The following is a 110514-nucleotide window of genomic DNA, read 5'->3' on the forward strand; positions in this document are numbered from 1 at the left end:
ACCTTTCCTCCACTCTCCTGCATCTGCAGTCCCCAGTATTCGGGTCTGGGGATGGAACCCAGGGGCATTCAACCTCCGAGTTACAAAACAGAGTCTCACTAAGTTGCAAAGGGCCTCACTAATTAGCCGAGGCTGTCCGTGAGCCGCGATCCTCCCGTCTCAGCCTCCCAAATGATAAGATTACAAGCGTGCGCCACCACGCCCGGCTACCCGCTCTGCTCTAGCAAATAATCTGACAACCTTCCGGATCGCGCATGCGCGTACAGGTCCTGGGCGGGGCGGGGGTGTGGGGCGCAGGCGCAGTAGCAGGATCTTCCTGGGCCACCGCTAGACACGTGGGTTAGCTGTCTCCCGTCCCTTACCTCCCCAAGGAGCCAATCTTCTATTTCGAGGTGTCCATCGTGGGCAGCAGATTATTGAAAGCCATGGCGCCGGCAGAAATCCTGAACGGGAAGGTGGTCTCTGCGTAAGCACTTGTCATTGTTGTAAGGGTTTGGGCTCCTGGCGAGGGTCCTAAGCAGGGTTTACAGGCTCCCCACCGACACAGTGTTTGCGGGAGGGATGCGTGTAGAAGGGGAGTCAGGGCAGCGGGTGGGGAGGAAGGCATCGCCTGGGCCTGTAACACCGAAGACGGATCTCTGCAGCCCAAGAAAGAGGCCCAGGGCCCAGTCTGTGTGTTTAGTTGCTGTCCCTGCTGGCTTCTGTATTTTGGCGGCAAGTCCTGGCCTGATTTTGCTTCCCAAAGTACAGCTGCTGGCAACTTTCTGCCAGAAAATAAGTTCATTGGTGCAGGTGGAGCGCCACCGTCAGAACTGGGAAACCTAGTCTTTCTTGGTATCTGGAGAAAACTGGTTGTAACAAGACAAGTTTGGCGACAGAGGGTCTCCTTCCTGTTCACACTTTATATCTGTACGCCATAGTTTAACTTTTCCTTTTTTCCTTTTAAGTCTTTGCTTCTTGTAGCCAGCCCTCTCTCCGTACTGATCTTGAAGTTATTTTTTAGTGTGTCTTCTGAGTCCTGAGAATATTACAAATACCATTTAACCTCTGCCTGTGGATGCTTAACTAGTGGGTCTAGTGGGTCTGTTTGCCAAATTTACTACCAAGTAATAAGACCCCTTGCTTTTTATGTTTTTTTTTTTTTTTTGAGCTGACTCGCTCAAACTCCACAATCACATCCCTTGCCTTTTTTTTTTTTTTGCGGGTTTGGGGATGGAATCCAGGGACATTCGACCTCCGAGCTACACCCCCTGCCCTATTTTTTATTCTTTTTATTTTGAAACCGGGTCTCAGTGAGTTGCAGAGGGCCTAAGTAGCTGAGGCTGTCCGCGAACCGTGATCATCCATCCTCCGGGTCTCAGCCTCCGGAATGCTGGGATTACAAGTGTGTGCCACCAACGCCCGGCTATCCCTTGCTTTTTGTCTGAGAGGTGATTTTTTTGGAGAAAGATGAGAGTAGGAAGGAATAGAGAAGGATGCACTCTTGTTCTGTTTGACTGTACTGAGGCTGTGTTTGGGACCTTTGGTATTGCCAGTTATTTAGTAACTGCTGTGGCTGGCAACAGTAACTCTTTTGGAAAGTCTGGCATAATGAGAAGTTTTTTGTTTGTTTTTGTTTTACTGGGAGTTGAACCCAGGAACATTGTTTTCCAAGTTACACTTCCATACCTTATTTATTTATTTATTTATTTATTTATTATTAGTGGCACTGGGGATGGGACCCAGGGGCATTCTACCTCTGAACTGCACCTCCAGCCCTATGTATATATTTTTTATTCTTTATTTTGAAACGATCTCACTGAGTTGCAGAGGGCCTCACGAAGTAGTTGAGGCTGCCCTTGAACCACGATCTTCCAGTCTCAGCCTCCCAAATGCTGGGATTATAAACATGCACCACCACACCCCACTGACTTTTTATTCTGAAACAGGATCTTGCTAAATTGCTGAGGCTGGCCTTGAACCTGGGATCCTCCTGTCTCAATCTTGCAGGAGTGAATTAGAAAATCACTGGTGATGAGCTGGGCCATGGCTATAATTCCAGTGACCCTGGAGGCTAAGGAAGAACATCTTAAATTTGTGGCTAGGGCCGGAGTAGCAGGGCATGGTAGAAGATACCTATAGTCCCAGTACTTTGAGGACAGCCTCAGCAAGGAGTGAGATTCTCATCAACCTTGTGAGACCCTGTTTCAAAATAAAATTAAAATAGAGAGGTGTACTTTGGAGCTAGAATGCCCCCGGGTTCAATCCCCAGTCACGCACACTCGCATGCATGCACACACGCACGAACACACTCACGCACACCCTGGGGCATGGTTGAACTCCCAGTACTACAGACCCCCTCATTGGCAATGCAACCTACCCAGGGGGAAAATGATTTCCTGGAAGGTAGAGAAAATAAACAAAGATGGAGAAATGTCAATTACATGGTGGTGAATCTGCCATGTTGGTGAGGAAGAACCAGTTTTACTGGGGTTCTCAGGTCATACATCAATGCTTTAAGCTTGTTCACCCTATGTAACTGCTACTTTGGATTCTTTCACCTATTTGTGCATTTATATATAAATATTTCAAGCTGGACATGGTGGCCCATGCTTATAATCGGGAGGCTGAGACAGGAGAATCACAGGTTTCAAAACAGCCTCAGCAAATAATGGGACTCATCAACCTAGTGAGACCCTGTTTCAAAATAAAAAGCCAGGTCTGGTGGCGCACGCTTGTGATCTCAGTATTTGGCAGGCTGAGACAGGAGTAGCGCAGGTTCGAGGCCAGCCTCAGCAACTTGTGAGGCCCTCCACAACACAATGAGACCCTGTTTCAAAATAAAGAATAAAAATTAGGTATGGGGGTATAGCTTGGATGTAGAATGGTCCTGGGATCCATCCCTAGTACTGCAATATATAAAAGAAAGAAAGAAAGAAAGAAAGAAAGAAAGAAAGAAAGAAAGAAAGAAAGAAAGAATAAAGTAGGACTAAGGGTGTAGCTCAGAGGTAGAATGCCCCTATTTTTGTTTCCCAGTGCCAAAAAAGTAAAAATAAAAATAAATAAATAAATAAATAAATAAATAAATAAAAAGGGCTGGTGTAGTTTGGAGGTTGAAACACCCCCCCTCCCAGTTCATTTCCCAGTAACACACATACACACACACACACGTGTGAGATCATGCAATTTTTAAAATTTATTTTTTGTGGTACTGGGGATAGAACCCAGGGGCACTCAACCACTGAGCTATCCTCGCAGCCCCTTTTTTTGTGATACTGGGAATTGAACCTAGAGGCATTCTACCTCCAAGCTATATCCCCAGTCTGATTTTTATTTTTATTTTGAGACAGGGTCTTCCTATGTTGATGAGAGTCTCACTACTTGCTGAGAGGCTGTCTTGGAACCTGTGATTCTCCTGTCTCAACCTCCTAAATACTGGGATTACAGCACCACTACAACTGGCTTTTTTTGTTGTTGTTGTTTTTTTCCTGTGGTACTGGGGATATAACCCAGGGGCCTTCTACCTCCAGACTATACCCCATGACCTATTTTATATTTTATTTGGAAACAGAATATCACTAAGTTGCTGAGAGCCCCACTAAGCTTCTGAGCCTGGCTTTTTTTTTTTTAAATAAGGTCTTGCTGAGTTGCCAAAACTAGCTTCAAACTTATCCTCTTGTTTCATCCTCCTAAGTACTAGGGTTACAAGTGGGCAGTATCAAGCCCAGCTAATATTTTTCTTTATATGCTTGGCTTATTTAACTTTTTTTTTTTTTGCGGGTCTGGGGATGGAACCCAGGGGCATTTGACCTCCGAGCTACATTCCCTGCCCTATTTTTTATTTTTTATTTTGAAACAGGGTCTCACTAAGTTGCAGAGGGCCTCACTAAGTAGCTGAGGCTGTCCACAAACCACGATCCTCCAGTCTCAGCCTCCCAAATGCTGGGATTACAAGCGTGCACCACCACGCCCGGCTGGCTTATTTCACTTTAATGTCCTTTAGATCCCTCTGTTGTGGCAAGAGTTCCCTTTTGGCTGTATAATATTCCAATATATATATATATATATATATATATATATATATATATATATCACATTTTTAAATTTTATTCATCAACCGATGATGCATAGTCCCCCCCCACCATATGTTGCTTATCTTGAGCAATGCTGTGTGAACAATGAGAATGCAGGTATTTTTACAAGGTAGTGACTCTCTTTTGTTTTCATATCAGGAGAGAGTCATGTGGTAGTTCTGTTTTTATTTTATTTTATTTTTTTAAGAAACCTCGATTATTTTCCATTGTAGCTATACAAATTTACTTTCCCGTTACTGGTGTACTAAGATTCCCTTTTCTTCATACCCTCACCAACATTTATAATCTCTCATCCTCTTGATGATAGCCATCTAAAGGCGTATCAGATGATATCTCATAGTGGTTTTAATTTGCATTTCCCTGATAATTAGGGTGCTGAGAACCTTCTCATGTCCCATTGATCATTTTTGTATTTTCTTTGTCTGAATGTTTTTCAACATGTTGCTTCTAGACTGCGTTACTTCTACTTGACTTTCTGTTTTTCTTATATTCAGTCCTTTCCCTTTTACCAGTACCTTTTTCGAGATAAAGACTTCCTTTTAGAAGCCGGGCGTGGTGGCGCACGCTTGTAATCCCAGCATTTGGGACTTGGGGAGGCTGAGACCTGAGGATCGCAGTTTGCGGACAGCCTCAGCTACTTAGTGAGGCCCTCTGCAACTCAGTGAGACCCGATTTCAAAATAAAGAATAAAAAATAGGGCAGGGGCTGTAGCTCGGAGGTCTAATGCCCCTGGTTTCCATCCCCAGACACGCAAAAAAAAAAAAAAAAAAAGAACAAAAAATAGGGCCGGGGGTGTAGCTCAGAGGTCAAATGCCCCTGGGTTCCATCCCCAAACCCACAAAAAAAAAAAAAAAAAAAGACTTCCTTTTAGAAAGACTGGTTGTGAAGAGATGGTTCAGGTTCGTGTCTTGAGAATTGGTGCACACTACTTATGTTCTGCTTGAGTGGAGAACAAATATGTTTACATGCATCATAAGGACAAATAGATGGACTGTTTTGTTTATGTGTACATCCCAAACACCTACAAGCTCTATTTTACTTCTTACTACTTGTGTACTTCTTTACTTGATTTTAAGTAAATTATCTAACCTCTCTGTGCTAAAATTTCTTCAGATATAGCGGCGCATGGTGACAAGCGGTGCATGGTGACACATGATTGTAATCCCAGCATTCGGGAGGCTGAGTCAAGAGGATCCGGGTTCTCAGCCAGCCTCAGCTACTTAGTGAGGCCCTTTGCAACTCAGCGAGACCCTGTTTCAAAATAAAGAATAAATTTAAAAAAATAGGGCTGGGGGTGTAGCTCGGAGGTAGAATGCCCCTTGGTTCTATCCCTAGTACTGCAAAAAAAATAAAAATAAAATTTCATTAGATGTAAAGTAAAGATAATATCCAGGCCATTGGGTTGTTAAGAGAAATAAATGAGTATCTGACAGAGGAGCATTTTAGAATTGTTCCTGGGACATAATAAATGTTCAGTATATGTTACTGTGCCAGGCATGGCGGCACACACATGCAATTCTAGTACTTGGGAGGCTGAGGTAGGAGGATCACAGGTTCGGGGCCAGCCTCAGGATAGGGGTTGCAGTTTTAAATATGGGAGTGAAGGACATATTCTTTGTAAAAGTGGCCAATGGACTAAGACTTTCCAAGAAATGGAGCCGTGAGTCTGCCAGCCTTAAGGGTTGCTGACCTTCTGACCACAAACACAGCCTGTGCCCTGGACCTTTAACCCTGCCAGTTAGTAAATAAGTGTCTTGAGGTCCTGGGGTTGCCCTGTGGGAAGCTGACTACAAGCAAAGGAAACTGACTTGGTTTTGAAACCTGCCCTGGGATTATCCAACAGGGGAGAGGGGTGTGTATTAGCATTGGAAGAACCACCCTCCCACCCTCCCTCCTTCCCTCCCTCCCTTCCATTTATTTATTTATTTATTTATTTATTTATTGCGGGTCTGGGGAATGGAAACCAGGGGCATTTGACCTCCGAGCTACACCCCTGCCCTATTTTTTATTCTTTATTTTGAAACTGGGTCTCACTGAGTTGCAGAGGTCTCACTAAGTAGCTGAGGCTGTCCGCGAACCGCGATCCTCCTGTGTCAGCCTCCCAAATGCTGGGATTACAAGCGTGCGCCACCACGCCTGGCTCCTTCCATTTATTTGTGGTGCTAGGCCTTTTCTCTCTGAGCTATATACCCCAGCCCTTTTTATGTCTCTTTTGTCCTCTCATGTCAGCCTCCCTTGTACTAGTGAAACAGGGTTTCTTGAGAAGAAACATGGTGTTTCCTTACGGCAGGAAGAAGAGCAAGAAGTTTATTGGAAACAGCAAGGAATAGGGAAAAGTGTCAGAACACCCCTAAGGGCTGTCCGTACTCTGGTGCCCAGCAGCTGCCTTCAGGAAAATACTTGAGGGTAGCCCAAGCCAAATGCCTTCAGTTGCAAGCTGCTTTCTCCCAAAGTCCACGCAATCTGCCAGAAAAGAAGTGCAGGTCACCCCTAGGGGCCCTGGTTGGCCTTGATGTCCAGTGGAGGCCGTCAGGTCACTACCCGAGTGTATCCCGGGCCAAGTGCCTTCAATTGCACCCCACCTTCTCTCAAAGCCAACGCAACCTGCGAGAGAGAAAAGCTCCCCAAAGGGGAGGGGTTCCCAGAGTGGGTAAACCATCCTGGTGACTGGTCTAGGGGTTTATATATCTCTGTAAGTCCTCTGTTACTTGGAGTCTGGGAGGCAGTTCTTAAAATTTGCATAGGGTATTTGCATGTTCTTGAGGGGTCTCCTTCTTTCAGTAGAGGTGTCAGACTTGCTCCAGGGATGTTTCCTGGGTTTGTTGATTAGTAAACAGATGGTTTTGTGAAGCTTTGGTCATTCTTACCTCTGAACCTTGGAAGGGCTGGTCTCTTTTTAGGAGACTTGGAAGTTAATTAGTATTCGTCGCCCCTCAGGAAATTAGGTTTTTCTACCTAGGTCTCTTCCCTACCCGCCTACTTCTTTTTCTACCTCCTCACTAGGATAATAGATTCACACTGCCATACCTGGCTTGGCTTTGCTCTTTAGATGAGAAAGCACTGTTCTTCTACATGTGTGCATTTTAAAGTGGGGTCTACTGTGTTTTATGTGATTTGTTTGACTTTCTCTTTTCTTGATTATAATTAGGCTTCTCCTCTCTCATAGGAGCATTTGTCTTTATTCTTTTTTGCTGAAGAAAGTTGTGAGGAGAAAGATGGTTGACCTCTTAGCAGACACCTACAGTAGGTGCTGAGTTTTTGTTGGTTAACGTGAGGCAGGTGGGTACGTCTGTAAGTTCTTTGTTGGTGATGGCCCTGGAACTTAAGATTCATCCTCATGGTTTGTTGGGTCTTTGAGTTTTCTTCTTGATGCTTTAGCTGCCTCATCTGAATATTGGGGTAGTGATGACCCCAATTCATAAGGCTGTTAGAATTAAATGAGTTAGCTGGGCATGGTGGTACTTTCCTGTAATCCCAGTACTTGAGTGGCTGATACAGGAGGAATACAGGTTTGAGGCCAGCGTCAGAAACTTAGGAAGACCCTGTTTCAAAATAAAAAATAAAGGGGCTGGTGGTATAGCTCAGAGGAAGAGTCCCCTGGGTTCAATTTTCAGTATTAAAAAAAAAAATAGATAAATTTGCTTGTAGCCGGGCGTGGTGGCGCACGCTTGTAATCCCAGCATTCGGGAGGCTGAGACCAGAGGATCGCGGTTTGCGGACAACATCAGCTATTTAGTGAGGCCCTAAAGAATAAAAAGTAGGGAAGGAGGTGTAGCTCAGAGGTTAAATGTCCCTGGGTTCCATCCCCAGACCTGCCCCCCCCAAAAAAAATTTGCTTATAAAGCATTTAGAGCAGTCCCTGGCACCTAGGGAAGGGCAGGTCTTTTTGGCTATTGAATTAACATTGGTAAGCTTTCTTTTTGTCCTGTTGAAGAAATACCTGTAGGTCCTTTTGTGCTTAAAAAATTTTTCCTGTAATGAGTTCCAAAGTACAGGACACTCAAAAGTTCCACGGGACTTTGAAGGTCCTGGCTGTCCGTGCTTTGGGATTCTGTGCAGAAGAGCAGGTGGGAGCTCCCGAGAGGCAAGACTTTCTTCTGCCAGGTCTTAAATATTGGTAGCTCTGGCAGGCGCTGCTTTTTCCTCTGTCCCGCCACAGAGGGTTGCTGCTCCATGCAGCTCCCAAATAATCATTCGTGGTTCCTGCCACGGAAGGTCTCTGCTCTGCGGCAGCTCCCTAACACTAGTCTTTCTTGCACGACAATGACACAAAGCCTGACATAATAATTTTAAGAGAATTTAATAATTAGGGGGTTGGAGAATAGATAGAGATGGCACATTTTCTTGGCCTTCTGTAGCCAGGGCCTTATTTTTATAGAAACTTTAGACAAGGCATCATAAAAATTAATTAAACACAGAAGCTAATAATTGTCGTGGGTCACAATAAAGAAGATCAGTGAGGCGGGCATTTGACAAGCTTAGAGGAAGGAGGGATTAGACATTACAGGGAGGAGACAGCCGCACCTCAGAGATTACACCAGGTCTCTTGGAATTTGTCCCCTTATGGACAGATCCCACCCAGCCAAATACCTTGTATTCAAACTGGACTGGTCCAAGATGATAATCTCGAAGCACTTCTAAGATGACACTTAAAGAGGCCGCCCCACCAGTTAGAGTGGTGGAGTCCAGAGCTGGCAGCAGCTACCGCAGTCATGACAAAAACCCTAAGTGGCAGGAGAGTTAGGGTTTAGTGGTTTGACGGTAGGGCTTTGTGCAGGGGTCCAGGTCCCCTAATGTGCCCTCCACTTGTATGAAGAGTCTTCTAGAAGAGAGGGAGTCAGGCTGGTACAATGTGGAGGAGGCCCCTGGAGGGCGGGGTCTCCCTGACTTCAGGTAGAGGTCATCGGACAAGGTGAAGGGCACATTCTTCCCTGTGGCCTGGGGGAAGCCATCCCCCTCACTCTCCTCTCCATTCAGTGGGATTGATGGTGATTGTTTCCTGTGTGCTGTGGTTACAGCTTTATTCCCTGGCATCTGGTTCATGTGCAGAAGGCTCCCATGACCCCTGCCCTGTACAGTATGCTGCCCCTGCTGCTAGCACCTGTCAGTCCTTGGCCTTGAAGGAGTGGGTGGCTGGTGCTGCCATGCTCAGGATCTTCAGCCACCTGGCCATCCCTCCCCTTCATTCAGAAACGATGTGCCTTGCCCAAGGGTTCTGGCGCAGAAGGAACAGGTTCAACAGTGCGTTACCCTCCCTTACCAGGGCTTCTCACTTGTTCAGAGGAATTGCAGCCAGGCACGGTGGCACATGTCTTTCATTCCAGTGATTTGGGAGGCTGAGGCAGGAGGATCACAAGTTTGAGGGTAGTTTGGACAGCTTAACAAGACTCTGTCTCAAAACAAAAAAATGAAAAGGGGTAGAGATGTAACTCAATTTTAGAGCACCAGTAGGTTCAATTTTTTTTGGGGGGGAAGTAACGAGGGATTGAACGCAGGGGCATTCTTCCTTTAAGCTACACCCTCAGCCCTTATTTTGATAAAGGGTCTCCCTAAGTAGCTGAGGGTCTTGCTAAGTTGCTGAGGCTGGCCTCAAACCTTCAATCTTCGTGTCTCAGTCTCTCAAGTACTGGGTTTGCAGGTGTGTGCCACCACGCCTGGCTGGAATTGCAAATGTTTATCCTTCCCACCAAGAGGTGCCCTGGGTTTGGTTCTTTAAGAGGCCTTTCCACCGTTATATGACTCAGTCTCTTCGGAACCACCCAACTGATCCTCTTCAGAAAGTCAATTTTTAGGTTCTTTGACTGGTTAGAGGCCAATCTAACCTGACTTTTTCCCTTTATGAGAAGCTTGTTTCCACAAGTCTAGGCAGGAGAGGTGCAGTTTTGGTTTTCTGGTGCTTTATGAGTTTCAGAAGATAAAGAAGCATTTCAGCATTTCTAAAAATAAAAAAGGTGTTTTTTGTGTTTTTTTTTTGCAGGTTTGGGAATGGAACCCAGGGGCATTTGACCTCCAAGCTACACCCCCTGCCCTATTTTTTATTCTTTATTTTTTTATTTTTATTTTTTGGAAGATTTAAAGAAGTTTATTAAAAGAGAAATACAGAGGATAGGTACAGCTCCATACCAGACTGGCATGGAGGGGTGACTCGAATGAATACACCCTTATTCTTTATTTTGAAACAGGGTCTCACTGAGTTGCAGAGGGCCTCACTAAGTAGCTGAGGCTGTCCGCAAACCGCGATCCTCAGGTCTCAGCCTCCTGTGTGCTGGGATTACAAGCGTGCGCCACCACGCCCAGCAAAAAAAAAAAAAAAAAGGTTTTGATAGAGCCTAGAGCCTGTCCAGAACTTAATCTGCACTGGCTTGAAGTCTTGTCATGATAAATGATCACTGTTTTGGCTTTTGGTGTCAAATAATAGTCCCTGCTTATTTAGTAAGCAGCCTAAGTCCAATGCCCTTTGACTGATTCTTCCTTCCCTCCCTCTCTTCCCTTCCTTCCTTTCTTTTGTGGTACTGGGGATTGAACCCAGGGACATTCTACCTCCAAGATACGTCCTCGGTCCTATTTTTTGTTTGTTTGGTCTCCAAGTTGCTGAGGCTGTTCTTGAACCTGCCTCAACCTCCCAAGTACTAGGATTATAGATGTGCGCCTCCAACCAGGCCAAAGGGCTTCTCTTCTCTTGGAGAGAATCCCTTTTTCCCTAAACTTTTCCTGTAGACTTCTCTAAGAGCAGAGAGGCGGGGGCTCTGAGAACCTTTTCTCAAGAGCTCTTGGCCTGCTCTTCCTTTCTAAGTGGAAGTGGCTTACACTCCCCTTGAACAATGTCTACACTCCCCTTGAGCAATGTCTACACTCCCCTTGAACAATGATCCGGAGCCCTTGCAAGGGACTTGTAGCTGTCTGTTGGCGTCATAACCAGCTTTGGAGCCAGATCTGTGGTTGGTAATCTTCAAATAGTGAGGCTGCTTGTGGATATGAGGCGCTTGCTGGCAGAGCGGCTGGCAACAGCCCTCCCTTGTTGGCACAGGGCTGAGCGCAGCTTCTTAAATCCTCTCACAGAGCCGTCATGTCTAGTCTCCTCACTCTGCAATTGGCAGAAAGTGACAACACAGTGGCCTAGAAGCCAAATATTTTGTTTTGTTTGACTTGTGGAATTATTTTTTTTTAATTGGATTACTTCTCAACACATTTGTGTCTGCAATTACACATAAAATCTGAACGCCTGACTTTGAAAGGAGGTGGAAAGTTTAGCAATATTTTATCTTTTTTTTTTCAAACCACTGAGGATTGAACCCACAGTTGTTCTGCCTCTGAGCTAAAAAGCACTCTTTATTATTTTTTTTTGAGGTACTGAGAATTGAACCCAGAGGCATTCTACCTCTGAGCTACACCCCCCAACCCTAGTTTATTTTTTATTCAGGAACAGGGTCTCACTAAGTTGCTGAGAGCCTTGCTAAGTCGAGGCTGGCCTCAGACCTGCGTTCTTACTGTCTCGGGCGTGCACCACCAAGCCTGGCTCCACTATACTCTTTTGACATTGAGGACATATTGTAGGTAAATACACCCTACATTTCACCCTTAATACAGGTGTGTTAAAAACAAAGCTGATATTTATTTACTGAAGTTAAATTTGTAAAAAATCATTTTGAGCTGGGCGTGGTGGTACACACTTGTAATCCCAGCATTCGGGAGGCTGAGACAGGAGGATTGTGGTTTGCAGACAACCTCAGCTACTAATTAGTGAGGCGTTTTGCAACTCAGTCAGACCCTGTTTCAAAAACTAAAGAAGGCCGGGCATGATGGTGCACGCATGTAATCCTCGCGCTTGGCAGGCGGAGACAGGAGGATCGCGCAGGTTCAAAGCCAGCCATGCTGGCTTTAAGAGACCCTATTTCCAAAAACAAAACAAAAAAAAAAGTAGAAAATAAGTCTGTGAGTGTAGCCCGGAGGTAGAAGGGCTTCCGGGAACCCCAGTACCACCAAAAAGAAGAAGGAGGAGGAGGAGGAGGAGGAGGTGGTGGTAGAAGGGCTTCCGGGAACCCCAGTACCACCAAAAAGAAGAAGGAGGAGGAGGAGGAGGAGGAGGAGGAGGAGGAGGAGGAGGAGGAGGAGGTGGTGGTGGTAGAAGGGCTTCCGGGAACCCCAGTACCACCAAAAAGAAGAAGAAGAAGAAGGAGGAGGAGGAGAAAAAAAATAGGGCTGGTGATGTAGCTTGGAGGTAGAATGCCCCTGGGTTCCATCCCCAGTACTGTCCAAAAAAAAAAAGCATTTTGGAGCCAGATATGGGTAGCGCACACCAGCAATCCCAGTACCTGGGAGGCTGAGACAGGAGGATTTTAAGTTCAAGGCTATAAATAAAATCCTACATTTTACAAAGTGTTTCTTGGTCGATTCAGTTTGCTGTTCTGGTCCCATTTATTTCTCTAAGTCAGTGGTTCTTAGAGGGGGCAGCTTTCCTTTTTTCTGCCTCAGGGTTTTTGGACGAGTCTGAAGACTTTTTGTTGTTATTACATAAGTCTGTGGGCCACGAACATCGAGAGGCAGAAGCCAGGTATGTGGCTAAGCACAGGACAGCCCCAGAAAGAATTAGCTGGTCCAAAAGTCAGTAGTGCTATGATTGAGAAACCCTTATCTAAAATAAAAAAATAGCCGGTGTGGTGGCACACACATATAATCCCAGTACTTGGGAGGCTGAGACAAGAGGATCGCACAGGTTCGAAGCCAGCCTCAGCTACTTAGTGAGGCTCTCAGCAACTTAGTGAGACCCTATTTCCAAATAAAATAAAAATTAGGTCTGGGAGTGTAGCCCGGAAGTAGAAAGCCCCTGGGTTCCACCCCCAGTACCACACACACACACACACACACACACACACGCACTCATGCATAGCAGTTATTGTATCATTGTATATGTGGGTTAATCATGGCCTTTACCTTCACTGAGAGTTGTAGGATTCCTTAAATATTTTACCTGATTTTCTTGTCATAAGTATCATGCAATTTACTTTTCTTTTCTTAGGTCTTTGAAAGAATTAGAGTTGAATGGAAGAATTTTATATTATAAAATTTCAATGAAGCAACCATTTCTTCACATTAAACTTTCAAATATGTATTAGAGACCTATTAAATTTGGTAAATATTTGGGCCAAATTTTAATAATTTCTACTGAAAGTATTTTATTCTCTTGTGGTACTGGGGATGGAACACAGGGACATTATACCTCTGAGTTACACCCTCAGATCTGTTTTTTATTCTTTATTTTGAAACACAGTCTCACTGAGTTGCAGAGGGCCTCACTAAGTAGTTGAGGCTGTCTGCAAACTGCAATCCTCTGTCTCAGCCTCCCAAATGCTGGGATTACAAGTATGCACCATCACGAATTTTTTTTTTTCTTTTTTTTCTTTTTTTTTTTTTGGTGCTGGGGATGGAACCCAGGGGCTTTCAACCTCTGGGCTACACTCCCAGACCTATTTTATATTTTATTTGGAAACAGGGTCTCACTAAGTTGCTGAGAGCCTCACTAAGTAGCTGAGTCTGGCTTTGAATCCTGCGTGATCCTCCTATCTCAGCCTCCTTAGTACTGGGGTTACAAGCCTGTGCCACCACACCCAGCCAAAAGTATCTTTTTTTTTTTTTTTTTTTGGTGGTACTGGGGTTCCTGGAAGCCCTTCTACCTCCGGGCTACACTCCCAGACCTATTTTTACATTTTTTTATTTGGAAACAGGGTCTCCTAAGCCAGCGCACGCGGCTGGCTTCGAACCTGCGCGATCCTCCTGTCTCTGCCTCCCAAGCGCGGGGATTACAAGCGTGCGCCACCACGCCCCGGCAAAAGTATCATTTTTATACATGATACAAATTACTATTATTAGTTGACTATCCCATATACTGATATAATGTAGCTTTTACTATACTAGTGATATGTGAAATGAGTCAGATTTCTTTCAACAGGAAGGTAATTTGTTTTGTTCCTTGATTTATTATTGTTGTTATTATTATTATTATTTGGTGCTGAGGTTGAACCCAGTGGCATTCTACCTCCATACTACACCCCTGGCCCTATTTTAGTTTTCATTTTGGAACAGAGTTTCACTGTGTCGTGGAGGGCTTCACTAAATTGCTGAGGCTGGCCACGAACCTGTGGTCCTCCTGTCTCAGGCTCCACAGTACTGGGATTATAAGCGTGTACTACCATGTCTGACTCGTCATTTGATTTAAATGACTAGAAATATGAAATACATGTAGTTCTCAAAACACTAGGTGGCCTCACAATCACAGTTATTTTCACAAGAAACTATATATTAAGCTTGTAAAAAAAAATTGAAGTACTCGTTAGAACAAAATGGAGATGAAGCAAATTAATAAAAATATTTGCGTTGTACTGCACCGTTAGAATCTTATAGAATGATCTACTTCTAGGGGAAAGTAATTTAATCTTTATTTGGAAGAAGCCATAAATATATGTTTTGTTGTTTGAGACAATGTCTTGCTATGTTGCCCAGGATGCTCTGGAACTGGTGGTCTCCAGTGATGCTTCTGTGTCAGTCCCCTGAGCAGCTGGGACTATAGGACCATGCCACCACTCCTGAGATATATGCTATTATATACATACATGCATGTATGTATGTGTACACACACACACACGCACATGCACACACATTCTTAGAGCTATACCCTAGTCCTTGTTTATTCACTATTTTGAAATAGGGTCTTGCTAAGTTACTGTCTGTTGGTAAATATCAGGACAAGGAGCACACAGCTGGACAGCAGAAACAGATTTATTTGGAGATAAATCTGGGAGGAGGCACCTGATGGGGAGAGAGAGCCCACGAGAGTCAGGGGCCCCTGTCTTACAGACGAGGGGCTTTTGAGGGGCCATTAGGAGGGAGAGATAGTTGCACGGTTGTGGCTTTTCCCTATTGGTGGTTTTGACAGCAGTCAGACAGGCAGGTTTATGGGCTGGGAAGGGAGCTGGTTAGAGCCACTTTTCCCACCACTGCTGGAGTGCTTTGCCCTCCACCTCTGGACAGGCCTCACAGCCAGACCTCACAGTGCCCACAGCTGTCCACTGGCCTCAGACTTGCGGTCCTCCTGTCACAGGCAGGTGTGTGCTGTGACACCAGGCTTAACGCCCTATATATTTTCTTTTCTTTTCTTTCTTTTCTTTTTCCCCCTTTTGTGGCACTGGGATTGAACCCAAGGGCTTTCTACCTCTGAGCTACACACCCCAGCCCTATTTTATCTTATTTTTTGGAGCTGGGGATTGAACCAGGAACATTCTACTTCTGATACTTCTGAGCTACACCCTCAGCTCTAATTTATTTTTTTTATTTTATTTATTTATTTATTTATTTATTTATTTATTTATTTATTTTTGGTGGTACTGGGGTTCCTGGAAGCCCTTCTACCTCCAGGCTACACTCCCAGACCTACTTTTACATTTTTGTTTGGAAACAGGGTCTCCTAAGCCAGCGCGCGCGGCTGGCTTCGAACCTGCGCGATCCTCCTGTCTCTGCCTCCCAAGCGCGGGGATTACAAGTGTGCGCCACCACGCCCGGCTTCTAATTTATTTTTTTGATCTGGAAACAGGGTCTTACTAAATTATGGAGAACCTCTCTAAGTTGTTGAGGCTGGCCGCGGACCTACAATCTTCCTGTCTCAGCCTCCCATGTACTGGGATTACAATCATGCGCCACGATGCCTGGCTTAAAGCCCTATATTTTGAAGATGAGTGTTCTTACTTTTATTAGAAATCAGTTACTAAGCACATTTTCTGTGTACGATTTTTGTTGGTGTCTTTTGCTGGGAGTTGAACCCAGGACCTGACGCATGTTAAGCACACACTACCACTGAGGTACAGCCCCCGGCCTTCTGTGTATACCTTTTGAGACTTGCTCTAAGATTGTACTACATTGCATTGATTTTGTGACCTAATGATAGCTTTGTTTTCATTTTATGGTGCTGGGGATTTAACTTGAGGGCATTCTACCTTTCAGCTACACCAGACCTGCCTTATTTTTATTTTGAAACGGGGTCTCGCTAGGTTGATGAGAGTCTCACTATTTGCTGAGGCTGTCTTCAAGCCTGCGATTATCCTGCATCATGCCACCACACTTGGCTCATTCTGCACGTTTCTTTTTTCTTTTTTTCTCTTACGGAACCCAGGAACATTCTACCTCTGAGCTACACCCCCCAACCCAAATTTTTTTTTTTTTTTTTTTTGGTGGTACTGGGATTCCTTGAAACCCTTCTACCTCCGAGCTACACTTCCAGACACACACACACACACACACACACACACACACACAATTTATATATTTATATATATTTCTGGCTCTTAAGCCAGGGCGTCTAGCTAGGGCATCTAGCTTCGAACCTGCGCAATCCTCCTGTCTCTGCCTCCCAAGCGTGGGGATTACAAACGTGCGCCACCATGTCCGGCACAATTTTTTAATTTTTAATTTTGAAACAAATTCTCACTGAGTTGCAGAGGGCCTCACTCAGTAGCTGAGGCTGGCCGCAAACCCGGATCCTCCGGCTCCGCCTCCCAAGTGCAGGGATCAGGAGCCGCCCCGCCCGGCTCAGCTGTGCAGTCCTTAGCCATGCTGCTAGGTACCTTTCGCTGCTTCCTTTGCTGCACAGCATCTTTGAAGTGTCCTTGTTAAACCAGGTGGGGTGGCATATCCTGTCATCCAGCACTTGGGAAGCTGATGAGAATCACAGGTTCAAAGCCAGCCTCAACAGCCTTGTAAGGCCCTCTGCAACTTAGTGAAATCCTGTTGCAAAATTAAAAAATTAAACACCAGGCCTGGTGGCGCACGCTTGTAGTTCCTGCGCTTGGGAGGCTGAGACAGGAGGATCACGCAGGTTCAAAGCCAGCCTCAGCTACTTAGTGAGGCTCTCAGCAACTTAGTGAGACCCTGTTTCCAAATAAAAAATATAAAATGGGTCTGGGAGTATAGCCCGGAGGTAGAAAGCCTCTGGGTTTGCCCCCAGTACCACCAAAAAAATTAATTAATCAATTAATTACAAATAAAATAGGGCTTGCCGGGTGTGGTGGCGCACGCTTGTAATCCCCACGCTTGGGAAGCAGAAACAGCAGGATCGTGCTGGTTCAAAGCCAGCCTCTCTGGCTTAAGAGACCCTATTTCCAAATAAAAATATTAAAAAATTAGGTCTGGGAGTGTAGCCTGGAGGTAGAATGGTTTCCAGGAACCCCAGTACCACCAAAAAAAAAAACAAAAAAACAAAAAACAAAAAATAGGGCTAGAGGTGTATGTGTCGTTTAGAGGTAGAACGTCTCTGTGTTCAATTATACACACACACACACACACACACACACACACACACATCTTGTTTGTTTATATTTTAGCAGTGCTTTTCTTCATTGTCATGAATATCAAAGAGTTGAGCCGGGCTTGGTGGCGCACACTTGTAATCCCAGCATACAGGAGGCTGAGACCAGAGGATCGCGGTTGGCGGACAGCCTCAGCTACGTAGTGAGGCCCTCTGTAACTCAGTGAGACCCGGTTTCAAAATAAAGAATAAAGCCGGGCGTGGTGGCGCAGGCTTGTAATCCCCGCGCTTGGGAGGCGGAGACAGGAGGATCACGCAGGTTCGAAGCCAGCCGCGCTGGCTTAAGAGACCCTGTTTCCAAATAAAAATATAAAATAGGTCTGGGAGTGTAGCCCGGAGGTAGAAGGGCTTCCAGGAACCCCAGTACCACCAAAAAAAAAAAAAAAAAAAGAATAAAAAATAGGGCAGGGGGTATAGCTCGGAGGTCGAGTGCCCCTGGGTTTCATCCCCAGACTCGCAAAAAAAAAGATTTGAATCTGAGCTCTCACGTTAAGCAGGTAGAGTTGACATTTGTAATGGACTTTGTTGGGAATAATTAAATGATGCTTTGGGCCAAAGATGATCAGTGACTTGTTGAAGGGGGTTGGGTTTTGTGACCAGGACACTCCAGGGCTAATATGCGTCCACAGGAATATGCACCCTGCACTTTTTTTTTTTTTTTTTTTTTTTTTTTTGCGGTACTGGGGAAGAAACCGGGGGCAGTCTACCTCCAAGCTATACCCCCAGCCCTATCTTTGTTTTGAAACAGGTTCTCAAAGCTGTGGAGCGCCTCACTAAGTAGCTGAGGCTGGCTGCAAACCTGGATCTTCCTTTTCTCGGCCTCCCAAATGCTGGGATTACAAGTGTGTGCCACCACGCCCGGCTTACCTTGCACTTTTATTGACTATGCTCCTTAGGCGGGGGGGGGGGGGGGGGAAGATAACCCAGCTGGGCACAGTGTCCCACACCTGTAATCACAGTACTTGGGGAGGCTAAAATAGTAGGATCACAGATTTGAGACCAGTGAGAGATAACTTAGACCATGTTTCAAAATAAAAAAATAAAAGAGGCTGGAGGTATAGCTCTCTTCCACTAATGCTCCAGGGCTGATTTCTCCTTCATAGAGACTGAGATGTGTCTTCCCTTAGGATTTTTAAGATAAAAAGAAACTGCAAACTTTGGACTCTTTTTGTGTGTGTGTGTGTGATACTGGGAATTGAACCCAGAGGCATTCTACCTCCACGCCGTACCCCAGCCCCAGAAGCTCGAGTTGTACCTGTGTACCCCTGGTATCGTTTTCTTTCTGTTTCCTGTTATTTTATCTAGAATTCCAACCACTTGGTACCAAATTTCCGTCAACACTGTCACCCAGGCGCTGTCATGACATCTCTGGCCTGGACTTTGGCTGTTGACGTAGTTTCCTGCTGGCGTAGGAACTACGTCCCTGATTTTTACCTTTTCCCTGTCATCTGTTCCTGGCTCAGTGATTGGAACAAACTTAAAAAAAGTTAAGTCTGATCAGGTCCTTCGTTCAGGTCAAAGCCCAGTGAAGGTGTTTTTAACTGAAAAGAGAAATACATCTCATGACTCAGGTTCCTTATTTATGCTTGAAACATAAAATGTTAACTCCAACCTTTCCTTTTCCTCCAGGCAAATAAGGCAGAGACTAAAGAACCGAGTTGCTCAGATGAAGGAGCAAGTTCCTCATTTTACGCCCGGCCTGGCGATCTTGCAGGTATCATGATTAGTACCTACTAATGGTCTCTGGTCTCAGTACTTCAGCCAGCACACACACGTCAGACCACTTCTCCATCCCACCCCGCCTTTCTTCTTTTTCTTTTTGTGAAACCTTTTCAGTTTCTCTTTGAGATCAACCCTTCTTCAACTCAATTTCCAAGTGCCGCTTTATGCTGACCCCTGCCCTCCTCTGTGGGTGCCCTTTCCCTAGACCAGTGTCTCTTAACCTTAAGACCTTATGGGAGGCTGAGACGGGAGGATGACAGGTTTGAGGCTAGCCTGGGCAATTCAGTGAGACCCTGTTTCACAATAAAATTAAGTCAGGCATGGTAGTGCATGCCTGTAACCCCAGTACTTGGGAGGCTGAGACAGGAAGAACACAGTTTCAAGGCCGGGCTCAGCATTATTGAGTACCACATTCAAAATAAAAAGTAAGTCAGGTGTGGTGGGTAATCCCAGCATTTGGGAGGCTGGGACAGGAGAACCGTGGTTCCAGCAGCCTCAGCTACTTAGTGAGGCCCTCTGCAACTCAGTGAGACCCTGTTTCCAAATAAAGAATAAAAAATCAGGCTGGGAATGTAGCCTGGAGCTAGAATGCCCCTGGGTTCCATCCCCAGTACCGCAAAAAAAAAAAAAAAAAAAAAAATAGGGCTGCGGGTACATACAGCTCAGAGGTAGAATGCCTCTGAGTTCAATCCTCAGTACCAAATACACATAAAATAGAATAAGCTGAGGGTGTAGCCCAGATATAGAACACCCACCACTGTCAAATCCCAGTGCCACCCCCACCCATTTAAAACCTCAAGGAGCTTTTGTTTATATGGTATTATTTGTTAATATTTATATTGGAAATGAAAACTAGGTTTTTAAAATATTTGTTCATTTAAAAACACCAATAGTGAAGCTCACAATATGTTAATGTAAAGAGATATTACAGAGAAAGAACTTTATGTCAGTGTATTAAGGAGAAGGGCTTTTTGATTTTTGTGGGACTGGGCAAGTCTCTTGATTTAAAATCCGAGAGCTTTTCCTCCCCACATCTGACAAAAGTAAGATGAGATGTCGCCCGCTCTTTTCGTGGAATTTCATTCTCTCACAGAACACAACTCTTGTAAAACACAGTAACAGCCGATTTACCTGAGGTACAGCATTTGGGGGTGGGGGGACAAACCCAAATGAGATCAAGGATATCCAACCACTTAAAAGTTAGTTCTTTTTTTGTACTGAGGATGGAACCCCAGGACGTTCTACCTCTAAGTTCAACTACAGCTCTCTTTTTTATTCTTTATTTTGAAACAGGGTCTCACTAAGTTGCAGAGGGCCTCACTAAATAGCTGAGGCTGGCCTCGAACCTGCAATCCCCCCGTCCCAGCCTCCTAAGTACTGGGATTACCAGTGTGTGCCACCACACCCGGCTAGAATGGCATTATTTTACATGTTCTGCACGCTTGATACTGTCTCGCGTATGACAGAGAGGGCTCCATCTCTTCTGCTTTCAGCGTCTCTTGCGATTTGTTGGTCTGGTTGAAATGTAGGAGAAAAGCTGGCCTCAAACAGATGTGCAGTTGTTAAAGGCAATAATTTTTTATTGTTTTCCCAAATAATTATGGGTTTTGTTTGTTTGTTTTGATATTGCACGGGGACTCAGGAAGTAAAGTTTTTTTTGGTACTGTAGAATGATCCAGGGTCATTCTACCTCTGAGCTATATACCCCCGATCTATTTTTAAAATTTTTGTTTTATTTATTTATTTTGCAGTACTAGGGATTGAACCCAAAGGCATTCTACCTCTGAGCTGCAGCCCAGCCCTACTTTTTATTCTTTATTTTGAAACCGGTTCTCAGTAAGTTGCAAATAATGTGTCACTATGTAATTGAGGCTGGCCACAAACCTGTGGTCCTCCTGTCTCAGCCTCCCAAGTACTGGGATTACAGGAGTGTGCCAGCTCACCTGGCTAATTTTTAGTTTTAAAGGTTAGTTGGAATATGGAATCTGGAACTATCTGAACTTTTATGCTTTGTTACATCTTTTTATCTTTTCATACTTTGTTTGATCAAAATGTTACCACCCAGGAGTGGTTTTGTAACATCCTTTATTCCTCATTTGGAAAATAATGGTTCACTGAATTATGCAGATCTTCCAAATGTTAGCATATTTCGTTATGCAATATAAGAAAAACAAAACCCACAATCAGACAGGCATGGTGGCACACGCCTGTATTCCCTGGGGAGGCTGGGACAAGAGGGTTGCAGGTTCATGGCCAGTCTCAGCAACTGAGCAAGACCCTGCTTCAACATTAAAAAAAAAAAAAAAAAGTAGGGCTGGAGGTATAGTTCAGAGGCAGAATGCCCTAGTTTCAATCCCCAGTACCAACAAAATCCCCCAAATAATTTAAAAACCCCAACCAAATCCATAATCATTAATATCACCAACAAGCTCATCAGAAAAGTCATAAAGTATTGAAAAGCAATCTAACTCACATATTGATAAAAAAAAAAAATTCTTGCTTGAAAATTCAAAAAATGTGTGTTTTGTTGCTGGGAACTTATTTCAGGGCCTCTCACCTGCTCAGCATACGCTGTACCACTAAACTATACCCTCCTCACCCCCAAAATTTTATCATTGGCAACAAATGCATTTAGTTGTTTTCCTTAAAGTACTAGGCTCACTTTATTCTGTATGGGGGGGGGCGGGTGCCAGAGATTGAAGAGCCCAGGGGCTCTCTTCCACTGAACCACATCTTCGGCTCTTTTACTATTTCTTTCTTTTGTGTGTGTGTGGTACTAGGTATTGAACCCAGGGGCAGTCTTCCTCTGAGATATATCCCCAGCCCTATTTCATTTTTATTTTGAAAAACTAGGTTCTAACTAGCTTAATAGGAATCTTACTACTTGCTAAGACTGTCCTTAAACCTGCGATTCTCCTGTCTCAGCCTCCCAAGTGCTGGGATTACAGGCATGTGCCACCACATCCAGCTCAGTCCTTTTTATTTTCTTTATTTTTATTTTTTTATGTTTTTGTGATAATGGGGATTGAACCCAGAGACATTTTACCTCTGAGCTATACCCCCATCCTGTTTTATTTTTTTATTTTGAAACAGGTTCTCTTAGGTTGCTAAGAGTCTCACTAGGTTGCTGAGCCTGTCCTTGAACCTACAATCCTGTCTTAGGGCCCATTATAAGGGTGTGACACCATGTCCGGCTTGGGTTGAGGTTGTTTTTTTTTTTTTTTTTTTTTTGTATTTTGGGTTTTTTTGTTTTTTCTCAGTACTGTGGATGGAGCCCAGGGGCATTCTACCTCCAAGCTATACCTATCGTCCTATTTTTTAGTCTTATTTATTTATTTATTTATTTTTGCGGGTTTGGGGATGGAACCCAGGGGCATTCGACCTCCAAGCTACACCCCCTGCCCTACTTTTTATTCTTTATTTTGAAACCGGGTCTCACTGAGTTGCAGAGTGCCTCACTAAGTAGCTGAGGCTGGCCACGAACTGCGATCCTCCAGGTCTCAGCAATGCTGGGATTACAAGCGTGCGCCACCACGCCCGGCCCGTCTTTTTTATTTTTTGAAACAGGGTCTCCCTGAGTTGTGAAGGGCCTTGCCAGTAGCTGAGGCTGTCTGTGAACCATGATCCTCCGGTCTCCGGCTCCCAAATGCTGGGATTACAAGCATGAGTCACCATGCCCGGCTTGGGTTGAATTTTAATAAAACCAATACTTTGAATTGCTTCAAGGTGATTCCTAAGCGATGCTGTCCTGCTTCTGCTGAGTGTAGATGGCAGGCAAGGATGCCTGATGACTGGTGTGGTCTGGTGCCCTAGTTTGTATCGGTGCTGTCTCCAGCAGTCTTTCTTGCCGTTGCTTTTGTAGTCAGTACAGAAGTCAGCACAGTAAAAAAGACATTATCATAGATGAGAAAATTGTCGGAAGCAAAAATGGAGTCGCTGTGTCAAAACAGTTGGAGCCAGAAAAGGCCACAAGAGTCCTCACGCAGGGTTACTCGATTCAAACTATCCCCAGAGACTGCCAGAAACATAGCCTTGCATAAAGGTTGTTACGGCTCAAACAAAATATGAGGTGTGTGTCACCTGCTCAGCCATTGCCTGCCCAGACCTCGATGCCACTCTTTTTTTTTTTTTTTTTGCGGGTCTGGGGATGGAACCCAGAGGCATTCAACCTCCGAGCTACACCCCCTGCCCTATTTTTTTTTCTTTTCTTTTTTTCTTTTTGGTGGGACTGGGGTTCCTGGAAACCCTTCTACCTTCGGGCTATACTCCCAGACCCATTTTTATATTTTATTTGGAAACAGAGTCTCTTAGGCCAGTGCGTCTGGCTTCGAACCTGTGCGGTCCTCCTGTCTCCGCCTCCCAAGCGTGGGGATTATAAGGGTGCGCCACCACGCCTGGCTTTTTTTCTTTTAATTAGGGTCTCACTGAGTTGCAGAGGGCCTCACTAAGTAGCTGAGGCTGTCCGCGAGAGAGTCTCTGGTCTCAGCCTCCCGAATGCTGGGATTACAAGCACAAGTGTGCGCCACCACGCCCGGCTTAGATGCCACTCTTCTTGATGGTCTTTATTTATTTATTTTGTACTGGAGGCTGACTCGGGGCATCTTTCCTCTGAGCTATGTCACCAGCCCATTTTTTTTTTTTTTTTTTTTTTTTTGAGACGATGTCTTGATAAGTTGCTGAGGGTCTAAGTTACTGAAGCAGGCCTTGAACCTAGGATTCTTCCTGGGGTTGGTAATTAACCCCTTAACGGGGTTGGTGTAATATTTCAGCACATGGATACAGTGATCAAATCCAACCTTTCTTTATCGATCCCACCCATCACACTCTTTTTCAATTTATAGTAAAAACTTCTTTTTCCCTTTTTTTTGTGGGCATTCTAACTCCGAGTTACAACCCTAACCCTATTTTTTATTCTTTATTTTGAAACAGGGCCTCACTAAATTACGGAGGGCCTGTTGCTGAGGTTTGCCACGAACCTGTGATCTTCCTGTCTCAGCTTCTCAAGTACTAGGATTAAAAGCGTGCGCCACCACGCCCGGCTCTGGATTTTTTTTTTTTTAATGAATAGGTAATTTCTCATATAACTGAATATTTATAGGAAATTAAAATGATTTTTCACAAGAGATACAAATGAGGTTGTATTTCCATTTGTTAGCCTATAAAATATCTTAGTAATATCATAGTTAATACTTATTTTCCATTAGGAGGAACTATTCAGAGTGTTTTATATATAGTTACTCAGTTTTTACAAAACACATGAACCAAATAAATAAGTAAAAATAATAAACTTAAAAAGTATCTACAAAAAGTTCCTAGGAGAGAAAGAAAAATCAATGAGTAGAACAATTCTCAAGATATTTTATGGTGTCAAACAGGGATTGGTAAACTGTGGACTATGTTTAAATGCTGCCCAGGCTGAAAAGGGTTAAAAAAAAAAAAAAAGCAGCAGCAGCAGCACACTGGGTCATGGCTCACATCTGTAATCCTAGTGGTTGCGAGGCAGAGACTGGAGGATCGAAGATTTGAGGTCAGCCTCAGCAACTTCACAAGTCTGTGTTTCAAAATAAAAAATAAATAAAATGGAGGTGAGAATATAACTCAGGTAGAATCCATTTGGCTTCCATCTCTAGTACAAAATAAAAAGGAAGAAAAAGAAAAAAGCAAGAGCTGTGACAAGGCTTTTTTGTTTTTGTTTTTGTTTTTTTGTGGTACTGGGGTTCCTAGAAACCCTTCTACCTCCGGGCTACACTCCCAGGCCTATTTTATATTTTTATTTGGAAACAGGGTCTCTTAAGCCAGTGCGGCTGGCTTCGAACCTGCATGATCCTCCTGTCTCCGCCTCCCAAGCACGGGGATTACAAGCGTGCGCCACCATGCCCGGCGACAGTATGTTTTAAATGAGTAAATAAACTCAGGCACAGTAGTGCACACCTGTAATCGCAGCAGCCCAGGAGGCTGGCAGAATTGCAAGTTCAAGGCCAGCCAGGGCAACTCTACAAGACCCTGTCTCAAAATAAAAAATGCTGGGGCATGCCACGGTGGCACACACCTAAACTCCCAGTATTTGGGAGGCTGAGACAGGATCACAGGTTCAAGGCCAGCCTCAGCAATGGAGTGAGATGTTCAGAAATCTAGTGAAAGCCAGTTTCCAAAGAAAAAACAAGGACTGGAGGTAAAGCTTGGAGGCAGAATGCTCCTCGGCTCAATTGCCAGGAAAGAAAGAAAGAGAGAGAGAGAGAGAGAGAGAGAGAGAGAGAGGGGTGGGGAGGAATGAAGGAAGGAAGGAAGGAAGAAAGAAAGAAAGAAAGAAAGAAAGAAAGAAAGAAAGAAAAAAAGGGAGGAAGCGGGGGTGTAGCTGAGTGACATAGTGCCCCTGGGTTCGATCCCTAGTACAACCACTATCAAAAAAAGAAAAGAAGAAAGAAAAAAATTAGCATCCCTGACCTATTCTGGAATAGAACACTTTTTTGTATGACACAATACACAGCTACTTTGAAGGAGGAGATTAGTGTATTTTTTCATATATATCCTTTGATTGCTGCATTGTGATTGTAGATCATAGTGAGGTTCAAAGTGATACAAAAGCCGGGCGTGGCGGCGCACGCTTGTAATCCCCGCGCTTGGGAGGCTGAGACAGGAGGATCGCACGGGTTCGAAGCCAGCCTCAGCTGCTTAGTGAGGCTCTCAGCAACTTAGTGAGACCCTGTTTCCAAATAAAATATATATAAAAAGGTCTGGGAGTATAGGCCGGAGGTAGAAAGCCTCTGGGTTCCACCTCCAGTACCACCAAAAAAGAAAAACAAAAACAGTGATACCGACATAGACACACACCTCCCTTGGTGTGCTGCTCTCGCCCCAGCCCGCCCCGCCCCCCTGCCCCTCCCATATGTGTTGGTGAGGTTGGTAGTGATACCTTTATATATGGACATTACATTTTTGAACTGTTCCCTTCCTCAAGCTTCATTTCCACCCCCTCCCCCAGGATAGTGTTCTGGGTAAAATGCTTAAGTCATGTTCTTGATAAACTGTAATGAGATTAATATTTTTTTTTTCCTGAGACACCAGTCTTCTGCCCACCCACTTGACTGCCAGTCAGGAATCTAATGTTCTTTAAACATTCTTGAACCGAATCTATCGATGATTGTGTAACCATTTTTCATATAAAATGCAAGAGCCGGGGGTGCGGCTTAGTGGCAGACAACTTGCCTCGCATGCATGAGGTCTTGGGTTCGATCATCAGCACCAGATAAAAAAAATAAGATGAAATTCATATGCCAGAGTGAATCTTTGAATTGGCCCCTTAGAGGTCTTTTTCTTCTTATTAGCATTACATTAAAGCAGAGACAGAAGCCCATAAATATAACTAAAGTCTTCTCTTTGCATCTGATAGCAGTTTGGGATTTTGAAACCATTCCTTCTAAACATTCCTTGAAACATTAGGGCAGAAAACAGTTACATATAAAGAAACACTGACAAAAGTCTTCAGATTGCTGAATACTAACCGCCAAGGGCAGTGTCTGAAGGAGAAGGCTGTGTCTGGATTCTGTTTGACATGAGCGCAGCCGTCTTGAGTTCCCTCTGCCATGAGTGCCCCCAAAATAACACTCACTAGTTTTTCCTGCATAGTTTCCCAGCAAACTATCAATAGATTAGGCCATTAGTTGAGCTTTACAACCAAACTCTGGGGTCCAGGATGATATTAATGTAAACTAGACCAGGTTCGTTTTATTTATTTGTTTATTTATTTTTGGTGGTACTGGGGTTCCTGGAAGCCCTTTTACCTCCGGCTACACTCCCACGAGCTACACTCCCAGACCTATTTTTTATACTTTCTTATGTGGAAACAGGGTCTCTTAAGCCAGCACGGTTGGCTTTGAACCTGCACGATCCTCCTGTCTCTGCCTCCCAAGCGCGGGGATTACAAGCGTGCGCCACCACGCCCAGCTGACCAGGTTCATTTTAGCTAAGATAAAGTCACTTTTGTCCTAACCTATAGATGTAACCCTCTTTGTGACCCAGTTGTGGGACCCAACTGGTCCTTTGCTGCTCAGGTCTACATCTCTATCAGACTCCATCAGACTCAGCAACCTGGTGAGACTCTGTTTCTAAGCAAAAAGTTAAAAAAAAAAAAAAGGCTGGGAGTGTAGTTCAGAGATAGAATGCCCCTGGGTTCAATCCCCAGTACCTTAAGAAAAAAAAAAAGGAAATATAAAAGGAGTAGCAGCGTGTGGGCTTGTTGCCTAGTGGTACAGCACTCGCTTAGCGAGAGTGAGGCTCTGGGTCGGATCACCAGCACCTGCCACCTATCCATCTGCAAATTTGGGAAGAACCCAAACTTCTAGCATGTTTCAACCTTGAAAAGGAGAAATATCGACTACCAGAGTGTGGGAAAATACTCGTAAAATTAAATTTTACGGACAAGTGGTTATAATGTAAAACTATAAATGTGTTTGTGTTTAAAGAACTGGAGGGGATGTACGGAGACACTGCATTGGGCTTCAGAGGATTTAGCTCCTGCTCTGGCTGGCTGCTCCATGTCAGCTGGAACGAGGTCCTCTGCAGCTGGCTTCTCTACGCGTGGTGGCAGAAGCGCCCTGCGCTGCCCCTGGGGTGGGCAGGCAGGCGGGCTCCTGGGGGCTCCTGCCTCTCAGGTGTCTTCTGTGCCTGGTGACAGTGACTCGGCCCTCCATGCCTGCTCAGGTTTGCCAGCAGAAATGCCACGTTTCGGGTAGGCCTGCAGCCCCCTTGCCTCGCTGCTGCTGCAAATGCGGCTGTCCCCTGTGTGTTCATTTTTCTTCTGAGAGAGGGTGTCAGTGTGCTGCCTTGGCTGGCCTTGAACTCCTGGGCTCAAGGAATCCTCCCGCCTGGGTAGGGGGACAACAGGCTCCTCACCAGCTTAAATTTGTGAGTATGATACTAAGGATTGAACCCAGGGGCATTCTACTTCTGAGCTGTACTCTAGCCTCTTTCTTTCTCTTTCTCTCTCTTTCTCTCTCCCTCTCTCTCTCCCTCTCCCTCTCCCTCTCCCCCCCTCCCTTCCCTCCCTCTCTCTCTCTCTCTCTGTGCTGGGAATTGAACCCAGGGCCATTCTACCTCTGTGCTACATCTCCAGCATTTTTTGGTACTGTGGATTGAATCCAGAGGCATTCTATCTTCAAGCTACACTCCCAGCCCAATTTTAATTTCTTATTTGGAAACAGGGTCTTGCTAAATTGATGAGAGTCTCGTGCTGGCTAAAGCCGTCCTAGAACCCTCAATCCTCTGGTCTCAGCCTCCTAGGTACTGAGATTACAGCTATGTGCCATCACACTCGGCTTATTTTTAGTTTTGAAACAGGGTCTTGCTAGGCTGATGAGAGTCTCATTACTTGCTGATGCTGCCTTCAAACCACAGTCCTCTGGTCTCAGCCTCCCAAGTACTAGGATTACAGGTGTGCGCCATCAGGCCTGGCTCTTTTCTATTTTTCATTTTGAAACAGGATCTCACTAGGTTGCTGATAGTCTCACAACATTGCTGAGGCTGGCCTCAAACGTGCAATGCTCCTGTCTCAGCCTCCTAAGTACTGAGATCACAGGCTTGTGCCATCACAACTGGCTTAACTTTTATTTTGCCCTTTTCAGTGGAAATCTGGTAAGCCTTCTTTGTGGGGGGCAAGTATAATGCCACCTGCTTCTATGCCCCCATTCTACCCTGACAGCCTCCAGAAAAGTTCTCTTTGCAAACAGTGGTATGCTGAAACATTGCTCTGTGTGTGTGGGTGTGGGTGTGGGTGTGCTGGAGGTGGAACTCAGGAGCAGTCTATCTCTAAGCTATACCCCCAACCCTATTTTATTCTTTTATTTTGAAACAGGGTCTCACCGAGTTGCAGAGGCTGAAACACTGCTTTTATCAAAGGCAGAGTTGTGGGAGCTTTGCTGTACACTTTGCCTTTCCCTAACTGTCTGATTTGCATGTATTTATTATTCTAGGTTGGCGACAGAGATGATTCCAATCTTTATATAAATATGAAGCTGAAGGCTGCCGAGGAGGTAACGCCCGGAGTGGTGCTGTCGCCTCCCCCAGCCCAGCTCCCGTCCCGTCCCCCTCGCCCTGGGCGCCCACAGAACTCTTGCTGCCGTCGGCAGGCCTTAGTTTATCTATTTTGCATGTCATGTCAGGACTGGTGACAGAGCCCTGATCTCTGGTTTGCCCCTGAATATTTTCTCATCAGGATTTTCTCCCCAAAGAGCAGGAACAGTGGGCATGAGATTGTGTTAAGTACAGTAGTGACAGTTAACAAGTGCATAATGAAGGGGTTGAAATGCGGGACTCACAAGTGGGTAAAGTAATGACTAACCCTCTGGTTTGTTTTTGTCATATCCTTAGAAGAAATGGGCCCAGATCTCAAATCCTCTTGGCATTTACCTCTTTGAAATGTTCACTTTTACAGATTGGGATCAAAGCTACTCATATTAAATTGCCGAGAAGCTCCACAGAATCGGAGGTGAGTCCCTGGGGAGCCATCGTGAGGAGGTGGCTGAGTTGCTTTCCTCGTGTGTTTTGGTTTAGTGGAACTCTGGGGGCTGTAATACATTTTGCATATGCGAGCCCTCCAGGTAACTCTTTTTGTACCGAATTCACCTCCAGAAAGTTCTCAAAAATACCTGCAGAGTAAGTGTTGCGTTTGGTACTCAAAGTCTGATTTTCAGATCACCTGCAGTGTTCATTAATATGATCCCTGAGCTAGGTGTGCTAGTGCACACGCCTGTAATCCCAGTACTTAGGAGGCAAAGAAAGGAGGATTGAAGGTCTGTGCTAGCTCCAGCAATTTAGTAAGACCCCCTTTTTTTTTTGTGGGTCTGGGGATGGAACTATGGGGGATTCGACCTCCGAGCTACACCCCTTTTCCTATTTTTTATTCATCATTTTGAAACAGGACCTCATTAAGTTGCAGAGGGCCTCACTAAGTAGCTGAGGCTGTCCACTAACCGCGATCCTGATCCTCCGGTGTCAGCCTCCCAAATGCTGGGATTACAAGCATGCACCACCACGCCCGGCTGCCAGACCCTATTTCAAAATAAAAAACAAAATAAGGATAGGAGCACAGTTCAGAAGCAGAATGCCCCTGGGCTGTAGTTCTCTTTAGTTTAAAAAACAAATATGAGCCGGGCGTGCTGGCACAGGTTTATAATCCCAACATTTGGGAGGCTAAGACAGGAGGATCGTGGTTTGCAGATGGCCTCAGCTACTTAGTGAGCCCCTTTGCGACTCAGTGAGATCCTGTTTCAAAATAAAGAATAAAAAATAGGGCTGTGGTATAGCTCGGGGGTAGAATGCCCTTGGGTTCCATCCCCAGTACTGCAAAAAAAACCCCAAAACAAATATGTATCCCATATTTGTACATATGTATTTTCATATTCCATGTTTAAGAACAGGTGGACGAAATCAGTGGTGGATTTTTTTGTATGTCTGTTGGTTACTGAGTATTAAGTCCAGGGGTGTTCTATCTTTGAGCTTCACCCCAGCCTTTTTTTTTTTTTTTTTTTGCGGTACTGGGGGTGGAACCCAGAGGCATTCTACCTCTGAGCTACACCCCCAGCCCTATTTTTAAACTCTTTACTCTGAAACAGGGTCACGCTGAGTGGCAAAGGACCTCACTAAGTAGCTGATGCTGTCTGAAAACCTGGATCATCCCGTCTCAGCCTCCCAAATGCTGGGATTACAAGTGGGCTATCCCCCATCCTTTTTTAGAAACTTAAAATTTTGAAACAGTCTCACTAAGTTGTGGAGGCTTTCCTGGAACCTGTGATCCTCCTGTCTCAACCTCCCCAAAATAAGTTTTATAGGCATATGCAAGTGGTGACTAAAGTCAGAACTGCGGACTGGGGCTGGTCATGGTGGCAAACGCTTATGTTCCAGTGTCCAGAGGCTGAAGCAGGAGGGTCCCTTGGACCTATGAATCTGAGATGAGCCTGGGCAACAGAGGGAGACCCCTTCTCAAAAAAAGAAAAAAAAAAAAAAAGCCCAACTATGGGCTAGGGAAATAGCTCAGTGGTAGAGCACTTGTCTAGCATGAATGAGGCCCTCAATTCAATTTCCAGTACTGCAAAAAAATAAAATTAAATACATAAATGAAGTCAGAGCTGCGCTTGCCTGTTAGTAGGGCAATTATCTATAACGGGACAGAAAGGAAAAGGAACTGAGGTCATGGAAATGTTCTGTACCATCATTGTTGAATATAATAGCACTCTTGATATTCAAATTGAATTAAAATGAAATTAAAAGTTGGCTCCTTAGTTGCTCCAGCCACATTTTAAGTATTTGATAATTGTCATTGTATTATAGATAACAATATATAACTGTGATAGCTAATTATAGAATATTTCTGTTATCACAGAAAGGATTATTAGACATTGCCGCTTTATATCTTTTCCCCATACGTTTTATTTATAAATTCATACGAACCGGGTGTGGTGGCGCACGCTTATAATCCCAGCATTTGGGAGGCTGAGAAAGGAGGATCGTGGTTCGTGTACAGCCTCAGCTCCTTAGTGAGGCCCTCTGCAACTCAGTGAGACCCATTTCAAAATAAAGAATAAAAAATAGGGCTGGAGATGTAACTCAGGGTAAATGGCCCTGGGTTCCATCCCCAGTACTGCAAAAACAAAAACAAAAAAGTTCACACGAGCTGTGCGTGGTGGCACATGCTTGGGATCCCAATACTTGGGATGCTGTTAGGAGGATCACAGGTTCGCAGCCAGCCTCGGCTACTCAGTGAGGCCTTCCACAACTTAGACCCTGTTTCAAAATAAAGAATAAAAAATAGGGCTGTGGGTATAGCTCAGAAATAGAATGCCACGGTTTCACTCTCTAGTCCACAAAGAAAAAACAAAAAACTCATATGACATGTTTTAGAGAAACGAGTTTTAAAAATTCTTGTTTTCAGCCGGGTGTGGTGGCGCACGCTTGTAATCCCCGCGCTTGGGAGGCTGAGACAGGAGGATCGCGGAGATTCGAAGCCAGCCTCAGCTACTCAGTGAGGCTCTCTCAGGAACTTAGAGAGACCCTGTTTCCAAATAAAATATAAAATGGGTCTGGGAGTATAACCTGGAAGTAGAAAGCCTCTGGGTTCCACCCCCAGTACCATCAAAAAGAATGAATAAATAAATAAAATAAAAATTCTTGTTTTCCTCTTTGCCCTGGTTTATACGGGAGTAATATAATTCACAATTCTCCTTGCTGTTAGTAATCATGTGTAACCAGTCACAAAGATTGTTATTCTTCAAGTGTTTTGGGTACGATATTTCAAATGTCTTTGGAACAACATGGCTTAGAAGTTATGGTGATCTTGCCCTTGTTCCTTTTGATGTTTACAACTCCTCCACGTAGATTCACTGCTCTTCTCCTTACTTTGATTCTCAGAGAAACAGAACTAGCAGCACCTGAGATTTAGTCTTCATAGAGTGGGTGTAGTCGAGGGTGAATTTCAGAACCTGCTTTGCCACAAACTTTTTTTTTTTTTTTTTTCTGTATTGGGGATTGAACACAGGCATTCTACTTCTAAGCTACACCCCAGCCCTCTTTTATTTCTTTATTTTGAAACAGGATCTAAGTTGCTGAGGCTGGTACAAACCTGTGATCCTCCTGCCTTAGCCTCTCAAGTACTGGGATTCCAAGCATGCAGCGCCACGCCCAGCTGCCGCCAGCCTTTTCATGTGCACTAGGGTGGCAGCAGAGGCAGAACGGGCCGCTCCATGTCTGGATTTGGATGGTTGTAACATGCAGTAATACATTATTAATGTATTACTTTTTTGTTTATGTGTGGTATTGGGGATTGAACCCAGGGGAATTCTGCCTCAGAGCTACACCGCCAGCCCTATTTTATTTGTTTATTTTGACACAGGGTCTAAGTCGCAGAAGGCTTCACTAAGTAGCTGAGGCTGGCTGTGAACCTGTGATCCTCCAGTCTCAGCTCCCAAGTACCAGGATTACTTATAGTTGTGTGCCACTATGCCTGGTTCTTAGCTTTTGTTGATAGATTTCTTACCAAATGTCTGGGGGATTGTGTAAGTCAGCTTTTCATCATTATGACAAAACATCTGAGATCGTCAGCTTATAAGGGGGAAGATTTGATGGCTTCAGAGGATGTTGTCCAGGTCACTCGTCCCTGTTACTTTGGGCCTGTGGCAGCACAGTGTACCAGAGTGGGAGCATTTGGCAGTGAAGGCCTGCTCAGTGTCATGGTGGCTGGGAAGCAAAGAGAGAGAGAAAGAGACCAGCATCCCAGTATCCTCTTCAAGGACACGCCCCCACCGATCTAACTTGCTTCCTCTAGGCCCCACATCCTAATAGCGTTGCAGCCTCCCAGTGGCGCCCCACAGTCACAAAGCCTTTAATACATGGGCCTCTAAGGGACATTTCAGCTCCAGACTATAGCAGATACATACCGTGTTAAAGTAGAAGTTCTCTCAGGACTCAAGGGGAGTTACATACTCGGAGGACTATAAATAAGCCCTTGAGGGAAAGGGGGCCACTTGAATTTTGCCTTGGGTTGTACTTCTCCCCTCTCTGACTTCCACGCTGTATACAAATGTGATGTGACTTTTAGGTGTTGAAGTACATCACATCTTTGAATGAAGACTCCACTGTACACGGATTCATAGTGCAGCTGCCTTTAGATTCAGAGAATCCCATTAACACCGAAGCAGTCATCAACGCCATTGCACCTGAGAAGGACGTGGATGGGTGAGTTGGCTCAGCTTCCCACGTCGCGTTGCGTGATTCCATTTGAAATGCATTTTTCTATTTTGGTCTTGATTTTTTCCTTTCTTTTGTGGTGCTGCGATTGAACCCGGGCCCTCTTGCATGCGAGGCAAGTGCTCTGCCACTGAGCTAAAGTCCCAGCTCTTACATCTTTATTTTAGAAACACTTCATCTTTGCTTCTAAGAATAAAAACACCCAGTTTCCTTTATTTCCCCCTTATTTTTGTCATGTTTGTTGTTTTAGGTTGACTAGCATCAGTGCTGGAAAGCTTGCTAGAGGTGACCTAAATGACTGTTTCATTCCTTGTACACCCAAAGGATGCTTGGAACTCATCAAAGAGACAGGTAAACAAAGCAACCAAACAAGACAGTGTTTGAAGCCTGTCTTCATCCATAGAAGGAGAGAGGAAGTACAGTGTGGGCCCTAAGTAGATGGACTGGATTGGCAGAAGAACCTGTCAGCCAGGGGCTTTGAAATTCACAATTTTCTCAACAACACTATGAAGTAGGTGCTATTAGTGTTTAACAGCTAAGAAAATAGGCTGAGAGAGATGGAATATCTTGCCTAAGAGACAAGAGAACCAAGATTTGAGCTTAGGGTTATTTCAGTTCAAAGCAGTTTATTTTTATGGGGGGAAAATTGTGTGTGTGTGTGTGTGTGTGTGTGTGTGTGTGTGTGTGTATATATATATATATATATGTGTCATATCACACACACATATATATATATATGCCATTCCACACACAAATATATATACATATATACATACACATATCCTATATGGTGACAAGAACTCAGAGAGTAAGAAAGGGTACAGAGTGAAAAGTCTCCATCCCTGAAACTGGCACAGCATCTCCATAGTGTTTCCAAGACTAGACAGATGGCTGGAAGTGGATCTCTTGAACAGTTGGCCATGTTTCCTTGTTACGTAGTTAGTACGTTGGTATTTTAATTTTATTATGAATCCTTTTAGCAGAGGCTTTTTTTTTGGGGGGGGGTGTTAGGAAATGGGTCCTATGTAAAAAAAAAAAAAAAAAAGTAGGTCAGATGTTTTAAATGGAGAGTTTGGCCAGCATAAATGAAGTTTTTCTGTGGCCCACAAGAAAAGATCAATCCATAAACCTTGGGACAACTATTACAGTTAAGTTCTACAACTTAATTTATATTTTTCATCCTGTTTATCAAACAGGTTATTATAAAAGAGAATCCCGAGAACTACAGCAGCTGCAGGCTACCTAATTCCTCTTATTGACAGCAGTGCTACCATTTTCTTTAAGTCAGCTCCAGGACTTTTGCTGACTCCTCAAAAGCATCATAGCTTCCCTTTTCTGCGTGTGTGTTTGTGTTTAGCTAGCTAGCTACCTGCTCTGGGGTGCGGCCCAGGCCCTCACACGTGCTAGCCAAGTGCCCTTCCACAGAGCCACACAATGCCCCAATTAAGATATTCCTTTTAAACACTTCAGACTTTGAGGTCTTTACTTGTAGATATTCTTGATGTTAAATATTTTATACAACCTGATCTTTTTCTGATAAAACTGATTTTATGCATGGAGTATAGTTTATACCCAGACTGCCTCAAGCAGGGATCCACAGCCTTCAGCCCTGGTTGGGTGGGGGACTCAGGCGGAGTCCTCACAACGTGCTCTCTGCTTCCTTCTGTTTGGGGGGGCTCCACACAGCTCCAGCCTTGTCCCAGCCTTGGGCCTAACAGTCACAGAGTTGGAGCTCCTTTGCCAGGGGATGATATAGGCCGCTGCCCACTACTGGGCCTTTAATCTAATCATTGCTGTTGAGTATGGTAGGGATTAGTATATTGTCAGAAGAATGGATGCTTAATAAACAAAAAGAAAGCTTCCGCTGGGCATGGTGGCACATGTTTGTGATTCCAGTTCTTGGGAGGCTGAGACTGGAGAATCGCAGGTTTGTGGCCAGCCTCAACTACTTAGTGAGGCCTTCTGCAACTTAGTGAGAGCTTGTTTCAAAATAAAGAATAAAAAATAGCGCTGGAAGTATAGCTCACGGATAGAATGACCCTGGGTTCAATCCCTATTACCAAACACAAAAAGAAAGGAAGAAAGAAAAAAGAATAAAAGAAAGAAAGAAAGCTTCCTACTACAGTTAAATTTCCCCTTCTATCACTTCCCTGCAAGTGAGAAATTTAGGTGAGGAAATACATGAATAAACTTACCAAGAATTGGAAAGAATTACTGATACTAATCTAATTTTCTTCACTTCTCTCCACCCCATTCCATGCACCCTCGTTGTTATAAGTGTTTTTCCCATGCGATTTAATCTGATAACTCCTTCCATATGGCTGTTTAGCTGCATGTCAGGGTTTCTTCTTTGGGTGTAGGATTTCTTCCCACTCCCCTGTGACTCAGCCAGTAGATCTTAGCCTAAGCTGTTCTCCAAAACCCACAGCAAGAAGGACAGTGTCCAAGCCCCATTCTGTATGCAAAACTCTAGAGCTAAAAATCGGATTGCCAGAGAAGGTGTGTTTTGGGAAGGTTTCTGTTTGATGCTAAGAAGCTGCTTTCATGCACTTGGTCTCGGTTTTTCCATTTATGTGGCATGGGAAGGAGGGCAGCTGTTCTCTCCCAACTCAGATGCACGTTGGCTTCTTTTTTCAGGGGTGCAGATTGCTGGAAGGCACGCTGTGGTGGTTGGGCGTAGCAAAATTGTTGGGGCCCCAATGCATGACTTGCTACTGTGGAACAATGCCACAGTGACCACCTGTCACTCCAAGACTGCCGATCTGGACAAGGAGGTAGGTCTGGAGCACTGGAGAAGGTGTTGTGTGTGTGCCTGCATGTGCGCATGCATATGCATGCGCTCCCTTCCTATCTGATTTAACTTTTAGAACACTGCTGTTTCTTGTATCATTTTGAACAAAGTCATATTTAAAAATTTGCCCAAGTTTATACTGACTTTTTTCCAACTTTTCGACATCAGTCTGGCTTGCAGGAACTGGGACTGGCCCCAGTATGGACATCCCACATGTAGGACAGAGGTGACCTGGGAGATGTAAGAGATGTCCATCCTCACAGCTCCAAAGGCAGGGCTCGGTGGACATCTGGACATCTGGCAGCTTGTTCTTGACCTCTTCATCAGATTCCCGAGTTTCAGAATGATCACATGGCTGGGCATGGTATCCCCAGCTACCCAAGAGGCAAAGGCAAGAAGATTGTAAACTCAAGGCCAGCATAGCAACCCAGTGAAAACTTGTCTCAAAAAATATTTTTAAAAGACAGGAGGATTGTGGTTCAAGGACAGCCTCAGCTACTTAGTGAGGCCCTCTAGAACTTAGTGAGACCCTGTTTCAAAATAAAGAATAAAAAATAGGGCTGGGAGTATAGCTCAGAGGTAGAATGCCCCCTGGGTTCTATCCCCAGACCTGCAAAAAAAAAAAAAAAAAAAAAAAAAAAAACAGGAAGAGGGGATTGGGGGTTACAGGTGTGTGTGCCATCATGCCCAGCTGCCAGCATCTTTTTTAATCCTCCCCAAACAAAGCTCAGTGGGAAGTGGTTGGACCCACATTCTCTAGGAAAGGGTGCAGTCTCTGGACATTCCATCGCCTAGGGATGTTGCCCAGGCCTGTGGTTCTGAGTCTGTGCTCCCCCAGACCCTGCAGGTTCTTACGCTTCCCCCACTTTATAAAATACCTAATGAAAGGAGGTCTCTGGGTGTGTTGAGGAATGATTACAGCATTTGAAAGGCCAACCAGAAACAGGTATGTGGCTTGTATTTGAGGCTGTAACTTTAGCTTGAAATAGTTGATAATTAAAAATGAATACAAGAAGCCAGGCATGGTGGCGCATGCTTGTAATCCCAGTACCTGGGAGGCTGAGACAGGAGGATTGCAGGCTCAATGCAACTTAGCAAGGCTCCCAGAAACCTAATGAGTCCCTGTTTCCATATGAGAAATAAAATCGTACTGGGGGCATAGCTCAGAGGTAGAATGCCAAAGAGAGAGAGAGAATGTAAAGCCTAGGGGTGTCCTTTCCACTTCTAGATTTGTTGTATGTGTTTCATTATCTCTTTGAAATCTGAATCCCTTCCCTAGGTAAATAAAGGTGACATCCTGGTGGTCGCAACAGGCCGGCCTGAAATGGTGAAGGGGGAGTGGATCAAACCTGGGGCAGTCGTCATCGACTGTGGCATCAATTACATTCCAGGTGAGCATCAAGGTGGTTTCAGATACAGGTCAGGAAGAGCCAGACACGGTGCTGCACACCTGTACCACCTGTAGTGCTTGCAGGCTGAGGCAGGAGGCTCACACGTTTGAGGCAAGTCTCAGCAATGTAGTAAGTTCCTGTTTGGAAATAAAAAAATAAAAAGGGCTGGGAGTGTAGCCCAGTGGTAGAACTTCCCTGTGCTTAATTCTCAGTGCCACATACACCTTAAATAAAGAGCCGAGAAGGACAGGAATCCTGAGAGAGAACCTCTTGTCTCGTTTTATGATTTACCTGAGAGTTCAGGCAGTTGGTAGGTGGAGTAGTTACCTCCGTGGGCAGGCCCGCCGCAGGGAGCCCCTGTGCCTTTCACTGCTGTGCTGTAGCTCCCAAGCTGACTTGGTCCAGGGAGGCTTGGGAGAGGGGCCTGGAGGATGACACTGCTTACTATCTCCTGTATTTCAACAAAAGTGATGGGTGGATTTAAAATGTAGCATTGCAGCCAGGTGTGTTAGTGCATGCCTGTAATCCCAGTACTTGGGAGGATGACACTGGAGGATCGCAGTTCACAGCCAGCCTCAACAATTCAGTGAAGCCCTCCACAACTTAGTGGGACCCTGTTCAAATAAAGAATAAAGTAGGGCCACCAAACAAAATAAAGAAATAAAAAAAGCTGGGTTGGTGGCGCATGCCTATAATCCCAGCATTTGGAAGGCTGGGACAGAACGATTCTAGTTTGTGGACAGCCTCAGCTACTATTTAGTGAGGCCCTTTGCAACTCAGACCCTGTTTCAGAATGAAGACTAAAAAATAGGGCTGGGGGTGTAGCTCGGATGTAGAATGCCCCAGGGTTCCATCCCTAGTACCACAAAAAATAGAGGGGGTAGGGGGGGAGAAAGGGAGAGAAATAATGAGGTATAGCCTCTTACCTACGGTTTTGTTTTCGTTGGTTTCAGTTACCTCTGGTCAACCTCAGTTTGAAAATATTAAATGGAAAAGTCCAGAAATAAACAATTCATGAGTTTTAAATCGTGTGCCATTCTGAGTAGCTATAGGAATCTTGTGCTGTCCCTTCCCACCCTGTTGTCACCTGCCTGGGGAGTGAATCGCCCCTTACCTACCGTGTCAGCACTGACCACATCTGTCGTCCTCTTAGTTATCAGATGGACTGTCATTGTGGTATTGAAATACTTGTGTTCAAGTCACTCTTATTTTGCTTAATAATGGCCCCAAAGAGTAGTGATGCTGGCAATTTAAATACACCAAAGAGAAGCTGTAAAGTGCTTAAGTGAAGAGGTGAAAGTACAATAAGATATTTTAAGAGAAAGTGAGACCTCTTTTTTTCTGATGCTTTTCTCAGTTCATAATTAATCACTTATAGTGCTTAGTATATAAGTAAAACTTTTTCATAGATAATGTATATATCTGCTGTACATATATATACACACATACATACAAATATGTATGTATGTATGTGTGTATGTGTAGGGGAAAAAAAGTACATGTAGGGTTCAGTACTATCCCAGGTTTCAGGCATCAGTTGGGGGTCTTAGAACAGGTATGGGAGGACTATTGTATAATTGTTGCAAAGTGCTGTGAGAATCCAGAAGAGGGACTTGTTCTGCCAAGAATTCTCTAGAAGGGCTTTCCCGAGGTGGCTGGACTGAGTGTAGCTCTGTGGTAGAGCACTTGTCTGCACTGCATGGGTGAGGCCCTGGGTCTGATCCCCAGCATCTCCAGAAAAGCAAAGCAAGTTGGACTTGAACCCTTTCTCTAGGCCGAGAGGGAGGGATCCGGCCTCTACAGCTGATTCCCACTCAGATCCACCACCTGCTCAGGCCCTGTCGTCTTGCCTGCTGGTGAGCACCCGGTGCCTCTGCACATGTCTGGTTTGTCCTTTGCAGCTCCTGTGCCTGCATCAATGGGGCAAGCTGTTCAGAGTCTCCAAAGAACAATACAGGGATACTTGTAGATTCAAGGAAGGAAGGAATGGTCTTAGTTGGGCATCATGGTATATGTCTGTAATCCTAGTACTTGTACAGGTTTGAAGCCAGTCTCAGTAACCTACTGAGACCCTGTCTCAAAAATTGTGATTTTTAAAAAAGGGAGCTGGGAGTTTTACATCAAGGAGGTAAAATGCCCCTGGGTTCAATCCCCAGTGCCAAAAAAAGAATAGCTAAAGGAAGGAGGGAAGGGTCTTTGAGTGCCTACTTATTTATTGTTTTTGTTTTTGTTTTTTTGGTGGTACTGGGGGTGGAACCCAGAGGCTTTCTACCTCCAGGCTATAATATTTTATTTGGAAACAGGGTCTCACTAAGTTGCTGAGAGCCTCACTAAGTAGCTGAGACTGGCTTCGAACCCGTGCGATCCTCCTGTCTCAGCCTCCCAAGTGCAGGGATTACAAGCGTGCTTCACCACGCCCGGCTGTTTTTGTTTTTTGATGTGCACGTGCATGTGTGTGTGTGTGTGTGTGTGTGTGTGTGTGTGTATTACTGGGGATTGGGCCCAGGGGCATTTTAACTCTGAGCTATACCTCAATCCTATATTTTTATTTTGAAACAGGAACCCTCTTAAGTTTCTGAGCATCTCACTACTTGCTGAGGTTGGTCTTGAACCTGTGATCCTCCTGTCTCAGCCTTCCAAGTACTGGAATTACGGGCATGTGCCACCATGCCTGGCTTCACTTTGTTTATTTGCAGTGCTAGGGATCAAACTCAGGGCCTTTCACTTGTTAGGTGAACACTCTCCACTGAGCTACATCCCCAGTCCCAACCCCCTTGTGGGAGGACTTTGATTTAAACCTCTTCCTTCCAACTCCTCTCTGTAACGTCCATTCCTCTTTCCAAACCTTGTCTGATTTCCCCTTATCCAGTGATGATCTCTCCTTTTGAAAATCCTTCTGTCCCTCCCTCATCTCCCACAAAATCTGTTTCTTTCCTTGCATGTGTGTCTGTTTGGTGTCCTGTACTCTCCTGGCAGACAGCTCCTCACAGGCTCTCTGGGGAGCCCTGTCCTGCTTTTTGACAGATGGCACTCAGATCTGTTGAACTGTTCAAGGGAGTGATAGCAAGGAAAATCTCTTTTTCTCCTTTGCCATCTCAGGTTTGAAATGTAGACACCGAGCTGCCAGGAGCATTAGTCACTGTCAAGCCCTCACCGTTTTTAACCTCCTCCCACTCTCCCTACCTCGCTTTTTAAGACAGTAGCTCATAATTGATCACTCATTTTCTGTTAGCGTAATTATCTAATGGGTGATAAAGAAATTGCTCTCCTACAACTCCTCACCTGGAACACTTGCAGGATGACATTCAGGCTCGTCCTGTTTCAGTCCTTTCATCTTCTGCCTCATATTTCTGCTGTGGGCATTTTGGGATTAGATGTAAGAGACGAAGAAAAGTCTGGGCAGGGGATCAGGAATCTGGCACTGGGTCTGAAGTGCTGACGTAGACGTAGAGCTTACCGTCCTGTTCACACTGGTCCTTCCTGATGTTCTTCTATTTCTTTCTTTCGTACTGGAGGTTGAGCCCAGAGGCATGCTACCTCTGAGCTATACCCTTAGTCTATTTTATTTTTTTATTTGGAAACAGGGTCTCACTAAATTGCTGAGGGACCTTGCTAAGTTGCTGAGGCTGTCCTTGAACCTGTGCTCCTCCTGTTTTCAGCCTCCCACGTTCTGGGATTACAAGCATTTGCCACCGTGCCTGGCTCACATTGATTCTTTATGTAGTTGGTAAAATATGATAAAATCAAAGCAGTATTGTCCTTCTAGGTCAGTAGTGTTTTCACTGATCTTGGGCATATAGGCCAATAAATATTGAGAAGTCTGGATGGTATAGTTACCACAGATGGCAAAATTACTGAATTATAGATGAGCAGGTAGGCTGCAGGACCTAAGGACTGTTCTTTGCAAATGTTCATCTTAAAAGCAATATGCTCCTCAGCTAGGTCACTTCTAGGCCACTGTTTTACTTACATTGTTTGTGTGGTGGCTGGGGGTGTAGCTCAGTGACAGAGCAAGTGCTTTGAATGCTCAAGGCCTTTGGGTCAATCTCCATGACCAAAAAAACAAAAAATAAATCATTTGCATGATCCACTCTGGGATAAGAGGGATACATTGCTTGACACATTCAAGTGCGTATACACTTTTAGAGAAAGGAATCTGTGTGTGAGTGTGGGTAGGTAGGAGTGTTTTGGGGACTGAGCCCAGGTCCTTGCCCATGTGCTCTACCACTGTGCGACTCCCACAGCCCAACAAGCAGCATTTTTTTAAGATTCAGAGACAAGCAGTAAGTTTTGGCCAGGGCAACATGAAAGTGTTCTTCCTACTTAACACACTACTAAAGATCATTTGAGAAGGCCTAGATTAATAGTGTTTTGTTTGAAAGGGTTATAAGAAGAGGGAACAGATTCCCCACCCAGCCCTGATTCAGTCTCAATGCATCCTGTATATTGTTTTCTGTACTGGCCTCTGTAGTAGGGATTCACAAATTAAATATGAAGGGGTCAAGGCTCAGTTGAATTTTGTACATTCAACTTCCCAGTGAAAGATAAATTCTAGGGCTGGCGGTAGATAACCTCAGTGCCGCTGTGTCTACATACTTGGGTTGAGAAGTACTCACTTTTTCTCTTGACTACATCATATTCTGTGTGAGGCACCATCTCTCTGTCATCAGGCACCTAAGCCCCCTCCCCGCCCCTTCCCCCACTTTTTTCTTTTTCTTTTTCTTTCTTTTTTCTTATTTTTTTCAGTGCTGAGGATTAAACTCAGGCCCTCGGGCATACTAGGCCTTACTAGCCCCCCAGCCAGTCCCGATGGTGTTTGGTGGCAGAGCAGAGCTCAGCTCAGCTCAGCTCAGCTCATTCAGTGCAGCATCTGGCTGTGCAGTGATTTATCTGTGTCTCCCGTCCATTGCAGAAAAACTTAAATGATCACCATTAGCAGAAGGAGATGCAAGGGGCAGTTTAAGTGAACTTCAGTCTTAGACTGTGGAGGCCCGCCCAAAGGGCAAACCTGTAACCATATTTCCTTGGCATTTTGAAATGACTTTCGGGGTTATGGGGAAAATATCCCGTCATCGTTTACTGCTTCATGATCTTCATGATCTCCTAGAAATCTGAAACTCTTCCAAAGAGTGTGCTCACTGGCTCCTAGGACATATCTAGGTTGGGAAGAGGAGCCCGGTGTTTGGAGAATGCTTTCTCATTTTCAAGAACGTGTACCTTCTTGTGTGGTTCTCGGCTAGCTTTGACAGACGTTGGGTCGCTCCTTTGCATCTTGACCTTTAGAAGGATGTCGACCCCACGGGGGCTGAGGGACAGTGAAGGAGCTCATCCCAGAGCCTTGGCCTCTGCGTCCTGGCTCTTTGGTTCCCCCTGAAAGCTTCCTCTCTGTTGTAGAGATCTGCTCTAAGAGAAGTGGTAAGGAGCCTAAGATCCCCGCAGATCCAGGGCTGCCTCGGCCCCTCCCGGAGGGGCGCCAAAGCCGCGTAGGATGCCTTTGTGTGTGAGCAATGCCGCACCATTGGGTTTTGTTCTCCTCAATAGCTATTCTTTGCTGGAAGATGTGTAGTTGTTCTTGTATCCTTTTAGGGAAGTGTAATTACATTCTGTGCCTTTAGCATACATTTAAGTAGCTGCTCGTCTTTGGAACTGGATGTTGAATTGTTCCTCCGGCTCACGCGTGGAGCGTACAAAATGCTGACAGTTGCTGTAGAAACGGTGTCTGGCAGCTGTGACATCGTTGGAGTCTTGTGTACCCAGAAAAATTCCTTTGTAGGCCTTAGCAGATTAACATTTTAAAAGGTGTTCATTATATACCAGGATAGTTGGTTTTGAGAATAAAAAAGACTTTTATTTGCCACCTGAGGGACTACAAAAGGATTCTCCCAGTTCTGCAAAACCACTCGTGCATTTTTGCAGGCAATACAGCTTTCTCCCTAGGAAATAGGGAACATCTGTCATCCTGCTGGAGATGAAACCTGAGGCCTGGCGCATGCTAGGCTCGCGCTCTACCAGCAAGCGACACCCCAGCTCTGCCCTGTAGCTTTTAAGTAGGCACTCGAACCTGAAAGGACTAACGCATCCTAATATCTTACTTAGTAGTTAGAACAACCTGTCATAATTGATGACTTAACTTGAAGTTAAACTTTGTCAGGGTTGGAATTCTGAGACTCTGCTTTCATTTCTTCCCCCTCCACCAGATGATACGAAACCAAATGGGAAGAAAGTTGTGGGCGATGTGGCCTACAATGAGGCCAGAGAGAGGGCGGGCTTCATCACGCCCGTCCCCGGCGGCGTCGGGCCCATGACCGTGGCCATGCTGATGCAGGTATTTGTGAATGAAAGTTTCTACGATACTTTATAGACTGGGTAGAGTTTACTGCTCCTCTCCCCATGGAGACATGGCATAAAACCTACTCAAAAGTTAGGAACAAATGTAAGGCTGTTGAAGGAAAAAAGGGAATGGAAGAACAGAGAAATAATATCAATCATATCCATAGAGGAAATGATACAATTCTTATTTCCTTTGAATATCATCTCCCAAAACAGAAAAGTGCAAATATGCCGACCTGGCTAGGTGGTTTTTGGTTTGCTCACCCTTGATCACACACCAGCTGGTCTGGGGGGAGGCAGCAGCCCCCAAGCATGCCAGGAACCTGTGGGCTCATCCAGCTCTGGAGCATGGTATTAGAGGACTTGGGAAGCAGTGCATTTGGGGATCGAGCTGGAGAAACCTGGGGTTTAGAACTGAGGTGGGGGCTAAACTCATTACCTGAGTTTCGTCTGCGTCATTTTTGCTTAGAGCACCATTGAGAGTGCAGAGCGTTTCCTGGAGAGATATAAGCCAGGAAAGTGGACAATTCGGTATAACAGCCTCAACCTCAAGACTCCTGTTCCAAGGTAAATGCGGAATTATTTGTTTTGTAGATTGCTGGATTTTTTTCCCCTGATGGGTATTGTGGGTGCATAAATGCTCCCAGTGGAAGCGCCATCAGAGGGGCATGGGGGGGTGCCATTACTAGTGTATGAGTAAGTGAATCCAGGGGAAAAAGGCTGATACCAGTCTTCTGTGTTTTTAAAGTGACATTGACATATCACGATCTTGCAAACCGAAGCCCATTGGTAACCTGGCTCAAGAAATCGGCCTGCTCTCTGAGGAGGTGGAACTGTACGGCGAAACAAAGGCCAAAGTCCTGCTGTCGGCGCTGGAACGCCTGAAGCACCAGGCGGACGGGAGATACGTGGTAGTGACTGGGTACGGGGTCCTCGCCCGGCTGCTGTCACCAGGGGTTGCGTTTAACACTTAGCAAGCGCGTGTGGAGGTGGCTTCGCCTTGGTTTTGGCATTTTCTCAGGTGTTGGATCTCGTTTGAGCCTTATAGCAATGCTGTGAGGTAGGGAAGAACGGGCGTCTTTCAGAGATTGGGAAAATTGGTTAAGCTTATCAGTCTCATAGGGGGAAGAGTTTGCTTTTCAGATAGAATCACCTGAGGTTTTTTATTTTAAACCCCTGAGTGATTAATTCAGCAGATCTTTTGAACAGTCATCTTTGTTGCTGGGCTAGGTTATATATAAAAGTTATTTATTTACTCATTTATTTTTGCAGTGGTAGGGATGACACTCAGGACCTTGCATAAACTAGGCAAGCCATGGGCCACTGAGCCACATCCCAGGCCAAAGTTAGTTTTGTGTTGTTTTTTTTCAGTACTGGGGATTGAACCCCAGGACATTCTACCTCCGAGCTACAGCCACAACCTTTTTTTTTTTTTTTTTTTGGTGGTACTGGGGTTCCTGGGAAGCCCTTCTACCTCCGGGCTACACTCCCAGACCTATTTTATACTTTTATTTGGAAACAGGGTCTCTTAAGCCAGCACGGCTGGCTTCGAACCTGTACGATCCTCCTGTCTCTGCCTCCCAAGCGCGGGGATTACAAGTGTGCGCCACCACGCCCAGCCACAACCCTATTTTTTAATTCTTTATTTTGAAATAGGGTCTCACTGAGTTGCAAAGGGCCTCACTAAGTAGTAGCTGAGGCTGTCCATGGACCATGATCCTTTTATCTCAGCCTCCCAAATGCTTGAATTACCAGCGTGTGCCACTACGCCCGGCTCCAAAAGTTAGTTTTTGAGATTATAAATTGAGAAATTAAGAAGATAGCCTCTGTCTACAAGTTGAAGTGTCAAATATATTTGTTCCTTACAGTTGCCCTTTTTTGTTTTAAGCTTTTTTGGAAATTACAACTAAGACTCTTAGAAAAGATTCCTTTCAGGGCCTTTTGCCCTTCTTATTTGGAATGAGTCATTCTTTAGGGTCCCTTAGTTCTGGCTTAGTGATTCAGACAACCTTTTCTCTTTTGCTCTCATCTTGAAGAATCACCCCTACACCCCTGGGGGAAGGAAAAAGCACGACCACAATCGGGCTGGTGCAAGCCCTCGGCGCCCACCTTTACCAGAATGTCTTCGCTTGTGTGCGGCAGCCCTCTCAAGGCCCCACCTTTGGAATAAAAGGTACTCGTGGGGCTAGCCCAGGGTGGCTGGGGCACCTGCCTCTCCTGCAGTCCTCCCAGAGCCTGCATGCTAATGGAGTCTTCAGCTCATTGACGTACCAGGAATACCTGGTGTCCAAGCCCCAGAGTGGTGCATTTGCTAAAGGCTTTCATTGGGTCACTCCAATTCCTGACACTCTGACATTGCGTAGGGATTCTCTGGGGTGGGTACGTTGTAGATGGAAGTGTTTTGTTGTTAAGTGTTTTGTTGTTGTTTGTAGAAAACTTTAATAGTCCACTGTCTCAGTAGCAATAAAGGTAATCATAGGTACTGACACTCTTGAGAGAGAGACAAGCTCCCCGGATGTCTCCTGTTGGGAATGAACAAAGCCTGTTCTCATTCAATGTTTGCTTTGTGTCAGGTATTATGCTAAGCAGTTTATGCATATTATTTTATTTTTTATTTATTTACACACACACACACACACACACACACACACACACACATATATAGTTTTTTTTTATGGAACCCAGGGGCATTTGACCTCCGAGCTACAGCCCCTGCCCTATTTTTTTTTTTTATTCTTTATTTTGAAACTGGGTCTCACTGAGTTGCAGATGGCCTCACTAAGTAGCTGAGGCTGTCCTCGAACCACAATCCTCCAGGTCTTAGCCTCTCTAATGCTGGGATTACAAGCATGTGCCACCACGCCCGGCTTACTTATATTTTTTTTACTGGGGATGGAACCAGTAAATGCCAGGGGCATTCTACCTCAGAGCTACACCCAGCCCTATTTTTTATTCTTTTGTGTGCGTGTGTGTGTGTGTGTGTGTGTGTGTGTGTGTGTGATACTGGGGGTGGAACCCAGAGGCTTTCTACCTCCGGGCTATACTCCCAGACCTCTTTAATATTTTATTTGGAAACTGGGTCTCACTAAGTTGCTGAAAGCCTCACTAAGTAGCTGAGGCTGGCTTTGAACTCGTGCGATCCTCCTGTCTCAGCCTCCCAAGCGCAGGGATTACAAGCGTGCGCCACCACGCCCGGTTTATTTTTTGAAACAAGGTCTCACTGATTTGCAAAGGGCCTCGCTGAGTAGCTGAGGCTGTCCGCGAACTGTGATCCTCCCATCTCAGCCTCCCAAATGCTGGAATTACAAACGTGCACCACCACGCCCGGCTGCATATTATTTTATTTTATCCTCTGATAGAAGGTAGTACTGTGCCCATTTTATACAAGCAACCGCAGGGCTTTAGCAGTAACCTGGTCAGAGGCACCATTCTTAAGTACAGAGTAGCTCTCCACGTGTATTTCAAGCTCTAGACCTCAACCTTCTGTGCAGCACTTTTTCAGATTGGATGAGAACATGACATCAGTAACTATAATTAACCTTCAGATTTTGATTACCTTAGTACTGCAAACACGATGCTTGTTTAATTAAAACTTTTTATTAACTATCACAGGTTATTAGAGTTAGCTTTCTCATTTACTTGGTGACAGGGTTCCCATTCTCTTTGTTCTAGTAATTTACTACCAGTGTTGCTACCTTGCACACCTCCGCCCTCCTTCTAATTTTATGAGATATATGCTAACTTAGTTCTGCTTTTGAGCTTGTCTTGGCCCCTTTGTGATCCTGGAAGGAGCCTTTCCTCTTGTTCTTCTTAGTGAACCTGTTATTCTCCTTTTCTTCTCATTGCCTCATTGTATGGTCTCTGCTCCACAAAAATAAAATCTATTGTCCGGTTAACATTTATTTCACTGATGACATGGTAACCTGGACATTTTCTGGCCTTGTGTTAATAATCCAAATGGGCCAGTAAAACTCTAGCACTGGAGCCGGGCGTGGTGGCGCACGCTTGTAATTCCCGTGCTTGGGAGGCTGAGACAGGAGGATCGCACAGGTTCGAAGCCAGCCTCAGCTACTTAGTGAGGCTCTAAGAAACTTAGTGAGACCCTGTTTCCAAATAAAATATAAAATAGGTCTGGGAGTATAGCCCAGAGGTAGAAAGTCTCTGGGTTCCACCCCCAGTACCACACACACCAAAAAAAACTCTAGCAGTTTGGCTGTTTTTTAATCTGTGTCTACTGTTCAGGAGAAATCAGAGTCTGTTAGGTGTGAGTACTTTATTCCTTTTTTGAAAGCCAGAGTTGGTTTCTGAGGGTAGGAAATTGAACAGGTTTGCCTTTATGCAACTGTCAGCTGAGTCTTTTAACGTGTTAGGAATCTCAGTGAGCCTATTTCTAAAGATAATGACTAGGTATGTATGTATGTGTTCGTGGTTTTGTCATTTAGACTCGGATTTCAATTGAGAGACTATTCAGTATGAACAAGATCAAGTGTTTTAGCATGGTAAAAGAAAATTAGAAAACACTTGATCAAATTGTCCAAATAGTTGTAAAAAATAAACAAATAATATGCTTAGTTACAAAAATCCATTTGCATTTGTGTGGATTCCATGTCATGGAGAAATATGCTCAACATGTCCCCACCCTACACTGTCCCCTAGGTGGCGCTGCAGGAGGTGGCTACTCCCAGGTCATTCCTATGGAGGAGGTAAAGTAGTCTTTTTTTAGTTTTTTTTTTTTCCTTAGAGCTCTTTATACCTTTTTTTTTTTAATCCAGAGATTAATTTAAACAAAATAAGTAGAACATATAGTGGACATATGTCTTATTTCTCAGCAGAAGGTACACACAAGGGAAAACCATCTTCATCTGTAGACTTGGGACAGTTTGGTTCCCAAGTCTGGCTTCCGGTGGTAATGTTCATTTTAAGCAGGTGATCAAATGAGCCATGGTTTTGAGAAGCACCGACACACAGTGCATTCAGAACACTAAGGACAGAAATGGGAACATGATGTGGCCTTAGAGTTGGTTCTGCCCCAGTGACTCCTCTCTCATTGGTTAAAGGATGAGTGTGTCCTCAGTAATCCCAGATGCTGTGGGTCCCCAGGTGTGGCATTTGTGGTCTCTGGATCTGTCATTGAGAAGAATATGTTACATCTTGTATGAGAGAAGTCACTGCTGAGGACAGCCAGCCACTCATGTGCCCAGGAGCTCCCACCTTTGGGCATTAGTCCAGCAGCCATTAGTATTCCCTAGTGTTAACATGGGTTAACTTGGTTGTGATAGAATGGAAGTTGGAAAGTTGCAGAGCAGCTGGGAAACCAATGTGACTTCTGTTCTTTCGTAGTTTAATCTCCACCTCACTGGTGACATCCACGCCATCACTGCAGCTAACAACCTTGTGGCTGCGGCCATCGATGCTCGGATGTTCCACGAACTGACCCAGACAGACAAGGTAGGGTGCTGAGGACTTTCGAAAGAGCTGATGCACTTGAATTAGTACCCCTCCTTCGGGTGCTAATGTAGAGAGGAATGGAATGGGGTTCTTCTAAAAACTCTTTTTTTTTTTTTCTTTTCTCTAAGGCTCTCTTTAATCGTTTGGTACCATCAGTAAATGGAGTGAGAAAGTTCTCTGATATCCAAATCCGAAGGTTACGGGTAAGCTTTTTCCTTCCTCATTTATGAGGTTACGTAACATTATATAAGGATGTAAAGTCCTATATATAAAGTTATGATAAGGATGTAAAGCTATCCTAAAAGTAGCTGGCTCTGGGTCCAGTTACATAAATTATAATAGACCTAAGGTCATGATATAGGTGGCAAGGAATGGTGGGAGAGCTTACTTCTCATTTATTTATAAACTATAAGTGGTTAGTCCTGTGATAAATAGAGCATAGACAACCTGACCTCAGCTTTAAAAAAAAAACACCAAACTGATGCATCTTTTATAGCGTGGAGAGTCAGGGCATTATTATGGCAGATTCAAGCTTTTAGAGCTTGAATCACTCTTTGCATCCTGGGGACCGTAAGCAAATGTGTTATATGACTTGATCAGTTTACTCCTCTTATCAATGGGGGTAATAATACTTCATTTGCCCTGCACAGATAAGGGACTGTGTTTAATAAGTGAATGGTTAGCTGAACGTGGTGCACATGCTTGTAATCCTAGTACTTGGGAGGCTGAGACAGGAGGATGGCAGGTTGCAGCAGCCTCAGCTACTTAGCAAGGCCCACCACAACTTAGTGAGACTGTTTAAAAAATAAAACAGGTAGCATGGTGGCGCACGCTTGTAATCCCAGCACTTGGGAGTCTGAGACAGGAGGATCGCACAGGTTCGAAGCCAGCCTCAGCTACTGAGTGAGGCTCTCAGCAACTTAGTGAGACCCTGTTTCTAATAAAATATAAAATAGGTCTGGGAGTGTAGCCCGGAGGTAGAAAGCCTCCGGGTTTCATCCCCAGCATCACAAATAAAAAAGAGAAAAGAAAGGGGAAAAAAATAAAACAGGTAATCCAGAGTTGGGTGTGGTGGTACACACTTGTAATCCCACTACTTGGGAGCTTGCGACAGAAAGTTTGAAGGTTCGTAGCCAGCCTCAGGAACTTAGGCTCTCTGCAACATAGTGAGTTCCTGTTTCAAAATAAAGAATAAAACAGGGATGGGGGTGTAGAATGCCCCTGGGTTCAAGCTCCAGTACCAAAAAAGACAAACTGGCCTCGAATCTGTGACCCTCCTGTCTCCGACTCCCAAGTAATGGATTACAGGCATGAGCCACCATGCCTTGCCTTATTCCAATTTTTATAACAAGTATATATAGTCATTAAGCATATACTATACCTCATGACCCAAAAATCCAATTACGGGGTTTTACCTAAGAGAAATGAAAACATATGTTCACGCAAAAACCTATATGTGAATGTTTTAGTGGATTCATAGTCTTTTCCAAACTAAGAATATTCTAAAATGTCTTTTGGTGGATGCGTAGATAAACAAACTGTGGTACATCTGTACAATAAAAAGGAAATGAGCTGCTGATACTCACAGCCCAAGTGAACATCGACAGCACGAGGGGAAGAACTGAGAAGCTGTACTGTGTGTTTTTTTGTTTTTTTTTTTTGTACTAGGAATTGAACCCAGAGACATTTTACCTCCAAACTATATCCCCAGACCTATTTCATTTTGAAACAGGGTCTCACTAGGTTGATGAGAGTCTCACTACTTGCTGAGGCTGTCTTTGAACCTCTTTTCTGTCTCCCACATACTGGGATTGCAGGCGTGCGCCGCCGCGCCCGGCTGTATGCCTCCATTTAAGTGACATTCTCAATAAGACAAAACTATAATGATGGGGAACAGATTGGCAGATATGAGGCCATGCAGGCTAGGCCTTTAAAAGAGCAGCACAGAGGAGTTTTTTTTTTTTTTTTTTTTTTTTTTTTGGTGGTACTGGGGTTCCTGGAAGCCCTTCTACCTCCGGGCTACACTCCCAGACCTACTTTTACATTTTTGTTTGGAAACAGGGTCTCCTAAGCCAGCGCGCGCGGCTGGCTTCGAACCTGCGCGATCCTCCTGTCTCTGCCTCCCAAGCGCGGGGATTACAAGCGTGCGCCACCACTCCCGGCGGCACAGAGGAGTTTTAAAAATAAAATTAAAAAATAAATTCATGTATTACTTTACTGAAAAAGTAGGAAAGAAATTTTAGCCAGGCATGGTGACGCACACTTATAATCCCAATACTTGGGAGGCTGAGGCAGGTTGATTGAAGGCTTGCAGCCAGTCTCAGCTCCTTAGACCTTGTGCAACTTAGTGGTACCCTGTTTCAAAGATTTAAAAATAAAAATTAAAAATAAAACATAGGGCTGGGCATGGTGGCGCATGCTTGTAATCCCTGCGCTTGGGAGGTGGAGACAGGAGGATCCTGCAGGTTTGAAGCCAGTCATGCTGGCTTAAGAGACCCTGTTTCAGCCGGGCGTGGTGGCGCACGCTTGTAATCCCTGCGCTTGGGAGGCTGAGACAGGAGGATCGCACGGGTTCGAAGCCAGCCTCAGCTACTTAGTGAGGCTCTCAGAAACTTAGTGAGACCCTGTTTCCAAATAAAATATAAAAAAAAAAAAAGGTCTCTGAGTATAGCCCGGAGGTAGAAAGCTTCTAGGTTCTACCCCCAGTACCACCAAAAAAAAAAAAAAGAGAGAGAGAGAGAGAGACCCTGTTTCCAAAAATAAAATAGGTCTGGGAGTATAACCCGGAGGTAGAAGGGCTTCCAGGAACCCCAGTACCACAAATAAATAAATAAATAAATAAATAAATAAATAAATAAATAAATAAATGACTGGGGGTGTAGTTCAAGGTAGAATGTGCCTGAGTTCCATCCCAGTACTGCAAAAAAAATGTTTTAATCTATCTATATGCATAGACAGCATGGCACATGGAAGTATTCAATAAATTATGTGAACTGCTATTTACTTATTTATGTGATAGTAGGGATTGAACCCAAGGGCATTTTTTCTGGGTCTGGGGATGGAACCCAGGAACATTCTACTGCCGAGCTACTTCCTACTCGGTGATACGTGCTATTTATTATCAGTAACCTTTTTTTTTTTTTTTTTTTTTTGTGGTACTGGGGGTGGAATCCAGGGGCTGAGGGGCTTTCGACCTTCGAGCTATATTGCCAGACCTATTTTATAATTTATTTGAAAACAGGGTCTCACTAAGTTGCTGAGAGCCTCACTAAGTAGCTGAGGCTGGCTTCGAACCTTTGCGATCCTCCTGTCTCAGCCTCTCAAGTGCGGGGATTACAAGCGTGCGCCACCACACCCAGCGACAGTTCTATTTTTGTTTTGGGTTTTTTTTGTTTGTGTATGTGTATATGTGTGTATGTGATACTGGAGACTGAACCCAAGGGTGTTCTACCTACAAACTACACCCCTGACCCTATTTTACTATTTATTTTTCTGTTTTACTATTTATTTTGAAACAGGGTCTCACTAAGTCATTGAGGGCCTTGCTACTTTTTTAAGGCTAGTCTTGAACCTGCAATCCTCCTGTCTCAGCCTCCTGGGTACTGGAATTACAGGCCTGCACCACCATGCCCAGCTAAACTTTATATTTTGATGCTGCAACAATAGTCCATGGGTGCTTGCTCAAGAGCAGGTTGTCAATAGCAGATCCCTAGCAGGGTAGGTTTTACTGGCTTTGGTAGACAATTTCATGTTCTAGGCTTTGTGGGGCTCTTTGACAAGCTAGTAAGTGACTGGGAACGCATCTGAGGTTTTGAAACAGATCCTCATAACACAAGAAAGGAACTTGGGGCAGAGTGGGTCTTGGAGTTTTTTTTAAACTACCATGAGTTAGAAGAAAAGAGGAAAGCATTTTCTAAGTGTTTTCCATTTCAGGATTGAGCTGAATAAACACTATAAGCCAATAAAAATGCCAAATTATGTGAGGAGGAAAAAAATAGAAGCCTTTTTGTGTCTTTGGGAACAGTGAGAAGTCAGCAAAAATATACTACTACATAAAAAGCATGTAAAAAATAATTTAGATTGATTTTTGTTGATTGACATTTATTTGTGAACTTCCTAAGCTTTATTTATTTATTTATTTATTTATTTATTTTGTTGTGCTGGGAATTGAGCCCAAGGCCTTCCTTGCACATGTTAGGTAAACACTGTACCACTGACCTGCATCCCTGTCCCCTAAATTTTTATTTAAATTTGGCTTCTTGATTGTCTAATTAAAGATATTTGTCTCAGTAGTAGAGGGGCTGGGGATGTAGCTTAGTGGCAGAGTCCTTACCTAGCCATGTGTAAGTCTCTTGTTTTCGTCCCTAGCACCACAAACAAAACAAAACCAGTGGTACTGGGGACTGGATCCAGAGGCATTCGGCCTTCGAGTGACATTCCCAACCCTATTGTTTGATTTGAAACAGGATCCCGCCATGTTTCCGGGAGCCTTGCTAAGTTGCTGAGGCTGGATTTGAACCTGTGATCCTCCTATCTTAGCCTCCCAAGTACTGGGATCACAATTACGAGCCATCACACCTGGCAAAACAAAATCTTTGTATATTGCTTTTCCTTTCAATATATTTTGGTTGGATGAACCAGGACATGCATCTGAATCTTATAACATTTCTTGATCAAGGCTTATTTAGGACTGGATTGAAGGCCTCAGTTACAGAGACAAGTCAATAAATATGTCAGAGTATGTGTGTGTGTGTGTGTGTTTTGGTTATTGGGGATTGAACCCAGGGACATTCTACCTCTGAGCCACACCCCTAGCCCTACTTATTTTTTATTTTGAAACAGGGTCTCTTTAAGTTATGGAGGGCTTCCTTAAATTGCCTCTACCTGTAATACTCCTGTCTCAGCCTCCCAAATACTGAGATTACAAGCATGGGCCATTGTGCCTGACTGACAAACACATCAGTATTTGTAAATGAGTAATCTCTAGGTTTGGCCGAGGGGGGGGGTCCCCATTTTCCCTTCTGAACTTAAGATGGTTCACATTTTTTACAGGGGACCCTATCTCAAGATAGGGGTTAAATTTTCCTTTTAACTTATTATGCTGTTTGCTTTGTCTTATTTTATGTTTTAAATTTTCTGCCTCTTCAGAGACTAGGCATTGAAAAGACTGACCCTGCCACACTGACAGATGAAGAGATAAACAGATTTGCAAGACTGGATATTGATCCAGAAACCATCACTTGGCAAAGAGGTATCAGGGAAGGGCACGAGCCCCATGTGTTCAATCCTGTGCACACCCCACACCCTTCAGGACTGCTGTGGACGTGTGTGGTGTGGAAGCGTTGGGGCCAGTGTTTTCGTGGTTAAGGCGTGGTCAAGGTGGTGACATTAACAGCATTTGTCTTTCTTACCACCTGCATCAGTATTTCTCCTTATTAGCTATCATCAAACTCCCCTGGTTGTATGAGTTGAACATCTTCCTATCTACTCAGTGTTGATTGAAATGAGGGTGGTTTCAAGGAAGTTCATGCATAAACCCAAAATAACATTTTTAAAGTTTCATTTTATGCAAAAAGTTTTGGTGTCATGAAGTAGAGAAATTATGTCTAATCACTGCTTGAATCATGTGTGCCCTTTATTCTCAGAACTCTCGTCTGGCATCAGGGAGTTGATTTTTTTTTTCTTTTTTCTTGTGACTGCAGCTTGCCTAATCATTTTTTACTTCATTTTATTGAGTTCTCCTATAACAAATTAGGTAGCCTTCAAGGTTTAAATACTTGGTGACTGAGTTGCCTGGCTTTGCCACCATATGTTGCTTTTTTCTCTGCACAATTAGCCTGGCTTAGAATTTCATTTTGGCCCAACAGTACATTCATCTATTATGTCACTGCTGAGAGGAAGCTCTCGCCACCTTGCAGAATGAAGCTGAAGGGCAATTTATTGGCTGTTTTTGTATTCTGTATTGGCATGGTAACTGTTGATGACATTTTAAGATGACACTTAATATCTAAAACCACACCGGTATTTCTTCCTTTGCTTCAATAGCTTTAAATAAGCGGCCTGATGTTTTAGAAGGAATAAGCTAAAGACCCATGTTGAAACCGTAATATCTCTTTTGCTTTTGCTTTGTGTCTAATTCGTGCTTTCTCAGAAAGTAGAGACACACAAAATTGGGATCATACCCAGTAACTGCCTATTTTATACAAAAAAATTGGTTATAAGGACCTGGAACCTATATGTTTTGAAAAGTAAAGTTTAGCTGCAACAACACATTATATTTTTCACTCAAGAAAAAGAGAGAGAACACTCACAATTTTGGGTTTTTAAATTATAATAGTTGGGAGGGACCGAATTGAACTGAACACAGGGCCTCGAGTATGCTAAAACGCACGCTCGACAGACTTTGAGCCATGTCTCCAGGCATTATTATAGTCTTTATGGAAGATTATCAAGTTCTTTAAAAAGGCTTCTCCTATGGCAGGGTGTGGCTCTGTGTTAGAGTACTCGCCAAGCCTGCGTGAGGCCCTGGGGTTAATCCCCACACCCAGGAAAAGTGTGCTTCTTCTCCGACCCCTTTAGAGTATGAGCTAGTTTGTTTTGGTTTTGGTGTTTGGTTGTTCATTTTGTATTTGATGGTGTTTGTCATTTCATACTGAAATTTCATACTACTTTTTCTCCACCATACTCACTACTCTCAGTACTTTACTTCTGATACCATATGTTTAGGGTTTTTTCCTCCCAGAACAATTCAGTTCAGTTTTCCAATAGAAACTGAGTATCCACCGGGCAGGAGGCTGAGACCGGAGGATCGCGATTCACGGACAGCCTCAGCTACTTAGTGAGGCCCTCCGTAATTTAGTGAGACCCTGTTTCAAAATAAAGAATAAGCCGGGTGTGGTGGCTCACGCTTGTAATCCCCGCACTTGGGAGGCTGAGACAGGAGGATCGCACAGGTTCGAAGCCAGCCTCAGCTACTTAGTGAGGTTCTCAGCAACCTAGTGAGACCCTATTTCCAAATAAAGTATAAAATAGGCCTGGGAGTATAGCCCGGAGGTAGAAAAACTCCTGGGTTCCATTCCCAGTACCACACACACACACACACACACACACACACACACAGAGAGAGAGAGAGAGAGAGAGAGAGAGAGAGAGAGAATAGAGAATAAAAAAATAGGGCAGGGGATGTAGCTCAGAGGTCAAATGCCCCTGGGTTCTATCCCCAGAAAGAAAGAAACTGAGTATCCTGCAGATCTGTTTCAGACAGTGTCAGAACTGAGTTAAATCACAGGACACCCAGTCCTTATTAGCATTTCTACAGGCCTTGCTCTCTAGAGTCCCCTTTGTGAGAATGGGTGGTAGAGAGTAGAGAGGGCTGGAAGTTCCAACTCTTTAATCACTTGGCTTCCTGGTGACCCGTTTCTTCCTGAAGCTATGTAGGGGACCTATGTCACCTCAGTAGCGTAAACTCAGGTGTGATCAGCAGGGGTTTACTTATGAATAACAAGATACTCCTGTTTGTGTGTGTGTGTGTGTGTGTGTGTTACTAGGGATGGAACTCAGGGGCATTCTACCTCTCTGAACTATACCCCCAGCCTTATTTTGAAACAGGGTCTCACTAAGGTGATGAGACTGGCCTTGAAGCTGCAGTCCTCCTGTCTTAGCCTCCCAAGTACTGGGATTACAAGCGTGGGCCACCACGGCCAGCTTCTTTTCACTGTTTAAATTCCAAGGGCTCTAGGAGCTTTGTGCCAGGAACCCAGGACAAAGATCAGATATACTTCCTATTATACTATACAGATGAAAACCCAAATTAGGACCGTAGTGGAACGTTAGCAGTAAGTCCTGGGAGGCGGGGTCATGACTGATTGGTTGGTTGATCTGTGCCGTATTTGCCTTGGTTATGTCATTGGTAGAAATGCTGTCAGATGAAGAGAATGTGCTGAAGGAACGGCCAGGCCCATTACCTGGCATATTTCAAAAGGCATTTGCACTTGCTTTGAGTTGAGGGCCTTTGTGTTTCTCTGGACGGTGGAAGGTCAGTGAGTCACTCCGCACAAGTACAAAACCTTCAACCTGTGGAAAAGCACACTGCTCTGTTTTGTTTTGTAATACAGAACATGCTTAAAAATAGAGTGCGGAGATTTCTAGTTTGAATTCTCTAGCAGGGATAAAACCCAGCCACTCTGAATTCCTTTACTTTAAAAATAATTCTGGTACTGGCCGGGCGTGGTGGCGCACGCTTGTAATCCCCGCGCTTGGGAGGCAGAGACAGGAGGATCGCGTAGGTTCGAAGCCAGCCACGCGCGCTGGCTTAGGAGACCCTGTTTCCAAATATAAAAATGTAAAAAGAGGTCTGGGAGTGTAGCCCGGAGGTAGAAGGGCTTCCAGGAACCCCAGTACCACCAAAAAATAAAAAAATAAAAAAAAATAATAATTCTGGTGCATGTGTGGTATGCAAATATCATTTCTTGACCCATACTCCAGCTTTGCCCTCCGTTTGGGAATCAAATCATAATAGGCCATCATCAAATGAGACTTGTTTTAAAACTGCTGCTCCCTTGAGCTCCGTGGTCCTTTTACTAAAAGCCGTTCTGTGTCTTCCCTTTCCACTGCAGTGTTGGATACCAACGATAGATTCCTGAGGAAGATCACAATTGGCCAGGCGCCCACAGAGAAAGGGCACACGCGGACGGTAACTATTTGTTACTTCCTTAGTAAACCGCTCGTGCGGACTGGAGCTCACTGCATCTCCCCTCCTCCGTCCTCTCCCATACGGCTGATACTGCCAGGTGTTGTTCTGCCTTCTCCCTTTTAAAATGGAAGTGAGTAGGTGTGATACTGAGCACTCCTGACAGCTTCTGCAATAAATCCCATGTGTCACCTGTGCGTTTTCCCCCGGCATTTTTCTTCCCGGAGGTGGAGAGGCCCCGAGTGAATATCCTCGCATATGAATTGGCTAAAATTGCTTCTCTTTTGTGGTCACTTGGCAGCGTCTCTTTGGCGTAAGAGCTTCTTTGCTGTGGTCCCATGTTTGTTAGAGAAACCATAACCACAATTCCAGACTGCTTTCATGGGGATAAAATAATTGCTTATTGGTCATACTAGCACATTTAATTTTAAAAATTGGCTAGTCAAGGTCTTGGAATAATTAGTTGTAAGTTTTTGTTATTGGAGGATTATTTTTGTGTTTTCATAAAGTTCTTTGTGTAGCATTCCACTGTTCCACCTTTTTCAGCTATTTGTTTAAGCCTTGGAGGCCAAAAATAATTACTTTCACATTAAAAAAAAAATTTTTTTCCCCTTTTTATTGTGGTACTAGAGATTGAACCCAGGGGCATTCTAGGAGCTAGCCCTATTTTTTGTTTTAAACAGGGTTTCACTGAGTTGCAAAGAGCCTTATTATAGAAGCTGAGGCTGTCCTTGAATCCTTGAACCATGATCCCCCTGTCTCAGCTTCCCAAATGCTGGAATTACAAGTGTGCACCACCATGCCCAGCTTCCCCAGCCCTATTTTTTATTATTTATTTATTTATTTATTTATTTATTTATTTATTTATTTATTTATTTATTTATTGCAGTTCTGGGATGGAACCTAGGGGAATTCTACCCGAGCTACACCGCCAGCCCTATTTTTCATTCTTTTTTTTTTTTTTTTTTTTTTTTTTTTTTTGGTGGCACTGGGGTTCCTGGAAGCCCTTCTACCTCGGGGCTACACTCCCAAACCTATTTTGTATTTCTTTATTTGGAAACAGGGTCTCTTAAGCCAGCAAGGCTGGCTTCGAGCCAGTGCCATCCTCCTGTCTCCGCCTCCCAAGTGCGGGGATTACAAGCGTGCGCCACCACGCCCGGCCCTTCATTCTTTATTTTGAAAGAGAGTCTCACTGCGTTGCAAAGGGCCTCACTAAGTAGTAGCTGAGGTTGGCTGCGAACCGTGATCTTCCTGTCTCAGCCTCCCAAATGCTGGGATTACAAGCATGTGCACCACCATGCCCACCTTCTATTTCTTATTCTTTATTTTGAAACAAGGTCACACTTAAGTTGCAGAAGGCCTCACTAAGTTGCTGAGGCTGGGCTGAAACCTGCTGTCCTTCTGTCTCAGCCTCTCAAGTACTGAGAGTACAAGTGTATGCCACTACCGCAGGCTTAAAAATTATTTTGAATACATTTTTTTATATTTTAAATACTGGGGCTTGGGTCCGCTGGCATTCTACTACTGCGCTACATCTCTAGCTCTATTTTATCTTATATATGCTTTTGGTGGTATTGAGGATTGAACCCAGGGGTATTCTGCCTCTGAGCTACACCCTCAGCTTTATTTTTATTTGGTTTGAAACAGGGTCTCGCCGAGTTGCAGAGAGGCTTGGGAAGTTGCTGCATCTGGCTACAAACCTGCAGTTCTCCTGTCTCAGCTTCCCAAGTACTGGGATTCTAAGCACGCACCACCATGTCCAGCTTTTGTTTTTTATTTAGAAACAATCTTAAATCTTACCAAGTTGCTGAGGATCTTACTAAGTTATTGGGGCTGACCTTGAATCTGAGATCCTCCTTTCTCAGCCTCCCAAGTACTGGAATTACAGGCGTCACCACCACCTGTGTCAGCACACTTGGCTACTTTTGCAATTTAAGCTTCCAATTTACCGGTGCTGTTTTTCCTGCCTCCAGGCACAGTTTGATATTTCTGTGGCCAGTGAAATCATGGCTGTGTTGGCTCTCACCAGTTCTCTGGAAGACATGAGGGAAAGACTCGCCAAAATGGTGGTAGCCTCCAGCAAAAAAGGAGAGCCCATCAGTGCTGAAGATCTGGTGAGTTCCTGGTGCACCAGGCTTGGGGGCACATTGGTGTCCACAGTCCTAAACTCTTCTCAGCGGTTATAGATAGCAAAAGTTATGCCCTACATAACACATTGCAATTCACTCATCAATCTGATTTTGCTAATTACAAGATAATTGTGACATTTGTAAACGTATTCGTTATTATTCATAGTGAATTAAAGGGTGGTGTGCTCCAACAATCGACCACAAGTTTAGGCGATTCGAATAACATCTTCATCCTGTGAATATATCTCCACAAGTGAGTTTAGGGCTTCAGTTTTCAGAAAACATATGAGAGTCTAAATGAGACCGTTAGTAACTGAGTTTGGAATCACCCTCAAACTCAGAGACGCTCTGGGTTTGGATGTGGGAGCCCCACCCAGAGCGCTCAGCTCTCTTTACAGAGGCCGCTCGTTACGTGTCACCACATCTAGTCTGATAACATTTGGAACAAGCCAGCAATTCCAGCTGATGTTCCCACAAGGCTGGCTCTGTACTTCAGGATTGTTTCTGACTGTCTGCCTGGTAAAATGAGACTTGAAATGAGAATTCCTTTCCTTAATTTTTTGTTCGTTTTTTTGTTTGTCTCTTGAAATGATAATTCTTTTTTGTTGTTTTTTCAAGATTTTTTTTTTTTTTTTCAGTACTGGGAATTGAACCTGGGGCCTTGTACATTCTAAATAAGTACTGTACTGTACTAAATAAGTACTGCACCTCTTTTTTTTTTTTCTTTTTCCTTTTTTGTACTGGGGATTGAATCTTGGGTCATTCTACCTCCAAGCTACACCCTTATCCCTTTTGTATTTTTATTTATTTATTTTTTTTTTTACAGGTACTGAGGATAGAACCCAGGGGCATTCTACCTCCGAACTACACCCCCAGCCCTATTTTTTATTCTTTATTTTGAAACAGAGTCTCACTGAGTTGCAAAGGACCTCACTAAGTAGCTGAGGCTGTCTGAAAATCACGATCCTTCTATCTCAGCCTCCCAAAAGCTGGGATTACAATCCTGTGCCAACATTGCCCGACTTAAAAGTGTGTGCCACCACGTCTGACTTTATTCTTTATTTTAATCTTTATATTGTCTCACTAAGTTTCAGAGGGCCTCACCAAGTAGCTAAGGCTGGCTCAGTGAACCTTCAATCCTCCTGTCTCAGTCTCCCAAGTACTGGGATTATAGGTGTATACCACCCTGACCATCTTAAATTTTTTTTTCGGTACTGGGGTGGAACCCAGAGGGCATTCTACCTCCAAGCTATGCCTCCCAGCCTGATTTTTTATTCTTTATTTTGAAACAGGTTCTTACTGAATTGTACAGGGCCTCACTAAGTAGCTGAAGCTGTCCACAAACATCTCAGCCTACCAAGTACTGGGATTACAAGTGTGCGTACCATGCCCGGCTTAGATTAATTTTTTTTTTTTGGTACTGGGCATGGAACCCTTCTACCTCTGGGCTATACTCCCAGACCTATTTTATATTTTATTTGAAAACAGGGTCTCTTAAGCCAGAGAGGCTGAGTTCGAACCTGTGCGATCCTCCTGTCTCCGCCTCCCAAGCGCGGGGATTACAAGCATGTGGCACCATGCCCAGCTAATTTTAATTTTTTTAATAAATTTTTATTGGTGCATTGTAGTCATACATCTTAATGGGAAAAAAAGATTATTTTTTTTAAAGCTCATTTGTATTGACTAAAATAGTTGGCCTGTGATAGTAGAAATTTAGAAAAGAGAAAATTTTAACTTTGGTTTTCACAGTTAATATGTCACCATGTATTTTCAATCTTAACACCTAGGCCTGAAATTTAGAAATCACTAATATTGAGCATAGGGCTGAAAGTGTAGCTCAGTGAGAGGACCCTGATATTTAACTGTTGGTGTTGGACGTCTGGGTTCATGTTTATTTTCAGCTTTGCGAAACACCTAGTGGAATTGGTTTTGGCCCATTTCTGTCTAGCTACCAAATTTACAAACAGCTCATTCCTCTAGGAACTAGCTTTTCTGTGCGTTAACCTAGTTTAAAATGGATCCTAGCCAGGTACGGTGGCACACACTTGTAATCCCAGTACTCGGGAGGCCGAGACAGAGGATCACAGGTTCATGGCAAGACTCAACAAGTTAGTGAGGCCCTCTGCAACTTAGTGAGACCCTGTTTCAAAGTAAAAAATAAATAGGCTGAGGGTGTCTCCAATGCCATAAAATATAAAAATAAAAAAATGGATTCTTGCCGGGCGTGGTGGCGCACGCTTGTAATCCCCGCGCTTGGGAGGCGGAGACAGGGGGATCGCGCGGGTTCGAAGCCAGCCGCGCGCGCTGGCTTAGGAGACCCTGTTTCCAAATAAAAATGTAAAAATAGGTCTGGGAGTGTAGCCCAGAGGTAGAAGGGCTTCCAGGAACCCCAGTACCACCAAAAAAAAAAAAAAAAAGGATTCTTTACATCAGTCCGCAACAAAGCTTGATTGAGATGCTTGTTACCAGAGTTACATGATTGTCCAAAAACTGCAAGTGAATGTCATCTTCATTCTACCCGTTTTCCCTGCTTAAAATATCCAAGAGGAAAACAAAAACAAAAACAAAACAAACCAGAAAAGTGAATGATCTATCTCACTTAGGTGAAAATATTGCTCCAAGATGGCTAAAAGGAGAGCGCCTAGGATGTTGAGTGTCAGCTTTGGGAGGCTGTGTTTTGCGGTGCACATCGACGCCTCTGTGTCTGTTTTGCAGGGGGTGAGCGGCGCGCTGACAGTGCTGATGAAGGACGCGATCAAGCCCAATCTCATGCAGACGCTGGAGGTGGGCAGAGGAGCTCCTGTCTTCCGCAATCTGTTTCCACATCCGGAGCAGAGTGGTTATAAAGCACAGATTCCTTGGGCAGTCAGAGACCATTCCTGCTGCTCATGTCTTTTTCCTTATTCTTTCTCACAACTGTGACTAAGACATTATTGACATACAAAAGAGGTGACTGCTGGGCGTGGTGGCGCACGCTTGTAATCCCCGGGCTTGGGAGGCGGAGACAGGAGGATCGCGCTGGTTCGAAGCCAGCCTCGCTGGCTTAAGAGACCCTGTTTCCAAATAAAAATATAGAAACAAAAGTCTGGGAGTGTAGCCTGGAGGTAGAAGGGCTTCCAGGAACCCCAGTACCATTCAAAAAAAAAAAAAAAAGAGCAAGTGTGTGTGTGTGTGTGTGTGTGTGTGTGTGTGTTACTGGAGGCTGAACCCAGGGCTATTCTACCTCTGAGGTACAACTCCAGCTCTATTATATTCATTCATTCATTCATTTTTTTGTGCGGTGCTGGGGGTTGAGCCTGGGGCAGTCTACCTCCAAGCTACACCCTCAACCCTTTTTGATTTTGTTTTTGAAACAGTTCTTAGTAGGTTGTTGAGAGTCTTGAGTGTGTGTGGGGGGGGGTGAGGGGGTACTAGGGATGGAACCCAGGGGCATTCTACCTCCAAGCTATACCCCAGGCCTATTTTTTATTTTTTATTTTTTATTTTGAAACAGGGTCTCACTGAGTTGTAAAGGGCCTCACCACGTACCTGAAGCAATAGCATACACCACCACGCCCCGCCTCAGCTATTTTTTAATTTTGAAACAGGATCTTGCAAAGTTGCCGAGACTGGCCTGGAACCTGCAATCCTCCTTCCTCAGCCTCCCAGGATTACAGGGTTATGCCACCACATCCAGGGCTGGCTTTGTGTTTTTGAAACCTCTGGGAAGTCTTCTTTCAAATTCCAGCTAAATTCCAATGCCCTTGACAGTGGGATCCCACTCAAGCTGGGCTGCTGGCTTTGCTCACGATGCCGTTTCCACAGGGCACTCCTGTGTTCGTTCACGCTGGACCTTTTGCCAATATTGCGCATGGGAACTCGTCCATCATCGCAGACCGGATTGCACTCAAGCTGGTTGGACCCGAAGGCTTCGTTGGTGAGCACCTTGCAACATCCGTGAATAGAGTCCATTTTCCCTTTAACATCCGTGGAGTTGGAATGGTGTTTTTACAGTCGCTCTTCTTCCTTACAGTGACTGAAGCAGGATTCGGAGCAGACATTGGAATGGAGAAGTTTTTTAACATCAAGTGCCGGTATTCGGGTCTCCGCCCGCACGTGGTGGTCCTCGTTGCCACTGTCAGGGCTCTTAAGATGCACGGGGGTGGCCCCACGGTGAGGATCGAGAGTTGGAAGGGTCTGATGATCTGGAATGTTTGGGGGCTTGAAGGAAGTTGGGTAATTCATGCCTATGTGCGCATTAAGCTGCTCTTGTCCCAGTGATTAATAGGGTACCAGAAGCAAGGAGTGGCCAGACGGCTCGGTGCTGGCCGCCCCGCGCCTCATATATGCCGGTCACTCAGAGACATATCACCAGCTTTGGTATTTGAGGAGGAGGGCCCAACTTGGCTTTGTGCCCTGCCTTTCTTAGGAAATAAACCCCTCCAAGGACATGTGCTTGGCCACATAGGACTCCTTAATGACAGCCTGTGCTCTATAACTATGAATCCCGTTTTCCTTCTAAATAGTGGCATGGGCAGGCAGCCAACAAAACCATTTAGCCAGGGCACAGGTCAGCTTCATGGTTGTTCCTGCTAGACAGGGCCATCGACAGCCTGCAATGGAAGGCGGGGTGGCCATCGAGGGCAGGTAGAGGAGATTGGCCGGCTGCTGGGTGACCGACAGAAGTGGCCATGGACTCGCTCGTCTCCTGCTCCAGCCCGAGCTCTGCGTTTCCTGGATTCCTGCTCCTGAGAAACTGCACTTTTTGCGCCGGGCATGTTGGCGCACGCTTGTAATCACCGCGCTCGGGAGGCGGAGACAGAGGATTGCGTTGGTTCGGAGCCAGCCTCGCTGGTTTAATAGACTCTGTTTCTAAATAAAAATATAAAATAGGTCTGGGAGTGTAGCCCGGAGGTAGAAGGGCTTCCAGGAACCCCAGTATCACTGGGAAAAAAAAAAAAATTGCGCTTTTTCTTCTAGTTTTTTTAACATCTTTTAATCAGTACGAACTTATAAAAATAGTGCTAGTTTTCAGAACTCACTCGAATCCTTATTTTCCAGGAACTTGCATTATGAATTAGGAAATAAGACCTCCCGCCCCTACACAACAAATTCAGTGTTTTCTAGTGTAGTGCCCAGCATTGTCCTAATATAACAGTTCTCAAAAATTTGGGCTCAAAACCTCTTTGAGCTCTTAAAGATTATTGAAGAGTTTGACTCCCAGCACCCCCCCCAAAAAAAAAAAAACTGAAGACCTACAAGAGCTTTTTTTTATGCAGGTTAAAAATAGCTATTGATATTTAATATATCAAAAAAAAATTTTTTTTTTTTTTTTGGTGGTAGTACTGGGGGTGGAACTCAGGGAATTTCTACTTCCAGGCTATACTCCCAGACCTATTTTATATTTTATTTGGAAACAGGGTCTCACTGAGTTGCCGAGAGCCTCACTAAGTAGCCGAGGCTGGCTTCGAACCCATGCGATCCTCCTGTCTCAGCCTTCCAGGTGCTGGGATTACAAGCATGCGCCACCGCGCCCAGCTTATATCAAAAATTAAGCTGGGTGTGGTGGCATACAATTATAATCTTAGTGATAAGGGGGCTGAGACAGGAGGATCACAGGTTCAATGACAGCCTCAGCAGGTAGTGAAACTCATCAACCTAGAGAGACCGTTTCACAATAAAAATAAAATAAGGCTGGGGATGTAGCTCAGAAATAGAACATCCCTGGGTTCAATCCCCAGTACCACACACACACACACACACACACACACACACACACACACACACAAGAAAAAATTAAAACTGAGTTATATATTAAAATAAAAAAACATTTTGGGAGACTGAATCCATGGGTGTTGTACCTCTGAGATCTACCCCCTAAGCTCTTTTTACTTTGTAACAAGGTCTCACTGACTTGCTAAGGTTGACCTCAAACCTGAGATCCTCCTGCCTCAGCCTCCCCAGTATTGGGATTACAGACATGTACCACTGTTCCTGTCTAAAGAACATTTTTTTTAATTTGCATAGTTTCTAAGCAAATTGTAGGCACTGTCCACCTTCAGATCACTTGTGCCTGGTTAACTGAAGACAGCTGCATTCTCACCTTCCACATTCGACCTGCTGTGGTATCACAGGCCCAGTAAACTTTGGAAAGGCCATTTTACATATAACAAGAGAATGAATCAAAATAGGCTCAAGTCTTTTTTTTTCTTCCCCCTTTCAGTGCTGGGATTTGAACCCCATGCCTAATATATGCTAGGCAAGCACTCTACCACTGAGCCACCAGCCCTGTTCTCCATAAGATCTTGGCTTTATTGGGGAAACAATAAAGTTAAAGTTTTGGCCTCGGGAGCAAGGCTTAGTCCCCAGCATGAGAACACTGTCCTAATGGACCCCACCCCACCTCTCCAGGCTGCTCTTAGCAAAGGCACTCATGACCAGGACAACCCTTTTCTGCTGATAATGTAGGATAGGCTCCCTTGTGAAGCCTGATGGTAGCCAGTGCCCCTCTCTGGTGCACACTCCCCCACCCTCACCCATCACACCACTGAACTTCCCTTCCTTCCCTCCCTGACCTCGCAGAGGGTCCCGCACATGGCTCTGTCGAGGAGCCACACCTGCCGTTCACATGGTCTCACAGACAAAGCAGTGCACGAGGTCCTACATCCTGCCCTGCCTCCGCACGGTCCTGCAGGATGATGGAGCATTGCAGTCTCCTGGGGAGTGGGAGAGGATGAAGCTGGAGACTTCTTAATCATCCTTTACCCACAGCGGGTCTATAGACTCCCCTTGCCCGTCCCCAAGGATGTAGCAAGGCAGGATCGCCTCACAGGGCGGGATGTGGGGCCCAGGCATTCCCGCACGGTGAACCCGCTGCTTAAGTATTAGGACACTTTAAGTGTACTCTACAGTGGAGGACGGAAGTCCTCCGGATGGTTTTCCCTCCTGTTCATATTGTTCCTGGGCCATAGCTCAGCTCCCCCATGGCGACATGGATTGGCTTAGGAAATGGGCAGGGCCCATCACAAGGGCATCAGTGGCCGTCCCAGGGTGCCTCTGCAGGCTGCCGGCCGCCTTTTCCCAACGTGTTCTTCACTCACTGGAGACACCACTCCAGCCTGGAACATACTTCTCTCAGTACTTCTCTCATACCGCTGCTTTCATACATCTGTCCCTTCTCATCTCATTATTCACATCACAGAGATCCCCCACTCTGCCCAAAGCAGTCCTTCTTGTTCTGGACTATATGATTGGTCGCCAGCTCTAAGCCCATGGCGCAGAAAACAAGCTTTTAGTGTTATATATATCCCTCCTTTAAGAGCCTGTTGCCTGTTAAAGCCTGAGAAGCATCATTTTAAGCTAGAATCTACTAGCTCATAGGAAATTCATCTGACTTTGTTTCCTTCCTTCCAGGTCACCGCTGGACTGCCTCTTCCCAAGGCTTACATAGAGGAGGTAATGATTGTTTCTAAATAACCCTAGAAAGCATCACACCCCAGTCTTCACACCCGAACCGCCTGGCCTCTGGGGAAATGAAGTGGGTCTCGCTAGGACCCAGGCTTGCTCCTGGGAGTGCAGGATCCTAAGGGCCTGCAGGGGCTGAAGGTTATGTGTTAAATGAGCAGCAGTAAGTAGAAGTGCCCCACAGAAGGTGTCAGTAGACCACTGCCCCAGACCTGTGGCTGCTTCTCACTGGGGCGATTTGCTCCCACAGACATTTGGCCATGTCTAGAGACATTTTGATTCTTACAAGTTGGAGTAGGGAGTATTACTGGCATCTAGTGGGTAGAAGCCCAGGATGCTGGTAAACATCGTGCTGTAAGGACACCCCTCCCCCAATAAAAAAAACTGTCCAGTTCAGACCGTCAGGATGGTGAGCTTGAGAACCCTGCCCTCGATTGCCAGAAGTTTCCTTTTTTTGTCTTCCCTGCATTGATCGGTCCCAGATGCCATTCAAATCAGAAGCAAGGAGGAGCTCATTGCTCTGTAGATTTAAGCCATTTTAAGGGCCAAGCTGGTACATGCCCATAATCTCAGTACTTGGGAGGCTGAGACAGCAAGGTCACGGGTTCTAGGCCAGCTTCAACAACTTAGCCAGACCCTGTTTTAAAATAAAAAATAAAATAGGGCTGGAGGTCTAACTCAGACAAAGTGCCCCTGGATTCAATTCCCACTACCACTTAAGAAAGGGATAGGATGGAAGGTATGGCTAGTATCCTGGTTGTTTTGTAGGCAAATTTTCCATAAATTAATTTGGTTTATAGAGTCAGGTAGGAGCCAAAGAATAATTGTGAGCTCAAACCTTTTATATTGATATCATTTATCATTAAAGACACATCTCTAGCAGCAGTTCGGGTGGCTATGTAACAAAAAGGCTCTTATATAAGATGCAGGATCAGCTGCTATCCCTGTTAATTCAGATTTTCTTTTGGAGGTTTTTACATTATCAAGCAGTACAGGATCACTGTGCAGGTTCCAAATGAAGTATTTCAAAATGAGGTAAAAAAAAGTGTTGGAGCCTTGAGTCTGCCTGTCTCTGAGTTATGACTTGCCTTTTATGGTCATCTGTCTGATTCACGTGTAGGAGGGGAATTCACAGTTCTGGCCTCCTGCTACCCCACAGCCTTTCCTGTATCTAATTACAGTGACTGCCCCAAACTGGCCCAGCTGGTGTCTTCATTTAAGAAGTTCTCCTTACTTAAACTGTTCTCAATCAGCTTTACATATTAATTGGCTTTCATGTAACTAAAGTGTTCTTTTGGAAACCAGATAAATCTTAATCTTAGTTTACAATTATTAATGGAAAAGAGTATAAATCACATTCATAATGATCTTAGTTGATTTCAGCCTTTAGCTTGCTGCTCTTTTGGGGACCTCCGCTCTGAGCACTAATACTGCTGGGTTTTGCTAGGCATCCAGTATATGTATTTTTATAGACAACTATTATATTTTTACTTTTAAGATACTTAAAATTTGGGGGCTATTTTAAAAGTGTGCTCCCAGTTCACTTTCAGGTACTGGGTACTCCCAGTTCACTTTCGGGTTTCTCTGAACCCCTCAGATGTAAACAGAAGCACCTCGGCAGGCTACATCGTTTTTCCATCAGAGGGTTGTGCCGTACAGAAAACAATCTGCGTGTATCATACCATGTGCATACATAAAATTCATAAACCGGCTGTAAGTATAATTTAAGCAAGGGCAACCAGTCCTTGTCAAGCAGCAACAAAGCTATTAGGATGTGGCGTGATGACCGCAAATACGCCAGCTACTGTGTTATGTTCTCAAGATGGTGGGAAATGCGTCCAACTCCCTCCGGTGCTGTAGGCTCCACTCAGCTCCCGCCTCCATGATCTCTCAGCAGCGGGAGAAAGGCCGCGTGGGACCTGCTCTCCTACTTGTTGGCTGCCTCGTCGGTTTCTCTTTTAAGAGGAAGCTGCGACCGTCTCCCAGTCCGCTCTCTCTGATCTTACACACTCGTCACTGTTGTCTTACAGGACCTGGAGCTGGTTGAAAAGGGCTTCAGTAACTTGAGGAAACAAATAGAAAATGCCAGAATGTTTGGAGTCCCAGTAGTTGTGGCCATAAATGCCTTCAAGTAAGTGCGGAGTGTCATGGAAAGGGGGCTGTGAAAAATGGTCAGAAAACACGCCCTGCGGCTGCTGTGCGGCACTGCTTTTAGCTTCCTGTTCTCCAGCGGCTGCCATTGCTCTTGGCCCGTGGTTCCCTGTGATGTGTCAGGCGCCTCACCAGCCGCGGGTCCAGAAGACAGTTTGGCTTCTCTGGGCTCCCTTCTCCCGTGACGGGGAGAACACGCAGGCTTGAGGGCGAGCGTTCTTTTTGGCCTCTCGAGGTCTTTTGTGCTCGCCTAAGCTCTCAGCCTGCAGCCATCCATTATTTCGCTCGGTCTGGTGGGACGCAGTCTTGACGGAGTTGAATGCATTGAGCTGGAAGTGTTTGTGCAAGGACTTCCGTGGGTGGTCTGGCATTGCTGCAGTGCGTTGCGTTTTCTTATAATGGCCTCGCCACGGTAGAATGGGCGGCAGAGCTTTTTAAAGCTAGTGTTTATTGATCTCTGGTGTGGTGCTGGGGATGTTCCAAATGCTTTCCATGTACGTCCCACCTAAGCCGCATGATGTATACCAATGAGATACGTGCTGTGATCCTTGCCATTTGCCAGTGTGGAAGTCGAGGCACATTAAGATTAAACAGCTGGCCACAAGTTACCTGGCAAGCTAGTTGTGGAGCTAAAATTCAGAGTCAGGCAGTAGTACTTGACTGAGTGTCCGTCTGTCAGTGGGGAGCTCCGGAGGGTGGGGAGGCTGTGGGTGCAGTACTACAGATTCAGAAGCATTTTACCTCCAAGCTCCACCCCCGGCCCTTTTATTATTTTTTGTTTAGAAACAGGGTCTTGCTGAGTTGCTGAGACTGGTCTTGAATCTGTGATCCTTCTGTCTCAGCCTCCCACATACTGGGATTATAGAGGTACACCACCATGCCAGGCTTCTCATGAGTTCTAATGACCCAAAGAAGATGTACTGTACTGGGCCTGTGACACACGCCTGTAATCCCAGTACTTGGGAGGCTGAGACAGGAGGATCACGGGTTTAAGGCCAGCCTCAGTAACTTAGCAAGACCCTGTTTCCAAATGAAAAACTAAAAATAGGGCTTGGGGTGTAGCTCAGAGGTAGAATGCCTCTCTATTTGATCTCTAGCACCACACACACATGCGCGCGCGCGCGCGCGGGAGAAAAAGGGAGAAAAAGATGTTCTCTGGCCATCTTTCACGCTTTAACACAAAGCTGCCTTTACAGGACGGACACCGAGGCCGAGCTAGACCTCATCAGCCGCCTTGCCAGAGAACATGGGGCTTTTGACGCCATCAAGTGCACTCACTGGGCAGAAGGGGGCAAGGGCGCCTTGGCCCTGGCTCAGGCCGTCCAGAGGGCTGCTCAGGAGCCCAGCAGCTTCCGACTCCTTTATGACCTCAAGGTGGGTTCCTTGCTGTGTGCAAATGTAAAGGGCACGTGAGGTTTCTGTGCGGCAACCTCCGTAGGGGCTCCGTGTTTAGCAGCCGCGAACTTGTGGTTTTGATTCCCACTTGAGAGAGCTGCACAGCCACAGCCTGGACCCTCAGCTCTAGGCAGCTGTCTCATAAATACAGGCTGCGCTTATTTACGGAGTAGGAGACCAGGCAAGAATACCTGAGGAGGCTGGCTCCCATCCTGGCTTTGAAAAGGCTCATAGTACAAATTCTCTTGCTGGTACAAGAGAGGACTGCATCGAGAACCAAGCGTGTGATTTACTGTAGCCTTTAACCAAGGAACCGACCATTGTAGCAAATTGGCAAGAGATGATGCCAAGCTCAGAGAAGTGTTTGGACCACAGAGACATGTGCTCCCAAGTTCACCTGCGGTACCGTGCTGGCTCCAGTTCAGAGAAACCCTCAGGTGCGAACCAAAGCACCTGAGCACAACTCATCATGTTTCCATCACAAAGGAAAGTAGATTGCATTGGCTCAGCAGAAACACTGTTTATTCTATGATCTAATAAAGTTAGTTCAGAGAAAGACTGTTCTTGTTACAAGGTTGTATTTTGTTTTCAGGCTTCTGTGTTTCAGAAAGTGATCAGGTGGTAATGCTGTTACAAATATGGAATAGATATTGTAGTTAATTCTGCTTGTATTCTGTAGGCTGGTTTTTACAAGACTGAAAAAGAGCCATCAAGTGGAAGGAGCTAGGTGTGGTGGCACACACCTGCAATCCTAGTGCTTGGGAGGCTGAGACAGGAGGATCACAGGTTCAAGGCCGGCCTCAGCAACATAGCAAGACTTTCAGCCATTTAGTGAGACCCTGTTTCCCAATAAAAAAATGAATAGGGCTGTAGGTGTAGGTGTGAGATACAACTCCCCTGGACTCAATCCCCAGTACCACACACACACAAATCCCCACCAAACAAACAAAAAGTGGAAGTGGGAGGAAGAAACCCAATTACCCTTCAGTTTCAACGTTCTTTTTCACTTTGCCCCTTGCAGATACAATACACTAACAGTTAATTAACATTTCCTTACCAACATTAACTTTCTCTCATTGAGCTTTGGTCTTTATAGATGAGTTTGAAAGTCTTCAGTCATTTTTCAGAAAATTCCATAAACACAAATTTGTACAAAAATGCCAAGCATTTAGAGGCACCGTCTCTGCGCCCCCATCCTCGGCGCTTGGAGCAGTCTTTGAAGGGCAGCGGGAGACAGGGAAACGGCGGGCAACGCGAGCTTCCGACCCCGTCTACTCGGAGCTTAGCTCTCTCTGACAAACAGGAGGCTGCACTTTTTGTTTTATTCAGCATCTGCTAGTCTTAAGGCACCATAGTCAAAGTGCTCTTGCTTCAGATCTTGATGTGCCTCGGCATTAATCAGCTCCAGTTTTAACATGCATATCAAGGTAATCGGTGCATCTTTATAAAGCCAGTATTCACTATTCATTCTATTCAGACAAAGCTCCTTCATAGATGACCCCTATTTAGTTAAAGACAGAACTCAGGGGCATTCTGCCTCCAGGCTATACCCTCAGCACTTGTTTTTTGTTTTGGGGCTTTGTTTTTTGTTTGTTTTGGGGGTTTTTTTGGTTTATTTGTTTTTTTGGTACTGGGATTGAAACCCAGAGACATTATTATACCTCCCAATTATACCCCCAACCGATTTTATTTCTTATTTTGAAATAGGGTCTCACTAGTTGCCAAGGCTGGCTTCAAACCTACACTCTTCCTGTCTCAGCCTCCAAAGTACTGGGAGGACAAGCTTGTGCCACCACGCCCGGCTTTTCCCCAGCACTTTTTATTTATTTATTTATTTTTATGGTACTAGGAATTGGACTCTGGGACATTCTATCTCTGAGTTACAACCCTTTGTATTTGTTTTGTTTTGTTTTGAAATATAATCTTGCTAGGTTGGTGAGAGTTTCACTACATTGCCGAGATTGTCCTCATATTGCGCCAACCTCCTGTCTCAGCCTCCTAAGCATGCATCACCACACCTGACTCAGAATTTTTACTTTGACAGGCAGATAATTGCTCCTTTAAAAAAAAAAAAAGCTTGCCTAATGTGTTCTTTTAGCTCTAGTTGCTAGGAAGTAGAGAGCCAGATAAAATATTGACTAATTTTAGTACAGTATTTATATACATATGTGTGTGTCTGTACATCTCTCTCTCCCTCTCTCCCTTTCTGTGTATTTAGATGTAATAACTTTACTTCTGGGAGACATTTTCCACTTATCCCATCTGAGGCTTGTCCAGTCACAGCTCCCTGTGTTTCTTGTGTGTTAGCTCCCAATCGAGGAAAAGATCCGGATCATCGCGCAGAAGATCTACGGGGCGGATGACATTGAATTGCTCCCTGAGGCTCAGCACAAAGCTGAAGTCTACACGAAGCAGGTAGCTGTTGGGTAGCGGGTCCTTCTTTTCCTTCGCCACGCAGGCCTTGGAGTGAGAACCCCCAGCCTCTTTTTGTGGTTGTCTTCTTGCCTCTGAAATGCCGGGTTTGGATTGGCTGGTCCTGTCCAAATTCTTCATTTACCTGTAGGTGGTATATGAATGTGTAGAAAACCCATGAGGATATAGGGAATGTCTGAACTCAAAGATTGAGAACCTTGCTGGGCGTGGTGGCGCACGCTTGTAATCCCCGCGCTTGGGAGGCGGAGATAGGAGGAATGTGCTGGTTCGAAGCCAGCCTCGCTGGCTTAAGAGACCCTGTTACCAAATAAAAAAATATATAATTGGTCTGGGATTGTAGCTTGGAGGTAGAAGGGTTTCCAGAAACCCCAGTACCACCAAAAAAACAAAAAAAAAAAAAAAAAAAAAAAGATTGAGAACCTCTCCAGCCTCTCCAGCCTTGTTCTCATGTCTACTGAGCTGAAGGATGTAGTAGAAGTAGCTATTTCAAATAAATTAGAGAGCCTTATGAGCACAATGTCCAGGCATTCTTTATTGTATTTTCAGATTTTCACGTGTCCCCTTTTTCTCCAGGGCTTTGGGAATCTACCCATCTGCATGGCCAAAACACACTTGTCCTTGTCTCACAACCCGGAGCAAAAAGGCGTGCCTACGGGCTTCGTCCTGCCCATCCGCGACATCCGCGCCAGCGTTGGGGCTGGCTTCCTCTATCCATTAGTAGGAACGGTAAGTAAAGCTATAAGAGGGGATCTCGCTAGCCCGTGCTTCTCATCTGATGTGTATTGCTAAGCTGTCAAGCAAATGCCAAATTAGCCAAGATCACTGCCAAGGCGAAAGTTGGACGGAGGCCCACGGTGACTAATCTTCTTGCTCTGGACCATACTGATGTCATTTTACATGCTGTGACTCCTTCCTACTGAATTAAAAGTTCTGTTTTCCAGGGACAGTTTGCCCTTGATTGAATCCAAAATAGGCCTAATTGGTTGGTTATTGCTAATATATTGCCAGCCCTTTGCATCTGTGGATTCTATGTGAATTGAAAATATTTAAGCCGGGCCCTCAGTGGCACATGCCTAGAATTCCAGTCTTGTGTGGCTGAGATAGGAGGATCCCAGGTTCAAGAACAGCCTCAGCAAATAATGATATTCTCATCAACCTAGCAATACCTTGTTTCAAAACAATAAAACAGGCTCAGAGAATGCTCCTGGGTTCAATCCCCAGCACCACAAAATAAATAAATAAGTAAAATAGGGTTGTGGGTATAGCTCAGAGGTAGGATGCCCTTGAGTTCAATCCTCAGTACTAAATACAAAAAAAGAACATATTAAAAAAGTTTTTCGCCGGGCGTGGTGGCGCACACTTGTAATCCCCGCGCTTGTGAGGCAGAGACAGGAGGATCGCGCAGGTTCGAAGCCAGCCGTGCGCGCTGGTTTAGGAGACCCTGTTTCCAAATAAAAATGTAAAAATAGGTCTGGAAGTGTAGCCCGGAGGTAGAAGGGCTTCCAGGAACCCCAGTACCACCAAAAAAAAAAAAAAAAGTTTTTCAAGCCAGGCATGGTAGCGCATGCTTGTAATCCCAGCATTTGGGAGGCTGAAACAGGAGGATTGTGGTTCGTGGACAGCCTCAGCTACTTAGGGAGGCCCTTTACAACTCAGTGAGACCCTGTTTCAAAATAAAGACAAAAAAGTAGGGCTGGGGGTGTAGCTTGGAGGTGGAATGCCCCTGGGTTCCATCCCTAGACACGGAAAAATTTATTCAGGCCAGGCATGATGGCGCACGCTTATAATCCGGAGACCGGAAGGATGTGGTTCGTGGACAACCTCTGCTACTTAGCAAGGCCCTTTGCAACTCAGAGAGACTCTGTTTAAAAAATAAATAAATAAACTAAAAAAAAAGAATTGCAGCCGGGTGTGGTGGTACACACCTGTAATCCCAGTACTTGGGAAGCTGAGACCGGAGGATTATGCAAGTTCAAAGCCAGCCTCAGCAACTTAGTGAGGCCCTGTTTCCAAATAAAAAAATAAAATAGTGGCTGGGCGTGGTAGTGCACGCTTGTAATCACCCCGCTTGGGATGCGGAGACAGGAGGATCGCACAGGTTCGAAGCCAGTCTCATTGGCTTAAGAGACCCTGTTTCCAAATAAAAATATAAAATAGGTCTGGGAGTGTAGCCCAGAGGTAGAAGGGTTTCCAGGAACCCCAGTACCACCAAAATATAAAAATAAAATAAAATAAAATAGTGTATCCCAGAGGTAGAAGGCCCCTGGGTTCCATCCCCAGTACCACAAAAATAAGAAAAGGAAAATTTTGTACTAAATACGTGCAGACTTTTATTATCCCTTAAGTAATAGGGTATCATACTGTTTACATAGCACTTGCATTGTATTAGGCATTATAATTAATCTAGAGATGACTTAAGTATAAAGGACAGTGTTCATAGGTTATATGCAGATATTATGCCACTTAAATAAGAGGTTGGAGCATCGTGAGGGTCTGAATTCCTGGGAGTCCAGGAACCAACCCCTGATGACACTGAGGGACAACTGTAATCGTAGTATCTGCTGGACATCTTATCCTGGTGAACTCAGGCCTAAGGACAGAGGCTTCACATCCACTGACAAGCTTAGAGTTTATGCCTAAAATTCAGAGTTCATTGTCTTTAAAAAAATATTCTTCCATTAGCCGGGCGTGGTGGCGCACACTTGTAATCCCCGCGCTTGGGAGGCTGAGACAGGAGGATCGCACAGTTTCAAAGCCAGTCTTTCTGGCTTAAGAGACCCTGTTTCCAAGTAAAATATAAAATAGGTCTGGGAGTATAGCCCGAGGTAGAAGGGTTCCATCTCCAGTACCACCAAAAATAAATAAATTAAAATGCAAATGAATCATGTACCTGTGAAAGGTAAGTTTATTATTTATATTTTAAGGTGAATGAGTTATACGGCGCTTTCTTATCTTGCAGATTTTTTTTTTTTCCAGTACTGGGGATCAGACCCAGGGGGTCTGTCACTGAGCTACACCCCTAGCCTTTTTAATTTTAAGGCACAGCCAGGTGTTGTGGCACATACTTTTAATCCCAGTACTTGTAAAGCTGAGACAAGAGGATCACAGGCTCTCGGCCAGCCTCAGGAACTTAGTGAGGCCCTCCGCAACTTAGTGAGACCCTATTTCAAAATAAAGAATAAAATAAGACTGGAGATATGGCTCAGAGGTGGAATGGCTCTGAATTCAATCCCCAGTATCACACACACATACAGACACAAATTAATAATAATAATAAAAAAAATAATAATAACTAATAATAATAGGATCTTGCTAAATTGCCTGGGCTGGCCTCAAATCTGCAATTCTCCTGTCTCAGCCTCCCAAGCACTAGAAGTTCAGGTATGTGCCACCATGCCTAGCTTTATCTTACAGATTTTATCATATAATAGGTAAGTAGAGAGAGATTTAGGATCATAATCAGTTTGGACTGACACTGTCCTAAAAAGTCAACATGGATTTGTGCCTTTAGATCCTGTATCTACAATTGTACTTACATGCAACATAGAATTGAAATATTTAACTAAACTAGCACAATGAAAAAGAAACTAATAGCCGGGCATAGTGGCACACATTTATAATCCCAGCATTCGGGAGGCGGAGACTGGAGGATCGTGGTTTGCAGACAGCCTCAGCTACTTAGTGAAGCCCCTTTGCAAGTCAGTGAGACCCTTTTTCAAAATAAAGGATAGCTGGGCGTGGTGGCGCACTCTTGTAATCCCCACGCTTGGGAGGTAGAGACAGGAGGATCGCGCAGGTTGGAAGCCAGCCCCGCGCGCTGGCTTAGGAGACCCTGTTTCCAAATAAAACTGTAAAAATAGGTCTGGGAGTGTAGCCGGAGGCAGAAGGGCTTCCAGGAACCCCAGTACCACCAAAAATAAATAAATAAATAAATAAATAAATAAATAAATAAATAAAGGATAAAAAATAGGACTAGGGGTATAACTTGGAGGTAGAATGTTCCTGGGTTCCATCCCCAGTACTGTAAAAAAAAAAAAAAAAAGAAAGAAAAGAGAGAAAGAAAGAAAGAAAGAAAGAAAGAAAGAAAGAAAGAAAGAAAGACAGTCTAATGGATCTCCTTTTAGATCTACCATTCTTTTAGTACAGTAAGAAAGTGGGAGAGAGTGACATTTCGCAACCTGTCGAAAGTGTATGACGTTAGAGCTGAATTCAGTCTTTACCTCTGCTGACCATCACTGTGAACAAGTTATGAAAGATGCGAGCCCCACTGCCCCCAGCTTACAGGCAGCAGCATCAGAGAATGGTGACATTAAGGCAGGGCCCGCACAGCAGTGTCCTACAGCCACTCCAGAGAGCAGGGCTGAGCCTTCAGTCTGGAAATCATAGGAATTCTCACTTGGAAAGAATGTTGAACCAACTACCCAGCACCTTGAATACTGCAGAAATATGTGGTGATTTTTCTGGAGCTATCAGTTGACAACAGTAGCTGTCCACATGGTCACTGTAGAGAGGAAGGCAAGAGCTGGAAGTGGTCAGGCCGCGAGCATCTATCTGCCTGTGGTTCAGACAGATGCAGCCCGCTCAGCAAGAACCTTATCACTGAGCAAAGTATGCATCAGAGGCCTTGGACTGACTTGGAATGAGACGTTCCATGCATAAACGGATGGTTTAATCACTTTTTTTTGGGGGGGGGGTACTGGGGATTGAACCCAGGGCTCTTCTGCCTCTGAGCTATACCTCAGCCCTAGACCCTCATTCCTGTTTTATTTTGAAACAGAACTAAGTTGTAGAGAGCCTCATGTTGAGGAGGCTGGCCCTGAACCTGCAATCTCTGGCTCAGCCTCCAAGTACCAGATTACAAGTGTCTTAATAAGTCTGTTCTAGCACCTCCTGGTGCTGTTGGGGCCTCAGTGGGCCTCAGAGGAACTGAGTATTTTAGTGTATCAATTCAAAGTGTGCTAGCTGGTCTTTAGAGCTTTATATCTAGGTTCAAATGTATATTTACACATCTTTTCGTCTCTGATTATCAATGACCAATACTTATGGAAAAAAATCCTCTTTGGGAAAGGGCAAAATCCTACCCGTTGAAGCTTGGGGACCATCTTTAGAGTTTTCTGCCAGCATGTACACGTCCTTTGTCTTTATAATGCCATCTGCTCGGTTTTTCTGCTGTGTCTGTGACCAGTCTCTCACGCCCAATGCTTCCTTGTTTCTTACAGAATACAGGAATAGAAACCTGCTATCAGATCCCTAAAGCATGCTCCGGGGAGTATTGATTGGCATTCAGATGTCAGAATTAGATTTTCTAAAGAATTGAGGTTTTGTGTTACAGTAGATGACTCACCTTTTTTTTTTTTTTTTTTTTTTGACATTTTATAATTAAGTTTTAGAAGTTGAGCCTAAACTGTTTTCCTTTCTGGGTCTGATTTGGAATTTGTATGTATTTACCTATAGGGCATTGTTTCACTTAAAAATTTTCACTTACAAGCCAAATGAATTTGTATCTAAACAGATATTTGTCAAAACCAAGTCTCTGGAAATGAAGCAAACAGCCAGGCCTGGTGGTACACACCTGTAATCCCAGTACTTGGGAGCTGAGACAGGAAGATTGCAGGTTCGAGGCCAACCTCAGCAACTTAATTAGACCCTGTTTTGTTTTGTTTGTTTTTTAAAAAAAAAGGGGAGCCGGGCGTGGTGATGCATGCTTATAATCCGAGCATTTGGGAGGCTGAGACAGAAGGATTGCAGTTCATGGACAGCCTCAGCTATTTAGTAAGGTCCAAAAAAAAAAAAAAGAATAAAAAATAGGACCTGACAGCTACAGCAAGCCGAGGTGAGCCGAGGAACAGCTAGGCGGGATTTTTCAGCGCAGGGAACATCTAAAGCTCCCAGTGGCTGAGCTCAGCACACGCTGCAGGGACTCAGAGTGGAACTCAAAACCAAGGAGAAATAAGCCAGCCTCACGGCCAAGGGCGTAGCAGTGGCGCCATATTGCCACTGGCGGCAGCAGCAGCGAATTCAACGAGTCCAGTATAGCTACATCTGCGATCTCAAGAACAATGAGTCAAATTGTGGGCCACAGAGGAGAAATCCCAGTACTGTACTTCCTGGGACTTGACCCAGTGGGGGAGTGGCGGTGGCTGAGATATCACACCATAGGAGAACGTGCAACCTGGCACCCCCCATAGTTTAAAGCAGCCTCTATCGACTCCCTGGGTCGGAGACTCTGTGATACAACCCAGTAAAGGAGTAGTGGGGTCTGAGATAACTACAGACTCGAGATCCAGAGCACCTTAAGTGAAGTCATAGTGACCCAAGGGAAGAACCCAGAGAAGGCACAAACTTCCAAAATCATGGGAAAGAGGAATAACACTGGAACAATGAATGCCCACAACCCCACAACATCAGAACCCGATAAAACAGAAAATCAGAGATTTCTAGAAGATCAAATCAGGAAAATAACTGTAGAAATAATAGAGGTGCTTCGAAAAGAACTCAGAGAGAGCCAAAAAGAGATAAAGGATGCAATTAATGAAGTAAAGGCCTCAATTCAAAGCACAAACAACCGATTAGACCACATGGAGAACAGAATCTAGTTCTTAGAAGATGATCATTCCAAAAATGAACACATAATTTCTAATCTAGAAAAAAATATCCAACAGCAGGAATCTGACATTGAAGAAATACGGGCCCATTTTAAGAGAGCTAACCTAAGAATAATTGGAATAGAGGAGGGAAAAGAAAGTGAAACCAAAGGGATCAACAATCTCTTCAAGGAAGTAATAGCAGAAAATTTTCCAAACATAGAGCAAGAGGTTGATACACAGATCCAGGAAACTTATAGAACTCCCCTTAGACAGGATCGGAGAAGAGGATCCCCACGCCACATAATTGTCAAAATGACCAATGTGGAAGCCAAGCAGAGAATCTTAAAGGCAACAAAAACAAAGGGCCAAGTGACATTCAGAGGCAAACCAATTAGAATCACTCCAGACTTCCCAAACCAAGTTATGAGAGCCAGAAGGGCTTGGAGTAACATATTCCAAACTCTGAAAGAAAACAACTTCCAGCCAAAAATTTTCTACCCAGCAAAACTTTCTATCAAATTAGATGGAAAAATAAGAAGCTTCCATGACAAACAGAAACTGAAGGAATTTATGTCTTCAAAACCATCGTTAGAGAAAATACTCAAAGAGATTAACTACAAAGAAGAAATAGGTAACACACACCAGAACCAGAGAAACAAGATTTTCCATCCAACAGACAACTAAGATTGGTTATCTGTGGAGATTCATTATTTATGCTAGTCTTTTACCTATCTCTAAATTGTATTGTTTGCCTTTATTGTTGTTAATTTTTAGGATTTGTAGTTGGAATATTAATATACCTTCAGATATAGCATTTGGAAATATTTTATCCAATTCTATTAGTAACTTTTAACTCTGTTTACATTGTCTTTGGATATACAATTTTTTTTTTTAGGGAGTTTGTATACTCTTCTGTTGCCTGTGCCATTGAAATCATATCCAAGAAATCACTGCCAATTTCAATGTTGTGAGGTTTTATGACCCAGATTTTCTTCTAAAAGTTTATAGTCTTAAGATTTATATTTAGGTCTTTTATCTATTTTGAGTTAATATTTGTATATGGGATTAGGTAAGGGTCCAATTTTATTCTTTTCCATGTAATTATTATTTTTCAACAATATTTAGTTAAAAGATTATTATTTCCACCACCAAATGTTCGTGGAAACCTTGTCAAAAATAACTTGATAATATAGGGAAGAATTTAGCTCTAGGCTGGTATTTAACTCCAATGGTTTATATATCTGCCTTTAGAACAGTACTACACTGTTTCAATTATTGTAGCTTTATATGGTTTGAAATCAGAAAATATATATCTTCTAGCTATGTTCTTTTTCAAGATCGTTTTGGGTATCTAGAATCCATATTCCATATTAGGATAGATTTTTTTTCTGAAAAATAAATATATAAATATATGATAGTTTCACCTAAAAAAATAGAAAAAAAATTCTCTGGTAAGAAAGAAAGCAAAAAGAAATATTGAAATGTTATCTTTAAGTCATCAAAAGCTTGGTATCAGACAAATGAAACTGTTATGTGAGATTATCATTTTTAATTTTGGATAAATTGCTATAATACTAGATGTCAACCACTAAGCCAAGCATGGGAAGGAGGGATGGGGAGGGAATGGGGTGGGGATCGGGTGGGGGCTGACTGGGCGATGTGTGCATGTATGTCTACAAAAGTTTGTATCCCACTATGATGTATGAATACAGTGCACCAATTTAAAAAAAAATAAAAAAAAAATAGGATGGGGGTATAGCTCGAAGGCAGAATGCTCCTGGGTTCCATCCCCAGTACCACAATAAATACATAAATAAGGTAGGGGTGTAGCTCAGAGATAGAATGCCCCTGAGTTCAATACCCAATACCAAAGAAAAGAAATGAGCACAAATATAATTCATAAACACTACAAGCTTTAGAACAGAGATTGTCCAAGGTGTGGTGGTATATGTCTATAATCCCAGCTACTCAGGAGGCTGAGGCAGGAGAATTGCAAGTCTGAAGCCAGCCTGGGTAGCTTAGCAAGACCTTATCTCAAAATTTTAAAATGAGCTGGGCATGGTGGAGCACGCTTGTAATCCCAGCACTTGGGAGGCTGAGACAGGAGGATCGCACAGGTTCGAAGCCAGCCTCAGCTACTTAGTGAGACTCTCAGCAACTTAGTAAGACCCTATTTCCAAATAAAATATAAAAAAAGGCCTGGGAGTATAGCCCGGAGGTAGAAAGCCTCTGGGTTCCACCCCCACTACCACCAAAAAAAAAAATTTTTTTTTAAATGATCCAGGCAGGGTAGTGCATGCCTATAATCCAAATACTCGGGAGGCTGAGACAGGAGGATTACAGGTTCTAGACCAACATAGTAATTTAGTGAAGACTCTTATTTAAAATTAAAAAATAAAATTGGGCTGGGGCTATAGCTCAGAGGCAGAATACCCCTGGGTTCAATCCTTAGTCACACACACACACACACACACGCACGTAATATGATTTTTAATACTTTTATTGGTGCATTATAGTCTTACATCATAATGTGACATGAGTTTTAATATGTAACAAGAAGTACCCACTTTCTTGACAACCCAGCCTGATAAAATGATATTCTATCTTTGTGTCTTGCACAAGCCACCAAGGGGTCAGATGCAAAGATGAGCTGAGATTCACATTTCACGCTGGTTTACCTCCTAGATGAGCACAATGCCTGGACTCCCTACCCGGCCCTGTTTCTATGATATTGATTTGGACCCTAAAACCGAACAGGTGAATGGACTGTTTTAAACAGGTAAGTTGTTACTTGGTAAGGGTTTTTGTTTTGCTTTGTTTTGTTTTCTCCTTCTATACTATATTCATGAATTATATAGCTTCAACAAAACTGAAAATTCAAATTTTGATGCTTTTAAGACATTTCTTTTTACACTTCTCTGAAGGGAGGGGACCCGGAAGGAGAGTTGGCAATAGTAACCAAGGAATGAAATGCTTATAATGCACTACATCTTTGGAAGCAGAGCGGCTTGTCACAGGTTGGCGGTGCAGGGGAGAGAGCTGGTGTCTATTGCACTGTGCGAGCCTGGTGAGGGGAGGCCGGGCGCAGAGCCCGGGGCACATTGGAGGCCAGAACAGCCAGAGATCTGTGTAAACAAGTCTGCGGAGACAAAAGACAGGAGTTGAGTAGCATCCCAGCAGGCAGAAAAGAGAAGAAAGCAGGACCAACTCAGGAGTTTGTTTTTGTTTGTTTTGTGTTTTTTGTTTTTGACAATACTGGGAATCCAGTCTAGTTCCTGAGGTTTTAAATAAAAGGGCCTCACGTACTCAGTGAATGAGCCATCCTTAGACACATCCAATTGAAATTTCAAACAGCAAACATGGAAATCCTAAACATCCTTCTCTGAAAAGGGAAAATATGGATTGTCTCTGAGAAAATGAGGATTAGACTAAATATCTGTCTTCTTATTGGCAGTCTTTTAGACAATGTCCAAGTTCAGGGAAAGGTGACTTTGAACCCGTGTTCACACATACCCAGTCAGATCTAGATATTTTCTTTTTTTTTTTTTTTTTGTTTTTTTTTTTTTGGTGGTACTGGGGGTGGAACCCAGAGGCTTTCTACCTCTGGGCTATACTCCCAGACCTTTTTTATATTTTATTTGGAAACAGGGTCTCACTAAGTTGCTGAGAGCCTCACTAAGTAGCTGAGGCTGGCTTCGAACCCGTGTGATCCTCCTGTCTCAGCCTCCCAAGCGCGGGGATTACAGGCGTGCGCCAACACGCCCGGCTTGGATGTTTTCTGATGCACAAAGGTTTGCCGTTCTGCATCTCCACATCTCCTAGGAAGTTATATAGCGATGTACTCCAGCCAAATAAGGAACTAAACCAAGAAAAAAGAAAGACAGGAGCTTTAGGCAACTGAATCCTGATTTCAACCCCAACTAGGGGGAGTTCTGACGGCTGCAAATGGCCTGGAGTTACAAACCCAATGTAGAACAAGAAGAGGGAAGGCTTGAGAAAGTCTGGGGAGAGCCAGAACACACAGGTGTGCGCCAAAGAGCAGGACAAAACAAAAGCTCTTAAACCATCTGAGAGCGTAAAGGCCGAGGTGGAAGCAAAATGTAGTGACCACTTCGGTCACGGTGAGTGTGGCAAGGAGCGAGCCTCGAGCTTGATGCCGGGCGCTGTTCTCCGGGGGCACATGTGATGTGGGGAGGCCGCCCTGGCTCCCCGCTTGGCCCCATCTTGGTTAGTATTCATTTATGTCAGTGCCGGGCGTTCTCAAGCCCACTATGGACAGACCCTAGAAGACTCAGTGGCGGAAAGCATGTGAGTGTGCGCAGCTCCGGCAGTGTGAGGGGAAGGAGAAACAGTGCCGTGCCCAGAGAAAACATTTATGTCTTCACTTTTCTTTCCAGATCCTCTCTCTCCAAGAAGCTACTGTGAACGTTTGGCCGGGGTCTGCTTAGGCCCCCTGTGAGTTAGGAGATGTGGGAAGTTGAAAGAAACCAGCTGCTCTTCAGAAGATCGTCTGAAATAAATAGTGGGACTTTGCCCAGAAGCCTTTCTTCAGCCTTAATTCTCATAATCATGTATTAATTAACCTAAGTCATGTGCAGGTCTTTTTAGTGATGTTACACAGAATAAAAGGAAGTAATTGCTACGTTGGTGTCGAAATGGAAATTGCAGCCTTGATTGGCTGTGATGTCATGTCACTGCTGTCCTGCGGGAGCCCATTTTCCAGGCAGTCCCCCTGGGGCAGAGGAAGCACAAGGCAGTGTGTGCCGTGTGCGCAGTTATGTTTAAAGGGAGAGAGATTCCTGCCGGAGGTGGGGTAGGCCTGTAAGCCCCATTCTTGGGAGGCTGAAACAGGAGGATTGCAGTTTTGAGTCGAGCCTTGGAAATTTAGCTAGGCCTTCAGCAGCTTAGTGTGATGTTCTTTCGAAACTAAAAAATAAGCCAGGCAAGGTGGCGCACGCTTGTAATCCCAGTACTTTGGAGGCTGAGACAGGAGGATTGTGGTTCTCAGCTTCAGTTATTTAGTGAGGCCCTCTGCAACTTAGTGAGACCTTGTTTCAAAATAAAGAAAATAATAGGGCTGGAAGTGTAGCTCGGAGGTAGAATGGTCCCATCCCCAGTACCACAAAAGAAAATTAATTAGTTGATTAATTAAAAATAAAGTAAAATAAGGCTTGGGGTATAGCTCAGAGTAAGAATGTCCCTCGTTCAAACCCTAGTACCTCTAGATAAATAAAAAGTAAGTAAGTGGAGAAATGTGTGCATACTAGTGTATCTCTGTAAGGACACATAATTCAGGAGATCTCCTGAAAGGGTCAGAGTAGATGCACTGATGCACTGTATAGTCGAAGACTCGCTTTTTTTTTTTTTTTTTTTTTTTTTTTTTGTGGTACTGAAGGCCTGAGTGACATCCCCAGCCCTATTTTTTTTTTTTTTTTTTTTTTTTTTGGTGGTACTGGGGATGGAATCAAGAGCCTCCTACCTCTGGGTTACACTCCCAAACCTATTTTATATTTTTTATTTGGAAGCAGGGGCTCTTAAGCCAGCTAAGGTTGGCTTCGAACCTGTGTGATCCTCCTGTCTCAGCCTCTCAAGCGCAAGAATTACAAGCGTGTGCCACCATGCCCGGCTTTATTCTTTATTTTGAAACAGGGTCTCACTGAGTTGGCAAGGACCTCATTAAGTGGCTGAGGCTGTCCATGAACCGTGATCCTCCTGTCTCAGCCTCCCAAATGCTGAGATTACAAGCGTGCACCACCACCCCTGGCTCAAAGACTCACCTTTATGTTTTATACGAGTCCCATTTCTATCACAGCATTGGTGCCATTTAAAGTTGTGAGGAAGAGCTGGGTGTGGTGGCACATGCCTATGATCCCGTTTCTTGGGAAGCTGGAAAGTGAGGATCATAGGTTCAAGGCCAACCTCCACAACTTATGAGACTTTCTCTCAAAACAATAAAATTAAAAGGGCCGCAGGTGTAGCCTGGAGGTAGAATATTCCTGCACTCAATCTCTAATCCCTCTCAAAACAAAACAAAGTCCTCAGAAAATATGGTCACAGCACTAGCCTTAGCTCTGTCTACTATTTTTCAGCAGATGTTTGTTGAGCTGTTACCAAGTGCTAGGACTGACTGCTGCCTATAGGATTTTTTCCCCCCTATAATTCTTGTTTCTCTTGTTCTGTATCTTCCGCTCTCATTTCCCTTTCCCTTTTCCCTGGTCTTTCTACACTGCATCTTCGGAAGATGTTGCATTTCTTCTGGTGCCGGTGCTCAACCCTGCAGATGGGAGTGGAGCAGTATCTTAAAGTCTTTGGTTTCATTATGCATAATCCCTTGGGTTCGTGTCAGTGTTGTCAGGTTCGCAGTCCAGAGAAATGATGGCAGTGTTTAGGGAGGCGGATGGCGATGCGGTTGTGAGTGCAGCGCCCACCTCCCCGCCTCCGCACCCCACACAGATAGGGAGCTGCGGCGCCCGCCTCGTGAGGGTGGTTGTGAAGTTAGACAGTCATGTACGATGCTTTGTGCCGGGCGTGGAGGCGCACGCTTGTAATCCCAGTGCTTGGGAGACTGAGACAGGAAGATCGCAGGTCTGTGGCCAGCCACAGCTACTTAGTGAGACCTTTCATGACTTAGTGAGACCCTGCTTCAAAATAAAAAATTAAATAGGGGTGGGGTTGTAACTCAGAGGTAGAATGGCCCTGAGCTCAATCCCCAGCTCCACACACACACAGACAACACTTTGTACCTGGCATGTTGCGAGCTCTCATTAACACGTCAGTCCTTGTTCCAAAGCAGCTAAAGGCCCTGTTTGTAGAGTCCTTGTTTATGAATGTGTGCTGAGTGTGTGTGCACATGGTACTGGGGATCGAGCCCAGGGACATTTTACCTCCAGCTACACCCAGCACTTAAAAAAAAAAAAAAAAAAAAAAAGGCAGAGTCTTACTAAATTTCTATGACTGGCCCTGAACCCGATATCTACCCGTCTTGCCCCCCCCCCAAGTACTGGGAGCACAGGTGTGTTACTCTTCTTTGCCTGGCTATTTCTGATATATTTTTGAAGTAGCCTATGAAACTTCATCTAGAACAGAATTCAGTTTATAAAGAAGGAAAGGAGAGTCTGGCCAGACACAGAGACTTAAACATCATCTAAAAGGTATAAGCTTTCTTGTATTACCAAAACTATGGGAAACTAAATCCTCAGCACTCGTAGGAATAGTGAACACAATTGGAGGAAGAGGGTTAAATGGAAATATGTAAGCCAGATTATAAACAAATCCTACTATGATAATGCAAGCTGTTATCTGTTGTTGATGGATAAGTGGACCCTCACTGATGCAAACATTTTCTTTAGAGAAAAAATCATACTTCAATGACAGTCCAGATGGAACCTGGGATGGTGGCACATACCTATAGTCCCAGTACTTGGGAAGCTAAGATAGGAGGATCACAGGTTCAGTGGCAACCTCAGTAACTTAGACCTTGTTTCAGAATAAAACAGGAGCCAAGCATGGTGGTGTGCATTTGTAATCCCAGTATTTGGGGGGCTGACATAGGAGGATCGCAGGTTCAAGGCCAGCCTCAGCAATCTAGTGAGGCCCTCCACAACCTAGTGAGACCCTGTTACAAAGTAAAATAATAAAATAGGTTTGGAGGTATAGCTCAGAGGTGGGATGCCCCTAAGTTCTATCCCCAGTACCACCAAAAATCAATCAATAAAAATAAAATATGGCTGAGAGTGTAACTCAAAGATAGAATGTCTCTGGGTTCAACTTCCAGTTCAAAACAAAAGTTTAAGCTACACGTGGTGGCACACACGTGTATTCACAGCACTTGGGCGGCTAAGACAGGAGGATCTCGGTTTGTGGACAGCCTCAGCTACTTAGAGAGGCCCTCTGCAACTTAGTGCGAGCTTGTTTCAAAATAAAGCATACAAAGCAGGGCTGGGGATGTAGCTCAGAGGTAGAATGCCTCTGGGTTCCATCCCCAGTACTGCAAAAGAAAGCAAAGAAAATGTTATGGACACTTAAGAGAGATAGCATTTATGTGCTGCCAAGTAAAGCAGATTGCAGCAGAATTACTGTGGGGTTTGTGTTGCCTTCCTACAACCCTCAGTGCCACAAACAGACCAAGCCACCAGAGAGCAAGAGCCAAGGCTCATTTAATGGGTGCCAGGGAAAAGGGTTGAAGGGCTTACGCTCAGGTCTCTGAAATGTAAGACTCACTAACAAGGAGTTGTAGACCATTTGTCATAGCTACAGTCTGGCCTGTGGGTGGATAGGGACGAGGATGGAAGAAATGGTATGATTAATTGTACAGATAAATATGTAAAGTGTTTTATTGGCATGCTGTATCTGGTGATATTAACAAGATAAGCTGTAAGTAGGATGAGTTCCCATCAAGTTGGAGAGAGATATTTATAGCCCATTTCCTATTACATAATGCAAAGCTACTAATGGAGTAGTATACAGTTACATGGGTAACAGCTTTACCAGTCTTAACTGTCACTTAAGTGTATTGAAAAGCTGGGCGTGGTGGCGCACGCTTGTAATCCCAGCATTCAGGAGGCTGAGACTGGAGGATCATGGTTCTCAGACAGCCTCAGATACTTAGTGAGGCCCTCCGCAACTTAGTGAGACTCTGTTTCAAAAAAAAGAATAAAAAATAGGGCAGGGGTTTTGCTCGGAGGTCAAATGCTCCTGGGTTCCATCCCCACACCCACCAAAAAAAAAAAAAAAGTGTATTGAGGGATGACAGGCTTCTTTCATGCATCAGATACTGGTATATTGTTACTGGGGATGGAACCCAGTGGCCTTCTACCTCCAGAATATACCCCCAGGCCCATTTTTATATTTGGAAACAGGGTCTCACTAAGCTGCTGAGGCTGTCTGAGAACCGTGATCTTCCTGTCTCAGCCTCCCAAGAAAAGCAAAGCAAATAGAGGCCGGGAGTGGTGGCGCATGCTTGTAATCTCAGTATTCAGGAGGCAGAGACCAGAGGATCGCGGTTCGAGGACAGCCTCATCTATTTAGCAAGGCCCTTCGCAACTCAGTGAGACCGTGTTTCAAAAATAAAAAGACTAAAAAAATAGGGCTGGGGGTGTAGCTTGGAGGTACAACGCCCCTGGATTCCATCCCTAGTACTATAAGAAGAGAAAGAAAGAAAGAAAGAAAGAGAATAGAAGAAAGCCTATAAATCACTAAAGTGGCCTTTATTGTTTCAACCTGTGTCTTCATTTCCCAGAGCTTTCTGATATCTGTTCAACCCAGTCCTCATCTAGATAAGCTCACCTTTCTTTCCTTTTTTCTTCTTCTTCTTTTTTTTTTTTTTTTTTTTGTGGGGGGACTAAACTTCTATGAACCCTAGATCTGCTGTATTTGCAAAACCTGAAAGTTTAAATATGATTTATAGCATCTCAGTTGTGAGATGGCACAGATTTCTTTTGCCTTTTTTAAAGTTCAAAACTGAGCCAAGCATGGTGGTGCACACCTGTAATCTCACTTAGGAGGCTGAGGCAGGAGGATTGTAGGTTCGAGGCTGGCATCAACAATTTAATGAGACCCTCTGCAAATTAGTGAGACCCTGTTTCAAACTAATAAATAAAACAGGGGCCAGGCGTGGTGACCCATGCTTGTAATTACAGCATTTGGGAGGCTGAGACAGGATCTCTTCGTCAGTGAGACCCTGTTTCAAAATAAAAAATTGGACTGGGGGTGTAGTTCAGAGGTAGGAGGCCCCTGAGTTCCATCCCTGGTACTGCAAAAAGTAAAAGGTGGGGGCTGGGGAATATAGCATTGGAGTTAGAACACTCCTGAGTTCCATCCCCACTACCTAAATAAATAAATGCCATTTTTTCAGACTTGTGTTTCTTGGATAAACAATGCTAATTGTGTGTGTGTGTGTGTGTGTGTGTGTGTGTGTGTGTGTGTGTGTGTTACTGAGTATGGAACCCAGGGGCATTCTACCTCTGAGTTACACCCCCAGCCCTATTTTTTATTCTAATTTTGAAACAAGGTCTTATTAAGTTGTGGATGGCCTCCCTAAGTAGCTGAGGCCGGCTGCAAACCTGTGATCCTCCTGTTTCAGCCTCCCAAGTACTGGGATTACAAATGTGCGTCACCACACCTGGCTCCAAGCCCTATTTCTTATCCTTTATTTTGAAACAGGGTCTCGCTAAGTTGCAGAGAGCCTCAGTAAGTAGCTGAAGCTGGCTGCAAACCTATGATCCTTCTGTCTCAGCCTACCAAGTACTAGAATTACAAGCATGCACCATCATGCCCGGCTCTAAAGTTTTAATCAGCACAGAACTAGATAACTAGGTATTTAGTGTTTTACAGCTCTTTTATGTATTTATTTATTCATTTATTGTAGTGGTGTTGGAGATTGAACCTAGAGGGGCATTCTACTTCTGAGTTCCACCCCCAGTACTTCTTGTTTGAAACAGGGTCGCACTAAGTTGCTGAGTCTGGTCTCGACCTGCAGCCCTCCTTGTCGACCCTCACCCCCAAGAACTGGGGTGACAGACCTGCGCCGCCACACACACCTGGCCTAACTGCAAATTTAAGATCTTCAATTCAGTTTTGTTTTCGTGTGCCAGGAGTTCATTCCTTAAGTCTTGGTGGAATAAGTGTAGAGACTCTTAGAAAGGTAGGATGTATTCCTGGAAAAACATCCCAAACTGGATATCTGAGATTAAAGACCTCCGCAAAGATCTGATCCTACCAAAGAAAGGAGGGGGTGCAGCGGGTTTTTCAGTGGCTCCTGTGCTGGGTGGGGCCAGGGAGGAGGCGGGGGCTGAAATCCAGCGCCGGCGCCCAGCCGTGCCTCCTAAGCAAGGCACCCTCAGCTGGCCTCGCCACACCTCACTTCGGGTGTAAGTGCATGCTTTACCTGCACAAGTGAATACCTGTGCCACTTTTCACCAGGCTAGCATCTTGTTTGGATAAAGACTCAGCAAGGGCGAGGAGAAATAGAAGCTAGCCCATCAGGCAGGAGGGGGACGGTCCTGTGTCCTTTGCTGGCCGAGACTGGCTTGGTGAGGAATGCCGGCCTCCCTTCCCCACTCCCGCCGAATCCAGAGGGACGAGGTGACACGGGCACCTGGGAATGTTCGGGGCGGGGTGAGAGGTCATTTCCAAGCTACGTCGGTGTGTTTTTGGAAATGCATGCAAGGTATAAAAGATGGGGGGGGGGGCTGGGTTCCGTCCCTTCTCACCCTGCGCGCGTCGTTTGCACCTCCCTCCACCGGGAGACGAAGGTCTGAGAGCCAGTCCGACTGAGGACAACCTCCTTAACCCGAAGCCATTCCCGGGAAAGTTCGGATTCTCCCTGTAGCTACTCAGATGTGTACATTTCTCCCCAGTTTCTCTGCGCACAGTTTCGAATCCTGCTTGGAACATTTGATATCTACCTTGTCTTTAAATATTCGGGGCGGGAGAACGTATAATAGTGCCTATCATTTTAAACCGGATTTTGCTACTTTGCGACTCCGAAAACGCGAGCTCTTCCTCGCCGCCCTCGGCTCGGGCGGTGGTCCCGCCCCCGGCCCAGCTCCGAGCCGCGGCAGGTGGGTCCCGGCCGCGAGCCCCGCCCCCTGCGCCGCGCATTGGCGCCGCGGGCTGTCGCTCTCAGCTCTGGGGAGGGGGCGCCGCGGGCTGCGGTCCCTCTGCAGTGGGCTCTCGGCCCCGCAAGCCGTGCTGCGGCTCCGTGTGGGTGCCGAGCGGCGCCAGCGCCCCGACCCGGCGGCAGGGACCCCGCGCCCGGTAAGTGCTGCGCCGGGGCCCGCGGGCCGGGGCCGGGCACTGTGGTGCGCAGACCCCTGGACCGCAGAGGGTGGTTTGTCCGGAGGCTTCTCCAGCCCGGTGCCCCTCGTCAGGTCTGCTCACCTCCCGCTTCGCTTCGTCTCGCAGCTGTCCAAGAAGCATGGGCTGCCTGCAGCTTTTTACCTTCTCTACGGTTTTTTCTTTTTCTTCTTTTTTTTTTTTAATGTGATTTGGGGTTGCTGGCCATTATCATTTTGCAGATGGCTAGAGCCTGGGCTATTTGTTCCACGCCCTGGCGTTTTCCTTTCTGACACTTTGTCCTGCGCGCTCTGTATCCTGCCGGGAGAGATTCCTTCCTTCAGGAGGAAGCTTCTCGGGTCTGGTGCTGGGAGAGTCCTCGCTCTCCCCCGGTAGTGGCTGCTCTTGGCTGCTCTTGGGGAGAGGGGAGCAGGGGAGGTGGTGCTTTCTGTGGCGTTAGGCGTGAGATTCTGTCAAGAAACAACGGCCTTTGGGGTTTCCTGAGGCAATAAAGCTGCTGCTGCGGGTTAAAGTTTAAACGTCCACAGACTGCAACCCCCTCTCCCCATTTCAGTTAAGCTTCTGTTTGGGTATTTGCTCTATTTCTACAGCATGATATATATATTCAAGTAATTGTCTTTGGGCAATTCAAGCTAGTTTCTAGTGATACATTCTTAAACATGATCTGATTTCATCCTCTGGAATGAACAAGGATGAGAAGACCATTAAAATCGCTGAGGTTCCGGTGCTGGATGAAGCACTCTGTGTGAGAGACAGTGTATAAATGTTCAAATTTTAGTTCCATCATTGTTCTAGAACACATCTTTCTGTTAGATGCATGAATAATGCAATACCCAACCTAGAAAATGTATTTCCTTCCATCATGAGCTGATTTTCAGGGTTCCAGCTTCTTCTGCAGCTCATAGAATTAAGGGTTACCCGAATGAAACTTCAGTGGAGGATTTACATAAGGACAGTATGGGGAAAGAATTCCTTTGCATATTTTAGGACAGAAACTAAAATTCACAGGATTTTTTTGTTAGGTAATCATCTCATGTCTCCATTCTTTCTTGCTGCACACTATTCTATGGAATAAGTTTTAAATATGCCTTCATACTTATAATTTGCCAATTGCATAGATTGTCAATTTATACTTGGCTTTTAAATTACTTCCAGTACCATGTAATAAATAGACAGACTTAAAAAAAAAACACACACACACACCTTTAAAATTGCAAGGACTCAGCCAGGCGTGGTGGCACTCACTTGTAATCCCAGTACTTGGGAGGCTGACAGGAGGATTGCAGGTTTGTGACCAGCCTCAGCAATTAGTGAGGCTTCTGAAACTTAGTGAGACCTTGTTTCAAAACAACATATATTTCAAAATAATATATGTGTGTATATTGAAAAATAAGGCTAGGGGTGTAGCTCTGAGGTAAGAATGCCCCTAGGTTGAATTCCCAGTGCCAAAAAAGAATAAAAAAGCAAGGACTCAGTCTTATCTTGGTTTGGTTATAAGTTGATGGGCTGCATTATGGTTAAATGGCCATTAGACAATTTTTTTGACTAGTGGACCTATGGCAGATTGGCATCTCCAAAGAATTAAAGTCCAGTTTCAGAGCATAGACTTCAGAAACAGGCAGTCTTGAGTCGAATCTGAGCTCTGTTACCTACTACCTTTATCATCTCAGGCAAGCTGCTTCATCTGTGGATGGAGATCCCACCACCTACTCACTGTGTAATATATGGCACAGGTTAGAGATATATGTAGAGGCATTCAGCATGGCGTAAAATACAACATTTGCTCAATAAATGTCAGCTATTACCATTAACTCTGACTGACCTCCAGCTATGTGCACATCATAGTGGAGAAAAGTATGAACAGCAAATACTTAAGTGAAAATGCCAAGGTTATACAACTAAAGAGAATGACAGCAATGTTAAATTTTCCCAAGAGTATGTATGAAAAGTAGCACCTCCTTGATGGAACATACATTTTTAGAACAGAAACCTTATGGTACAATGGAAAGCACTTGAGAGAATCAAAATCTCTCTTCTAACTATGGCTGTGACCTTATCTGGTAATATGGCTTTCCACAACCCAGTGGCCCCCTCTGGAGCTCAACTGTGTCATCCTGCTGGACTTGAATGTCCTCAAATAATCTCTAAAGTCCTCTGTAGCTCCAGAATTCTTTATTGCTTGTGAAAAAAATTACATTTGCTTGTTTGTCATCCTACCCTTAATTATTTTTGTTTGTTTGCTAAATTTGCAATCTAGGGTCATTAATAATTCAAAAGATGGTACAACTAAAGACGGTAATATCAGGCATGCAGAATGATCCAAAATGAAGTTTTAACAAAAAGAACAGAATATTGTCACATTGAAACCTTTTTGTGGCTGGGCGTGGTGGCGCACGCTTGTAATCCCAGCATTCGAGAGGCTGAGACCGGAGGATTGCGGTTCACAGCCTCGGGTACTTAGTGAGGCCCTCCGCAACTCAGTGAGACCCTGTTTACAAATAAAGAATTAAAAAATGGGCAGGGGGTGTAGCTCGGAGGTCAAATGCCTCTGGGTTCCATCCCCAGACTAGAAAAAAAAAAAGAAAGAAAGAAAGAAAGAAAGAAAGAAAGAAAGAAAGAAAGAAAGAAAAAAATAAACCTTTGTGTGGGGGGGGGCGGTGGGGGGTACTAGGGATGTGCCTCCAGCTAACATTGAAATATTTTTGATAAGGCAAAAACAAACCTGATTTCTGTTTAGTAAGAATACGTTCCTGGTTGAGTCTACATTCAACTGAAATAAAATGCCATTCTCTTTTCTCTCGTCAGGTTGATCTTTAAATAAAGCAAAACTTTATGCAGTAAAGAGCTTTCATGAAGAAATTAAAGAGAAAAAGTTACAAGCAATAGAGAAAGTAGGCATTTCTATACTAGAGAAATCACCTAAAACAAAGACAAAGGGCATGAATACACCTGGAAGCAGTTTTACTCAGTATGCTATTTTTGCCCACCTTTCTGTCATAAAAGGCTGCAGAAGGAAGACATTTTCTAGAGAATGAAGGAGTGCAGTGTAAAAATGGAGGCCACAGTTTCTGAAATTCAGGTAGAAAAGAAGGATGAGAAGAGATCAGCAGAAGTCAGTCCTCAGGACAAGAAGCAGGAGGAAAAACTCTCCAGGCTTTGCTTCAAGAGAAGAAAGAAAGCAGCCAAGACACCAAAGCCCAAAGCTGGCACCAAGGCTGCGGACATGGCCAGGAAGCGTTCCTCAGAAGCAGGAGCTCCTGATCAGCTGCAGCGCCCAGGGGGCACCTGGGCCTCAATCAAACGTCTAGTAACACGGAAGAAAAAGTCAGATTCTTCAAAGCAGCAAAAGTCACTTGAGGCTGAAGTACAGCCTGAAACTGAAGATGCTGAGGATGCTGATCATTCTAAGAAAAAGGTAAAATCTAGACTGAAGATTCCCTGCATCAAATTCTCAAGAAGGGCACAAAAGAGTAATCATTCCAAAGTTATAGAAGACTCAGACTGCAGCATCAAAGTCCAGGGAGAGGCACAAGGCTTGAATATACAAACTCAGACCCAGCTGAATGACCAGACCACCAAAGCTAAGTCAACCCAGGACCTGAGTAAAGGCGTCGTGCAGAGAGATGGTGGTGAGGTCTGTGAGGCAAATGTGAGCAACAGCAGAACATCTGGAGAGAACGTGATTTCAGTAGAACTTGAATTAGATAGTGGGCATTCTGCTATACAAACAGGAACTCTCATTCTTGAAAAAGAAATTGAGATGACTGAGGAAAATCGAAGTGTCCAACCCCAGCAAGTAAGCCCGCTGGCTTCAGTACCTTTAGGTTCAGAAACAGACAGTCAGCGACCAGTGGATTTTGCTGTTCCTCCAGTGGATTCTGACATTCCTCCAACAGGGTCTGACATTCCTCCAGTGGCTCCTGACATTCCTCCAGTGGCTCCTGACATTCCTCCAGTGGCTTCTGACATTCCTCCAGTGGTTTCTGTCCCTCCTCCAGTGGCTTCTGATATTTCTCCAAAGCCTCCCGTCATTTCTTCAGTGGTTCCTGCCATTCCTCCACTGACTCCTGACATTCCTCCAGTGGCTTCTGACATTCCTCCAGTGGTTTCTGTCCCTCCTCCAGTGGCTTCTGATATTTCTCCAAAGCCTCCCATCATTTCTTCAGTGGTTCCTGCCATTCCTCCACTGACTCCTGACATTCCTCCAGTGGTTTCTGACATCCCTCCTCCAGTGGCTTCTGATATTCCTCCAAAGCCTCCTATCATTTCTCCAGTGGCTCCTGACATTCCTCCAGTGGTTTCTGACATTCCTCCAGTGGCTTCTGATATTCCGCCAAAGCCCCCCATCATTTCTCCAGTGGCTTCTGACATTCCTCCACTGGCTCCTGACATTCCTTCAGTGGTTTCTGTCCCTCCTCCAGTGGCTTCTGATATTTCTCCAAAGCCTCCCGTCATTCCTCCAGTGGCTCCTGACATTCCTCCAGTGGCTTCTGACATTCCTCCAGTGGCTTCTGATATTCCTCCAGTGGTTTCTGACATTCCTCCAGTGGCTTCTGATATTTCTCCAAAGCCTCCTGTCATTCCTCCAGTGGCTCCTGACATTCCTCCAGTGGCTTCTGATATTCCTCCAAAGCCTCCCATCATTTCTCCAGTGGCTCCCGTCATTTCTCCAGTGGCTCCTGACATTCCTCCAGTGGCTCCTGATATTTCTCCAATGGTTTCTGATGTTCCTCCATCACCTACAACCCCAGATCAACAAATTGCAGAAGAATCCAGCAACAATATCCTAGAAAGTAGACCAAATGGAAAAGACTACGAAAGTAGAGAGATTGTAGCTGAAGAGGATAAGTCAAAAGATACTGAATTGAGCCAGGAAACAGATTTGAAAGAAAATGAGATAAATGCAGAGAAACCCAAGTTAGAAGAAATCAAAAGAATGGAGCCAATTGCTATTATTATCACAGACACTGAAATCAGTGAATTTGATGTTAAGAAATCTAAAAATGTCCCCAAGCAATTCTTAATTTCAATTGAAAATGAGCAAGTAGGGGTTTTTGCTAATGATAGTGGTTTTGAGGGTGGAACTTCAGAACAATATGAAACACTCTTAATAGAAACAGCCTCTTCTCTTGTCAAGAATGCTATCCAGTTGTCTATAGAACAGCTGGTTAATGAAATGGCCTCTGATGATAATAAAATAAACACTCCTCTCCAGTGACTTAATTTCCAGATCAAAGGAGGGGGAAAAGCTTAAAATGAGTTATTTACACATTTATGGCATTTCTTATTGTGTAACAAATGAGGGGCTTAGCATCTGTGGAATTTAAAGATAAAATTCTAGCTCAGAAGTGCTAACGACTAAGTAAATCAAGTTCACAAAACTCTCCCACTGGAATGCAGTCACTTCTGGCTTGGAGAAAGTCAGCACAGATTACAGTGCAGAGTGACACAGAGGGAAGCTGCTAAACGGCAGAGATTGCAGTGTCTGGGGGAAGGAAGGTGTGTGTGTTGAGCACTGAGGTGATGGTTGCCATAGCTCTTTACTATTCTCCAGTGTCACAAAGTCTGATTTCCTTTTGATAGGTCAATGCTGTGTATAGATTAACATTACATTCAGCTTTCAAAAGCTTTTTTTTACACTCTATTTTTACATTGTTTAAATTGGTGAATAATGTGAGCTATTTTTGTGCATATGTGACTTATAGTTGTTATATTCTTCAGCAGTAGTCTTACCTCAAAAAATATATTGCATTTTCCTGATTTCAGCAGAGGGTATATAGATAGAATATACATACCAGAATTCAACATGAGTAGTTTTCTAGTCTTGCTCAAATCTCTCACAAAAGCCATTCACAAGTTTTTTTCAAACAGGCCAGTAGCTACTGTGTGCAAAAGTGAGGGAAATGGTGAACATTTTCCCTCTCTACCTTCCTGCCGCCCAACAGACCTGTATATAACCATTTTTGCATGGACTTATCTGCTAAAAAAGTTTAAAAACAAACCAACAAAAAGAAAATGAACTTTTCATCCAGGAAAGGGCAAATTTCCCATGTAGAAAATGATCACAGATAGCACAGGATTCCTCTTGCAAAGTTAATTCTTTAAGGACCCTATTCATCAACATCTCCTCAAGGAAGGAGAATAGATTCTGTGCAAAGGCCTGACAGTAGGGGTCTTAGGAAATCATAATATTCTAGTGAAAACATTATTTTTGGCCAGTAATGAGCCATGTACAGTTCTTGTTAAAGCACATATTTTCAAAGTCAGTATTTTTTCATTGTGTCTCTGTGTGGAGACCAACAAAAAGCATTTTACATATTGAAAATTAACTTTTTAATCACAATTTCCGATCCAACTAATACTATACAAAAATAAGAAGGGCTCATTTGCATTTTATTCAGTTATTTAAAGAGGATCATCTGGTCATATCAATGATTGCCATTACTTTTTGAAAATAATTCTCTTTCAATGTGTCCTTGTATGATACTCTAACACAGTTCCCTACCTCACAGGTTAGGGTTTATATGTATAGCCTCCCATTGTCTGAACTGAGTGATGAGTTACTACTTGAAACAGATGAAATGGTAGAAGTACGAATGAAAAGGTTTGCTGAAGACCTTCATCTTCAAGGAAAGAATGTCCATTAGATGATTTTAAATGATCTGGGTGAGTTCTTTTTGCATTATTTATGGATTGCATATAGAGAGTATCTGCTAATTTTTCCTACCTTTCATTTTTTTGTAAATATGTTTTGAGAATTCTGACAGAAGAAACTGATCTGGCTTTGGAATTGAACCAAATAATGGCTATTATTAGCAAGATTCTTTGCTGAAGTACAGAAGTATTTCTCTCATAATTTGGGGGGGGCAATTCCTAAATTTAGCAAGTAAGAAGTGGGTATTTCAAAACATATGACCCAAGAAATTAATTTCTATTAATTATATAACTTAAACATTAAAAATGACTAAACTGGGTATGGTGGCTCACACTTGTGATCCCAGCATTTGGGAGGTGGAGACCGGAGGATCGCAGTTTGTGGACAGCCTCAGCTACTTAGCGAGGCCCTTCGCAATTCAGTGAGATCCTGTTTCAAAAATAAAAAGACTAGCTGAGCATGGTGGCACACCCTTATAATCCCAGCATTTGGGAGGCTGGGAATGAGGTTTGAGTACAGTCTCAGCTACTACTTGGTAGTAAGCCCTTTGGAACTTAGACCCTGTTTCAAAATAAAGAATAAAAAATAGGGCTGGGGGTATAGCTCAGAGATAGGATATCCCTGACCTGCAAAAAAAAAAAAAAAAAAAAAAAAAAAAAAGACTAAAAAATAGGGCTAGGGTTGTACCTCGAAGGTAGAATACCCCTGGGCTCCATCCCTGATAACACACACACACACACACACACACACACACACACACACACACACAGATTAAATTACATTCTCTGAGAAAAACTCTTTAGTTCACTATCTTTGGTGCTAATGGACTTATATAGCTACCAGCATATATCACATTTCAAAATGAACAATTAAAAAACCACCTGATTAAGAGCCAGGTGTGGTGGAGGACATTTGTAATCCCAGCATTTGGCAGGCTGAGACAGGAGAGTTGCGGTTCACGGACTGCTTACCTACTTAGTGAGGTCCTTTGCAACTCAGTAAGACTCTGTTTCAAAAAAAAAAAAAAAAAAAGAAGAATAAAAAGTAGGGATAGGGGTATAACTTGGAGGTAGAATGCCCTGGGTTCCATCCCCAATACCAAAATTAAAAAAAAAAAAATCCTATCTTCATTTACAAGGATGGCTCCAAGTCAATACACTTGCATTGTACATTTTTAGTAATTTCTTATGAACAAGCAAAGAGCATAGCACTTACCAGTTATTGAAAGTATTTTGAGCTAGGTGTGGTGGTGCATGCCTGTAATCCCAGTCCTTAGGCATCTGAGACAGGAGAATTGCAAGTTCCAGGACAGTCTCAGCAAATAGACTGTTACCAACATAGGGAGACCCCGCTTAAAAAAAAAAAATAGGGCTGGGAGTATAGCTCAGAAACAGAATTCTCCTGGGTTCAATCCTCAGTAACACACACACACACACAGTATTTTACAAGGTTTAGGCATATTTATTGAGAATCTTAGCTCATACAAGCTAAATATGTATTCTGGGTTTTTTTGGTTAATAAAATTAATTTTATCTAAGCAGTCCTAAGTTTCTATGTTTTTTTCTACTGTAGTTTGATAAATACATTTTATTAGGATGCATTATGATTGTTTTTATGATGAGATGTATACTATTCTTGCATTCATTATTGTTTCCTCCTCAAAAACAGAATCCAGAAATCAATTGGTCTCAATCTAATATATCTGCTACAAGGCCAAATCCTATAATGATAGAATAAATTCTAAGGTGATCCAAATTGTTTTTGTTGTTATAGAAATAAGCAGAAACGAAGCCAGGTGTGGTGGCACATGCTTGTAGTCCCCGCGCTTGGGAGGCAGAGACAGGAGGATCGCGCAGGTTCAAAGCCAGACGCGCTGGCTTAAGAGACCCTGTTTCCAAATAAAACATAAAACAGGTCTGGGAGTGTAGCCCAGAGGTAGAAGAGTTCCATCCCCAGTACCACCAAAAAGAAAAAGAAAAAAAGAAATAAGCAGAAATGAAACATCTCAGAAGCCTCTCGTAAAATATTTATTATAGTAATATTTATTTTAAGCAATTTAACCTTATACAGAAAACAGTAAATGAATATAAATAGGTTCTGACTCAATTCACATCCATCTGACATTAAAATGACATTTAAAAGGCTTAAATTTAAGAAGACCACATTAATGTTCATTTAAATTTGCTAAACTGTAGAATAATTGCTGCTTTTAATGAACACGTATTAGGTGAGATGCAGTTTCTCTTTGAACTCAGAATTTTTACAAGGCTGGGGGAGTTCATCTGATACTTGTTAATCTTTTCAGCATATTATCTCCCCCCTTTTAAGAGTCAAGGATTATTCACTTTGCTTCTTACAACACAGAATATGAAAATTCTCCTGTTTTATGTAGCACTATTCACTTATCATTTTTTTCAAAGCACTTTACAGGATATAAAAATAGTACCTGGTAACATTTAAGTAAAGGTAGCAGAAAACAAAAGAACTTTCAAACAGAAATTATGTTCCCTGCCACCTCCTCCACCTCAAAGAATAATAAGCATGTGGCACAAATGAAGTTCTTCAGAAAAGCTGTCTGCAGGATTTTCTTTCAAGGTAATGTATTTGACAGCACAAAGTTTGTGGTGATCCTTATTGGGCTACTATTCAGTGAAGCCTCGGAAATCTTCTGATTTACTTCTGAGCATCTTGCTAAAGGCCGTTAGAGATGCAGATCGTGAGGCACCAGTCAAATCTGGCTTCTCCGTGCAGTTCCCAGCTAATTTCACCCATAAATTCCTAACTTCAAGTTGCCTTATTTTTTATAGTTAATTTTTTAGGGGTGAGTTTAAAAATAATTGTTAGACTTTAGAATCCTATTGTTTGAAAATATCCTTTTAATGTCAACTTCACTGAAATATGTAGTTTACTTTCTGATTTCATCAGCTTACAGAATCAGGGTTTGACATTTTTGCCTGCCATTCTCACTTCAGTTTTTGAGTTCTTTAGGTTAAAATTCCAATGATGTCTTATCATGTAAATTTGAAGTTTCTTATAATACACAATTCAGAATTTCAATCCAATTATACATTTTATGGTACATTTTTAAAAAGAACTTTTTGTAATGATCCTTATTTAGTTATAAACATTAGGATGAAGCTACATAAAATGTGTCACTAAATTCAATTTGATGCAGCACATGTTGTTAGGTGACACTAGCTAAACACTCTTCGATAATGTAGTGGGATCCCTGCCCTCCCTTTAAGAGCCCAGGCCAGGGAGCCTGGGCAGTAGAAGCTGGGACAGGGGTTAAGGCAAAGAGCCACTGCCAAGCCAGGCGGGCGTGGTGGCGCACCCTTGTAATCCCAGCATTCCAGAGGCTGAGACTGGAGAATCGGGGTTTTGGGGTTTGCGGACAGCCTCAGCCACTTAGTGAGGCCCTCTGCAACTCAGACCCTGTTTCAGAGGTCGAATGCCCCTGGGTTCCATCCCCAGTACCAAAAAAAAAAAAAAAAAAAAAGAGCCACAGACAATGAGTACCAGCTTAGGGGAGTGCAGAGAACAATTAATTTTGTGTGTTATGGGGAAGGTAGTCCTCTGAATACATTAGCAGTTTGGAAGCATTCAGCTTCTAAGCAAACAGTATTTTTACTCTGAACTGTGATAAGGCATAGAAAAAAGACTATATGATGTTACATATTTTTAGTAGTTTGTCTGTAAAAATATTATGTGGATGAGCTATTATTGAAAGTAGAGTTCCATTTTATATTTCTCATTAAAATAACACATTACTGTGGATCAGATGCTAGTGTTAATAATACTCTATAGAGAAAAAGGTTTCAAACTGAATTAATTTATGTAATGATCATTAATAAAGAATGTTGTATTAACTCATGTTTATCTATCTACATCTTTTAAAACAGACATGGTAAATTGTTTACTTCCTTTTTTTTTTTTTTTTTTTGTGGTACTGGGGATGGAACCCAGGGGCCTTCTACCTCCAGGCTACACTCACAGACCTATTTTATATTTTATTTGGAAACAGGGTCTCTTAAGCCAGCAGAGGCTGGCTTCGAACCTGCGCAATCCTCCTGTCTCAGCCTCCCAAGCGCAGGGATTACAAGCGTGTGCCACCATGCCTGGCTTGTTTACTTCCTGATACTATAAAGATCATACTGGTGAAACCATTTAGTTAATTCTATCAAAAGTTCCATTCTGCTGGACGTGGTGGCACATGCCTGTAATCCCAGTACTTGAGAGGCTGAGACAAGAGGATTGCAGATTTGAGAACAGCCTCAACAAGTGAGACTCTCATCAACTCAGTGAGAGCTTTTTTCCAAATAAGAAATAAAATTGGGCTGGGGGTATAGCTTGAGGTAGAATGACTGTGGATTCAATCCCCAGTACCATATCTGGGTATGGTGGTGCACACCTGTAATTCCAGTACTTGGGAGGCTGAGGAAGATCATAGGTTAATGGCCAGCCTCAGCAACTTTAGCAAAACTCTGTTTAAAAATTAAAAAATAAGCCAGTTCTGGTGGTACACACTTGTAATCTCAGCATTTGGGAGGCTGAGAGGGGAGGATTGGGATTTGCGGACAGCCTCAGATACTTAGGCCCTTTGCAACTCATTGAGAACCTGTTTCAAAATAAAGAATAAAAAAATAGGGCTGGGGGTGTGGCTTGAAGGTAGTACCATCTCTAGTACTGCAATAATAATAATAATAATAATAATAATAATAATAATAATAATAATATATAAAGTAAATAAATGAATAAATAAATAAATAATAAAATAGATCTGGGACTGTAGCTCAGAGGTAGAATGCCCTGGATTCCAATCCCAGTACCACATTTTAAAATAAAGGAAAAAAAAGTCCCACTCTGAATATTAGACAGATTTTATATGTACCTAAAGGAATCTACTTTCAGCGAGAGAAATACAAACACCTAGAACTTTGCTAGTTCAGTCTAAAGGGAAGTTCTGAATTTGATGCATCCATGAGTTTGACCAAAGCAGTTTGGGGGCTGGGGATGCAGCCTTGGTAGTGCTCACGTCGCACGTATAAGGCCCAGGGTTTGCTACCCAGCCAGCAATACAAAACCAAAAAACAAAGACATAAAAGGTAGTCTTCACCATTTCTTACTGTATACTCATGGCTTTTTCTGCATTATATTCATTTATGAGTTGCAAATAATCCTTATGGTTTCCCAAATAACCATGAAGCCTTGATGTGAAGATGCTTATTCAGATGGTACCCATTAAAGTGAGGTGCCACAAAAGTTCTGTGATTACTAAGGCATTGGTTTTATTCTGCAGGAACGTTTACATTGCTTATTGTTTGGTAAGTACAGCCTAATGATAAAATATGGGCTCTATGAAGGGCTGTATTTTCCAAATCTTAAGACCCATTGAAAGGTTGAGAGTAAATTCAAAGTCCTGGTTCTAGTTAATGTCTTATTTATGTACAAACACAGTAAATAGGCTATTTAGTATTCACAATTTTCAGAATGTTAAAGTTTACAGTTTTCAGATTTTTTTTCAGTACTGGGGATTGAACCCAGGGACATTCTACCTCTGAGCTATACCTCTAGCTTTATTTTTTATTTATTTTATTTTTGTGGTACTGGAGGTTGAACCCAGAGGAATTCTACCTCCGAGCTACATCCCCCAGCCTATTTTTATTTATTTTTAATTTTAATTTTTTTTTCTTTTTGCGGGTCTGGGGATGGAACCCAGGGGCATTCTACCTCCGAGCTATACCCCCTGCCCTATTTTTTATTCTTTATTTTGAAACCAGGTCTCACTGAGTTGCAGAGGGCCTCACTAAGTAGCTGAGGTTATCCGCAAACTACAATCCTCCGGTCTCAGCCTCCCAAATGCTGGGATTACAAGCATGCACCACCACGCCTGGCTTATTTTTTATTCTTTATTTTGAAACAGGGTCTTACTTAGTTGCAAAGGGCCTAAGTAGTAGAGGCTGGTTACAAACCTGTGATCCTCCTGGTTTAGCCTCCCAAGTACTGGGATTATAAGAGTGAGCCACCACAGCCAGCTCAGTTTTCAGAATTTTAAGTTTTATTAAATCACATCTTTCCAGTAAAAAAGACATTACCTTTAGCAAAACTTGTCCTCACAGGCAATTCTGCTAATCCCTCCCCACTGCCTTTTTTTTTTTTTTTGGTAGGGCTGGGAATTGAGCCCAGACTTGAACCCATGCTAACCTCAAGCTACACCCAAGGCCTATTTTGTTTGTTTGTTTGTTTGGAAACAGAATCTCACTAATTTGCTAAGGGCCTGGCTAAACTGTTGAAGCTGGCCTCAAATTTGTGATCCTCCTCTCAGCCTTCCATGTTCTGGGATTACAGGCATGCACCACCACCCCTGGTTTGCCAATCATTTTTATACTTTTTTTTGTGGTGGTGGTACTGGGGTTCCTGGAAACCCTTCTACCTCCGGGCTACACTCCCAGACCTATTATTATATTTTCATTTTGGAAACAGGGTCTCCTAAGTCAGCGCGCGCGGCTGGCTTCGAACCTGCGCGATCCTCCTGTCTCTGCCTCCCAAGTGCAGGGATTACAAGCGTGCGCCACCACACCTGGCTAGCCTTACTTTTAATGCTTAAGTCTGGAATCCCCAAGTCCTTTGTGAGTACCCACTTTCTTTCTCTGTCTCTCACCCCAAAGCTTAAGCTTACTGGGAGTTAAGTTCATGAGGTTTGGAAAGAGAGTACATGTGTGTTTGTACATGTACACACTGCATGTTGACAGAAAATCCTCACCAAAGCTGTGTGCAGACATCATGAATAACAAAGGGAGATCTAGGTGAGAAGGTGGTATGTTAGCTCATAAACTCCCAGCCTTAACATTGCCTCTGTAAATTCCAGCCTGTCATAACAATGGTAGAGTATCCAGAAATTCTGCACATTAGCAAGACGAAACACATTTCCTCTCCGCTTGCTTTGTGGCTAAACTCAACAAGGATTTTCAGCCTTGATCTTTATGATGGTGCAGCTGTGGGGTAGGGATTAAGTCTTTCATAGTTTCCATAGCAACATGGTGGCCATAACACTGGGGCCTTCCACCTCTGCCCTCCTGAGAGATAGGAAGCACAGGGTGACACCACGGCACATCTAGTCATTTGGACACCTGTACCCAGTCTTTGTTGTTGCTACTACTGGTGATTGAGCCCAGGACCATGTGCATAATAAACATGTTCCCTGCCACTGAGCTATTCCCCAGCCCTGTACCCATATCTTTTTTCCCCAAATCCCTATGCTGACATTTGTACCTTCAGGTTCCACAGGAAGGTCTGGTCAATATGGCCACCACTGGGTCTCTGGGCCATGCTGATGATAAATCACTGTCAGAACGAATGTAGCTACAGACATGCAGGTACACATTAATCAAACAGCCTCCTGCGTACATTTCAGGAAAGAAATCCCATGTGGAATTGCCATTTGTAGCATTTTATTTCAAAGTGAATTTACTTAGAATTATCTCTAACTTGGGGGGTTCACTTTCCTCTATACCTTCAATCTCTGGCTGATATGTTTTTCCTAAAGGATTAGTAGGTGGGCAAGGTGGCACATGCCTATACTCCCAGTATTTGGGAGGCTGAGACAAAAGAATTGCAGATTTGAGGCCAGCCTCAGCAATTTAGTGAGACTGTCAGTTACTTACTGAGACCTTAGCTGACAGGTAGAATGCCCCTAGGTTCAATCCCCAGTTCTACACAAAGCCTGGTAAGGGCAACCTTCTCAGGTCTCCTTCCTGTACAAACCTTTCCTATTCCCAGAAGAGCAGGGACCAGCACTGCCCTTGTACAAAGAATCCTTCCCAGAGCACTGCCATTCAGATTTCTGACAGGAAAGAAAATCAGTGTTTTAGCTTAAGAGACTTTGTTACTTTTATACAAAATCTCCAAGTTGTTTCAATAGTCAAAGTTTAATATCTTATAAGCACTGGAACAGCAAAAGTGGGCTAGTTTTCTAAATTGGCTCATCATTTGTAAAATAAATATAAGAAAAGTAGTGGCCAGGCACAGTGGCCCATACTAGTAATCCTCATATGTGGGAGGAAGACAGGAAGATTGAGGTTCAAGGCCAGCCGCAGCAATTTAGCAAGGTCCTTCAGCAAGTTACTGAGCCCATTTCAAAATTAGAAAATAAAATAGGGCATGGGGGGTTCTAGCTTGGAGGTAGAATGTCTCTGAGTTCAACCTCTAAAAAAAAAAAAAAGTGCCAGGCATGGTGGTGCACTCTTTTAATCCCAGAGTTTGGGAGACTGAGACAGGAGGGTTACACAGGTTCAAAGCCAGCCTTAGCTACTTAGTGAGGCTCTCAGCAACTTAATGAGACCCTGTTTCAAAATAAAATAGGTCTGGAAGTATAGCCCAGAGGTAGAAAAGCCCCTGGGTTCCACCCCCAGTACCACAATAAAGAAACAAACAAACAAACAATTGAGCCAGGGTGTGGTGGTGCATGCTTGTAATTCCAGTATTTGGGAGGCTGAGACAGGAGAATCATGGTTCATGGACAGCCTCAGCTAATACTTAGTGAGGCCCTTTGCAACTCAGTGAGATCCTATTTCAAAATAAAGAATAAAAAATAGGGCTGGGTGTGTAGCTTGGAGGTAGAATGTCCCTGGGTTCCATCGCCAGTACCTGGGGGGGGGGGGGATTATGATTAAGTTACAAAGTTTTAGAATTCTACTAATGTTACAAGTAGAAATGGGGGGGGGCATTTGTGGTGGTACACGCTTGTAATCCCAGCATTGGGGAGGCTGAGTCAGGAGGATCATGGTTCGAGGACAACTTGAGCTACTTAGTGTACTTAGTGAGGCCCTTTACAACTCAGTGAGACCCTGTTCCAAAATAAAAAATAAAAAATAGGGCTGGGGGTACAGCTAGGAGGTAGAATGCTCCTGGGTTCTATCCCTAGTACCTAAAAAAGAAAGAAAGAAAGAAAGAAAGAAAGAAAGAAAGAAAGAAAGAAAGAAAGAAAGAAAGAAAGAAAGAAAGAGGGAAACAATTAAAAAGGCAAAAAAGCACATTATTCATTCAGTACTGGAAGGCAAGAAGAGTTAAGAGAGGTGAAAGGAGGGCTCAGCTTACTCAGGGAATGAAACTGACCAGAAGGAAGTGAGGGAAGGAACATATATCACCGCCAGAGAGAGCTGTAGGATCACAGTTGTACCTCACAGCCTGTGGCTATGAAGAAATGAAAGTTGGCAAGGAGGATCTTATCAAATGTCTCCATCACTTCACCAGGCAGAACATCAACTGAGTTTGACACCTGCTTAGAAGAGTCAATGTGATTGGACTAAAATTCCATGGCCTTCCATTAGTGACTTGCAAAACTCTTCAGAAACGATCAGTATTACAATCACAGTAAGTGTGGTAGTTTAATAGTTATCATTTAAAAAGTTATCTATTAACATATTTACCTGTAAGTCAGAGGCACCCAGTTCAGAGGGACATCAAGGTGTTGTGATGCCTAATATTAAAGCTTAGGAAAATTCCCATTATTCTAGAGTAAAAAGTAGAGCAAGATCCAAAAGCAGTTAGTCATTAAGTAATGAGTTAGGAGCAGTGCCAAAACTTGGTGCATTTTAAAAAGATACATTGGTGCCACCTTTTGGCCAATTACAAACTTACAAAAATTATAACCTATAATCATTGTAATTTCACAAAAAGAAAAATTATTTCATATAACTACTATATGAACAGGTTTAAAACTTTCCTGAGGATTTATATTTTTTTTGGTGTGAGGTACTGGGAATTGAGTCCAGGGGCACTCTATGTCTGAGTTACACCCCTAGCCCTATTTATTATTTTTAAGTTTGAAACAGGGTCTTGCTAGGTTGATGAGAGTCTCACTACTTGCTGAGGCTGCCTCGAACCTATGATCCTCCTGTCTCAGTCTCCTAGGTCCTGGGATTACAAGCATGTAACACCATACCTGTCTTGATTAATACATTGCTGATTTTAAACAATCAGTTTTAAAACACGTTAAAATAAATGATAATAAAATAGAATTTACTTCTGGAACAAATGTATTATATACTCCATTAGAACAATATTAACTCCAAATATGAATAGGACAGAAACTCTAATATTGCTTGTTTCTTGACAACCACCACAAAATTTACTTTTAACTTTTTAGACCAGGACCGGTCAAACTTAGTTCTACTGATATATTTTTTTCTTTTTGCTTTTGGGGATTGAACCCAGGGGCATTCTACCTCCAAGCTAAACCCCCAGCCCTTTTTATTTTTGAAATAGGATCTTGCTAGGTTGCTGAGACTGTCCTCACACCTGCAATCTTAGCCTCCCAAGTCCGGGGATTACAGGTGTGCCATCATGCCTGACACTTCATTGTGGAGGGCAGTTAAGAGGTGTTTAACAGCATCCTTGGCATCTACCCACTAGATGCCAGTAGCAACCTTCCCCTTTCCCTCACCCAGCTGTGATAACCAAAAACATTTTCATATAGCCAAATGTTCTAGGGGGTATAGCCCTGTGTGATGGTTATTTTACATGTCAACCTGCTGACTGGGCCATGGGGTACTTAGATACTTAGTCAAACATTCTGAGTATGTCTATGTGGGTGTCTAGGGGTCAGATTAACATTTGAATCTGAGTAGAGCAGATTGCTATCAATTCCCTGAGTACCAGAATAGAACAAGGTGACCTTCTGCCTGACTGCATAAGCCACAACACTGATCTTCCCTGCCTTTAGACAAAAACGGAAACACTGCGTCTCAAGCTGGCCAAGTTCTAGACTGGAAGTTATGCCGTTGGTGCTCCTGGTTCTCAGGCCTTTGGGCCACACTAAAGCTACAGCATTGGTTTCCTTGACTCTCTGCTTGCATAGTACAGGTCTTGGAAATTCTTAGCCTCCTTAATTGCATAAGCTGATTTCTTGTTATCTAATCAAATCCAACCTATCAATCAATCAATCATCTCTTTCTCTCATGTTCTTTTTCTCTGGAGAATCTTGCCTAAAATACACTAGCTTGCCTTCCTGTCTGTATCTATCTTCTGTTGGTTCTTTTTCTCTGGGGACTCCTGACTAATATACTCTGGTTGGAAACCACTATTGTGGTATGTTACTGGCAGCAAGAGACAGAGTATAAACAGAGAAGAAAAATAAGAACAAAGCAAGAAACTTCTGGGGAATGACTAGACCTTCATTACTTTCCTTCCAGAGGTGGTAGTCAGGGAGCACTTAACTAGGGTACCACTTTTCTACATCACAGATGATGGTTGGGAAGAACTGGGCCCATTGATGCTTCCCATCACATCTCTACATTACCCAGCACAGGATTACTTACCTCAGCATTAGGAAGACTACATTTGGCAGACACTGCTGTAAAATAAGAACACAATCTATAAGTTGAACTAATAAAG

The 110514-nt window shown here is 44.0% G+C and overlaps 2 protein-coding genes across 2 annotated transcripts; both read left to right on the top strand.

The window, feature by feature from the left end:
- Positions 1–398: 398 nt before the first annotated feature.
- On the top strand, positions 399–83444 carry MTHFD1 (methylenetetrahydrofolate dehydrogenase, cyclohydrolase and formyltetrahydrofolate synthetase 1; the record flags this gene model as incomplete). Its single annotated transcript, XM_080706767.1, has 27 exons — positions 399–466; positions 19054–19138; positions 29115–29174; positions 29576–29629; positions 33734–33870; positions 34133–34233; positions 36520–36656; positions 37953–38064; positions 44262–44389; positions 44864–44961; positions 45143–45316; positions 46431–46567; positions 49051–49097; positions 49735–49842; positions 49971–50045; positions 54991–55093; positions 58458–58534; positions 60505–60645; positions 63376–63444; positions 64465–64576; positions 64673–64812; positions 68053–68094; positions 70134–70234; positions 71451–71628; positions 73957–74064; positions 74656–74808; positions 83355–83444. Exons 1-27 carry the CDS (start codon positions 426–428, stop codon positions 83442–83444), a joined length of 2808 nt encoding a protein of 935 aa, XP_080562893.1. The 5' UTR covers positions 399–425.
- A 12052-nt stretch (positions 83445–95496) lies between these two features.
- On the top strand, positions 95497–97683 carry AKAP5 (A-kinase anchoring protein 5; the record flags this gene model as incomplete). Its single annotated transcript, XM_080707304.1, has 2 exons — positions 95497–96304; positions 97160–97683. The coding sequence occupies 2 exons, from the start codon at positions 95497–95499 to the stop codon at positions 97681–97683; spliced, it is 1332 nt and encodes a 443-aa protein (XP_080563430.1).
- Positions 97684–110514: the final 12831 nt, after the last annotated feature.

The sequence above is a fragment of the Muscardinus avellanarius genome (assembly GCF_963383645.1).
Source record: "Muscardinus avellanarius genome assembly, chromosome: 12".
In the NCBI taxonomy this organism is placed as follows: Eukaryota; Metazoa; Chordata; class Mammalia; order Rodentia; family Gliridae; genus Muscardinus; species Muscardinus avellanarius.